The 135,194-nt window shown below is 39.8% G+C and overlaps 2 protein-coding genes across 14 annotated transcripts; both read right to left on the bottom strand.

The window, feature by feature from the left end:
• Window positions 1-14,089: 14,089 nt before the first annotated feature.
• LOC147822723 (cytochrome P450 3A14-like) lies at window positions 14,090-38,992 on the bottom strand. Its single transcript, XM_087195911.1, has 11 exons — window positions 38,790-38,992; window positions 36,549-36,642; window positions 34,637-34,689; window positions 33,167-33,266; window positions 30,762-30,875; window positions 30,416-30,504; window positions 28,769-28,917; window positions 19,758-19,885; window positions 17,314-17,380; window positions 16,275-16,435; window positions 14,090-14,321 (listed from the first exon to the last, which is right to left on the bottom strand). The coding sequence occupies exons 1-11, from the start codon at window positions 38,858-38,860 to the stop codon at window positions 14,091-14,093; spliced, it is 1,257 nt and encodes a 418-aa protein (XP_087052037.1). The 5' UTR covers window positions 38,861-38,992; the 3' UTR covers window position 14,090.
• A 148-nt stretch (window positions 38,993-39,140) lies between these two features.
• Window positions 39,141-91,101, bottom strand: Zscan25 (zinc finger and SCAN domain containing 25). Of its 13 annotated transcripts, XM_087195896.1 has the most exons (9): window positions 90,260-90,593; window positions 88,334-88,756; window positions 86,990-87,191; window positions 86,678-86,737; window positions 86,302-86,393; window positions 84,859-84,982; window positions 75,373-76,095; window positions 74,148-74,266; window positions 39,141-54,585 (listed from the first exon to the last, which is right to left on the bottom strand). In XM_087195896.1, exons 1-8 carry the CDS (start codon window positions 90,332-90,334, stop codon window positions 74,190-74,192), a joined length of 1,776 nt encoding a protein of 591 aa, XP_087052022.1. In that variant the 5' UTR covers window positions 90,335-90,593; the 3' UTR covers window positions 39,141-54,585; window positions 74,148-74,189. The 13 variants fall into 13 exon arrangements, with proteins under 13 accessions (XP_087052022.1, XP_021110485.1, XP_087052024.1 ...); XM_021254826.2 differs by lacking the exon at window positions 39,141-54,585 and having other exon boundaries at window positions 71,805-74,266; XM_087195898.1 differs by lacking the exons at window positions 39,141-54,585; window positions 74,148-74,266; window positions 90,260-90,593 and adding an exon at window positions 90,600-91,101 and having other exon boundaries at window positions 74,381-76,095; window positions 88,334-88,732.
• Window positions 91,102-135,194: the final 44,093 nt, after the last annotated feature.

The raw sequence follows: 135,194 nt of genomic DNA, 5'->3' as shown, positions 1-135,194 counted from the left end.
TTAATGGTCTCAACTCACCAATCAAAAGAAATAGACTGGCAGAATGGGTCAACAAGCAAGATCCAACAATATGTTGCATAGAAGAAACACACTTAATTAAAAAAAAACTCATAGACTGAAAGTTAAAGGGTAGAAAACAATACTCCATGTGACGGGAACCCAAAAAAAAGTAGGAGTAGCTATCCTCTTTGCAGATCAAGTGGATTTCAAACCCACACTGATTAAGAGAGACAAAAAAGGACACTATATCCTTGCAAAGGGGACAATCCAAGAGGAAGAGAAGACCATCATAAATATATATCCACCAAACGCTAGTGCACCCAACTATATAAAACAAATGCTAATGGACATGAAAAACCATATAAGCACTAATACAGTAGCAGTGCGGACCTCAATACCCCATTGTCACAAATAGATAGATCAACTAGACAAAAAACAAGAAATGAAATACTAGAACTAAATTAAACTATTGAAGATATGAACCTAACAGATGTTTACAGAGTGTTCCACCCCACAAATCAGTATAAACATTCTTTTCAGCTGCACATGGGTCATTCTCCAAAACAGACCACATACTCACTCATAGAACATATTTAGGTAACTGCAAAGGAAATAAAGTTATATCCCCTGTATATTATCAGACCATAGTGTGATGAAATTGGAGATCAACAGCAAAAGAAACTGGAAAAACTTCATAAACACATGGAAATTGAATAACACACTTCTAAATAACCAATGGGTCACAGAGGAAATTAAAGAAGAAATCAGACAGTTCCTTCAATTAAATGACAATGACAATACAACATATCGGAATCTATGGGACACAGTGAAAGCGGTCTTATGAAGGAAATTCATAGCAGTGAATAATCATATTAGGAAAACAGACTGTGCCCAATTAAACAACCTGATGCTGAACCTCAAGCTTCTAGAACGAGAAGAACAGGACAAACCCAAAGCTCATACAAGGGAGGAAATTATAAATATCAGGGCAGAAATCAATGCAGTGGAGGCTAAGAAAACAGTACAAAAAAAAAATCAATGAAGCCGAGTTGGTTCTTCAAAAGAATAAACAAAACTGACAAACCCTTAGGCAACCTTATCAGAAAAAGGAAAGAAAAGGCCCAATCCATGTAATTAGGAATGAAAAGGATGACACTGCAAAAGACCCAGAAGAAATCCAGAGAATCATCAATACCTACTTCCAGAACCTACACACCAATGAGATGGAAAACACAGAAGAAATGGACAGATTCCTAGACACCTATGAATTACCAAAGCTGAACAAAGAAGACCTAAAAATTCTAAACAACCCAATATCTATAAATGAAATTGAAAAGGTAATTAAAAACATACCAACCAAGAAAAGCCCGGTCCTGATGGCTTCACTGCTGAATTCTATAAGACATTTAGAAAGGAACTACTGCCACTGCTGTTTAAACTCTGCAATGAAATTTAAAGGGAAGCAGTACTCCCAAAATCATTGCTGGAAGCAAACATCACCCTGATCCCCAAAGCACAGAAAGACCCAACTGAAAAAGAGAACCATAGGCCAATCTCACTAATGAACATAGATGCAAAAATCCTCAAGGAAATGCTGGCAAACAGAATGCAAAAGATCATCAAAAAGATCTTACACCCTGACCAAGTGGGATTCATCCCAGGATGCAGGGATGGTTCTACATATGCAAATCAATCAATGTAATGCACTATATCAATACAGCCAAGTACAAAAACCATATGATCATCTCAATAGATGCAGAAAAAGCATTTGACAAAATCCAACATGCATTTATAAATAAAAAACCCTACAAAAAATCAGAATAGATGGTCTCTCTACCTCAATCTGATAAAAGCCATCTATGAAAAGCCAACAGCCAATATCATACTAAATGGTCAAAAACTGAAATCTTTCACACTACAATCAGGGACAAGACAGAGATGTCCACTATCACCACTCCAGTTCAATATAGTTTGGAAACATTAGCCACAGCAATTAGACAAGAGAAAAACATAAAATGAATAAAGATAGGAAATGAAGAAGTCAAATTGTCATTATTTGCAGATGACATGATACTCGACATAGAAGACCCCAAAGAACTCCACCAAAAGTCTTCTAGACTTAATAACCAAATTCAGTCAAGGAGCTGGTTACAAGGTCAACACACAAAAACCAATAGCTTTCCTCGACACGAACAAGAGAGTCACTGACAGAGAAATAGGGCAAAAAATTCCTTTCACAATAGCATCCAAAAAACTGAAATACCTAGGAATCAATCTAACAAAAGAAATCAAAGACCTTGTCTCTGAAAATTATAGCACTTTGAAAAAGATATTGAAGGGGATATCAGAAAATGGAAAGACATTCCTTGCTCCTTCTTAGGAAGGATTAACATAGTGAAAATGGCTATACATCCAAAATTGCTATATAGATTCAATGAAATTCCAATTGAAATCCCAGCTGCATACTTCATAGACCTTGAGAAAACAATCCAAAAATTCATTTGGAACAAAAAGAGACTCATAATATCAAAAAGCAATTCTAGGTCACAGAGGCGTGGCAGGAGGTATTACAACCCCCAACTTGAAACTATACTACAAAGCTACTGTGATAAAAACAGCATGATATTGGCAAAGAAATAGACCTGAAGACCAGTGGAACAGATTAGAAGATGCAGAAACAACTCTAGACACACTCAGCCACCTCATTGTTGACAAAGGAGCCAAACACCCTCGCTGGAGGAAAGACAGTCTCTTTAATAAATGGTGCTGGAGAAATTGGGTTTCAACTTGCCAAAGACTAAAACTAGACCTATATCTCTCACCATGCACTAATATAAAATTGAAATGGATTAAAGATGTAAATATAAAAACAGAAACACTGAATAGGCTGGAACAGATGTTAGGTAGAACTCTTCAAGACATTAGGTATAGGAAAAGACTTTTTGAACAAAACCTCAGTTGCCCATGAACTAGCACAAACAACAACAAGTGGGGACCTCTTTTTACTGTAAAGCTTCTGCACTGCAAGAGAAACCACTACCAGTGTGAAGAGACAACCCACAATGCAGGAAAAAATTTTCACCAGTGTCCCTCAGACAAAGGTCTACTACCTCGAATCTTTAAAGAACTGAAAAAATATCAGACCTCCCAAATTTAAAGACCCAGTCCAAAAATGGGCATCTGAAATGAACAGACATTTCTCACACAAAGAAGTAGATGTGGCAAATAAACACATGAAAAAATGTTCAACATCACTAGTAATCGAGAGATGCAAATGAAAACTACCCTGAGATTCCACCTCACCCCAGAAAGAATGGCAGCTTTCAAGAAATCAACCAATAACACATACTGGCAGGGCTGTGGGAAAGAGAACAACACTGCTCCACTGCTGGTGGGAGTGTAGATTGGTGCAACCACTGTGAAAATCAGTATGGAGATACCTCAAAGGACTAGGACTGGAAGTCCCATTTGACCCAGCTATTCCACTGCTGGGGATCTTCCCCAAAGAATTGAAAGAATCATACCACAATGATATATGCACTCATGTTCATAGCAGCACAGTTTGTAATAGCTAAAAACTTGGAAACAGCCCAAATGTCCATCAACTGGAGACTGGATAAAGAAATGTAGTTTTTTTAATAAAATGGAGTACTACTCATCCATCAAAATTGAGAAATTAGAGACATTTACTGCTAAATGGATGCATATTGAGGCAATACTTTAAGTGAAATAAACAGGACACACATGTGTAAATACCAAATAGTTTCTCTAGTGTGAGAAACTGAAAGTATAAATAAGGACTAAAAGGTATAATAGATAATGTGAAATAGAAAAGGGGCAAAGGGGAGGGGAAGTGGGAGGGCAGGGAAAGGAAAGAGGGGAATGGAATTAATATGAGAAAATGAAAAAATGGAAACAAAGTCTTTGTAAATAGGGAGGAATGGAGGGGTTGAAGGGAAGGTAGGGTAAGGGGAAAATTAAGAACCAAGAGAGTATGTAAAGGTGCATATCTCCAATGATGAATGTCATTATGTTGTACACCTAAATTGTACCAATAAAAGCATATACAAAAAAAAGAAACAATAGAGATGATGGCCAGAATGAAAGACATGCTTAGGCTCCCAGCACAGAGGAAGGGGCTTCCAGGCTGCTATTCCACCACTCACAGTACAGAGGAAGGTGCTTCGGGCTACCTTTCCACTGCTCCAATCCCAGAGGAAGGGGCTTCCAGCCCACAGTTCCACAGCTCCCAGTCAAGAGGAAGGGGCTTCTGGCCCACTGTTCCACTGCTCCCAGCACAGAGGAGGTGAGCCACCCGGTGTCAACAATACCCCCACCCCCAGTTGAAATGAGATGACACATAAGTAAGTCACAACCCCACACTTCCAGATCACCTAGAGCAACCCAAAAGGGAAGGGAGATAGAACACTCTGATACTCAACCACCTGGACTCCCAGAACTGGAAACAAAAGAGGATCTGGAAGAAATGAAATCAGAAATAATTTTCTCAGATAACAGTAGATTGTGCTCATAGTGCAAGACATGACTGATAAATGTAGAAAGAAGCTGAGTAGCATGATGGAATCCCAACACAGGAAACACATGGAACCCATAAAACAGATGCAAACAGATTTCCAGGAGATTAAAAACTCCATTGAAAGTCTACACAGCAGAATGAGCCAATGTAAGGACAGAATTTTAGATATTGAAGATAAGATTCCAATTAGTGACCAGGAAAAGAAAAATTGCTTTAAAATTGTAAGGGACCACGAGAAAGCAATCCAGCAGCTGCTAAACGATGCAAAGAAGAATAATATAAGATTGATTGGAGTCAACAAAGAAATAGGAGTAAGTGCAGATGACATAAAAAAACTGTTCACAGAAGTGATGAGAGAAAACTTCCTAAGAAGGGGAAAAGAACTTTAACTACAGATAAGTGAGGCATATAGGACTCTAAATGGCCTTGATCAAAAAACATCTACACATAGGCATATAATTGTTAAGATTCCAGAAACCCAACAGAACAACAAAGTTCTACAAGCAGTTAGAGAAAAGAAACAAATCACATACAAAGGAAAACCCATCAGAATCACAGCAGACCTTTCAATGCAACCCCTCAAGGCAAGAAGAGCTTGGAATGATGTATTCCAAGCCCTAAAGGAAAGCAGCCTCCAACCCAGATTGATGTACCCTGCAAAACTATCTTTCAAACCTGATGGCGAAATAAGATACTTTCATGACAAAGATCACCTTAAGAACCTCATAAATACCAAACTAGCACTCCAAAAAACCTTTAGACAATATCCTAGTAAAAGACAATGAGGATCACACCCCAGGAAGACCAGCAGAAAAAAAATCCATTAGGCAAAACAAGAAATTAAATGTAAAGGGGGAGAATCTAATGAAAGAAAAAATCATGACAATGATAAGTCAATATGTATCAGTTATAACCATCAATGTTAATGGCCTCAACTCACCAATCAAAAGAAATAGACTGGCAGAATGGGTCAAGAAGCAAAATCCAACAATATGCTGCATACAAGAAACACAATTCAAAAAGAAGCTCATAGACTGAAAGTTAAAGGGTAGATAACAATACTCCATGTGACAGGAACCAAATGAAGGCAGGAGTAGCTATCCTCTTTGCAGATCAAGTGGATTTCAAACCCACACTGATTAAGAGAGACAAAGGACACTATATCCTTGTAAAGGGAACAATCCAACAGGAAGAGAAGACCATCATAAATATATATCCACCAAATGCTAGTACACCCAACTATATAAAACAAATACTAACAGACATGAAAAGTCATATATGCACTAATACAATAGTAGTGGAGGACCTCAATACCCCACTGTCACAAATAGATAGATCAACTAGACTAAAAATGAGTAATGAAATATTAGAACTCCATTGAACTCTTGAACAAATGAACTTAACAGTTGTTTACAGAGTGTTCCACTCAACAAAATCAGAATACACATTCTTTTCAGCAGCACACAGGTCATCTCCAAAATAAACCGCATACTCGCTCATAGAACATGTTTAGGTAAGTGCAAAGGAATTGAACTTATCCCCTGTATATTATCAGACCATAGTGCAATGAAACTGGAGATCAATGACAAAAGAAACCGTGAAAATTTCATAAACATGGAAATTGAACAACATACTTCTGAATAACCAATCGGTCACAGAGGAAATTAAAGGAGATATCAGACAGTTCCTTCAGTTAAATGACAATGACAATACAACATATCGGAATCTATGGGACACAATGAAAGCAGTCTTATGAGGGAAATTCACAGCAGTGAATACACATATTAGGAAAACTGAGTGAGCCCAATTAAACAACCTGATGTTGAACCTCAAGCTTTGAGAAAAAGAAGAACAGGACAACACCAAAGCTCATACAAGGCAGGAAATTATACAGATATGAGCATAAGTCAATTCAATGGACACTAAGAGAACAATATGAAAAATTAATGAAGTCAAGAGTTCCTTCATCAAAAGAATAAACAAAATTGACAAACCCTTAGCCAACCTTATGAGAAAAAGGAAAGAAAAGGCCCAAATCCATGTAATTAGGAATGAAAAGGATGATTACAATGGAACCAAGCAGAAATCCAGAGGATCGTCAATACCTACTTCAAGAACCTATACACCAATAAGATGGAAAACAACAGAAGAAATGGACAGATTCCTATATACGATATGAATTACCAAAGTTGAACGAAGAAGACCTAAAAATTCTAAATGACCCCGATATCAATCAATGAAATTGAAAATGTAATTAAAATCTTACCAACTAAGAAAAGTCTTGGTCCTGATGGCTTCACCACTGAATTCTACAAGACATTTAAGAGAGGAACTACTAGCCACTACTGTTTTTGAAAGAGAACCAATACTCCCAAATTCAATCCTTGAAGCAAGCATCACCTTGATCCCCCAAAGCAGAGAAAGACCCAAGCAAAAGAGAACTATAGGCCAATATCACTAATGAACATAGGTGCAACAATCCTTAAAAAGATACTGGCAAATAGAATGGAGAAGATCATCAAGAAGATTATACACCCTGACCAAGTGCAATTCATCCCAGGGAATGCAGGGATGGTTCTCAACATATGAAAATCAATCAATGTAATACACTATATCAATAGAGCCAAGGACAAAGACCATATGATCATCTCTAATATGCAGAAAAAGCATTTGAGAAAATCCAACACACATTTATGATGAAAAAACTTCTATAAAAAATTGGAATACATGGTCTCTACTTTAATCTGATAAAAGCCATCTATGAAAAACACCAACACCAATATCATGCTAAATGGTTAAAAACTGAAATCCTTCATACTAAAATCAGGAACAGTACAAGGATGTCCACTATCACCACTTCTGTTCAATATAGTTTTGGAAACATTAGCCACAGCAATTAGACAAGAGAAAGAAATAAAAGGAGTAAAGGAAGGAAATGAAAGAAGTCAAATTGTCATTATTTTGCAGATGACATGATACTGTATATAGAAGGCCCTAAGAACTCCACCAAAAGTATTCTAGACTTAATAACCAAATTCAGGAAAGTATCTGGATACAAGGTCAACACACAAAAATCAATAGCTTTCCTCTACATGAACAGACTAACTAAGAGAGAAATAGGGCAAACACATTCTTTCACAATAGTATGCAAAAAAAGCCCTGAAATTCCCAGGAATCAACCTAACAAAAGAAATCAAAGACCTCTATGCTAAAAAACTATAGCACTCTGAACAGAGAGATTGAAGATGATATCAGAAAATGGAAAAGATATCCCCTGCTCCTGGACAAGAAGAATCAAAACAATTGAAAATGGCTATACTTCCAAAACTGCTATATAGAATCATTGCAATCCCAATTGAAATCCAACAGCATATTTCATAGACCTTGAGAAAACAATCCAAAAATTCATTTGGAACAAGAAGAGACCCACAATAGCAAAAGCAATTCTAGGTAACTGAGACATGCCAGGAGGTATTACAACCCCCAACTTGAAACTATACTACAAAGCTACTGTGATAAAAACAGAATGGTACTGGCAAAGAAACAGACCTGAGGACCAGTGGAACAGATTAGAAGATGCAGAAACAACTCTAGCCACCCTCAGCCACCTTATCTTTGACAAAGGAGCCAACAACACCCTCACTGGAGGAGAGATAGCCTCTTTAATAAATGGTGCTGGATAAATTGGGTTTCAACTTGTAAAAGATTAAAACTAGACCTATATCTCTCACCATGCACTAAACTAAAATCGAAGTGGATTAAAGATCTAAATATTAAAATAGAAATGCTGAACTGGCTAGAACAGAGGTTAGGTAGAACTCTTGAAGACACTGGTGTAGGAAAAGATTTTATGAACAAAACCTCAGTTCCTCAGTTTGCCCATGAACTAGCTCAAACAATTAATAAGTGGGATCTCTTCTTTCTAAAAAAGCTTCTGCACAGCAAGAGAAACCACCAGCAGAGTGAAGAAACAACCCACAATGTGGGAAAAATTTTCACCAGTGGTCCCTCAGACAAAGGTCTACTAACTCAAATCTATAAAGAATTTTTAAAAATCAGACCTCCCAAATTTAAAGACCCAATCCAAAAATGGGCATCTGAAATTACCAGACATTTCTCAGACAAAGAAGTAGAAAATGGCAAATAAACATAGGAAACAATGTTCAACATCACTGGTCATTCAAAATATGCAAATGAAAACAATGCTGAGATTCCACCTCACCCCAGAAAGAATGGCTGCTTTCAAGAAATCAACCAATAACACATACTGTCAGGGCTATGGGTAAAGAGGAACCCTGCTCCACTGCTGGTGGGAGTGTAGATTGGTGCAACCACTGTGAAAATCAGGATGGAGATACCTCAAAGGACTAGGACTGGAAGTCCCATTTGACCCATCTATTCCACTGCTGGGGATCTTCCCCAAAGAATTGAAAGAATCATACCAGAATGATATATGTGCACTCATGTTCATAGCAGCACAGTTTGTAATAGCTAAAACTTGGAAACAGCCCAAGTGTCCATCAACTGGAGACTGGATAAAGAAATGTAGTTTTTTTAAATAAAATGGAGTACTACTCATCCATCAAAATTGAGAAATTAGAGACCTTTCCTGCTAAATGGATGCACATTGAGGTGATACTCTTACGTGAAATAAATAGGACACACATGTGTAAATACTGAATAGTTTCTCTAGTGTGAGAAACTGAAAGTGTAAATAAGGGCTAAAAGGTGTAATAGAAAATGTGAAATAGGAAGAAAAGGGGCAATGGGGAATGGGAAGTGGGAGGGGTAGGGGAAAGCAAAGAGGGGAATGGAATTAATATGAGAAAATTAAAAACAGCAAACAAAGTCTCTGTAAATAGAGAGGGATGGAAGGGTTGAAGGGAGGGCAGGGGAAGGGGAAAATAATAAGGACCACGAGATTATGTAGAGGTGCAAATTTCCAATGATGAATGTCATTATATTGTATACCTAAAATGTACCAATAAAATTAATTTTAAAGAAAACAAATTCAGTAAAGTAGCTGGATACAAGGTCAACACACAAAAATCAATAGCTTTTTTGTACAAAAAACAGACTCACTGAGAGAGAAATGAGGTGATCAATTCCTTTCACAATAGCATCCAAAAACTTGAAATACCTAGGAATCAACCTAACAAAAGAAATCAAAGATGTCTACACTAAAAACTATAGCCCTCTGAAAAAAGAGATTGAAGAGGATATCAGAAAATGAAAGACATCCACTGCTCCTGGGCAAGAAGAATCAACCTAGTGAAAATGGCCATACTTCCAAAACTGCTATATAGATTCAATTCAATCTCAATTGAAATTCCAGCAGCATACTTCATGGACCTTGAGGAAACAATCCAAAAATTCATTTGGAACAAGAAGAGACCCACAATAGCAAAAGCAATTCTAGGTAACAGAGACATGGCAGGGGATATCACAACCCCCAACTTGAAACTATACTACAAAGCTACTGTGATAAAAACAGAATGGTACTGGCAAGGAAACAGACCTGAGGACCAGTGGAACAGATTAGAAGATGCAAAAACAACTCCAAACACACTCAGCCACCTCATCTTTGACAAAGGAGCCAAACACACTCACTGGAGGAAAGATAGCCTCTTTAATAAATGGTGCTGGAAACATTGGGTTTCAACTTGCCAAAGATTAAAACTAGACATATATCTCTCACCATGCACTAAACTAAAATCAAAATGGATTAAAGATCTAAATATTAAAACAGAAACACTAAACTGGATGGAAGAAAGATTAGGTAAAACTCTTGAAGACATTGGTGTATTTAAAAATTTCATGAACAAAACCTCAGTCACATGGAAACTAGAACAAAGAATCAACAGCTGGGATGCCATCTTATTAATAAGCTTCTGCACAGCAAAGGAAACCACCAACAGACTGAAGATACAACCTACAATATGGGGAAAAAAAATTTTGCCAGCTCTTCCCCAGACAAAGCACTATTTTCTAGAATATATAAAGACTTGTGCTTGCTTCTGCAGCACATATACTAAAATTAGAATATATAAAGACTTAAAAAATCAGATCCTCCAAAATTTAAAAACCCAATCCAAAAATGGGCATCTGAAATGAATAGACATTTCTCCAATGAAGAAGTAGAAACAGCAAAGAAACATAGAAAAGTGTTCAATATCACTGGTTATTTGAGAGATGCAAATGCAAACAACACTCCAATTCCATCTCACTCCAGAAAAAATGGCTGCTGTCAAGAAATCAACCAATAGCAAATGCTGGAGTGCCTCTGGGGAAAAAGGAACCCTTCTCCACTCTTGGTGGGAGTACAGAGTGGTGCAACTACTGTGGATATCAGTGTGGAGATTCCTCAAAAAGCTAAGATTAAAAGTCTCATTTGACCCAGCTAATTCCCTTCTGGGTATGTTCCTGAAAGAATTAAAACAATCATACCACAGCAATATATGTGCCTTCATGCTTATAGCAGCATAGTTTGTAATAACTAAATCTTAGAATCAGCCCATATATTCATCAACTGGTAATTGGATAAAGAAGACGTAGTTTTTTTATAAAATGGAGTAGTAGTCATAAAGACAAACTAGAGACATTTATAGTTCAATGGATGCACCTTGAGGGGATACTCTTAAGTGAAATAAATAGGACACACATGTGTAAATACCAGTTTCTGTGGTGTGAGAACTGAAAGTGTAAATGAGGACTAAAATGTATAATAGATATTGTGAAATAGGAAAAAAATGTTCAAAGGTGATGGGGAACTGGGGGGGGGAGAAAGAAGGGAAAGAAAAATGCAGAAAAGAAGAAAAATGGAAACAAAGCTTATGTAAATAGGAAGGTTTGGAAGAGTTGAAGGGAGGGAAGAGGAATGGGTATAAACAAGAACCAAGATATAGCACGAACAGGTAAAAAAAAAAACCCAATAATGAATGTGATCATAACGTATACCTAAAAGGTACCAATAAACAATGAAAAAAGTGATAATGGTGTCAAAAGTTATATTACACACACACACACACACACACACACACAATTTAATAGTGGAATACGAGGCTTAAGCCCAAAGCTTTCTCATTAAATGTCTAAGTTATTCAGGTTGGGTTCAAACTTACAATCTTCCAGCCTCAACCTTCCAGAATGCTGGGATTACATGCATGTGCCATCATGCCCAATTCAAGTTATATATTGTTGGGCCGGGGATTTAGCTCAGTGGTTCCACCACCTGCCTCACAAGCATAAGGTCCCGAGTTCAATCCCCAGTACCAAAAAAAAAAATCAAATTATATATTGTTAAAACAGTTCTTAGGCTTTGGAGAAAATTTTTCAATATTTACAAGTGATATGCTATAAAATAGCTTGGGAGTCAGGGAAGTGCTGTCATGATGTATAGATGATGCAGCTGGCATAGGGGAATGATTGTTTTGGCAGCTGATAAGCACACAAGGCACACTGAAAATATTCTGTATGCATGGGACATAGATAGTATTGGGTCAAATATTCTCAAAAAAGAGATTTTCCAGTATGTGGATTTCTATCTTCCTGGCTCATGCCCTGACACATGCTGAGTACTTACTATGAACCAAAGAAAAGTGCTGAAGGTACGAGAGGTGCAAGTGTGGAGGAGCTCTGAGGGAACCCAGAAGCCCCCTGGGTTCTGGGTTCTGGAGAAATCAGTCAATTCTGATTGGCTCTTATAACAAATACTCTGTATAAATTCAATACTACCCCTGGGGTCACCAAGGTCAAGATGACAAGGTCCCTGCCATCAGAAACTATGATAGAAGTCTAGATGGCTGGACTCTTGCCCTGAAAACTTCATTCTCTATTTTTCTCACCAATACAATAACAAGAAAACATCAAGTAATTCCAGGGTGCAAACTGCCCAAAACATGACTGTTATGTCTTATATCTTGATGTCCCCTCAAAGTCTCATGCATTCATAGGTGGGTCTTTGGGGAGGTGATTTGATCATGGGTGAGTGATAATAAATCAGCCCACTGATGGATGTGATATTGTGATATTGGGAGGGGAATCCTGGTAGGCAGAGGTGGCTCACTGTAGGTATGGCCTAGCAGGATGTATATATGCGTCCAATCCTTCTCCTTGATGCTAATCTGCTTTCTGCCTGCCATGCCATGAACTGTTTCTGCACTGCCATGCCTCTCTACCATGCTCCCCTGCCTTGGAACTAGCTGAGTATGTACTGAAACATCTACAAACTGTGAGGTACGATAAACCTTTCTTCCTCTAACTTGTGGGTGTCATGTATTTTGTCCCAGCAATGAGAAATTAACTAAAACAGTGACCTTGGATTGAATTCCCAGAAGAACCTACTTGAGACCATCATGTTAAATGAATATATCAGAAACACAAGTTTTAATATTATATGGCATGGTTTTTTCTTATATAAGAAACTCAAGATATAGGTAAATTAAAGAACAAAATAAAAGATAAATTATAGGAAGCACAGAGATAGATCTGTTGCAAAAGGGAAGGAGACAAAGGAGGGAGGAGAGGGAAAGGAGATGAAAAAAGAATTATATTACGTACATGTAGCAGCTTCCTATGATGAATGTAATCATTACGCACTGCAAGCATGTACACATAAAACATTTTAAAAGAAAGCTGATAAAAGACATCTCCAAGGAAGAATTTCTCAGATATCAGAAGAGCAAATGACTTGATTTTGGAAGAGTCAAAAACCACAGAGTATATGAGAGAGTTGGTCAAGGAGGACAATCAGAGAAAAGACCAAAAAGGCCTGTGCCCTCCTCTGTCTTATCATCTCTGTAGGGTGTTGAATCATGAAGCAGTAAAACTGTTTAGGCTCTCAGCCTGTGTTTTTATATCCACACTGAAGGAAATGGGAACAAATTACCAAATGAAAGGACATGGAAACGTCTCCTAAAGCTGGTGGTAAATTATGGGAACTAAAGGGAAAACCTGAAAGGAGTAAGCATGCTAAAACCCTGAAATAACATAGTGGCTAAGCAAATTATGGATGATGCATGCAATCACCAAGGGTTGGTAACCAAAATACACACACACACACACACACATTTGTGTGTGTGTGTGTATCATTATATATGATGAAATAATGAATAGTTTCCCATTCACTGTAAGTTACCCAAGTAACCATTCAAAGTACAACTATAATGTGATATCATACTAGTTTTTAAAATTTCTAAATGCACAGAAATATAACCATAAAGACATATATCTACTATTTAAAAAATTGAATCCAGGGCCTCAAACATGTCAGGTAAGCACTCTGTCCCCAAATTTCACAACCAGTCCTACATAACTTTATTAATAGGCTTTATCTTACAGTTTGGGGACTGTAGGTTAAGCATATGTTTAGTTTTTCTGCCATAAGGATATCATAGTTTCAATAATTATTATTGTGATTTTTTTAAATTTCTAAAAGCAAAATAACATGTAAGCAAATGATTGCACAATCACATGTCTGTTATCTCCATTATGAGGTATTCATAGAATGCCTAGGCCAACAAGGTTCAGGTTGGGTTCCTTTCTGCAGGTCCCTTTACCTTTCAGGGTGGAACTCATCAGGTTCTGGCCAGTACTTTGAGTCTTTTTGAAGAGCAAAAGTTGGTACCATCACCACTGTCCCTTTGGGAATGAACATTCCATTGATTTCAACATCTTTTTTACACATCCTCTCAATTCTGTTAGCAATTGGATATAACCTGAGAGTTTCATGCACCACCATATCCAAATATTCCATCTCCATCATGACATCATATGTAGGAAATGCCTGGAAAGGAAGAATCAGATCTTGGTAATTGGAGGTTTGAAATTAATGTTTAATGCAGTCTGTGTAATACTATTGAATTGTTAGGAGCTCCAAACGTTCGTTCATACTGGTAGAGGACACAATAGTTACAGAGCACTTTCATAAGTATCTGTGGGACATTGGCCAAAGATATGTATGAGATGAATATGCAGAGATAAGGAACTTTTGAAGCTACACACCCAAAACCTCCTGGAATGCAAGGTTAAAGATGAAAAGATAGCCTACAGGGCCACAAGTCCAAGTAGGATCCAAACTCATTGGCTTAAAGAGTGAATGCTCTGGTCCTCATCCTCCCCATACTCTGATTTATTGCTTAGATTGGCCCTAAGGTCAGTCATGTAATGGACCACCTTGACCTTACCATGTTCTTCTCCTGTCCTTCCTTTTTCCCCTATGAATTCAATCACTAACATCATTCTTTGTCCTCTATCCTTGTTTCCTGGTTCTATCAATAAGAAGCCACAGAAGCTTCAGTTTGGGGTTGTCTTTATGAAACTCTCTCATGATGAGTGGTCTTCATTAAGGGCAGGCTCTCTCGGCCCTTGGGAATTTGAACTGGATATTTACCTTCAAGTAATCTTTCATCCTTTCCTGTGCCTTAGTCAGGAACTTTAAAAAAAATCATATTCATGAAACTTCTGGGAGGCCATTGAAATGTGGACTGTAGTTATGGATGTAGGATACATTTCAGACAATCCCTACCCAGGACCTGAAATCCCTACTTACTATGTAGTGATTTTCTTTTTCATATGAGGAAATCTGATTAATAGATTATGACAACTACACTTTAGAAAATATGCCAAAGACAATGTTGCCTTTCAATAGAGAAGCCACACATAATGGAACATGAAGAGAAACAAAATTCCTCATTCCCATCTCATTCCCTCATGCCCAGGCTGGGCTTGAACGCACAATCCTGTAGCAAGAGCCTCCCAAGAAAGTAGACTTAAAAGTGTGCATGACCATATCCAGTTTATGTCAAGCTTTTTAATTCGCAACACCTGCTATTAATTCCTTTCAGTGCATACATAAGATTTGGACAGAAATCCAATATTAAATAAATACTCTATAAATACTTGGAGAGAGAAACTAGTTTCTTTTGATTCCATTTTGACAAAAGAAGTTTTGATTGGATGCTTCCAGGGCAGACAATTTTAATTCTAGTGAAAGTTTGAAGCAAGCTAGGAACCCATACTCAGCCCCGTTCTTGGTTACTTTACCCATCCCTTGGTTGGTGCTTCAGGGCTTCACTGTGAGCACTGAAGAAGATGCTCTGTGCCTACCTCATTGCCAAAACAGCCATACCTACCCCAGAAGCTAGTTATGCTCACACTACACAGCCTCCCCATTTGGAAAAGTCTGAAGATAGTGTGTATACCATGTGGTTATCACCTGCTATGACAATGGACAGGATACAATATAGATGTTAAGAGTTTGTCTCAGTGCCAGAAATCTAGAGCATACCTTGGCCTCCTTATGTCTCACTATGTAACTGGACTTTGTAGATGTGTAGACAGAGCTAAGTCATCCTGCCTAGCCCAGCTAAGGCCAATCTTGTTCAGCCAACAACTAAGCCATGAACATCCCGCAACAGGATCAGAGATCTCTATCCAGACACTTGAACAATGAAAGCTCACTTGTAAATGACACAGAGATGTTAGTATTACTGTGGTAATAGACAATGGATATGGCAGGACCAGCACTGTATTACAAAGTTCTCAGTTTCCTGCAAATAGTATTCATTTTCTATGTTTCACCCTTTGTTTCTAACTTTGGATCCTTCGTACTTGTAAATAGTGCTGGTGAATGAATCAACACTGACTCTGTGTGGAAAAATTCTTATTGCAAGTGATGAGGAGGGTTTCCTCTTAAGTACTGATTTCTTCCCTCTCCTTCCACATACTGTACACTCACCTTATTGGGCAAAGTAGTATCAATCTCCAGCTGCAGTTTCTTCTGTACATCAGGGTGAGTAGCCAACATATGCATAATGAAAGAAAGAGTGTTACTAGTGGTGTCATAGCCAGCAGAAATAAAGATAATTGATTGTGCCAAGATCTCCACATCAGACAGAGCTAAAAGAAAAGGAAACGTATTTCAGGTTAAGTGGATCAACGTAGAACAACACTGTTTAGATCAGAACACTACAAATAAAGCTCCCACATACCTAGAAAGAAATATGGAAAAGCAATTCAGAGTCATGCTGGGACTGGTTTTCACTATGTTGTCAATCTCACAGAACCAGAAAACTGTGAAATTGTATTAATTCAGTTTCACTGATATCTATAGTTCTCTTAGCCATCTCCCCCTCTTTATCCTATCTGCACCACCTCCACAGCTATGTAATTTCATAAATTTTCATAAGTTGGATGAATTATATGTATGGGAATTATATCTCAATAAAGCTCTTAAATTTTATTTTTAAATCCATGGGTGATAAAAATAATGGTTGAACAAATGAAGAAGAAAAATGTATTTACACTGTCAAAACTGTTTCCCCCAAAGCTTATTCATTGTGAAAGGGAAAATAGGTCTTTATAGTCCATTAACCTAATACACATACTTTTACAAAGTACTCCCAGTGAACAACATTGCTATTCAGGAACTATGTCTCTGATTGGATATCTAGATGGAAATTTCCAGGCAGAGTTTCTGACTCCGCAAGTATTGGATGGGGCTGAAAATCATCACTATTGGTTATGATGTAGGTGATCCTAACAACTCCCAGCCTTGAAATGCTTAGTTATGGTTACCCTTCAAGCTTTGAACATACTTAAGCCTGTGTGCCTCCAGATAGTGGCTCCAGCTACCAGATATAATATCTGAGTTTGTATCCTTCTGAAATTGGGCAGAAATGCTCCTCCACCTGGAAATCCTCTTGCACTCACTCTTCCAGAACAACCTCCTCCCTCTAAGCTTTGCCATCAGTACACCATAGAGCATCCTTGCTTACCTTTGTGGGACTCGGTGTCTTTAGAATTCTGGGAGTTCATCATCAGCTGAAGAAAATCCACTCGGTGCTGGAAGAAAGAGAAATTTCAAGGACAGAAGGTCAGTCGTGAGGTCTCAAGTAACTCGGGAGTGCAGAACTTCACTTCCCTTCTCAATATAGCCCCTTGCTGAGTAAGGAGTGAGAGACACTGTCCATCTGCACACCTTGGAGATTAGTATGTTTCCTTGAGCAAAAATCAGCTATCAGCCCATCACCTTTCGGCCTTTGCCCTCCCAGATTCTCACTTTTCCTGGTTTCTGGACACAGACTCCTGGCCAGTTACTTACTTCTTTCCCTATCACACCTGATTGTTCAGGAAAAGTTCCTGGACTCCAATACTTTCTGTCTTCCTCTCTTAATTTTTTTTTTTTTTTTTTTTGTACCGGAGATCAAACTGAGGACCTTGTGCTTGTGAGGCATGTTGCAGAACAGCTGAGCTAAATCCCCGGCCCCTCCTCCCTTAATTCTTAAAGCAATGGTCTATAGATTAATTGACTGCCATTTCTAGAGCTCATTATGAGCTCTGTGATCATCTTCAAATATTCTACACTCCCAGAACACTACAAAATCCTCAGTAACATCTAGAGTACCCATCCTGTCTCCTTGTCCTGCTGACATCCTTATGCTGGCCATTAGGCCACTTGAAACAAAGCTGGGTTACCTAGCATTAAATATCTTTTCCTAGAATACACCCCTGCACATTCCAGGCCAAGAGAGAAATTCAAATTTAACACAAACCAAATTCCACCAGGTTCCCTGATACGGGCTTCCACTGGACAATGTATCACATAAGATGCTTCAAATTGAAATAATTCCTTATCAATGTAAGATGGAGGAATTTAGACCACCAGTAATTTTAATTTTTAAACATCAATTTTTATACTTTAACACTTTTTGAGGGAAGGAAAGTGGTAAAGTTACTATCTTAACAATACTTCTGCCATGACACACTAAATTTTACTCCTATTTTCCAATGTCAGACTTTCTCTCTGACTCATTCTCATTCCTACTTCCCCACTTCCAACATCTTATTTCCCAGAAAATGTAAAAACTCTCCTGCTCTAAAACTAGATTTTCTATTAAACAGAGACATGTACAGATAATAGGTTTTTATGGCTTGTGTTTATATGTCCCCCCACCCACAGCCTCATGCTTTTTTAGAGACGGCTAAATCTAGAGTGGTTGATTCACAGTGGGAGTAGGCCCTTGTTCCTCAGAATTGTATTCAGAGTGCTCAGCAATCCAAGCACTTGATTCCTACAGTCAAGAGAGAGAGAAGGCTGGCTACTACTGCTCTAGCTATCAGCTGACCTTGACATCATCCACATGGAGCTGTTTTTAGTTGTATGTAGAATTCAAGAGGTGTGGGTTCAGAAAGGCGTCCACCCAGATTTCAGAAGAAGGTCTAAGAGTCCAGGAAGTGTGCCCCTGAGAGGGCAGTATGAGAAGATATGAGTGTTAAGCCAAAGGGGTAGTGGAGATCCCAGAAGTTTGGAAACTCCAGGAGTGTGGATTGTCTGAGGAAAACTGCAAGGAGGGAGCAGAGCCAGCCTAAGAGAGAAGCTGTGCAAGCTGCAACCATCTGAAGTGCCATAGGGGTGGAGCCACCCAAGACCTTAGAAGCTTACAACTTGCCACAGATTGTCAGGGATACTGGAAGTGGAATTGTGGGATTTAATGTTTGCCCTGATGGATTTTGGACTTGCTTTGTTCCCATTCCTTGCTATCCCCCTGTTTGTAACTTTTGGAATGGAAATGTCTATCTTGTGTCATAGAATGTTGGAAGTGTTTCGTTTTCTTTTCAATTGTACAGAGGCTTGCAGCTAAGAGTTTGCCTTAACTCTCAGAAGAGACTTTGGACATGGAATTTTCAGAAATGCTGAAACAGTTAGGACTTTTGCAACTCTTACAGAAGGTAAATGGTTTGGATTTTTTGCATAATGGGACATTCATGAGGCTTTGTGGGACAGAATGTTATGGCTTGTGTTTAGATGTTCCACCAAAGCCTCGTGTTTTTTCAAAGGTGGCTGAATATAGAGTGGTTGCTTCTTGGTGGGGTTAGGCCCAAAAGTATTAGGGTTAAGGGCAGGAGTAATACCCACCCTAAGAGGTCTGATTAAAATAAAAGGGGCAAAAACACTCTGCTAAGGTCCCTTCTTGCTTTTGGTGTCTTCCACCACCATGAACTGTTCTCCCTGTGCCTCCCTGCCTTGGAGCCCACCAACCATGGACTGAATGAAACCTCTATGAACTCTAAGTCAAATAACCCTTCTTCCTCTAACTTTGGGTATCAAGTATTTTGTCTCAGCAATGAGAAAAGTAACTAACACATATGTATACAGCTTGGAATATTATGAAAATGTTAACATCTTCATGTCACCACCACCATCACCACCACATTTTACCTTCTGGTTAGGTGCCAGGCGATTTTCTTTCATCTGTTTTACAAATTTTGTGAAAAATTTCAATGAATCCCATGGAAAAATAAAGATACGTAACATCTCATATACTGGAGTGAGGAATGGAAAGAGTACTACACAGAAAAGAAAATACAATCTTTAATGAAAATGCAAAATTTACTTCTTTCAATTATACTTTCCTGAAACAATCAAAACAGTAAAATTCATCAGTCTCAACCAGGAGCCATTTCCTCTCTGACACAGGCTCCAGGATGTCAGCAAGGACTGAGCAGGGCTGTGTCACATAGAAGGCCACCGAAACAGTGGTGCAGTTGCCCTTTCTTCACTTTGGAGTGACCAAAGGAGAAGAATTAAATTCCTTAACTTTCCACCCTTTTATCTATTGGAGTACAGTCTCTTTGGGTAAACCAGACCATAGTCTGCTGCTTTCATTAATCATGGTGGCCCAGAAAGAGCAGCCAGGGTAAAACTAATTCACCATGGTATAAAGCCAGAAATCAAGGACACAAAATCAAAAACTCCTGAATTCATGCTAATTAATGGGTACATTCAGAAAAAAACAATGGGTCAAAGAAGAATTTAAAGAGCAATTAAGAGTTTTGTTGAGAGGGGTAAAAATGAAGGCACAACATACCAAATATCTGAGAGTGTGTGAAAGCAGCAGAGGAAACTTCACAGCTATAAATTTTTAAAATCTCAAATGAATAATCAAACTTTACCCCATAAGTCACTAAAAATAGAAAGAGAAAACTAAACCTAAAACAAGCAGAAGGATGAAAGTAGTAAAGACAAACGAGAAACTAATAAAATATAAAAACACAGAAATCCATAAAACAAGAACCTGGTTCATGGAAAATACCATCAAACTTGGCAAATCTCTATGCAGACTCACCAAGAAAAAAGAGATGACTTAAGTTACTAGTACTCAAAATAAAAGAAGGGAAATTACTATTGACATTTAGAATTCTAAGTATTTTCTGAAAGAGATAAAGACATCATGTTACAATGATACATGCATATCCATATTTATAGCAGCAAAATTCATAATAACTAGATCTTAAAAGCAGCCTTTATGTTCATCAACAGATGAATGGATAAACAATACATGGTATTTACATACTGTGGAGTACTACTCTGCCATAAAGAAAGAAAACTTGAGTCATTCGTAGGAAACATGGACACATTTTGAGAGCACTGTGTTAAATTAAATAAACCAGGCACATCAACTTAAACATCACGTGGCTTCTCTTATGTGTGAAACCCAGAGTAAAAGTAAAGAATAAAAGAAAAAAGTAGGAGGTCGGGAGCTAGATGTTTCTCAGGTGGTAAGGGAATCAAGAGGTAGTGGGAGGGAGAAGGGTGGGATGGAAAGGAGAGGAAAACATTGAGCTGTGTCATGTGTGCATACCAACTCCACACAAGAAATGTAAACAGTATGGACTACAAACATGTATGAATAAAATAATTTTCTAAAAGTGTGTATGTCCATGGTCCATTGAATTCTGACAACACACGCCATGACCACTGAGGGGGTAAAAATAGCCTTCTCAAAAAATGACACTGGGAGAACTGGATGGTCACATGTAAAAGAATAAAAAAGGACAACTGAATAAATATCCTAACTCAAAATGTATCAAAAATATAAATATAAGGGCTACAATTATACAAGTCTTAGAAGAAAGCAAAGGGAACAAATTTTTATGATCTCAGATACACAGTATAGCTGCAGATAGGCATAAGTAAAGGCATAAGTAAAAATGAAAACTACATGCATTGTACATCATCAGGATTGAAAATTGTAACTTCAATAGACACTACCAGGAAAGTAAAAAGACCCCTACAAAATAGGTGAAAAAAGTTGCAAGTCATGCCTCTGGTAAGGGACTTATACCCAAAAAGTATAAACAAATCTTACAACATAACAAGCACAAATATTTCAGCTGTATGTGATCAAAGTACTGGACCATATGTTTATCTTAAGAAGATATTACATAGGATTTGCATCAGGAAAAGAAAATCAAAACCACAGTGCTATACCATTTCAGATCAATGAGGATGGCTATAATTAGAATCATGGGAAAATCAAATGTTGGATGGGATTGGGAAAAGTTGAAGACATCTCATAACTTCCTTAATAAGATAAATAGTGGTCGTGGGGAAGATGCCGAATCAGCCTGCTGCAGACAGGCAGGTCTGTGCACATCCTACCGAGGTCCCCAGCTGCACGAAGATGCCAAATCACACCGCAGCAGACAGGCAGGTCTGCCCACGCCCTACCCAAGTCCCCAGTCTTGCAGAACGCGCCAAATCACCCCGCTGCAGACCAGAACGCCTACCGAGGTCCCAAGTGGCACGGAACACGGCGAATCAGCCCATTGCAGACAGCCAGGTCTGTGCACACCCTACCGAGGTGCTGAGTTGCGCGGAAGACACCGAATCACCCCGCTGCAGACAGGCAGCCACCTGGTTCCACACTACAAAGACGCAGAGTTCACCAGACCACCAGACCAAGGTACTGAGTCCCGCTGCTCCCCCGGCCCAGAGGTAGGGGCTTCTGAGCGACCGTCCCACTGCTCCTGGTCCAGAGGAAGGGGCCTCCCAGTCACCATCCCTCCCGCTGCTCCCAGCCCAGAGGAAAGGGCTTTTGGGCCACCTTCTGTCCTGCTGCTCCTGGCCCAGAGGAAGGGGATTCCAGGCCACCATCCCTCGCACCGCTTCCAGCCCAGAGGGAGGGGCTTCTGAGCCGCCATCCCACTGCTCCTGGTCCAGAGGAAGGGGCTTCCCGGCCACCATCCCTCCCGCTGCTCCCAGCCCACAGGAAAGGGCTTTTGGGTCACCATCCCTACCACTCCTCCGGGCTGCTGTCTCACCTCTCCCAGCTCAGAGGAGATAATCCATGCACGTGCCAACAGCCCGCACCCCAGTTGAAATGAGAAAACACTTAAATAAGTCTCAAAAACAGACTTCCAGATCACCTACAGCAACCCCAAAGGGAAATGACATGGAACACTCTGATACTCAACCACCTGGACCCACTGAACTGGCAACAAAAGGGGATCTGGAAAAAAGGAAATCAGAAATAATTTCTCAGATAACAGGAGAAATTGTGCCCCTAGTGCAAGACATGATTAATAAATCTAGAGAGGAACTCAGGAACATGATGGAATCCCAACATAAGAAACAAATGGAATCCATAAAACAGATGCAAATACATTTCCAGGACATGAAAAACTCCATTGAAATTCTACACAGCAGAATGAGCCAATGTGAGGACAGAATTTCAGATATAGAAAATAAGATTGCAATTAGTGACCAGGAAAAGAAAAATTGCTTCAAAATTATAAGGGAACATGAGAAATCAATCCAGCAGCTGCTAGATGATGCAAAGAAGAATAACATAAGACTGATTGGGCTCAAGGAAGAAACAGGAGAGAGTGGAGATGACATAAAAAATCTCTTCACAGAAATAATGGCAGAAAATTTCCCAAGCAGGGGAAAAGAGCTTGACATATACAGATAAGTGAGGCATATAGGACTCCAAATAGCCTTGATCAAAAAACATCTACACATAGGCATATAATTGTTAAGATTCCAGAAACTCAACAGAAGAACAAAGTTCTCCAAGCAGTCAGAGAAAAGAAACAAATCACATACAAAGGAAAGCCCATCAGAATCACAGCAGACTTCTCAACACAAACCATCAAGGCAAGAAGAGCTTGGACTGACATATTCCAAGCCCTAAAAGAAAACAGCCTCCAACCCAGACTGAGGTACCCTGCAAAACTATCTTTCAAAATGGATGGAGAAATAAGATACTTTCATGACAAAGAGCACCTTAGGAACCTCGTGAATACCAAACCAGCACTCCAAAGAATTTTACACAATATCCTAGGAACAGATATTGAGGATCACAACCCCAGGAAGCAAAGCAGAATGAACCCATCTGGCATGACAAGAAATTAAATGTAAAGGGGGAGAACCAAACAAAAAGAAAAAGTCATGGCAATGACAAGTCAATGCGTTTCAGTTATAACCATTAATGTTAATGGTCTCAATTCACCAATCAAAAGAAATAGACTGGCAGAATGGGTCAAGAAGCAAAATCCAACAATATGCTGCATATAAGAAACACACTTAATTCAAAAGGAAACTCATAGACTGAAAGTTAAAGGGTGGAAAACAATACTCCACGCAACAGGAACCGGAAACAAAGAAGGAGTAGCTATCCTCTTTGCAGATCAAGTAGATTTCAAACCAACACTGATTAAGAGAGATAAAGAAGGACACTACATCTTTGTAAAGGGAAGAATCCAAGAGGAAGAGATGACAATCATAAATATCTATGCACCAAACACTAGTGCACCCAACTATATAAAACAAATACTAACGGACATGAAAAGTCATATATGCACTAATACAATTGTAGTGGGGGACCTCAACACCCCACTGTCACAAATAGATAGATCAACTAGACTAAAAATAAGTAATGAAATACTAGAACTCAATCAAACTCTTGAACAAATGAACTTAACAGATGTTTACAGACTTCCACCCCACAAAATCAGAATACACATTCTTCTCAGCTGCACATGGGTCATTCTCAAAAATAGACCACATACTGACACATAGAACATGTTTAAGTAAGTGCAAAGGAATTGAAGTTATCCCCTGTATATTATCAGACAAAAGTGCGATGAAATTGGAGATCCACCGCAACAGAAACTCAAAAATTTCATAAACACATGGAAATTGAACAACACACTTCTGAATAACCAATGGGTCACAGAGAAAATTAAAGAAGAAATCAGACAGTTCCTTCAATTAAATGACAATGGCAATACAACATATCGGAATCTATGGGACACAATGAAAGCAGTCTTACAAGGGAAATTCATAGCAGTAAATACGCATATTAGGAAAACAGAACGACCCCAATTAAATAACCTGATGCTGAACCTCAAGCCTCTAGAAAAAGAAGAGCAGGACAACCCCAAAGCTCATACAAGGGAGGAAATTATAAAAATCAGAGGAGAAATCAATGCAATGGAGACTAAGAGAATGATACAAAAAAATCAATGAAGCCAAGAGTTGGTTCTTCGAAAGAATCAACAAAATTGACAAACCTTTGACCCACCTTGTCAGAAAAAGGAAAGAAAAGGCCCAAATCCATGCAATTAGGAATGAAAAGGGTGAAATTACAACAGACCCAGCAGAAATCCAGAGGATCATCAATACCTACTTCCAGAACCTATACGCCAGTAAGATCAACAACACAGAAGAAATGGACAGATTCCTAGATACATATGAATTACCAAAGTTGAACGAAGAAGACCTAAAAATTCTGAACAACACAATATCAACCAATGAAATTGAAAATGTAATTAAAAACTTATCAACTAAGAAAAGGCCGGGCCCTGATGGCTTCACTGCTGAATTCTACAAGACATTTAGAGAGGAATTGCTGCCACTACTGTTTAAACTCTTCAGTGAAATTGAAAGGGAAGCAATACTCCCAAATTCATTCCTGGAAGCAAGCATCACCTTGATCCCCAAAGCACAGAAAGACCCAACTGAAAAAGAGAACTATAGGCCAATCTCACTAATGAACATAGATGCAAAAATCCTTAATAAGATAATGGCAAACAGAATGCAGAAGATCATCAAGAAGATCATACACCCTGATCAAGTGGGATTCATCCCAGGGATGCAGGGATGGTTCAATATACACAAATCAATCAATGTAATACACTATATCAATAGAGCCAAGGACAAAAACCATATGATTATCTCCACAGATGCAGAAAAAGCATTTGACAAAATCCAACATGCATTTATGATAAAACCCTACAAAAAATTGGAATAGATGGTCTCTACCTCAGACTGACAGAAGCCATCTATGAAAAACCAACAGCCAATATCATACTAAATGGTCAAAAATTGAAATCCTTCACACTAAAATCATTAACAAGGATGTCCACTATCACCACTCTTGTTCAATATAGTTCTGGAAACATTAGCCACGGCAATTAGACAAGAGAAAGAAATAAAAGGAACAAAGATAGGTAATGAAGAAGTCAAATTGTCATTATTTGCAGATCACATGATACTCTATATAGAAGACCCCAAGAACTCCACCAAAAGTCTTCTAGACTTAATAACCAAATTCAGTCAAGTAGCTGGTTACAATGTCAACACACAAAAATCAATAGCTTTCCTCTACACCAATGACACACTCACTGAGAGAGAAATAGGGCAAATGATTCCTTTCACAATAGCATCCAAAAAACTGAAAGGCCTAGGAATCAACCTAATGAAAGAAATCAAAGACCTCTTCTCTGAAAACTATGGCACTCTGAACAGAGAGATTGAAGATGATATCAGAAAATGGACAGACATCCCCTGCTCCTGGGTAGGAAGGATTAATATAGTGAAAATGGCCATACTTCCAATACTGCTACATAGATTTAATGCAATTCCAATTGAGATCCCAGCAGCATACTTCATAGACCCTGAGAAAACAATCCAAAAATTCATTTGGAACAAAAAGAGACCCAGAATAGCAAAAGCAATTGTAGGTAACAGAGACATGGCAGGGAGTATCACAATCCCCAACTGGTAACTATATTACAAAGCTACTGTGATAAAAACAGCATGGTACTGGCAAAGAAATAGACTTGAGTACCAGTGGAACAGATTAGAAGATGCAGAAACAAAGCCAGACACACTCAGTCACCTCATCTTTGATAAAGGAGCCAAACACCCTCACTGGAGGAAAGATAGCCTCTTTAATAAATGGTGCTGGAAAAATTGGGCTTCAACTTGCCAAAGATTAAAACTAGACCTGTATCTCTTCACATGCACTAAAGTAAAATCAAAATTTATTAAAGACCTAATTAAAATAGAATCAGTGAATTGGCTGGAACAGAGGTTATGTAGAACTCTTGAAGACATTGGTGTAGGAAAAGATTTTATGAACAAAAACTCCGTTGCCCGTGAACTAGCACAAACAATCAACAAGTGGGATCTCTTCTTATTAAAAGGCTTCTGCACAGCAAGAGAAACCACCAGCAGTGTGAAGAGACAACCCACAATGTGGGAAAAAAATCTCCACCTGCTCTTCCTCAGACAAAGGTCTACTATCTGGAATCTATAAAGAACTTAAAAAGATCAGACCTCCCAAATTTAAAGACCCAATCCAAAAATGGACATCTGAAATGGACAGACATTTCTCAGACAAAGAAGTAGAAATAGCAAATAAATACATGAAAAAATGTTCCACATCATTGGTCATTCGAGAGATGCAAATGAAAACAATGCTGAGATTCCACTTCATTCCGGAAAGAATGGCTGCTATCATGAAATCAAGCAATAACAAATGCTGGCGGGGCTGTGGGGAAAGAGGAACCCTGCTCCATTGCTGGTGGGAGTGTAGACTGGTGCAAGCACTGTGGAAATCAGTATGGAGATACCTCAAAGAACTAGGACTGAAAGTCCCATTTGACCCCACTATTCCACTGCTGGGGATCTTCCCCAAAGAATTAAAAGAATCATACCACAGTGATATATGTTTGCCCATGTTCATAGCAGCACAGTTTGTAATAGCTAAATCTTGGAAACAGCCCAAATGCCCATCAACTGGAGACTGGATAAAGAAAATGTGGTGTTTTTTTTTAATAAAATGGAGTACTACTCAGCCATAAAAAATGAGAAATTAGAGACATTTATAGCTAAGTGGATGCACCTTGAGGTGATACTCTTAAGTGAAATAAATAGGACACACATGAATAAATACCAAATAGTTTCTCTGGTGTGAGAAACTGAAAGTGTAAATAAGGACTAAATGTATAATAGGTAATGTGAAATAGGAAGAAAAGGGGCAAAGGGGAAGGAAGTGGGAGGGCTAGGGGAAAGGAGAGAAGGGAATGGGATTAATATGAGAAAATGGAAAATTAGGAACAAAATCTTTGTAAATAGGGAGGACTGGAGGGGTTGAAGGGAGGGCTGGGCAAGGGTGGAAAGTAAGAACCAAGAGAGACTATGTAAAGGTGCAAATTTCCAATGATGAATGTCATTATATTGTATACCTAAAATGTACCAATGATTAGAATGAATAAGCGATAATGCAAAATAGGAAGAAAAGGTCCAAAGGGGTAGGGGTAGTGGGAGGGGCAGGGGAAAGGAAAGAAGGGAAAGGAAAAATGATGAGAAATGGAAAAAATGGAAATAAAGTCTTTGTAAATAGGGAAGGGTGGAGGGCATGAAGGGAGGGCTAGGAATGGGGAAAAAATAAGAACCAAGATGCATTACGTAAAGGTACAATTCCCAATGAGAAATGTAATTGTGTTGTATACCTACAATGTACCAATAAAAGAATTTAATTAAAAAAATAAGATAAATAGATTTACATTGTAACTCAGCAATGCCACTCCTGAACATACACCAAGAAGAAGCATTGAAAACAGGCATTTAAACACAATCTTATAAGCAATTGTTCCTAAAACAATGTTCACAATAGCAAAAATACAAAAATATCTCAAATATTCATCAACTGATGATGAGTGGATAAACAAAATGTATTATGTAAATACAATGAGATATTATTTGTCCAAAAAATGAAGTATTGAGTACATATTTATCTTGCAAATATAGTGCTAAATGAAAACATCCAGTCACAAAAGACCTCATGTTCTGTGGTTCCATTTATAGGAAATGCCTAGAAAAGCCAAATCTGCAGAAACAAAGAAAATCAGTGACTGCTTAGGGCAAAGGGCCTGGGAGTTGAAAGTGAAAAGGCACAGTGTTTCTCAGGTGATGAAAATATTCTACAATTGACAATGTTGATGGATGTATATCTCATTGAGTGTACTAAAAATTCTGTGAATTGTTCATTTTTAACAAGTGAATTGTATGATATGTGAGTTACATCTCAATAAACTACTACAATAAAAAGAGACAGACAGGAAGTGGGAGAGCAAGAAATATAATAGTCTTCATACCGACTGAGAGAAGCAGTGGATCAAAAAAATCAAATTTTAAGAGCTTCCTGGCTTTTTCCACAAAGGGATCCTCTGGGTTGTTGAGGGAATCAACATTCACCCCAAATGACGTTGCAGTGATCACATCCATGCTGTAGGCCCCAAAGACTCTGAGTGGAGAAAGACAGAGAACATGAAAGTCTGTACCTCTTCTACTACAAATTCTTCAAGCAGTGGGATAAATGATACACCAGCAAGACAAGCAGAGACCCACACACTGTCAGAACTATCTGCTAGGCCAGCTGAACACTCTGTGCTCCCCTCATGCTCACTCGTGGGTATTTATAAGGGGCCAGTGATAGAACTGCTCTTGTTTTTGGGGTGATTGGGACACTAGGAGACTTAGACTCTGAACTTGTGGAGCTCCATCTCAGAGATAGAACCCCACAATCAGACACACTATAGCAGTATGTGTGGAGTGTAGAAGATACTAGAGGTGTAAGCACCATGTTTAACAGGACAAGGGGGGAATAAGACTCTTCCTAGGGGACTCAAAAGGTGACACTGATCTAGATCTTGTCTCATCACAGAGTGTGCCCTGAGCTGATTTCTCTTCACATCACACAACAGCTGTTCTGAGCAGCTAGGAACATCATCCCTCCTTCTCTACATCCCCTGTTCAAGCTCTGGATAGATCTGCTGCTCCCATAGGAGTCAGAGGTTGCCCTGAGGGCAAAAGCAGTTTTGTATAATGTAAAAAAAAGAAATATCCTTATTAATAATAACTATATTTAACTTGTGGTGACACGTGCTGGTCATCTCAGTACTTGGGAGGCTGAGGCAGAACGATCATGTGTATAAAGCCAGCTTGGACTACACAGTGATTACAAGCTCAGCTGGGACTACTTACCAAGACCTTGTCTTTAAAAACCACTAATGATAATAATTATTGCTACTGTTGCACTTCTGTAGAAAATAGATTTGGAAGACCCCAGAGCTAAGCAACCTTTTGTCCTCAGTTTTCCCAGTACATTCTCTAGGGTATCTGTATATTCCAAAATATCCCATTTACACAGTCAATGATATGGTTGTCCTACCATAGCCTTGCACATTTCCCTCTCTCTCTCTCTCTCTCTCTCTCTCTCTCTCTCTCTCTCTCTCTCTCTCCCTCTCTCTCTCAAAGGAAAAACGGTGTGAAGGTTTAATATTTAAAATTTTACTATATCTCAAAACACCATGAAGAGTTTTAAGTTGTTCCAAGTTCCACAGGGTAACTCCTGCCCCACCCACTGACTCTCACCGTGTACCAAGTAAACTCTTCTCCCACTATTCCCCAACATTTGCATTTACAACTTTTTAAGATCATGCTTCTTCCTTCTAAAGTACATAGTTTATTGCTTAGAAAAGCCAAGATGATGAATAAGTAGTCAAATAATCTTGGTTCCTTTACTCAGGAAAGAAGATCCTTCCTCTCCCAAACGCCCTGCCTTCTCTTGGATCTGTCCCTTCTTGGACGGCCCACTGAAGCTCAAACACCACAACCTGCAGTAACACCTGGATCTAACACCTGGCCCTGGAGTAACTCAGCAGTGAGAATTTCAGCTTCCTGGCAGGCAGCTACATGGTCTCAGGGCAGCTCAGATGTCAAGCAGGTACACTGATACTTACTCTTTCAAGTCAACAGGCTTGCCTTTCTCTGCTTGGCATTTCAGGTTTTTGACCAACACGTCTCCATACTGTTTAATGATGGGGAACATCTAAGCACAAGACACAACATTTACAGCTAAATCCATAGATTCAGGCCCCAGAAAGACAAGACATTCTCAATCATGAAGCAATATGTGTCACTTAATAATTGCATTTATAATGGGCCTTCTACACATAAAGACCAAAGATCATTCCTACAAATCTCCAACTCGGAGTAATACAACTTGGAAGTAGACTAAGATCTTAGTTTCTACCTGTCCCCAGATTCACTCTTAAGTGTCCTGTTAAAATCCTCTTATTTTCTTACTTCCTTGAGTTTTCCACTGGTGAAGGCTGGAGACAGCTGTGTTCGAATTCTCTTCCATTCTTCATCCTCAGATAGGGAGACGGCATTTTTCATAAATCCTACTGGACCCAAAGGCTAGAGTTTGGAGTTAAAGACAATTTATCATACTTAAGTTTAAAAATCTCAGTAGAAATTCTGTTAAACAGACATCAATCACTTGTCTAACAAACATTTAGTGACTATTAGGTGGCAGGCCCCATGTCAGATGCTAAATAAGTATTTGTCATAGCTACCTTGCCACCTGTGAGTGTGCTTGGGACACACAACCACCTAGTGTGCTTTCTAGCCTTTGCGCTTCAGTGGCCTTTTAAATACAATGCCTATTGTCATGGGAAAATGTTATCCCCGATGAACAGACTAGAACAGTGGTGGCATACTTATGGCACACATGCTGCCACCAACTGTTTATTACTAAAAGCTCTAAAAGCTTCACAATCAAGGGACTAGAACAAGACCTCCTCCATCTTCCAAGATTTTGCAGTGTAGAAATTCACTGATGACAGTTAGAAGGTAGCCTTGGAAAATTGTATAGTGCCTCAGATTACTCCAATTTATATCTATCTGCAGCAAGAGTAGTGCAAAAAATAGGATGCCTTGATGTGATGATTTTTAAAAATATAAAAGATTAGGAATGATGCACAATTCTTTGTGCAGTAACACAGCTAAAGAGAAATATAATTTTATTTCTGTCTATGTTATTTTAGAGATTTTGGTAGGACATCTAGACACAAAACATCATAATTTCCCTACTTGAAACTATCTTCCAGCTTCTCTAATCTATTCATTTTAAAATGTAAACTTTCACATTCCTATTTCATCAAAACTCAGAACGGTAGGAAGAGAGAGAAACTTCCCCTACTTGAGAAATAGAATCTACAAAAAAGCATTCAGATAACATTATATTTCACATAACATGATACATTTTACCAAAATATTTAAAAGATTTTTTTTCAGATATGGACAAGATGTTTTTGTATTTGGATGGAAAACCAAAGGGTCTAACTAGAAGCTAAAACACTTCTGGGAAAAAATGTGGGAGCAATCACTTTCCATAACATAACGACTTACTATGTCACAACAATAAACAACAACATGACACTGGAGAAGCCATAGACAAAGTAATCAAGGGGAAAAAAATAGAGAAACAGACCTACACAAATAAGCCAAACTGATCTTTGACCATATGCAAGAGGAGTTCAATGGTGGGAAGACAGCTTTCCCGAAAATGGTGTTGGAACAACTGGACAGCTATAGGCAAAAAAATGAACCTTCATCTGAACCTCATAAATTATTTTTAAAAACACAAAATAGATCCTAGCCTTAAAAGTAAAGCATAACATTACACATTTACCAACAAAAACAGACAAACACACACACAGAAACACAATAGGTAAATCATTATCAGACTTGATAGCAAAAGCACAATCCTTAAAAGAGAAATAGATAAGATCCTGTCAAGAAGAAAAGAGAAGCTATCCATCAGGACTATAGAGCACAGGCAACAGAGAGCCTTCTGGTGAAGGAATAGTATATGTGCTGCCGAAGCAAGCACCTGGTGAAGGAATAGTTCTGTTATCTTGACTGTGCTAGCTGTCATCAAACAGCTGACGGATTTGCAGAGAACTACACATAAACACAAACACACAAACAAATGAGCTCATATAAAATTAAGGAAATGTAAATACACTACTTGGATTGTATCAACGTCAGCCTCCAAGTACAGTGGACTCATAAGTTACGACCAGAATGACATACAAACAACTTGGGTTATGACTGGAATTTTAGTTTTAACTTACAACCAAAGTCTTAAGTTATGACCCAAATGCCAGCTGCATGTGCTCTCAAATGGTCTCAGATACAGATTTAACCCTGAAAGAGTTCTGGAAGGAACATTATCACATCCTTTCCTGTGTGGAGTTAATTGAGAAATCCTAGGCTAATGTCTCTCTAAGGACACTCAGATCTGCCTGGAAGAGTGTGCCCAAAATTATACAGGAGAGAAACTTTGAAGGCTGTGTACATGAGTCTGAGCCTTCAATTGACCAACTTGAGTTACAACCAGACCTTGCGAAGAAATTGAGTTCCTACATCAAGTATCCAAAACATAACCATTAGCAAAAACAACATAGACCTCCCTGTACATTGTTTTCACAGTGTTCTGTGAGTCTATATTTCAATTTTTTTAATTGTGGGGATTTTTGAGACAGGGTTTCGTTACGTAACCAAAGGTGTCCTTCAACTCACATCAATCCTCTTTCTCAGTCTCCTGAGTGCTGGGATTACAGGCATGTGCCACCACACCCAGCACAAAATAGGAATTTAATAAATAATAAATGAAGGTTTACATTTTTTAAAAGGATGCCTACCCGCCGGTTTGTGAACGCAGAATAACATTCCTTGACTAGAACTGCTTTGATCATGTCTGGCTCTGTGATGGCCAGCAGAGGCTGTTGACCATCATATGTCCTGTGTTTACAAAAGAGAGATGATTAAACACAACAAACCAGATTCTACATCTGAAATTTTGCCAGGAATCTAGATTTTTGACCCTGATATTATATAATCTACATGCCTAGTAGTAAAATGCACAGCAACATTAGCTCTACTTCAAATTAGGGATTCTGACCAAAGAAGCCACTAGAGTTTTCACAAAAAGTAAGGTTATATGCTTCAAGCAAGGAAGAGACAAAACCTAAAATATCTCTTCAAAGGAATCATGATTAGAAATAAAACTGGATCTATTCCTTTAGTGAGTAAGTGATGTGAACATGGGTACTCCCTGTATCATTCTCTGAAATGTTTTGTATCTTTAAAATATTTCAGTATTAGTACTGGGGATGTATCTCAGTGGAAAAGCACTTGCCTTGTATACATAAAGACCTGAATATATCCCCTAACACCATATAAATTAAAATGCAATAAAATATTTCAATATGAAAAAAATACACTACATCAGTGAAAAAGTCAAATGATCCCGTGCTCAGGAGTACTAAATGTTCCAAGGGGAAATTGGGGTCAGAGCACTGGAGAGCCAGCACTCTCTGTTCTTGCCATTGGATCACATTGTCTTTAGGGGCCATGTCAAGTCAGTAGTCCCCTGGGGCCAGCAATGTGGTTCCTAAGGACTGATGAGACAGGACGAAGAGGTAGGGAGAGCCAAAGCTTTCCCGCACCTGCTTGTGGCCCAAAGCCCATGATTACATCTCCCACTGCTCTCAACAGCTGCTGCAGGTGGCCCAGATCTCCCTACAAAATCAAAAAGGATGTAGCCCACCAGGGAACATAGTGTTGTAAATGTATGCTACACTACTTTGCCAAAGCCAGAAAAATAAAGTAGACCATGAAATACCTGCATAGAGGTCTATTAAAAAGTTTTGACTTGAAATCAAAAATTAAGAAAGCAAACAGAAAATCTCTACACTTACAGAAGTTTTAAAAGGCTCAGCAAAATTTCCCAATTTGTTTATCTATATCTCTCAGTCTATCTCTCAAAAGCACATATTAAATTTCAAACTGCTACAAGGATACAAGCATATAGGAGTTTGGGCTTTTAACTAAAAGGAATATGTGTGTGTGTCTGTGTGTGTGTGTGTGTGTGTGTATGGAAAGGAGATGCAATCATACACTTAACAGCACACATTAGAAGGGGTGTAATCAGTACATTTTACACCATTAAAGAGAACCTAAAAAGGGACAGAAAGTAAAGGAAGGAGTCTCCGGGCGATCAAAGCATGGAGAAAAGGCAACATCCCAAGAGCTCCAGGCTAACACTGTCCTCGTCTACTGAGTGCCTCATTCTCACATGTGCACCCACTGGAAGTTTCTGGAATACTCACCCCCACATCTTTCCATACTTTTTATAGCATTCCATATCAAATTTCCATATACCCTGAGAAGAGAAAAAAATGAAAATCCATGATTGTTCTACATGTATGGCCCTATGACTAACTGGGGCACAGATGACTCAAAGCCCACGAAATCGAGCTTACTATCTCTCACTGAAGATAAAAAGAAGCTCATATTCACAGACATCTCAGAGGAAATATTGAGGGCCATAAAGCCATTCTTGAGTTTCTTAGAGCATTGAACATATTGAAAGAATTCCCCTTGACTATGAATACTAAGAAACTACATGTCTTTCTGTGAATTTTTGTCTGTGCATTGTCTCCAACATTCTGTAAACCTCCGAATTATTCCCTTCATGAGCACATGAGAAAACTTAGCCTGAGGAAAAGTGAGCATGTCTCCATGGGTTGTGCACATTCCTTCACTGCCTTCATCATCAGCTCTTCATTGATCTTGCGAGCACTGCTGATAAATTCTGGTCAAATTAGGAACTTGAAGGCACCAGGGACCACTTTAGTCTACAGGACATATGGAATTCTCAGGGATGTTGTTGAGTGAGAAAGTGAGCAGGTGAGGAATGACAAAGTGCTCTTCCTGCCAGCACTCCAATTCAACTCAGGAAGATGGAGAAATGGCGCCTCCACTCCTAGGCATAGCAAATTAAATCTTTCCTCTATGTTTTCACCTTTGAAACTTTAAAACCAATTTTCCGGATGTTAAGTTGCAGTTGTGAATGTTAACTATGCAAAAGTAGATCCCAGAAACAAGGATCCAGGGGATATGTACTAAAGAGTGCAACTGACAGATGAAGAGGAAATTTTCTTTTTCAGTGGAGGGAAACAGTATGAATCTTGAAGCCATTATGAGAAAATGAAACCCTCAGTTGCAAATATTAGAATCCAAAATAAGTGTGGAATCCTCAGGAAAAGAAATCTGAATAGAGAGCATACTGCACACTGGTTTTGGTACTGGACTTTGGAACATGAGCTCAAGAATATCCCTCAAGGGGCCAGACCCTGGACCAACACTCAGGCCAGGTTTCTTACAAGGTTCAGTCTAATTTCACATTGCATATTACATTATATAGAGTTGAACTGAATTTTAATATATTTCTAAACTCATCCTTTCTCTAGTGATTTTGTATGTGATTCTGTCTTTGTTTAGAAAAGCAAAACTCATTATGCAGTTCAATAAAACAAATTGATAGACAGTCCCACTCTGCTTCAGACATGCTCAATTCTCTGCTCAAATTCATCCATTTGGTGCTAACTTGAAGGAAAAGAAGCACAGGAGAATGCTCTCATTCTATCTCATTCTATTCTTAATTCCTGAAAAGATGTCATGGGTATCAGAAGCTATAAGCTATGAAAATAACTACAGAGGACTGCGCAGTGCCTGAGACACCTGGAGAATGTGTGAATCCCCAAGGCAGAACACGTGGGCCATCTAATAAAATGAACATTGAGAGCTATCCATCAGGAAGAAGAATCAAAGCTGCTCATGAGCTCTGGAATGAACAGGAAAGGTTGAATTTAAAGGTACACAGGCTGATGAACTGCTCCTAGGGAATCCCATCATGCTTTTCTCCAAATACTGACACGGAACAGCTGTCCCTTCCTGAATCTATATTGTGCCAAAAAGAATTTTCTTTTTGATGATCACAACATCTGAACCTCATGTCCTGAGCATCCAGTGTTCACATGCCAGAGATCTGTGCTGTGGAACTGAGGCAATGCTGAGGCTGCAGACAGTTGAGAGCAGAGCCCCAGGGAAAACCTGTCCCTGCTGTGGGTAGGACCCAGACACAGTTTCTGAACACCTAAAATTTCAGGACTTTCCCCTAAGGAACAGCACTTTTACAAGGGCAGTGTTGGTCAAAGAAGGACATCAAACAACACTCACCTTTCTGTAGGCCAAAAGAGTTCCAAAGAAAGGCAGAGGTTTAGGCCCAGGAATTCCAAGCTTCTTAAAAAGTCCATGGCGATAGGTTCCACATCTATAAAGTGAAAAAGAAACCATGGTCATAGGGATTGTGACTTGACATATACTGGAGCTCACCAATCACTAACTCAGGAACTGGAATAGTCAAGGCAGAGGAGGTAGTGGGCTATATATAACAGCAAAAGTGCAAACAGCAACAAACACATTCACTCACCATCTCCTTCCTCACCACCACTGGCAGTCTACCTAAAATTCAGTGATTAACTAAAATCAGCTGAACTCTTTATTCTCCCAGTCTTACTTGAGAAACCTCTCAAATTTGAGTCTTCCTCAGAGATTCAGGCTGGAATGTTTTCAGGGCATTTCATTTGCTTTGGTCAGTATTGGAGACTGCTTCCTCCAGGAAGTGGGGGGACTCTCATTGTAGTAGGAAGACTGAGGAGTTCCTTTTCCTCTAGTGATAAAATTTTGTGCAACTGCAACTGCTCAGTAATAAAGTCATGGAGACCCTGTGGTGACATTCTTCTTACAGTCTCTTCAGAGGCTTTCATGTTTCTCCTTCCCTCTAAGCCACATCCCTGTTTTGTACAATCTAGTCCTTCTTAAGTTTGCTTTCCCAGAAAGCCCTGGGAGCAGTCAGTTTTTTTAAAGAGTCCCAAAAGTTCCCAAAGTCACACCGTGCAGAAGAATGAGTCACTGAAGAATCCATGCCTGGGCTGTTCCACTCCCCATGGAATTTGAGCCTCCAACTGGTGAGACTCACATGGGAAGCACAATGTCAGCCATGCTCATATTTAACAATAATATCAGCTTACTGCCTCTGTACATTGAGTATCTGTGTACAAACAATATCTATTATGGCTGTTATTCCCTAGGGGAGGCATGCCTTCAACTCATCTTAGATATGTCATGTGTGGACTCTCACACCTGGGGGTAATAGACCTGCAGACCTTCCCACATCGCTGTGAATGACAAGTGGCAGACTTCAGAAAGAAAAGAAGCTGAGGAAAGAGGCTGCTGGCAAACATTTTAAGATTTTAGCTGCTAGTTCTAAAAGCTAAACTCCATGGCAACAAATTGGGAAACTATGGATAAAAGTGTCATATGTACAAGTAATCGATGAGCCTCAAAGGACCTTCAGCTACAAGAGAGGGGGCCTTCCAAAGTTAAGCAAACTTCCTGTTCAAAAATGCATTATGCAACATAAATTAAGAAACCATAACATGAGGCTAGGGCTTTAGCTCAGTGGTTTCACCACCTGCTGCGCAAGCACAAGGACTGGAGTTCAATCCCCAGTACCAAAAAAAAAAAGAAAAAAAGAAACCACAACATGTTCCAGGTAGTTGAATTGTTTCCTCTTATCTAAGGATGAGGCTTTAAGGCAGTATAGGTTTCAACATCCTGTACAAATCTAATTAATGTTATAAATTCATAAAATGAAAATCAAAACTTGCATGAAAGGATCTGTGTTTGTAGCACTTATCAGGGACGCATCTGCAAAGCCATGGCAAGGATTAAGATTATTCCCCAAGATGCAAATGTGCTCTGCTCTAAAATTTTGTCTTTTAGGGATAAACAAATCCATGCACCATGGGGTGGAGGAGTTTAGTTTTAGGAGGGATGGCACTTTCAGGAAAAGGTCCCAGAAAAGAAGAAAGCATGGAGTTGAGCCTCCCATGAAACCTGGGGTACACTGAAGAGCCTTGTGTGAAGCACGCTAGGGGTATTTGGAGGGAGCAGGAAATACCCTTGTCCTTAGGGGACAAGTCTTCCACTCATCTCTCTCAGAAGAAAGAACATAGAAGGCAAAGCATGTGGGACACAATCCAAACCAATACAGCTATCCCAGAATTCCCAAAGCTGGGGAAGGGGATGCAGTTCCTATTGCATATGCTGAACAATTGTTCATAATCTGTCTCTGCTGAATTCTGGTGCATTAGTCTAAGTTCAAAATATCAATCAGATCATCCTCAGAGAAAACAATCATGTCAACTGTCCTCCTAGCCAGAGGAATACAGAGTTACAACAGGAGAGAGTGGGATGCTCAAGGTACCTGCACAAGGTAAGTAGGAACCTATTCTATGTTGTAGCAATTTTCTTTCCATTATCTCTTTTGATCATGCAACCATAAAAGGGAAACACAGGCCTGACCATACCCCAAAACCAGAGACATACAGGAGAGGAGCTTGGAAAGTTACTCACTGATACAGAAGCACCAGGCTGAGAGCCAAGAGAACCCAGGTTTCCACCGAGAAGTTTAGGATCAAGTCCATTTCCTTCTGTGATTCTCTTCTCTGAGTTTCCCTTCCAGCTGATTTCAAGGCTGTGACTGCAGAGCTTCAATTAGGTGCCCAGCACAGATTCAGCGAGGAGAGCATGAAATATTTATGTGCTGGAAAAGGTGGTGGAGCCAAAGCAGCAGCCAGTAGAAAGGCCAGCTGCAAATTGCCTGCAGTTGGGAGGAGACAGATGCCCTCTCCAGCTTGGCACCTGGCAACCCATCATGCACATTCTGACTTTGACCTCCTTTGAGTTCATATTCTGTGAGAAATCAATATTATCTGCAAGTCCAAAGGGCATTTATTCTTATCAGGAATGTAAGCCATTGGCATTAAATTTCCTCCACCTCCCCTTCCTGTGGTAGTGTTCCTGCCTACTACGCCCATTCTGAAGTACATAAAATTGATTCAAACAAGGCACATCTGTAGATTTTCACACATCCAGGTGCCTAGTCTGTGCTTCTGTCCCATAGAAAACTATTAATACTCCTTTAAAATCCAAGAAGATCACCAGTTGAAATTTAGCTTGGACCACTTAGCAATGTAGGAAGACCCTGTCTCAAAATTTAAAAAAATGACTGGGGATATAACTCAGAGTGAATGCCTTGAGTTCAACCCCCAGTGCTGAAAGAAAAAATCAAGATCACACAATTCCTTCTAATGGAGTCTTCACCAACCACTTCCGTTGCACAAATTCTGTCTGCTTTACACACATCTGTTACTTTGTTTACTGCATTCATCACCATTGGTGGTTTACAGCATCTTTCCATCACCAGGTTGAGAAACTGTCAAGGGAATAGTCTGGGGATCATTCATTCTTCTGTTCCTGGTCCCTAGTAGAGTATTTTACACAGAGAGAGCATCCAGACAATTTAGGTGAGTTGAACCAGGAGATTAATGGCCCTCTCCGTGAACTTTCCTGTAATCTTTGGGGAACACTTCATCTCCCTGGATTGTTAATACAACAAAAGGAACTACCTGTGACTCAGCCACCATTACTGAAAGTTCAAGATGACCTGCAAAACTGTGTGGAGAACAGGGCCTTTAATGGAGAACCATGACATGGATGAGATGGCGCTTATGATTACACTGAGTAGTATCAAATTATTCCACTCTTCAGGTAGCCCCTCAAAGGGGCCTGCCACAGACAGCATATTAGCCATATTCCGGATCAATGGCACAATCTCTCTGGATAACTCCATGTCCAAGATCAATGGATATGAGAGAGAAGAACAGCCTGAATTGCCAGGTGGATCCCAAACCCCTTAGCCACCTCAGCAGAAGTCACTAGAGGCAGGACATACCATGCAGGACTCCAAACAGATGATTCCGGCTATCAAGGGAGTGGACAACAGGAGCCAGAGCAGATGGCTTTTTGGTGAATGACTATTTGAATGGGTGAAGAGGAGACCTTGAAAGATGAGGAAGAGGACACTCGTAACAGCATTGACTGTCACCTGTGAGCCCCCACGGCACTTCTGACTGGAGAGGCCAGAGGACTGAGTGCTTGGAAATTACACAGGCTCCTTAACATCACTCTTACTCATGTCCCACGTCTTTTTGGGATGAGCAACTGAAGATTCCATGATCAAAAGGAAGACCTCAAAGTTCTTAAATCTCACCATAAATAGAAGACACCTAAGTTGAGCTTGTGCACATCTGTTTCTCTATATTGTTTCTGCCTGTCAGCCCTTCTTCAGAGACTGACACTCAGTCCTCATCTACTCCCCTCATCATTCTGCCTTGTCTCCAGAGCAACTTGACATGGGCCTGAATAGGTGGATATCCCGTGGGTAAAATGTATTGTCACAACCATCTCGCCTGCCTCCTTTACTTAGTTAGGAGCTAGTTGAGCAATTTGAAACTTTTACCATCATAGTGTGAAAGCTTTGCCCAGGAGGCTCCAGAAAAAATATTTTGGCAATTTCTTTCTACTGCACACATGCATGCTTATATTCACTAAGGACTCATCACACCTCGGTAAGGAGAGAGAGGGATGTAATTCAAGGGATCTCTCCCCTGTCTCTCTCCATCAAGAGAAGTTCACAGAATGCATTCAAACAGGAAAGATGATAATATCAGCCCAAAGCTGTGGACAATTTAATTGACTCCCTAAACCCAAGCCTTCCTCATTCTTTTTTGGAAAGTAAATCCCGGCAGAAACTCATAAATTTTGACTTTCCTCCAAAACACATATTTTCTAAGATCATGTTATACCTAGAGTTAATAAGAGCTTCCACCTCCCATTCTTAGCCCCGTTCAGTGTGCTTGAAATCTGTGTCAACAGGAAGAAAAAGGCTACTTAGTCATTGCTTGGGACTAAAATGTAGCCTGCACCATACTTGTACCAACGCAAAGTGTCTTGCTCTGCAATGGAGAGGTGAAACAAGGCAGGTTCTCTGAGCCATTTAGTGCATTCAAGTAACATCTCCTAACATAAAGAGGTTTACACATGAAATTATGTGGAACACGTGAGGAAGACAGACACCCTTGTCTGCCATTGACGCATTCATGCATTGAGGCACTCACCATGCAATTATTTTTGCACCCTTCACCCCCTCCGCCCTTCCCTATTTACACAGATTTCATTTCCATTTTTTTCTTTTCTCATAAGTTTTCCTTTCCCTTCTTTCCCCTTCCCCTCCCTTCACGCCTACCTCTTTGGACTTTTTTTCCTATTTCAAATTATCACTTATTCATTTTAATCATTTTAAACCTTATTTATATTTTCAGTTTCTCACACTAGAGAAACTATTCAGTATTTACACTTGTGTGTCCTATTTATTTCACTTAAGAGTATGGGCTCGATATGCATCCATTTAGCTATAAATGTCTCCAGTTTCTCGTTCTTTATGGCTGAGTAGTACTCCATTTTATTAAAAAAAAAAAAAAACCCATATCGTCATTATCCAGTTTAAAGTTGATGGGCACTTGGGCTGTTTCCAAGCTTTAGCTATTACAAACTGTGCCACTATAAACATGGGTGCACATATATCACTGTGGTATGATTCTTTTAATTCTTTTGGAAAGATACCCACCAGGGGAATAGCTGGCTTCAATGGGACCTCTAGTCCTAGTTCTTTGAGGTATCTCCATACTGATTTCCACAGTGGTTGCCCCAGTCTACACTCCCACCAGTAATAGACAAGGGTTCCTTTCTTCCCACACCCCCACCAGCATTTGCTATTGGTGGATTTCTTGATAGCAGCCATTCTTTGTGGGGTGAGGTGGAATCTCAGTGTTGTTTTCATCTGCATCTCTTGAATGACCAGGGATGTTGAACATTTTTTCATATATTTGTTTGCTGCTTTTTCTTCTTTGCCTGAGAAATGTCTGTTCATTTCAGATGCCCATTTTTAAATTGGGTCTTCAAATTTGGGGGGTCTGATTTTTTTCATTCTTTATATATTCTAGATAGTAGTCCTTTGCCTGAGGGACAGCTGCTAAAACATTTTTCCCACATTATAGGTTGTCTCTCAGCTCTGTTGGTGGTTTCTTTTGCAGTGCAGAGGCTTTTTAATAAGATGAGATCCCAGTTGTTAATTCTCTGTGCTAGTTCCCATGCTACTCAGGTTTTGTTCATAAAGTCTTTTCCTATGCCAAAGTTTTCAAGAGTTCTACATAATTAATTTTCCAAGAAGTTTAGTGTTTCTGTTTTAATATTTAGATCTTTAACCCACTTTGATCTTAGTTTAGTGCATGGTGATAGGTATGGGTCTAGTTTTAATCTTTAGCAGGTTGAAATCCAGTTTTTCCAACACCATTTGTTAAATAGGCTATCTTTCCTCCAATGATGGTGGTTGGCTCCTTTGTCAAGGATGAGGTGCCTGAGCATGTCTGGAGTTGCTTCTCCATCTTGTAATCTATTCCACTGATCCTCAGGTATGTTCTTTTGCCAGTACCATGCTGTTTTATCACAGTAGGTTTGCAGTATAGTTTCAATTTGGAGATTGTGATTCCCCCTGCCACATCTCTGTTGCTTAGAATTGCTTTTGCTACTCTAGGTCTCTTCTGGTTCCAAATTACCACGCAATTTTAAAGCTCTGCTCTGAGTACAGTGGATACAAAGATGACTAAGACCCAGATATTACTCTAGTTGAAAATACAGATAACAATAAGGTCAAGTAAAAGTAATCAGACAGGCATGATAAGTGTTTTATCAACACTGAAGAGCTGAGTTGCTTTCTTAGCATCCTTTACAATAGACCAAAGCTGAACCTCAAACAACATTTAGAGAAGCATAGGCTCACATATCTGGAAGAGTGGACAGGTTGCCTGGGGACCCAGTGATGGAAAGACTGCCATCAACTGACACATCTGATCATTTGTGTTGTGAGCCCAAGTGATACCTCTTCTAGGACCTCTGCCCTGACTTGGGAATTTTTGAGCATTAGATTCAAATTTCACAATTCACAACCTTGGCTATGCAACAAGAAAAAAATAAAAGCAAGATATTTGTCTAATTCAGCTTTCAAGCTCCCATTCTTCTCAGTGGGGCCAAACTTGTTCTACCCATTTGGGGACCCAGGTCATATCTAAGATTTGACAGTTGAAGAAAGACAGTAGCCAACTCTTCTGGGTCTCCTGGATGGAATAGTGAGAGGAATCTCAGATCTGGAGACATTCTTTCAGGATTGGAGAGGGTGGGTGTCTTATTCAATGCCATTGGATGTCAGCAGAGCTGAATGCCTGCTGTGTTCAGGACACGCATAAAGTATTAAATTTATAAGGGTCAGAATCTCAGCCCTCATGCAACTTGTATTTATTACTTCTAGACTTAATTGATAGATTCAGTACAGTATCTGGATACAAGAGACATATAAAGAATTGAAAAAAAATCAGACCCCTCAAATTCAAAGACCCAATTCAAATATGGGTATCTGAAATGAACAGAAATTTCTCAGACAAAGAAGTAAAACAGCAAATAAATATATGAAAAAATGTTCAACATCACTGGTCATTCCAGAGATGCAGATGAAAACAACGCTGAGATTCCACCTCACCCCACAAATAATGGCTGCTATTATGAAATCAACCAATAACAAATGCTGGCGGGGTTATGGGGAGAAAGGAACCCTTCTCCATTGTTGGTGGGAGTGCAGCCTGGTGCAACTACTGTTGAAATCAGTATGGAGATACTTCAAAGAACTAGGACTAGAGGTCCCATTTGACCCAGCTATTCCCCTGGTGGGTATCTTCCCCAAAGAATTAAAAGAATTATACCACAATGATATATGTGCACCCATGTTTATAGTGGCACAATTTGTAATAGCTAAATCTTGGAAATAGCCCAAGTGCCCATCATCTGGAAACTGGATAAAGATGTGGTTTTTGATATAAAATGGAGTTCTACTCAGCCATAAAGAATGAGAAACTAGAGACATTTATAGCTAAATGGATGCATATTGAGGCCATACTCTTAAGTGAAATAAATAGGACACACATGTGTATTCTTTACATGTTGTAGATAGTAGACCTTTGTCTGAGGTACAGCTGGTAAAAAATGTTTCCCACATTGTAGGTTGTCTCTTAGCTCTATTGGTGGTTTCTCTTGCAATGAAGAAGCTTTTTAATAAGATGAGATCCCAGCTGCTGATTCTTTGTGCTAGTTCCCATGCTACTGAGGTTTTTGTTCAGAGTTTTTTCCTATGCCAATATCTTAAAAAGTTCTCCTTAACTTATCTTCCAGCAAGTTTAGTGTTTCTGTCTTAATATTTAGATCTTTAATCCATTTTGATCTTTCTTTATAGTGCATGGTGATAGCTATGGATCTAGTTTTAATCTTTGGCAAGTTGAAATCCAGTTTTTCCAACACCATTTATTAAATAGTCTATCTTTCCTCCAATGATGTTGGTTGGCTCTTTTGTCAAAGATGAGGTGGCTGAGTATATCTAAAGTTGTTTCTGCATCTTCTACGCTATTCCACTGATCCTTGGGTCTGTTTCTTAGCCAGTACCATGCTCTTTTTATCACAGTAGCTTTGTAGTATTTTCAAGTTGGGGATTGTGATACCCCCAGCCATTTGTCAAAATCCACAGAATGTTGTAATCTGTGGTTGAACCCTACTGTAAGGTATGGAGTTTGGGCTATAATGTGGTGCCAACGAAGGTTTATCAACCATGGCACCATTGTACCACTGTGGTGGCGATGGTGGAAAGTTTGGGAATGTGTGTGCATGTAGAGGCAGGAGAATATGGAAATTCTCTATACTTTCCCCTCAGTTGTAGTATGAACTGAAAACCACTCAAGTAATGAAGTCTCTTCCAACAATTAAAGTATTTAAAAAGAAGAAAGAACAGAGCAGGACATATTAAAGGGCCTGAAGTTGGGAAATCTGAGACAATTTTAAACAATAAATGATGATAAAAAGAAAACATTAGTACTATATAAGATCACACAAATATACATAATCAAACATATGAAAAATAAATGTGTAAGAATGGAACATTCTTCTTAAATTAGACGCTGGATTGCAATTGTAGAAAACTGATGGAACTTGGAATTCATCATTTTGCAATTGTTATACTACTAGTGGTCACAACAAGATCCATGGGTCAAAGAGAAGGGGAAGAGCAAGGAGGAAGAGAATAAGAAATGAAAATGATTGAGGCAAAAAAAAAATGGGGTCCCCAAGTTATGTGGCTATTTTATTTCCTTAGGCTCTACTAGTTTCTTATTGCTAGGAGACCCTGTGGGAAGAGACCAAATCTGCAATCTCATTAAAAAAAAAATCCCTACTCTTGACCACACCCAGTGCCAAGGAGATGAGCCCCCTCCCCAGTGCAGAGGAGGTGAGCCGCGCAGGTGCCAGCAGCACACACCCCTTCTACCCTCCTTTGAAATGAGAAGACACATAATAAAGTACCAAAACCAGACTTCCAGATCCCCTAAGCAATCCCAAAGGGAAATGAGATAGAACAATCAGATACTCAGCCATCTGGACCCCCGAACTGGCAACAAAAGAGAATAATAATAAATTCCTAATAAATTCACTGAGAAATTAGGAAATTACTACCATTTAAATTAGCCTCAAGGAAAATTAAATGCTTAGGAATTAACTAAGGGAGTGAAAGACAACAATGAAAACTATACTACTCTGAAAAAGGTCATCAAAGAGGACATCAGAAAATGAAGATATCCTCTGTACCTGGATGTATAGGACCAATGTAGACAAAATGACCATATTTAGAAATCTGACATACAGATTTAATACAGTCCCAATCAAAATACCAACATTCCTCTCACAACTAGAGAAAAATACTAAAATTCATATGGAATCAGAAGACACTCATCAACGAAATTCCGCACATAAATATTTTACCTCCACCCACTTTCAACTGTGACCAAATAGTATCTTGCAAGAAATTAAATGACCTTTCAATTTCCCCAACAGGGCCTGTGCTTTCTCTAATATATTCTCATCTCTCCTTGGGACTATTTTCCTTGCCCAGGTAAACCTGTATCTCTGCTGTCTGATACAGTATTCTGCCTATACACCACTTGGAATTTCATGAGTGATATTTTTTAACCTAATACTTGATAGAAAACTATTGTATTTTGATAATTCATTACAAAAATAGATACTAACGTATTTCATTAATTAACTTTACATTATTATCCATTAAAAAGTATAGTGCTATGGTTTGGAATTGGCTTATGGTCAAAAGGGTCACGAGTTGGAAGCTTGGCATCCAAGGTGGTGATATGAAGTGGCATGACATTAAAGGAATGCAGTATAGTGAGTAATCATCTCTGGCCCTGTCCCATATTCAGGGATCTTATCTTGCAAAGTGATCTCCCTCCCTTCACGGGTGCTTCCACCATGAAGCTACCTGTCATGTTGTCATGCATCTGGGGGCCCTGACAGGGCCCATGACCCTGTCATGCAGCTGGTGGAATGTTTGGACTTTCATCCTTCAGAACACTGGGCTAAAGAAAGTTCTTTTCTTTCACTCCCCACGGTGACTGTAAATTGCATGAATTGCAAATATGTACTAATAAATGAAATTAAAATATTTTAAATTCTTTTCTTTATAAAGCACACAACCTCATGTATTTTATAACATAATAACCAGAAAAGAATTTACACAGAAATTGATGCCTAGGAATGAGGTAATACCTATAATTACACCTGAAAAAAAAATAGAAGTAATTTTGGAATTAGAGAGTGACCAAAGTTTGGGAGAGTTTGGAATCAGCAAGATCAGGCCACACATTGAACTGTGGAAAAAATGAAGAGACAACTAAAACAGTGTTTTGAGAGGAAGTGGTCAAAGGAGACCAGAACCTAAGCTCCCACTCCCAACCTGTCACCGGTTCACTGAATCACCAGAAGACATTTTCACTCATAAGTTCCTGGTGGGCCCTTACAACAACATGTTCTTACTTTTCAGATACCAGGCTACTATGATGTTAGATAAAGAGAAATCTGAAGTTGTAGATTTTAAAGACAGGAAATGAATGCAACACTGATAACAAGAACAAACATCCAGCTAGAAAATGTTGCAAATGGAATAAAGTCACTGATGATGTGAGTCCCGAGTCAAGTTAGCCTCTGTGCCTCCATCTTTTAGTAAAATCTCCATCCATGCATGGCACTGACCTCTGCCTGAACCCCCAGGTTGTTCATCAAGATAAATGTTGTTGTCGACGTAAAGTGTTCCGAGAGAAACTGCAAAATGTACTGTTCCCATGAAAGCTGTTCTGCTTCTGTAACTGCGCTTGGCACCCCCGCCCTCACTGCTTACCCTGCTAGCTCCTGAAAGAGCCAACTTCCAGGTTCTGAAACTGCTTAAAAACTGCTGCTAGAAGAGGTCTGGGGTCCTTTTCTAGGGTTGCATCCTTGAGATTGGACCCCAGCTGGCAAAATAAAAGATTGGCATTCAATCTTTTGACTCACTGTCCATTTGTTGGCACAACAATGAGAACAAGTGTTTCATGTTTTCTGACAAAACTGTCTTGCTGGCATAATCCTGGTTGAACATTAATCAACGACCCCAGATGACCACATAAACCTTCGGGAGTTCAGATTATACTTAAGTCTCCATTAAATAGGATGAAAATAGGAATTTGTCTCACCCTAGGAACACACTATAAGGGACAATACTAGTTCCTGCCAATTAAAATCAAGATTCCTCTGAAAATTTCCCTCAGAAAATATACATCAAAGGAGAACCTAAAGGGCCGGCATGTGTGGGCCATCTGTGATGACACACACCTTGTGTTTTTGACAGCACTCACCCCATGGCATAATGCTTGCTGATTATTAAACAACAACTTGAATTGACCCCATGAAACTTAGAAAGTTCATACTATAATTGGCCTACTCTACACAGGTTAAGAAAGATAACCCCAGTGACAGACTATCAAAGACATCTCTTTTCCTAAAAGACAGTTAACTGCATACTCAGAAATTATATTTGCCAAAGAAGTTGGCTTGTGGAAATTTATTGAAACATAATTAGTTCACAAACATTAAAATATCCAGAGAATTTTAATCAATAAAACCTAATGCTGGTGAAATTACTTTAGAAAAAACAAAGCTACAATTTTTCATATGCTGCACAAAAAAGAAGCAGGAGTTGCTGTGTACTACATTAGATAATAATAAAATGGGCCAGGTGGTAGCCATGCATACTCTGGTTTTTTTGGACAGTGACTTGAAAACATATGGAAATACAAAATTTTTAGTAATAATAAATGCAGAGAAGGCTCTGAAATCCAATATTATTGAAATTTTGGCAACCCATTTTTCATTTTTAAGAGTATATAAAGGCAAAAGTTTAAAATTAAAACATACGTGTAATAGAACGGGAACATAATGTATGTAGATGTAATTTCACATCAATAACGTAACAAGGTAGTACAGAGCTACCTACAAAGGAGTAGAGATTTTCTATGCACCTAAGGTTAAATTGAGTTCAGTTTACAATACATTTTTTTTCTTAAATTCTTTTATTGGTACATTGTAGGTATACAACACAATTACATTTCTCATTGGGAACTTGTACTTTAAATGATGCATCTTGGTTTGTATTTTTTGCCCATTCCTAGCCCTCCTTTCACGCCCTCCACCCTTCCCTATTTACAAAGCCTTTATTTCCATTTCGCATCATTTTTCCTTTCCCTTCTTTCCTTTCCCCTGCCCCTCCCACTACCCCTACCCCTTTGGACCTTTTCTTCCTATTTTGCATTATCAATTATTCATTCTAATCATTGGTACATTTTAGGTATACAATACAATGACATTCATCATTGGAAATTTACACCTTTACATAGTCTCTCTTGGTTCTTATTTTTCACCCTTGCACAGCCCTCCCTTGAACTCCTCCATTCTTCCCTATTTGCAAAGATTTTGTTCCTATTTTTCCATTTTCTCAAATTAATCCCATTCCCTTCTATCCTTTCCCCTAGCCCTCCCACTTCCTTCCCCTTTGCCCCTTTTCTTCCTATTTCACATTACCTATTATACATTTTAGTCCTCATATTCACTTTCAGTTTCTCACACCAGAGAAACTATTCGGTATTTATACATGTGTGTCCTATTTATTTCACTTAAGAGTATCACCTCAAGGTGCATCCACTTAGCTATAAATGTCTCTAATTTCTCATTTTTTATGGCTGAGTAGTACTCCATTTTATTTTTTAAAAACCACATTTTCTTTATCCAGTCTCTAGTTGATGGGCATTTGGGCTGTTTCCAAGTTTTAGCTATTACAAACTGTGCTGCTATGAACATGGGCAAACATATATCACTGTGGTATGATTCTTTTAATTCTTTGGGGAAGATCCCCAGCAGTGGAATAGTGGGGTCAAATGGGACTTCCAGTCCTAGTTCTTTAAGGTATCTCCATACTGATTTCCACAGTGCTTGCACCAGTCTACACTCCCACCAGCAGTGGAGCAGGGTTCCTCTTTCCCCAAAGCCCTGCCAGCATTTGTTATTGCTTGATTTCATGATACCAGCCATTCTTTCTGGAGTAAGGTGGAATCTCAGGGTTGTTTTCATTTGAATCTCTCAAATGATCAGTGATGCGGAACATTTTTTCATGTATTTATTTGCTATTTCTACTTCTTTGTCTGAGAAACGTCTATTCCTTTCAGATGCCCATTTTTGGATTGGGTCTTTAAATTTGGGAGGTCTGATCTTTTTAAGTTCTTTATAGATTCCAGATAGTAGACCTTTGTCTGAGGAAGAGCAGGTGAAGATTTTTTCCCACATTGTGGGTTGTCTCTTCACACTGCTGGTGGTTTCTCTTGCTGTGCAGAAGCTTTTTAACAAGAAGGGATCCCACTTGTTGATTGTTTGTGCTAGTTCACGGGCAACGGAGGTTTTGTTCATAAAATCTTTTCCTACACCAATGTCTTCAAGAGTTCTACATAACCTCTGTTCCAACTGGTTCAGAGTTTCTATTTTAATATTTGGATCTTTAATCTATTTCGATTTTAGTTTAGTGCATGGTGAGAGATACAGGTGTAGTTTTAATCTTTGGCAAGTTGAAGCCCAATTTATCCAGCACCATTTATTAAAGAGGCTATCTTTTCTCCAGTGAGGATGTTTGGCTCCTTTATCGAAGATGAGATGGCTGGGTGTGTCTGGCATTGTTTCTGCATCTTCTAATCTGTTCCACTGGTCCTCAGGTCTGTTTCTTTGCCAGTACCATGCTGTTTTTATCACAGTAGCTTTGTAGTATTAGTTGCAGGTTGGGGATTGTGATACCCCCTGCCATGTCTCTGTTACCTAAAACTGCTTTTGCTCTTCTGGGTCTCTTGTTCCAAATGAATTTTTGGATTGTTTTCTCAAGGTCTATGAAGTATGCTGCTGGGATCTCAATTGGAATTGCATTGAATCTATATAGCAGTATTGGAAGTATGGCCATTTTCACTATATTAGTCCTTCCTACCCAGGAGCAGGGGATGTCTGTCCATTTTCTGATATCACCTTCAATCTCTCTTTTCAGAGTGCTACAGTTTTCAGAGAAGAGGTCTTTGATTTCTTTCATTAGGTTGATTCCTAGGTCTTTCATTTTTTGGATGCTATTGTGAAAGGAATTATTTGCCCTATTTCTCTCTCAGTGAGTCTGTCATTGGTGTAGAGGAAAGCTATTGATTTTTGTGTGTTGACCTTGTAACCAGCTACTTGACTAAATTTGGTTATTAAGCCTAGAAGACTTTTGGTGGAGTTCTTGGGGTCTTCTATATACAGTATCATGTCATCTGCAAATAACGACAATTTGACTTCTTCATTTCCTATCTTTATTCCTTTTATTTCTTTCTCTTGTTTCATTGCCAAGGCTAATGATTCCAAAACTATATTGAACAAGAGTGGTGACAGTGGACATCCTTGTCTTGTTCCTGATTTTAGTGTGAAGGATTTCAGTTTTTGACCATTTAGTATGATACTGGCTGTTGGTTTTCATACATGGCTTTTATCAGTTTGAGGTAGAGACCATCTATTCCAATTTTTTGTAGGGTTTTTATCATAAATGCATGTTGGATTTTGTCAAATGCTTTTTCTGAGTCTATGGAGATAATCATATGGTTTTTGTCCTTTGCTCTTTTGATATAGTGTATTACACTGATTGATTTGCATATGTTGAACCATCCCTGCATCCCTGGGATGAATCCCACTTGATCAGGGTGTATGATCTTCTTGATGATCTTCTGCATTCTATTTGCCAGTATCTTATTAAGGAATTTTGCATCTATGTTCATTAGTGAGATTGGCCTATAGTTCTCCTTTTCGGTTGGGTCTTTCTCTGCTTTGGGAATCAAGGTGATGCTTGCTTCCAGGAATGAATTTGGGAGTATTGCTTCCCTTTCAATTTCATTGAAGAGTTTAAACAGTAGTGGCAGTAGTTCCTCTCTAAATGTCTTGTAGAATTCAGCAGTGAAGCCATCAGGGCCTGGCCTTTTCTTAGTTGATAAATTTTTAATTACATTTTTCAATTTCATTGGTTGACATTGGCTTGTTTAGAATTTTTAGGTCTTCGTCGTTCAACTTTGGTAATTCATATGTACCTAGAAATCTGTCCATTACTTCTGTGTTTTCCATCTTATTGGCATATAGGTTCTAGAAGTAGATATTGAGGATCCTCTGGATTTCTGCTGGGTCTGTTGTAATTTCACCCTTTTCATTCCTAACTGCATGGATGTGTGCCTTTACTTTCCTTTTTCTGATAAGATTGGCCAAGGGTTTGTCAATTTTGTTGATTCTTTCGAAGAACCAACTCATGGCTTCATTGATTTTTTGTATCATTCTCTTAGTCTCCATTGCATTGATTTCTCCTCTGATCTTTATAATTTCCTCCCTTGTATGAGATCTGGGGTTGTCCTGCTCTTCTTTTTCTAGAGGCTTGAGGTTCAGCGTCAGGTTGTTTAATTGAGCTCATTCTGTTTTCCTAATAGCCGTATTCACTGCTATGAATTTCCCTCGTAAGACTGCTTTCATTGTGTCCCATAGATTCTGATATGTTGTATTGTCATTGTCATTTAATTGAAGGAACTGTCTGATTTCTTCTTTAATTGCCTCCGTGACTCATTGGTTATTCAGAAGGTTGTTGTTCAATTTCCATGTGCTTATGAAATTTTTCGAGTTTCTTTTGCTATGGATCTCCAATTTCATCGCAGTATGGTCTGATAATATACAGGGGATAACTTCAATTCCTTTGCACTTACTTAAACATGTTCTATGTGTCAGTATGTGGTCTATTTTGGAGAATGACCCATGTGCAGCTGAGAAGAACGTGTATTCTGATTTTGTGGGGTGGAAGACTGTAAACATCTGTTAAGTTCATTTGTTCAAGAGTTTGATTGAGTTCTAGTATTTTATTACTTATTTTTTGTCTAGTTGATCTATATATTTGTGACAGTGGGATGTTGAAGTCCCCCACTACAATTATATTAGTGCATATATGACTTTTCATGTCCCTTCGTATTTGTTTTATATAGTTGGGTGCACTAGTGTTTGGTGCATAGATATTTATGATTGTCATCTCTTTCTCTTGGATTGTTCCCTTTACAAGGATGTATTGTCCTTCTTCATCTCTCTTAATTAGTGTTGGTTTGAAATCTACTTTATCTGCAAAGAGGATAGCTACTCCTGCTTTTGGGGGGGGGTGGGTTCTGTCGCATGGAGTATTGTTTTCCACCCTTTAACTTTCAGTCTGTGGGTTTACTTTTGAATTAAGTGTGTTTCCTGTGTGCAGCATATTGTTGGATTTTGCTTCTTGACCCATTCTGCAGTCTATTTCTTTTGATTGTTGAATTGAGACCATTAACGTTGATGGTTATAACTAAAAGATATTGACTTGTCATTGCCATGACTTTTTCTTTTTGTTTGGTTCTCCCCCTTTACATTTAATTGCTTGTTGTGCCAGATGGGTTCATTCTGCTTTGCTTCCTGAGGTTGTGATCCTCAATGTCTGTTCCTAGGATATTATGTAAAATTTTTTAGAGTGCTGGTTTGGTAATCACGAGGTTCCTAAGGTGCTCTTTGTCATGAAAGTATCTTATTTCCCCATCAATTTTGAAAGATAGTTTTGCAGGGTACATCAATCTGGGTTGGAGGCTGTTTTCTTTTAGGGCTTGGAATATGTCACTCCAAGCTCTTCTTGCCTTGAGGGTTTGTGTTGAGAAGTCTGGTGTGATTCCAATGGGCTTATCTTTGTATGTGATTTGTTTCTTTTCTCTAACTGCTTGCAGAACTTTGTTCTTCTGTTGTTTCTGGAATCTTAACAGTTATATGCCTATGTGTAGATGTTTTTTGATCGAGGCTATTTGGAGTCCTATATGCCTCACTTATCTGTATGTCAAGTTCTTTTCCCCTGCTTGGGACGTTTTCTGCTATTACTTCTGCAAAGAGTTTTTTCATGTCATCTGCACTCTCTCCTGTTTCTTCATTGACTCCAATCAGTCTTATGTTTTTCTTCTTTGCATTGTCTAGCAGCTGCTGGATTGATTTCTCATGTTCCCTTATAATTTTGAAGCAATTTTTCTTTTCCTGGTCATTAATTGCAATCTTATCTTCTATATCTGAAATTTTGTCCTCACATTGGCTCATTCTGCTGTGTAGACTTTCAATGGAGTTTTTCATCTCCTGGAAATCTATTAGCATCTGTTTTAAGGATTCCATTTGTTTCCTATGTTGGGATTCCATCATGTTCTTCAGCTCCTCTCTAGATTTATTAATCATGTCTTGCACTAGGAGCACAATCTCTCCTATTATCTGAGAAATTATTTCTGATTTCATTTTTTCTAGAGCCCCTTTTGTTGCCAGTTCAGTGGGTCCAGGTGGTTGAGTATCAGAGTGTTCCATCTCATTTCCCTTGTCAAGTTGTTGCTAAAGCCCCTCTTAATGTCATTACACACATGCCCCCTGCCCAGCAGGCTATTGCAGGTTGAGTAGGGTAGTAACAGGAATTCACTACTCATATTTTTGTTTTGTTTTGTTTATCAAGTTCTGCTTCTAAATTCTATCCTCTTGAAGGAGCCTGTAATAGTTTTATAGGGAACATAACAAACATCACAACTTAAAACAACCTACATGTATGCCTTGGATGGTCTTCTGCTCTGGGTCTCACATGGCTGCAATCAAGGTATAGGTGAGGCTGGGTTTCACCTGAGGTTTAGGGACCACTTCAGAGCTCATGTGGCTTATGAAAGGATTCTATTTTGGAGCCATGTAACTCCTGGCAGAATCCTTCTTCAATGTACTCTTCCTGTAGGAACAGGGGCAGTAGGTAGGGAAAAAAACAAGCTGGCTTTTTGAAAGAATAAACAAAATACATAAACCTTTAGCAAACCTGACCAAGAGAACGTAAAAAAGGCCTCAATGGAATTAGAAATATAAAAGGTAGCCAGGTGTGGTGGCACACACCTGTAATCCCAGCAGTCAGGAGGCTGAGGCAAGATGATTGCCATGAGTTAAAGGCCAGCCAGTGCTACATATTGAGTTCAAGGCTAGCCTGGAATACATAGCAACACCCTATCGCAAAAACAAAAAAAGAAAGAAAGAAAACAAAAAGAAATGAGAAAGGTCAAATCACAATAGACACCACTGAAATCCAGAAGATAATAACTATTGCATAAGAACTGTATTCCAACAAAATTGGAAAATTTTGAAGAAATGGACAGATTTCTAAACTCATACAAATTACCAAAGCTAACCGAAGAAGACAAAAATATTGAACAACCCAGTAACAAGCAATGAAATGGAAAGAGTAATAAAGAATTCCCAGGGATTTAGCTCAGTGGTTCGGGTGCCTGCCGCGTAAGCACAAGGTCCCGAGTTCAGTCCCCGGTACAAAAAGAAAGAGTAATAAAGAATTTACCAACTTTTAAAAAGCCCAGGACTGATGAATTCACTGCTGAATTCTACAAAACCTTTCAGCAAGCTCTTCAAAGAAAATGAGAGGGGAAGTTCTTCCAAATTCATTTATAGAAGCCAGTCTCACACTGATTCCAAAACTAGATAAAGACCCACCTAAAACAGAAAATAATAAACCAATCTCCCCAATAAATGTAGATGCAAAAATCCTCAACAAGATATTAGTGAATAGAATGTAGCACATCATCAGAAGGATCAAACATCAGACCAAACAGGTTTCATCCCAGAGATGCAACGGTAGTTCAACATAAGAATACCAATAAATGTAATACATCATTTGAAGAGAAGCAAGGTCAAAAACCACATAACCATATAAATAGATGTAGAAAAAGTTTTCAACAAAAGGCAACACCCCTCATGATAAGAACTCTGAAGAAAATAGGTTTGAAGGACAATGTCTAAATTTTATAAAAGTTATTTATAATCAACCAATGACCAATATCATATTAAATGAGGAAAAACTAAAAAGCATTCTCTCTAAAATCAGGAAGAAGACAAGGATGTCCACTATTACCACTTCTATTCAACACAGTACTCAAAACATTCACCAGAGCAATCAGACAAGAAAAAGAAATAAAAAGGATACATATGGGAAATTATCATTACTTGCAAATTACATGAGACTGTACATAAAAGACCCAAAGAATCCCATCAAAAAACTGTTAGAATAACAGTTAATAACCAACTTCACCAATAGAACATGAAATCATTAGCATTTGTGTACACCAACAAGGAACAGGATGAGAAGGATATTATGAAAATAGTACCACTTACACTAGCTTCAACAAAAATGAAATATCTAGGAATTAACCTAACCAAGGAAATGAAAGACTTCTACAAAGAAAACTATAATACATTAAACAAAGGAGATTGGCAAGGATATCAGAAAATGGAAAGATGTCCCCTGTTCCTAGATAGGAAGAACCAATATTCTCAAAATGGTCATTGTTGAAAAACTGTTATATAGATTCAATGCAGTCCCAATCAAAATACCAACACCATACTTTAAAGATCTAGATAAAACAATCCTAAAATTCATATGGAATCAGAAAGACCTAGAATACCCAAAACAATTTTGGTCAACAAGAATAATGCAGGAGACATCACATTAACTGACTTCAAGCTATACTACAAAGCACCAGTGATAAAAAGGCATGGTAGTGGAGCAAAAACAGACATGTGGCTCAATGGAAAAGAATAGAGGATACAGAAACATTCCCAGGCACATTCAGCTACAGTGGACCCTTGACTTATGAACTCAATTCATTTGCAAGAGTTGGTGGTAAACCAAGTTGTTCATTGAAGGCTTGGGTTTCTCTACACAGCCTTCAATGTCTCCTGTACATAGGCAGACCTCAGTATTCTTAGAGAGACATAGGCCCAGGATCTCTCAATTAACCCCACACAGGAAAAGATGTTTCAGTGTTCTTTCCATAACTCTCTAAGGGTTAAATCTGTATCTGAGACCATCTGGAAGAACAAGCAGCCGGCATTCAGGTTGTAATTCAAGAATTTGGTTGTAAGTTAAAACTAAAATTCTAGTCATAACCCAAGTTGTTCATATGTCATAACTTAAGGGTCCACTGTATTTGATATTTGACAAAGAACCAAAAGCATACATTGGAGGAAAAAAGAGTCTATTCAACAAAGAGTGTTGGGAAAACTGGGTATCTGCAGAAGATTGAAGCTGGACCCATATCTCTCATCATGTACTAAACAAAAATCAAAATGGACCAACAGAAAAGTTGAACCTGCTAGAAAATCAAATAGGTAAAACATTTGCAATCATAGGTGTAGCAAAGGATTTCCTCCACAGAACTGCAATTGCACACAAAAGAATTTGATAGCAAGAATCAACAAATGGAATTACATCAAATATTAAATCCTCTGCACAGCAAAGGAAACAAGAGTGAAGAGACAATCTACAGAATGGGAAGAAAATTGCCAGCTATTCTCAAAGAACAAATATCTAGAATATATAAAGAAGTCAAAATAATTAGATCACCTAAAATAAAAGACCAAATGGGCCAGGGATGTAGCTCAGTGGTGCCGGCACCTTCCTGGCAAGCACAAAGTCCTGAGTTCGATCCCTGATACCAGAAAAATAAAATAATAAAAAAATAAAAGACCTAATCATGGGCTGGGGATGTAGCACCTACATGGCAAGTGCAAGGCCCTGAGTTCAATTCCCATTACTGAAAAAAAAAAAAAATCTAATCAAGAAATGGGCAAGAGGGCCAGGGATGTAGCTCCGTGGTTCCGCTGCCTGCCTCACAAGTGCAAGGTCCCAAGTTCGATCCCCAGTACCAAAAAAAAAATTGCAGAGAGAAATGGGCAAGTGAAATGAACAGATACTTCCCTGAGGAAGAAGTACAAATGCCCAACAAATATATGAAAAAAAATGTTCACTATTTCTGGCCATCAGAAAAATGCAAATTAAAACAATGCTAAACTTCCATCTTACTGCAGAAAGAATGACAATCTTCAAGAAGCCAAAAAATAACAAATGCTGGCATGGTTGTGGTGAAAAAGAAACATGTTCTTCCTACATTGTTGGTGGGAATGTAAACTAGCAGTCATTAGGGGAATCAGAATGGCAATTTCTCAAAGAATTAAACTGGTATTTTCTATACAATGGTATATGAACATACTGGCTTTTATAGACTTGGTACCAAAAAATGTAACATTGTTAGTAATTTTATATGTATTATATATTGAAACTTATAGTGATATTCTTTGGTTGTAGATTGTTTCCACAAAGGGTCACGTGTTAAAAGTTTGTTCCTTGGTGCACTGACACTAAGAGGTGGTGGGATCTTGAAAAGATGGGGCCAAATACAAGGTCATTACTGGTCCCTCCTTGAGCTCTGGCTCCCTGCTTCCCAGCCAAGTGATTCATAGCTGGAACTGTGGTTCATGTGGGATCCAGCACTGTTTGTTTCAAAGGCAGACCTTGTAGTCCACATGGTGCTGGTTTTGCAGGAACATGGAGTGCAAGAATTATGAGGTCAGAGCAAGTTGAACCAAGATTTCAAAGGAAACCCTAGGAGGCCAGACAGAAGTTTGCTGCAGGTATGGAGCCCCCGCAGAAAGCCCCAATGGGTTGATGCTTCATGTAGCTATGAGAATGGAGTCAAAATCAGGACCCCAGAAAAAACAGAGCCGTGCAGTATGCCCACCTGGAAAAGCCACAAGCAGCACCTGAAGCCAGCTCAGTCCAGTAACCATGCACCCTCGCCAAGCAAAGACGAACAGGCCCCAGTCCTTGGGGCCTCCCCCATAACAGTGTGCACAGGGTACACACTCGGAGCTTTAGGGCTTAATGTCTTCACTGCTAGATTTTGGTCTTGCTTTGAGCCAGTTACTCCTTTTTACTGCCCTACTTCTCCCTTTTCAAATGAGAATGTTTATTCTGTGCCTGTCTCAGCATTTTGTCTTGGAAGTATGTAACTTACTTTACACTTTTTAGGCTCACAGCTGAGAAGTCTGCCTTGAGTTTCAGATGAGACTTTGGACTTAGACTTTTGAGTGATGCTGGAACGAGCCATTCTTGGCAGAATGGGCATTCTGCAACGTGACTCCACGTGGACTAATAGGAGTCAGGCCAGAATGCTGTGGTTTGGATGTGGTTTGTACTCCTAAGAGCTCACGTGTTGGAAGCTTGGTTGCCAGTGTGGCGGTTAAGTGGGAGTCAGACCATTAAGAGATGAGGTCATTCCTGTGCTTTCTGTGCTCTCTCTGTGCTCTGTGCTGCAGCTTGCTGTCTTGCCAAATGATCTCTCCCTGTCACATGTACTCCCAGCATTATTTTCTTTGTGACTTTTAGTAGCCTGTTTAAACTCTCCTAACCTCAGCATCCTCCTCTCTGAAAAGAATTTGATGCATACTTCATAGCTGTGTGAAAAGAAACTTACACAATGAATGTAAAAACCTTAGTATGTAAGTTTCCCCCAAAGCACACTCTAAGACTAAGTTGTGGACGTAAATGGTTTGAAAGGCAATCCCAGGAAGCACTGTGATGATACAGATGTGACCCAAGTAAGGCAGGAAATCAAAGACAGTGTGTGATAATTAGCAGGTCACTACTGTGGGAAATGGGGATCCATCCCACAGTGATAAACTGATGAACTATAAAACATGACTCAGAATATGGTTGAGAGGCAGAAAAGGTGCGAAGTTTTCTCACCACATCCTACTCTGTCTTTGAGAAGGATCGTTCCTCTGGGCATGAACCCCTTGGCACATCCTGTCCCTCAGTGAGTTGAGCACATACCAGTGGGAGGAGAAGTCTCCCAGTAACCAAAAGATAGAAGGCCCTCAGGTCAGAAGCCATCGGCAGGTGTCCATGCGGACCAAAAACACTTACTCCAATTGATGTGACAAATGTTTTATATCACCTTGGTGCTTCTTGCCAGAGCGTATATCCCCAACCCCCAATCCTCAATAATGAAGTTAACAGATAAGAGATTGGAAATATTGAGGGTATTAAAACATTTTATTTCTCCCCCACCAAGCACCTCACCTAGCCAAAGAGCTTGGGAGTGCAAGCTCTTCCAATCAGATGGCAAGACAGTTTTTAGGTTCAGCATTTCCTTCCTGCCTGCGAGCTGCTGATGCCCTCCTAACTCCTGTTCCAGATCTTTCTACAAGCAAACTCTCAAAGGCCTGAAGCTCTCTCTGTGGACTCCAGCCTCATAGTAAGCAAAGTTCCTGCAGGGAGATGACCTGGAGAGTTGCCAGGGAGCAAACAGGCATGTCTACATGGAGGAAAGATGAAGCTAGGAGGAGTCAGCAGCAGCTTTTAAGAGCCTCCAAAGTCGATGAAGAGTCCAATCTGACTTTCTATATCATCTACTCTCAAGCAGGGGCCACTACCAAAGGTAGAAATGGATGTCAGGAGGGGATACCAAGTGGTCAAGGTCCAGAACCATATGGGCTTCACCCAAAATGGCTTTGTAAATTGAGACTAAACAGACAAAGAATGTGCACAAAGGCAGAGCCCCAATGATCGGAAGACTTCCTACTAGGCCCCACCTTTTTTCTATCACCTCCTAATAGTGCCATGGGCTAAAGATCTAGCCTTTAACACACAAGCCATTGCTGGGCACTTATTCAAACCATATGTGATAGTTACTTGTGGTGCTAAATTGAATGAGAAGCACCTAGCTCATTAGTTTAGCACACTTCTGGGTGTGTCTGGATGACTGACTTACTGAAGAGGAAGACCCACCTTGGATGTGGGTGGCACCAAGCAATAGGCTTGTGTCTTGGATGGAATAAGAAGGGAAAGAAGGAAGTCTTGCTCTTTGTTTCTTTTGAGGAGCTCCAGTTTCTATCACCTTTGGACATCCATCTCCACTCTTCCAGCACAGACTCTTTAGCCTGCCAGTGGAGACCCTGTTGTTTCTAATATGGTCGGGATCTGGAGTGAGCTGCAGTCCCTAGACTTTTGACTGGGTCCTCCACCTCTCCAGTGCACAGATGGTCCTTTTTTGCATGCTTCCACCCTAACTGTGCAAGCAGCCATGGTAAGCCTACCTTGTAAATAATTTATATATCACTATATTATATTATATATTTCTCAAGTGATATACCATATAAGCTACATAGACAAAGACAAAAGGCAAGGTACAGAGCCAGGGATTTAACTCAGTGGTTCCGCCGCCTGCCTCAAAAGCACAAGGACCCAAGTTCGATCCCTGGTGCCAAAAAAATTAAAAAACAACAAAAAAAGGCAAGGTATAAATCACTAAAATCAGAAGATATTTAACTACTAATTTTACAGAAATAAAAAAGATGAGTATTATGAAAATACTACTGTATTCAAATAAATTGGATAACCTAGATGAAATGGATAAATTTGTACAAACATAAAACCTGCTGAGACTAAATCATAAAGAAATAGATAATCTGAACTAGTAAGGAAACTGAATCAGTGATCAAAAACCTCCAACAAACCTGGGCATGGTTTTATGTGGTTGACAGTCCCAGATACCCAGGAGGCCAAGGCAAGAGGATCACAAAGTCAAGGCCAACCTGGACAGCATACCGAGACCCCCATCTCCAACCAGAGAAAAGGAAACCAGGAAAGACGGATTCACTAGTGAATTCTACCAAAGACTTAAAGAAAAATTACAACAACCCTTCTCAAACTCTTCCAAAAAGTTAGAGAAAATTCTTCCAAACTTATTTTATGAGGGCAGAATAATCCTCATAACAAGGACAAACACATTATCAGAAAATCCAGACCAGTATCTCTTATGAATACTGATGCAAAAATTCTCAACAGATTACTGGCAAACAAAATTCAACAGCACTTAAAGGAATTATAAACCATGACCAAGAGGAACGTATTCCTAGAATACAAGCATGGTTCAACATACGGCAACTAGTCAATATACAGTATACCACATTAATAAAATGAAGAAGAGAAAACTAAATGACCATTTCAAATTATTCCAAAAAATATTTTGACAAAATTCAGCACACCAAATAAAAAAATAACCACTGAATTAGAAATAGAAGGAAACTACCTCAACAAAAAATATGCCCTTATGTGAAAAGGTCATAGCTCTAATTAGCTTGTTGAAAATTTTGTGTTATTACCTGTTTGTTTCTTTTTTGTATAAGTCTTTATGGTTTATGCCTTGCACTTCAAGTAACTACTTTGAAGATAACAATATACAGAGTAATAACTATTGTTATTCTTTTATTATTTGGTGATGAAATTTTGTTTTATTTTTTCATAAGATAAAATATAAAGAAAAAAGGAAAAAAAACAAAAGGCCACAGCTAATATAACAATAGATGAAAGACAATGAAATCTTTTCCTCTAAGATTAGGACCAAAACATGGATATCTACATCACCAGTTCCATGCAACATAATACTGGTAATCTTGCCAGAGTAATTAGCTAAGAAAAATAAATGAAGGAATCCAAGTTAGAAAGGAGAAGTACCTTGAGAAAACAATCCAAAAATTCATTTGGAACAAGAAGAGACCTATACTAGCAAAAGCAATAGAAGGCAATAAAGACAAGGTAGGGGGTACCACAAAGCTACTGGCAGGAGGTACTACAAAGCTGTGATAAAAACAGCATGGTACTGACAAAGAAACAGACCCAGGGATCCGTGGAACAGATTAGAAGATGTAGAAACAACTCCAGACACACTCGGGCACCTGATCTTTGACAAAGTAGCGAAACACCCTCTCTGGAGGAAAGATAGCTTCTTTAATAAATGGTGCTGGAAAAATTGGGTTTCGGCTTCCCAAAGATTAAAACTACACCTATATCTCTCACTGTGCACTAAACTAAAATCAAAACGGATTAGAGATCTAAATATTAAAACAAAAACACTAAAGTGGCTGGAAGAGAGGTTAGGTAGAATTCTTGAAGATATTGGTGTAGGAAAAGATTTCATGAATAAAACCTCAATTGCACATGAAGTAGCACAAAGAATCAACAAGTGGAATCTCTTATTAAAAAGCTTCTGGACAGAAACCACCAACAGAGCTAAGAGACAACCCACAATGTGGGAAAAAACTATTACCAGCTGTTCCTCAGACAAAGGTCTACTATCTAGAATATACAAAGAACTTTAAAAAAATCATACCTCCCAGAAGGGGAAAGGAAAAACTATGAGAAAAGAAAAAAAATGGAAATGAAATCTATGTAAATAGGGAAGGGCAGAGGGGGTGAAGGGTGCACAGGTAATGGGGAAAAAAATAAGAGCCAAGATACATCATGTACAGGTACAAACACCCAATGATAAATGTAAACGAATTGTATACCTAAAATGTACCAATAAAAGAACTAAAAAAAAAAAAACATACCTCCGAAATTTAAAGACCCAATCCAAAAAACGGGCATCTGAAATGAACAGACATTTCTCAAAGGAGTAGAAATAGCAAATAAACATACAAAGAAATGGGGCCAGGGTTTTAGCTCAGTGGCACCACGCCTGTCTTAAAAGCGCAAGGTCCTGAGTTTGATCCCCAGTACTGGAAAAAGAAAAATGAAAAACTGTTCAACATCACTGGTCATTCGAGAGATGCAGATGAAAACAATGCTGAGATTCCACCTCACCCCAGAAAGAATGGCTGCTATCAAGAAATCAACCAATAACAAATGTTGGCGGGGTATGAGGAAAAAGGAACCCTGATCCACTGTTGGTGGGAATGCAGGCTGGTGCAACCACTGTGGAAACCAGTATGGAGACACCTCAAAGAACTAGGATTACAGATCCCATTTGACCCAGCTATTCCACTGCTGAGGATCTTCCCAAAAGAATTAAAAGAATCATACCACAGAGATATATGTGCACCCATGTTTACAGCAGCACAATTTGTAATAGCTAAAACTCGGAAGCAGCCCAACTGCCCATCAACTGGAGACTGGATACAGAAAATGTGTTGTTTTTTTTTATAAAATGGAATACTACTCAGCCATAAAGAATGAGAAATTAAGAGACGAGTATAGCTAAATGGATGCACATTGAGGCCATACTCTTAAGTGAAATAAATAGGATACACATGTGTAAATATGGAATAGTTTGTCCAGTGTGAGAAACTGAAAGTGTAAATAAGGATCAAAGGGCATAATAGATATTGTGAAATAGGAAGAAAAGTTGCAAAGGGGAAGGGGAAGTGGGAGGGAATGGGGAAAGGAAACAAGGAAATGGAATTAATATGAGAAAAAGAAAAAATGGAAACAAAGTCTTTGTAAATAGGGAGGGATGGAGGGGTTGAAGGGAGGGCAGGAGAATGGGGAAAAAATAAGAACCAAGATAGATTATGTGAAGGTACAAATTTCCAATGATGAATGTCATTATATTGTATACCTAAAATGTACCAATAAAATTAATTTTTAAAAAAAGAATGGAGAAGTAAAATTATATATAATTTTGTTGTAGCAAACTCTACAGAATCACCAAATAAGCTGTTTCAGCTAATAAATTTAGCAAAATTGAAATACAAAGTCATCACACAAAAATCAATTGGTTTTCCATATATCAACACAGAACATTGTGAAAAAGAAATTAAGAAAATGATTCCATTTACAATAACATTTAAAAAGAATCAAATATTAAGGAGTAAACATAACCAAGGACAGAAGAGACATACATTGAAACACTGCTAAAAGAAATTAAAGATATCAATAAATGGAAAGACATATCATGTTTAGGATCCAAAAACTTAATATTAAGATATCAAGGCCGGGGATTTAGCTCAGTGGTTTCACCACCTGCCTCACAAGCGCAAAGACCCGAGTTCGATCTCCGGTACCAAAAATAAATAAATTAAATAAATAAAGAATGAACAATAGGGCTGGGGATTTAGATCAGCGGTTTCGGCGCCTGCTGCACAAGCACAAGGACCCGAGTTCGTTCGAGCCACAGTACCAAAAAAAAAAAAAAAAACTATTGGGCACATTTTGGGCCAAGGATTTCGCTCAGCGGTTCTGCCACCTGCCTCACAAGCACAAGGTCCCAAGTTTGATCCCCGGTACCAAAAAAAAAAAAAAAATTCAGATATCAACGCTGTTCAAAGCAATCCATATATTTAAACCCAATTCTATCAAAATTCTCATTTTTCTTCAGCAAAAGTACAGAACAGCCCCATCCAGCCCTTGCCAAGCACACCAGAGGAGCACTGGAGAGAAGTCCTGGGTCGCAGGGAGCCCCACCCCATCAAGCTCACAAGCACACAGGCAAGGAGAGAGGTCCTGGGTCGCAGGGAGCCCTACCGCACCCAGCCCCGCCAAGCACACCAGCAGGGAGCAGGAGAGAGGTACCGAGTTGCTGGGAGCCCCAACCCATCCAGCCCCTGCCAAGCACACAGGCGGGGACCAGCCAGAAGGTGAGGACCCCCCACCACTGGTCACACCCATGGTGGTGATCCACTTAGCTGTGAGGGTGCCCGCAGGACACCCCCCCTCCTCTGGCCTCTTGGCTGTACTGGTAGCTGGTTCCACACTACAAAGACACAGGGGACACCCGACCACTGTACTGGGTAAGTTGGAGGGACATCACCTCCCATCAGAACCCGGACTATCTTCAGGGGAAGAGAAGCTGGAACCTGCAGTATAACCTTGCAGAGTTCAACCCTACAGGAGGACAGGGAGTTCAAACTGAGACTTGCAGCCAGAAATCTGCCTGAATCTCATGGGTCTGTGACTGGCTTGCTGAGACTCATTGACTTCGATCTGCACACTGTTGCCCACGTTGTCTGTTGTGACAGCAGAGATACCCTGAATGAGGCCCTTTTCATTTTTATTTTTTATTTCCAAAATTAGTATTATTGGGGGGGCGGTTGCTCTTATTTTTAATTTTTTTTCCTACTCTTTGGAAATTTTTCTCTTTTTCCTCTTCTTTCTTTTCTCTTTTCTGTTTCTCTTACACTCACTCTCTTACTCTCCCACATTGTTCTTTATCTCCCTTTTTGTTCCTGTTCTGGCCCTAATTTGAATTTCTTCTTTATTTTTCTTTTCTTCTCTTTTTCCTTCTCTCGCCTGTATCCTCGGGCCTCACTGCTAACCTTGCCCTATCCTTCTACCTATCCCTCCCTCCCCAACCCCTTCTAACTCCCCATCACAAAGAGTAAAATTGCTATATTGAAGAGTTTATTCACTATAAACATATGTTGCGTTAGTCCTCGATTTTGATTTAATTCACACAGTAAAAGGGGATAGATTAATAACTACCACAAATTGTCATTTTCTAAGATGTACTTGATGCTGTGGTGTGGCTGATTGTATCACTTGGGCTAAGGCATTGTTACTGATCTAGTCAGTGGTCCTTCCTGGTCCAATGAAAATGAGACAGCCTCAGAGTCATTAGAGACTCAAAACCTAAAGACCAGCTATATCTGGAAGACACCTCTGAGAAGCAATCATTCCATAAGGGTTCTAATTACAAGCAACAAAGATACAATAAGCAATTTCGAAGTATCAACCCAGGAATCAAACCAAGGACAGTACCAAAAACACAAGTGAGAAGACATTTAAGCAAGGCACAAACTCAGACTTCCACCCCACCAAGGGTAAATTCTGGGGTAAATGAGGTGGAAAAATCTGATAATCAACCACCTGGACACCCTGAACTGATAGCACAGGAAGTAACAAAACTGATGAATGAGGCTCTAGAAAAATTCAAAGAAAAATAATCTCCCAGATATCTACAGAGATGGTGACCAGTGTGAAAGACATGATTAGAGGATCTAGAACAGAAATAGATTAAAAAAAAAAAAATAGATGAGCCTGGAATTTATCTCAGTGGTTTCACCTCCTGCTGTGCAAGCGCAAGGACCGAAGTTTGATCCCCAGTACAAACAATCAAAACAAAATAGATGAGCTCAGAAATATGCTGGAAGCCATGAATGATCAACAGAAGAAAGAAATGGAAACCATGATCACCCAACATTAGAAAGAAATGGAATCCATGAAACAGATTCAAACAGATATTCAGGAGATCAAAAACTCCAGTGAAAGCATGCACAACAGATTAAGGGACTCTGAAGACAGAATATCAGATATAAAAGACAGGATTGCAGTTAAGGACCATGAAAACAGAGATTTTTTAAAAATATTAAGGGACTAGAAGAAATCAATCCAGCAGATGCTAGATGATGCAAAGAAGAATAACATAAGACTGATAGTAGTCCATGTAAAAACAGGAGAAAGCACAATTGACATAAAAACCTGTTCACAGAAGTAATAGTGGAAAACTTCCCAGACAGAGGCAGAGAATTGGACATACAGATAAGTGAGGGATATAGAACTCCAACTAGCCATGATCAAAAAAAATGTACATCTAGACATATACTTGTCAAGATCCCAGAAACCCTACAGAAAAACAAAATCCTACAAACAGTTAGAGAAAAGAAACAAATCACCTACAAAGGAAAGCCCATCAGAATCACAGCAGACTTCTCAACACAAACCGTCAATTCAAGGAGAGCCTGGAGTAAAGTATTTCAAGACCTAAAAGAAAATAACTTCCAACCTAGACTGTTGTATCCTGCAAAATTATCTTTCAAAATCAATGGGGAAATTAGATACTTCCACAACAAAGAACACCTGAGAAATTTCATGAACACCAAACCAGCACTCCGAGCAATTCTAAACAATATCCAAGAAAAAAACAATGAAGATCACAACTCCATGAGGCCCAACAGAGGGAAGCCACCAGGCAAGGTAAGAAACTAAAGGGAAAGGGGGAAAAAATAAGAAATAAAAGAACCAACAACAGTAAAACATCAAGACAAGGATGAGTTAGTATCTATCAATTATAACTATCAATGTTAATGGCCTCAATTCACCATTCAAAAGAAACAGACTGGCAGAATGGATTAAGAAGCAAAATCCAACAATATGCTGTATACAAGAAACACACCTAAAAAAAAAAAAATTTTTTTAAAAGGGCTGGGGATTTAGCTTAGTGGTTTTGCCACCTGCTGCGCACACGCAAGGACCTGAGTTTGATCCCCGGTACCAAAAAAAAAAAAGAAAAAAAATTTTAAAAAAGAAACACACCTAACTCAAAAAGAAACTCATGGACTGAAAGTAAAAGGATGGAAAACAGTCCTCCATGCCACAGGAACCCAGAAAAAAAGCAGGGGTAGCAATCTTACTTGCAGACAAAGTAGATTGCAAACCAAAACTAATTAAGAGAGACACAGATGGTCACTACATCCTTGTGAAGGGAACAATCCAAGAGGAAGAGATGACAATCCTAAATATATATGCACCAAATATGAATGCCCCCAACTATACAAAACAAATATTAATGGATGTGAAAAAATGAAATAAGCACTAATACAATTGCAGTGGGGGACCTCAACACCCCTCTATCACAAATAGATAGATCAACTAGGAAAAAAATTAAGAGTGAAATTCTAGAACTAAATGAAGCTGTAGAACAAATGGACTTAATAGATGTTTACAGAGTGTTCCACCCCACAAAATCAGAATACACATTCTTTTCAGCTGCACATGGGTCATTCTCCAAAATAGACCACATGCTAGCTCATAGGACATGTCTAAGGAAATGTAAAAGAATTGAAGTTAACCCCTGTATATTATCAGACCATAGTGCAATAAAATTGGAGATCAATAACATAAGAAACCGCAAAACCCCCACAAACACATTGAAACTGAATAACACCCTCCTGAACAACCAATGGGTCACAGAGGAAATTAAAGAAGAAATTAAACAGTTTCTACAAGTAAATGATGATGCCAGTATAACATACAGGAATCGATGGAACACAATGAAACCAGTTCTATGCAGGAAATTCATAGCAGTGAATGCCCATATTAGGAAAACAGAGAGAACTCAAATAAATAACCTAATGCAGAATCTCAAACTCCTACAAAAAGAAGAGCATAACAAACCCAAAGCTCATACAAGAGAGGAAATTATAAAGATCACAGCACAAATCAATGCAATGGAAACTGAGAGAATGATACAAAAAAATCAATGAATCAAAGAGTTGGTTTTTCGAAAGAATAAATAAAATCGATAAACCTTTAGCCAACCTTATCAAAAAGAGGAAAGAAAAGCCTCAAATCTGTGCAATTAATAATGAAAAAGGTAAAGGCACAACAGATCCAGCAGAAATCCAGAGGATTATCAATATCTACTTCGAGAACCTCTACTCCAACAAAATGGAAAACACAGAAGAAATGGACAGATTCCTAGATACATACAAATTGCCAAAGTCAAATGAAGATATAGAAATTCTAAATACCCCAATTACAATGAGTGAAATTGAAAATGTAATAAAAAATTTATCAACAAAGAAAAGCCCAGGTCCTGATGGCTTCATTGTCACTTAATTGACAGATTCAGTAGAGTGGCTGGATACAAGGTCAACACAAAAATCAATCACCTTCTTCTACACAAATAACAGACTCACTGAGAGAGAAATTAGGGAAACAATTCCTTTTACAATAGCATCCAAAAAAATAAAATATCTAGGAATCAATCTTACAAAGGAAGCAAAAGACCTCTACACTGAAAACTAAAGCACTCTGAAAAAAGTGATCAAAGAGGATATAAGAAAATGGAAAGACATTCCTTGCTCCTGGGTAGGAAGAACCAATATAGTGAAAATGGCCATACTACCAAAACTACTATATAGAATTAAATCAATCTATAAGCTATTTCCAATATTCACCTTTGATATTATCTACAACACATATGAACAAATTGTTAAGTGGCAGAGCAGTGATGTATTCTTTGTTTTTTTTGGTACCAGGGATCGAACTCGGGTCCTTGCACTTGTGCAGCAGACAGCAAAACCACTGAGCTAAATCCCCGGCCCTACTACTATATAGATTTAATGCAATGCTGATTGAAATTCCAACAATATACTTCACAGAACTAGAGAAAACAATCCAAAAATTCACTTGGAACCAGAAGAGACCTAGAATAGCTAAAGCAATTCTAGGCAACAGAGTCGTGGCAGGGGGTATCACAATGCCCAACTTGAAACTATACTACAAAGCTACTGTGATAAAAAACAGTATGGTACTGGCAAAAGAACAGACCTGAGGATCAGTGGAATACATTCAACAATACAGAAACAACTCCAGACATACTCAGCCACCTCATCTTTGACAAAGGAGCCAACCACCATCACTGGAGGAAAGATAGCCTACTTAATAAATGGTGTTGGAAAAACTGGATTTCAACCTGCTAAAGATTAAAACTAGACCCATACCTATCATCATGCACTAAACTAAGATCAAAGTGGATTAAAGATCTAAATATTAAAACAGAAACACTAAACTTGCTGGAAGATAAGATAAGATAAGAACTCTTGAAGACACTGGCATAGGAAAAGACTATGAACAAAACCTCAGTAGCACAGGAATTAGCACAAAGAATCAACAACTGGGATCTCATCTTATTAAAAAGCTTCTGCATTGCAAGATAAACCACCAACAGAGCTAACAGACAACCTACAATGTGGAAAAAATTTTTACCATATACACCTCAGAAAAAGGAGTACTATCTAGAATATATAAAGAACTGAAAAAGGAGACCCCCAAATTCAAAGACCCAATTCAAAAGTGGGCATCTGAAATCAACAGACATTTCTCAAAGAAGTAAAAGCAGCAAATAAACATATGAAAAAATGTTCAACATCACTGGTCATTCAAGAAATGCAGATGAAAACAACACTGAGATTCCACCTCACCCCAGAAAGAATCAAGAAATCAACCAATAACAAATGCTGGTGGGGCTGTGGGGAGAAAGGAACCCTTCTCCATTGCTGGTGGGAGTGCAGATTGGTGCAACCACTGTGGAAATCAGTATGGAGATACCTCAAAGAACTAGGACTAGAGGTCCCATTTGATCCAGCTATTCCCCTGCTGGGTATCTTCCCAAAAGAATTAAAAGAATTATACCACAGCGATATATGTCCACCCATGTTTACAGCGGCACAGCCTGTAATAGCTAAAGCTTGGAAACAGCCCAAGTGCCCATCAACTGGAAACTGGATAAAGAAGATGTGGTTTTTTTATAAAATGGAGTACTACTAGCCATAAAGAATGAAAAACTAGAGTCATTTATAGCTAAATGGATGCATATTGAGGCCCTATTCTTAAGTGAAATAAATAGGACACACATGTGTAAATACCGAATAGTTTCTCTAGTGTGAGAAACTAAAAGTGTAAATAAGGATTAAAATGATTAAAACAAATAACTGATAATTTGAAATAGGAAGAAAAGGGGTGGTGGGAGGCGAAGGGGAAAGGAAAGATGAGAAAAGAAAAGAAAATGGAAATGAAGTCTATGTAAATAGGAAAGGTTGGAGGGGGTGAAGGGTGCACAGGTAATGGGGACAAAATAAGAACCAAGATACAGTATGTACAGGTACAAGCTCCCAATGATAAATGTAAACGTATTTTATACCTAAAATGTACCAATAAAAGAATTTAAGAAAGAAAGAAAAAAAAAGTAGAGAAGAGCCTACCCTAAAATTCAATAAATTTGGTACAACTGCAGTTGGTAACTCCAGGGCTAGAGATGACTTCCAGACCAAGAAAGCCACAGAAGAGGGGCAATTTATTATAGTGTTTTTTCTCCCTGGGGAACCCTCCTGGAAGCCGTCTAATTTTTTTTTTTTTTTTTTTTTTGGTGGTACTGAGGATCAAATGGGAGCCTTCTAATTACTAGAAAATGTAGACATTCAGGTCTTTAATCTATTCACTGAATATTTACTATCTACAGTGTACCTTTTTTTTCCAGCACCAGGGCTCAAACTCAGAGCTTCCAACATGCTATACAAGCATTCTATTGCTGAGCTACATGCCTGGCCCTACTCTGTACCTTTGGAGAACTTATTATGTAAGAAAGGTTATGGCTGGCTGTCCTGCACTTAAGCGTCCCCTCCCAAATAAGGTAAAGTTAATCTAGGTCCCAAGCAAATGTTCACTGGACTGTTGAGACTCTGTGGCAGGGACTTGCCTAAAAAAAAACCTGCATGTATGGGAAGCATTTTACATTGCTTGTTGTAGAATTCTAGACTTCTACTTTGAGATTCTGCTTCAATAGCTCGTTTCCTTTTTTTTTTTTTTTTTTTTTTTTGGTACAGGGGATCGAACTTGGGACCTTGTGCTTTTGCGGCAGGCAGCGGAACCACTGAGCTAAATCCCCGGCCCAATTTTTTTTTTTTTTTTTGTACCGGGGATCAAACTCAGGTCCTTCTGCTTGCCAGGCAAGCAGTGAAACCACTGAGCTAAATCCCCGGCCCTGCTTCAGTAGTTCTTGACTTTCCTTTGCAATACTTTCCACCCAAGTGACCTCTAGTAAAACTCTTTTGTTTTCTAGGAGTCAGGCTGGAGCTTTAAACTTAGCAGGAAGCAGACCTGGTCCTTAGAATCCAGTCTTTTCTTTCCATCACTAAATTAATTTACTTCAAATATTGTCCTGAATGTGAAAGCAGTGTTTCTCAGCTAAGGTATATTCTGCTCCACAGGGGGAACATCTGGCAATATCCAGAAACATCTGTGATTGTCACGGCTAGAGGGTGCTATTTGCATGTGGTAGGTTGAGGTCAGGGATGCTGCTAAACATCCTACAATGCACAGAACAGCCAAGACACCACCACCCCCAAACATAACTATCTGGCACAAATTATCAATAATGACAAGGCTGAGAAATCCTGCAACAATTTAGAAGACTCCAGAGAAACACTGCTGCCAGGTATCTTCCCCACCTTAGATGTAGATAAAGCCAACCTGTGCTACAGGGTGGAAGAAAAGACTTGGAACAGCTTAGTTTTCAAGAAACAAAGGTACTCATACTTGCCCCTCAGCTGGGATAAAACAGGTACTGAAAGTAAGTATAATTAGCCTGTAGATGATCCTCAGAGCACACACTCTTGAGAAGGACAAGAATGCTTTGATGAAACAGCTCCCCAGGACAGACCTCAGACAGTTACCTAGATCTACCACCATCCATGGGATACAAAAAGGTTTCTCTTTCAAAGGTCATAACTCTTTAAGAAGGACAGCCTTTCCCCTTTACTTCTGTGGATCCCCGTCATCAGCCAGCTGCATAGCATGACCACAGGAAGGAGCTACAGACACCTGGCCCTACAGCAGGGGCTTTTTATACATGCATATCTGTATAAGATGACCAAATGTTCCCTTGGCCTTTTCCCAGTATACAAGTATCCTGACATATTAATCACTCCCTTTCCCTCTCAAAAAGGGCAGGAAATACAAAGATGAGACTGGGACATTTTGTTATCCCAAGAAGCAAAGAAGCTGTCAGTGACTGAGGTTGTGGCAGAAGGTTTGAGGAGCCAAATGAAAGAGGCTCTCACTGGCCAAAGATGAAATATTTTGAGCATCAAATTTGAACTGCATCAAATGTAATTGTATCAAATGTTTAAATCCATGAATGCACTACGACTCATTTAAAGACTGATCACCTAGGCCTAGGATAGCTCAGTGGCTGTGTTTGCCTAGCACATGTCAGGCCCTAGGTTTGATTCTAAGCACTGCCATAAAAAAGGGGGTGCAAGGCTCTGCCTCTAACAAGAACAAAGCAACCAGCTCACTACTGTGAAAACAGGTAAATAAAAGGGAGGATTGGGCAATTATCCTGCCTGTTTCATACACACTGAATCTGAATACCCTAATAGTATATGAGAGGAAATTTCTTGCGGAAGTATTCTAGCTACTGTGGGACACAGGTCTCCTGGGAGGCCAGCCTTGGGCCTCGTGAGGTGCAGATCCTGTGAATCTTGCACGTGGATCTCAGCATTACTTAGTAACAGCAGCAGCTCTGTGTGCGTGTCTCACATAACACATCCTGGTTAGTAGAGCCTTGTGGCCAGAGCTGATGGGCAAGGAAGGTCATAAGTGATAAGATTATGTGTTTCAAAGTGTATGAGGTAATAGAATTCTGTCAGTCAGACCATTTACCTTATTAGTAGTGCACAATGAAAAAAAAGAAAAACTTAGCAAAAGAACATGAGGCACCATGTAACAAAACCCTATCTTTAAATAGTATACTATCAAAAAAAATAAAATAAAATAAAATAGTATGCTATTAGCAAAAGGCAAACTTATTCGGTATTCAAAAGCAGTTTAAAAGTAACACAGCAGTGCAGTGCAGCCCATAGTAGTTAGGCAGTGACCAGATACTCTATCTTCTCACCTGTGAAAGAAATGTTATCTCTTAGATGCCTACAAAATCTTTATGTTCCTGAAATCAGCAATACCACCTCCTCATCCCTAATAGGTGGTGTCCAGGACCATGAGTGTCTTGTCTTGGAGGGCCCAGATGCACCAAGGACAGAGGCTTTTTAGCAACAGAGGTAAGTGGCGAAAGCAATTCAGGGCAAGAAGCTACCAGGACCAAGAATACTTACCCAGGCCCAGAGAGTTGATGGAGTGTCCACAGGTCCTGAAGATCAAGTACACTGACCAACATATGAATCTTCAACATCGGATTGCTCCCCCAGTGAGTCCCAAGCACCCAGAAGATTTCCTGGCAGATTGCAATGTTTCAATAAATACTTTTGGAACCAATCACATGAGAACATAGAGAAAAGCATTTTCTTTACTGTAAAGTGTCATCAAATGTAGGGAATTAATACTAGTCCATCTTTCAGGCTCATTTAATCACACCTTTGTACAGAATTGAAGATTTCTTTAAAAATATTCTTGTGTTTATTCAGTGACTATAGCAAAATATTAATTTCCTAATGGTTGATGTGTTAACAGTTGTTATAGTACAAGGAATAATGGAATGGGGAAATATTACACCTGAGGGTGGAATGATACAGTCAGAGATAAAGGAGGCTACAAATAAAGCAAAATAAACAAGGCTGCATGAGAAAAGACCCCAAGTGGGACAGAGTGGTGGTGAGATCTAGCATGGAAGCAGGCTGGCAGAATGAGAGCACATGACAAGATTTTCTCCAGTGGCACTGACCACAACATAAACACACTCTGGAATATTTGGGGTTACTGATTGCTTCAGGTCTGTGGTTCCTCCTATACCCCAAGATCCATGACAACAAGGTCTTATCTGTCTTACTCACCATGGTATTCTCAGTGCCAGGAGCACAAGAGGAAAATGGGTGCATGCCAGGGGGCGGGGGGGGCCTGAGCTAATGATCTTGCAGGCAGGATGGAACTCTCAGAAAAACAAGCTTTGGAGCTGCCAACTTGTGACAAAATTTTGCCCTTACTACTGGACTTGTTTAAGAGGTAGATCTGAACACCCCACTGATGGTGAAAAACCCCCAGCCTGACCTGAAGCTCAGGATGCTGTTTCACCAAAAAATGGTTAAGGGCAGGAGGCATGGGCAGCTGCGCCCTCTGAAAGCCCTGGATAAAGCAGGCCTTGCTCTCTTCCTGTGTTTGTTAGCACAAGGAAAGAAAGTGGGCCAGCCTGCCTTTCCACAGCCATCACTGCACACCCCCAGCACTTCCCTAAGATGAAAGACACTTTTGTGGAGGGGCTGTCCTCCACAGGGTGCCTTCACTGCAGTGGGGGCTCCTGGCGATGCTGGGTCTTCTGATGCCGGTTGAGGATGGACCTCTGGTTGAAGCTGCGCCCACAGGCCAAGCAGTGGTAGGGCTTCTCACCCGTGTGGATCCTCTGGTGCCGAACCAGCCGCTCCCCCTTGCTGAAGCACTTCCCGCACACCTGGCACCCATACGGCTTCTCGCCAGTGTGGGCACGCCGATGCACGGCCAGGTTGGCATTCCTGCTGAAGCTCTTGCCGCACTCACATGTGTAGGGCTTCTCACCAGTGTGTGTCCTCCGGTGCACCTGCAGGTGCTGCCTGCGGCTGAAACTCTTCCAGCAGTCCCCACACTTGTAGGGCTTTTCCCCCGTGTGGCTCCGCTGGTGGACCTCCAGGTGGTGTCTCTGGCTAAAGGTCTTCCAGCACTCATTACACACAAAGGGCCTCTTTCCCAGGTGGGTCCTCTGATGCTTCATGAGGTACTCCCTTAGGGTGAAGCCCTTTCCACACTCCATGCAGCCATAGGACTTCTCCTCCTCGTGAGTTCGCTGGTGTCTGACAAGATTGGAGCTCCGGCTAAAGCCTTTGCCACATTCGGGGCACTGGAAAGGTTTCCAGAAGGAGCTGTGGGTTTTGAGGTCATCAGGCACGGGGACACTATGCTGGGAAGCAGGAAGCACTGGCAGACCACTCCCAGAGCCCCTGGGCTCCTGGTCACAGGACTGTCCCAGGCCAGGCCCCTGGACAGCTGTTTCTCCAAATCTCTCTGAAGTCAGCCCAGCAAACGCCCCTTTAAGGTCTTCCTGCTGTAATTTTGCCTCCTTTTCCTTGTTCCCAACACCTACAGGAGAAAGATCAAGACTGACTCCATGGTGACTAACAACGAAATTTACAAGTTAGAACTCTGCTTCCACTCATGTCCCTTTAACAGCTCCTTCTCTTTTTTTCCCTTGACCAACAACCCCAACACCTTTCACATCCATGGACCCTAAATTCAGACCCTCCTTTACTTCTTCTCCCTCCCTGCCCTTTTGCAGAAGACCCTGCCAAATTTTAATGCCCTCCCACTTGACTTTCTCATTCAGATTTTTCTTCCCTTTAAAATCTAAGTCAGTGCTTTCCTGGTTATTCTCTTCCCTGGCCTTTTCTGCACTGATACACTCAGGTTATACTTGACTTATTTTGCAATTATTCATCTATGCGTTCTTCTTTCCCCTGATTATTATAAAGCCACCCCAGCTACAGGACAGTGTGTACTTCTCCAAGTCCTGGACACTTTCTCAGCTCCCCACCCCGCACACGCTGCTCCTGCCACCTAACTAGGGCTGGGTTAATCTAGAGTGTGGAAGGGGACTGTTGCAGGGAGACGCCTGCTAAGTGCTGGCTGAATGAAGGAGCGCAGTCTGTCCCCCAGCTAAAGCTGCAGACTACCTCCATGCGGGCTGGCACTGAGTAACCCCAACTTGACTTTTCCGTCCTCATTCTAACCCCTGTTATACTCTCTAAATTAACAGAACAGTGGTTAAGGGAAAGAGAAAGAACAGAGGAGAAAAGGTGCTAGGAAACAAAGAAGTCAAAAGAAAACAAAAACAAGAAATGACAAGTGGTGCTTAAACAAGGAAGGAGATCTTTCAAGCAAGATCATTAGAGAAAAAGAAACACATTACAGGTTCTCTGGTGGATAAAATATGAAGTACAAAGCAATCACCTCTGATTTATTCTTTGTTTTGTAAACATCTCGTAAGACAGTAAAGGGGTACAAAACAAATGTAGAGCTCAAAGAATTTTCATAACAAGCCCAACCATCTAAACAGCTTCTAACTCAAAATACAGAACACTACAGAACCAGCATAGAAAGTCTCTCTACTGAAGACTCCATGTTTTAGGTTCCAGTATCCTGCCCAGTATACGATGCAGGCCTGAGGAAAAAAACTAAAAAATAGAATTAAGAGAGAGAGGTCTAGGGCCAGGGATTTAGCTCAGTGGTTTCGCCGACTGCTGCGCAAGAGCAAGGACCCGAGTTCAATCCCCGGTACCAAAAAAAAAAAAGAGAGAGAGGTCTTTTGCTTCCTTTGTTAGATTGATTCCTAGATATTTCATTTTTTTGGATGTTTTTGTAAACGGAATTGTTTCCCTAATTTCTCTCTCAGTGAGTCTGTTATTTGTGTTCAAGAAGGCTATTGTTTTTTGAGTGCTGACCTTGTATCCAGCTACTCTACTGAATCTGTCAATTAAGTCTAGAAGTCTTCTGGTGGAGTTTTTTGGGTCTTCTATGTAAAGTATCATATCATCAGCAAATAATGACAGTTTAACTTCTTCTTTCCTATCTTTATTCCTTTTATTTCTTTCTCTTTTCTAATTGCTGCGGCTAATGTTTCCAGAACTATATTGAACAGGAGTGGTGATAGTGGGCATCCTTGTCTTGCTCCTGATTTTAGAGTGAAAGTTTTCAGTTTTTGATCATTTAGTATGATGTTGGCTGTTGATTTTTCATAGATAGCCTTAATCAGGTTAAGATAAAAGACCTTCTATTCCAATTTTCTGTAGGGTTTTTATCATGAATGGGTGCTGGACTTTGTCAAATGTTTTTTCTGTATCTATTGAGATGATCATATGGTTTTTGTCCTTGACTCTGTTAATATAGTGTGTTACATTTATTGATTTATGGATGTTGAACCATCCTTGCATCCCTGGGATAAATCCAACTTGGTCAGGGTGTATGATCTTCCTGATGACCCTCTGTATTCTGTTTGCCAGTATCTAGTTGAGGATTTTTGCATCTGTGTTCATTAGGGAAATTGGCCTGTAGTTCTCTTTTTGGGTTGGGTCTTTCCCTGGTTTTGGAATCAAAGTAACACTTGCTTCCAGGAATGAATTCGGAAGTATTCCTTTCTTTTCAATTTCCTTGATGAGTTTAAAGAGTAATGGCGTTAGTTCTTCTTTAAATGTCTTGTAAAATTTAGCAGTGAAGCCATCTGGACCTGGGCTTTTCTTTGTTGGTAAATATTTTATTACATTTTCAATTTCCCTCATTGTAACTGGGGTGTTTAGAATTTCTATATCTTCTTCATTTAACTTTGGCAATTCATATGTATCTAGGAATCTGCCCATTTCTTCTGTTTTCCATTTTATTGGAGTAGAGGTTCTCAAAGTAGATATTGATGATCCTCTGGATTTCTGTTGGATCTGTTGTGACTTCACCTTTTTCATTCTTAATTGCATGTATTTGAGCCTTTTCTTTCCTTTTTTTGATAAGGTTGGCTAAAGGTTTATCGATTTTATTTACTCTTTCAAAAAACCAACTCTTTGATTCATTGATTTTTTTTTGTATTGTTCTCTTAAGTCTCCATTGCATTGATTTCTGCCCTGATCTTTATAATTTCCTCCCTTGTACGAGCTTTGGATTCGTTATGCTCTTCTTTTTCTAGGAGCTTGAGGTTCTGCATTAGGTTATTTGTCTGAGTTTTCTCTGTTTTCCTAATATGGGCACTCACTGCTATGAATTTCCCACGTAGAACTGCTTTCATTGGGTCCCACAGATTCCTGTATGCTGTACTGGCATATTCATTTACTTGTAGAAACTGTTTAATTTCTTCTTTAAGTACTTCTGTGACACACTGGTTGTTCAAGAGGGTGTTATTCAGTTGCCATGTGTTTGTGGGAGTTTTGCGGTTTCTTATGTTATTGATCTCCAATTTTATTGCACTATGGTCTGATAATAAACAGGGGCTAACTTCAATTCTTTTACATTTACTTACACATGTTCTATGAGCTAGCATGTGGTCTATTGTGGAGAATGACTGGTGTGCAACTGAAAACAATGTGTATTCCAATTTTGTGGGGTGGAACACTCTGTAAACATCTATTAAGTCCATTTGTGCAATAGCTTGGTTCAGTTCTAGAATTTCTTTGTTAACTTTTTGTCTAGATGATCTGTCTATTTGTGATGGTGGGGTATTGAAGTCCCCCACTACACTTGTGTTAGTGTTTATTCAGTTTTTCATGTCCATTAATATGTTCTGTATAGTTGGGGGCATTCGTATTTGGTGCATATATATTTAGGATTGTCATCTCTTCCTCTTGGATTGTTCCCTTCACAAGGATGTAGTGACCATCTTTGTCTCTCTTAATTAGTTTTGGTTTGAAATCTACTTTGTCTGCAAATAAGATTGCTACCCCTGCTTTCTTCTGGGTTCTTGTGGCATGGAGAACTGTTTTCCATCCTTTTACTTTCAGTCCATGAGTTTCTTTTTGAGTTAGGTGTGTTTCTTGTATACAGCATATTGTTACATTTTCCTTTTTAATCCATTCTGCCAGTCTGATTCTTTTGATTGGTGCACTGAGGCCATTAACAATGAGGGTTATAATTGATAGATATTGATTTATCCTTGTCATGATGTTTTACTTTTGTTGGCTCTTTTATTTCTTATTTTTTCCCCCTTTCCCTTTAGTTTCTTACCTTGCCTGGTGGCTTCCCTCTGTTGGGCCTCATGGAGTTGTGATCTTCATTGTTTTTTTCTTGGATATTATTTAGAATTGCTCGGAGTGCTGGTTTGGTGTTCATGAAATTTCTCAGGTGTTCTTTGTTGTGGAAGTATCTAATTTCCCCATTGATTTTGAAAGATAATTTTGCAGGATACAACAGTCTAGGTTGGAAGTTATTTTCTTTTAGGTCTTGAAATACTTTACTCCAGGCTCTCCTTGAATTGACGGTTTGTGTTGAGAAGTCTGCTGTGATTCTGATGGGCTTTCCTTTGTAAGTGATTTGTTTCTTTTCTCTAACTGTTTGTAGGATTTTGTTTTTCTGTAGGGTTTCTGGGATCTTGACAAGTATATGTCTAGATGTACATTTTTTTTGATCATGGCTAGTTGGAGTTCTATATCCCTCACTTATCTGTATGTCCAATTCTCTACCTCTGTCTGGGAAGTTTTCCACTATTACTTCTGTGAACAGGTTTTTATGTCAATTGTGCTTTCTCCTGTTTTTACATGGACTACTATCAGTCTTATGTTATTCTTCTTTGCATCATCTAGCAGTTGTTGGATTGATTTCCCGTGGTCCCTTACTATTTTTAAGAAATCTCTATTTTCATGGTCTCTAACCACAATTCTGTCTTCTGTATCTGATATTCTATCTTCAGATTCCCTTAATCGGCTGTGGATTTCAGGGGAGTTTTTGATCTCCTGAATATCTCTTTGAATCTGTTTCACAGATTCCATTTCTTTCTTATGTTGGGTGTTCATAGTTTCCATTTTTTTCTTATGCTGGGTATTCATGGCTTCCAGCATGTTTCTGAGCTCATCTATTTTTTTATCTGTTTCTGTTCTAGATCCTCTAATCATGTCTTTCACTCTGCTCACCATCTCTCTAGATATCTGGGAGACTATTTCTGCTTTGAATTTTTCTAGAGCCTCATTCATCTGTTTTTTTACTTCCTGTGCTATCAGTTCAGGATATCCAGGTGGTTGGTTATGGGACTTTTCCATCTCATTTCCCCCAGGATGTACTCTTGGTGGGGTGGAAGTCTGAGTTTGTGCCTTGCTTAAATGTCTTCTCATTTTTGTTTCTGATACTGTCCTTGGTTTAACTCCTGGGTTGATAGTTTGAAATCTAACAAAGGAAGCAAAAGACCTCTACACGGAAAACTACAGCATGCTGAAAAAAGAGATTGAAGAGGATACAAGAAAATGGAAAGACATCCCTTGCTCCTGGGTAAGAAGAACCAATATAGTGAAAATGGCCATACTTCCAAAACTACTATATAGATTCAATGCAATGCCAATCGAAATTCCAACAATATACTTCACAGAACTAGAGAAAACAATCCAAAAATTCATTTGGAACCAGAAGAGACCTAGAATAGCTAAAGCAATTCTAAGCAACAGAGACATGGCTGGGAGTATCACAATCCCCAACTTGAAACTATACTACAAAGCTACTGTGATAAAATCAGCATGGTACTGGCAAAGAAACAGACCTGAGGATCAGTGAAATAGATTAGAAGATGCAGAGACAACTCCAGACATGCTCAGCCACCTCATCTTTGACAAAGGAGCCAACCACCCTCATTGGAGGAAAGATACCCTATTTAATAAATGGTGTTGGAAAAACTGGATCTCAACCTGCCAAAGATTAAAACTAGACCCATACCTATCACCATGCACTAAACTAAGATCAAAGTGGATTAAAGATATAAATATTAAGACAGAAACACTAAACTTGCTGGAAGATAAGTTAGGTAGAACTCTTGAAAACATTGGCATAGGAAAAGACTTCATGAACAAAACCTCAGCAGCACGGGAACTAGTAGAAAGAATCAGCAACTGGGATCTTATCTTATTAAAAAGCTTCTGCATTGCAAAAGAAACCACCAACAGAGCTAACAGACAACCTACAATATGGGAAAAATTTTTTATCAGATATACCTCAGAAAAAGCAGTACTATCTAGAATATTTAAAGAACTGAAAAAAATCAGACCCCCCAAATTCAAAGACCCAACTCAAAAATGGGCATCTGAAATGAACAGACATTTCTCAGACAAAGAAGTAAAAGCAGCAAACAAATATATGAAAAAATGTTCAACATCACTCGTCATTTGAGAGATGCAGATGAAAACAACACTGAGATTCCACCTCACCCCAGAAAGAATGGCTGCTATCAAGAAATCAACAAATAACAAATGCTGGCAGGGTTGTGGGGAGAAAAGAACCCTTCTCCATTGTTCGTGGGAGTGCAGGCTGGTGCAACCACTGTGGAAGTCAGTATGGAGATACCTCAAAGAACTAGGACTAGAGGTCCCATTTGACCCAGCTATTCCCCTGCTGAGTATCTTTCCAAAAGAATTAAAAGAATCATATCACAGTGATATATGTGCACCCATGTTCATAGCAGCACAGTTTGTAATAGCTAAAGCTTGGAAGCAGCCCAAGTGCCCATCAATTGGAAACTGGATAAAGAAAATGTGGTTTTTTTATAAAATGGAGTACTACTCAACCATAAAGAACGAAAAACTAGTCATTTATAGCTAAATGGATGCATATCAAGGCCATACTCTTAAGTGAAATAAATAGGACACATATGTGTAAATACCAAATAGTTTCACTAGTGTGTGAAACTGATAGTGTAAACAAGGCTTAAAATGATTAAAATGAATAATTGATAATTTGAAATAGGAAAAAAGGTCCAAAGACGAAGGAATGAAGGGAGGGGTAGGGGAAAGGAAAAACTGTGAGAAAAGAAAAAAAAAATGGAAATGAAATCTATGTAAATAGGTAAGGGTGGGGGGCGGTGAAGGGCGCACAGGTAATGGGGAAAAAAATAAGAACCAAGATACATCATGTACAGGTACAAACACCCAATGATAAATGTAAATGAACTGTATACCTAAAATGTACCAATAAAATTAATTTAAAAAAAAAAAAAAGAATTAAGAGAGAGAAAGCAGGGTACCAAGACGACCAATGCCAGTGCAACCCACAAAGGCACTGGCCAGTTCCAGGCACTGATTTTTATTGGCAATCAACTTGGGTAAAGGCAAGCTACGTGCAAGGACAGGACTACATGCAGTTTCTACGGAAATTAATATAAACAAGGCTCATAAAGGACAAGACAAAGCATTCCTGAATTAGAAACAGAATAGACAAAATATATGGTTGTAATTAGAATACTGTCCTTCTAGTAAGGTTTTAGTTGTAGGAATAGAATTTGGGTACAAGTTACTCTGACCCCAGCATGTAGGCTTCGGCTGAACTCACTTCTATAAAAAAGCCAATTGTGGGGTTAAATCTTTTTGTTGTTTTTGTTTGTTTGTTTGTTTTGGTACCAGCGATCAAACTCCGGTCCTTGGGCTTGCGCAGCAGGTGGCGAAACCACTGAATTAAATCCCCAGCCTAAATCTTTACAGCCTGCTTTGGGCATAATCAATTTTACAGTCTCCCACACCTCTCTGCCTACCCCAGGGAACACACTATCCAGACCTTTCCCTGACTGTTCTGGAACTTTATGTAATTGATTCACATCTTGTTTCTGCTTCTTCTGGATAATATTGTTTGTGAGCTTCCCCTAAGCCATACTGTACAGCTATAGTTTCTTCTCTTCACTGGTATATGTACAGCACTCCATAGTAAAAAGATACCAACAACTTCAACACACTTCTATTTATCTAAAATTAATCTATTTATTAATTTGACTGAGGAATTTGGGTAATTACCAGCTTTGAAGTATTATGAATAATAAAATTAAAATTAAGTGCAATGTGTGAAACTAGACATGGGGAAGAATGAATATGTAACAGATATTATACATATGAAACATACTTATTTTCTTATGTGCAATTATGACACTACTAAGATACATGTCAAAGTATTTAGGAGTTAAAGATCAAGATGTTCCCAATTTCCCAATTTTCATTCTGAAAACACACACATTTTACAGATAAATATGGCAAATGTTAACAACCATTGAAAAAAATAAGAGTATAAGTGTACTAGTCTTAGCTTTTCTGTACATTTGTACATTTTTACAATAAATGTTCAAAATGTGAAGCACAGAGAAAATAAATAAAATGAAATACCTAAGTACAAATGAGGCACTTGGAAAAAGACACATTAGTGAAAGAGAATAGACTAAGTAGTAAGAGGCCTGACTTTAAATGTTGAGTTAGCTACTCCATTGCTGTATGAGTATAGAAAATCAATTGACCTCTCTGAGTCTTTCTTTCTTCATCTTCAAAATGGACTGTACTCTCAGGAAAGTTGCTATACCCACAGCAGGTACATGGATGTGTCGTACACTGGGCAGGAAACTGGAACCTACTGCAGAGGTCTCTAGCAGATGCAGAAAAAACCTTTGACAAATCCAACATCCATTTAGGATTAAAAAAAAAACAAACCCTGAAGAAAATAGGTACAGGTATAGAAGGACCTCGTTTTAGCTGGATGTAGGGGTATATGCCTGTAATTCCAGCACTTGGGAGGCTGAGGCAGTTCAAGGCCAGCCTGGCTACACAGTGAGTTTTCAAGGCCAGCCTGAACTGCACAGTGAGACCCTGTCTCAAGACCAGAATGTCTACTACGACCACTCCAGTTCAACATAATACTCAAAACATTAGCCAGATCAATCAGGAAAGAAAAAGCAATAAAAGGGATGTACAGGAAAGAAGGAAGTCAAATTATCATTATTTGCTGTCAACGTGATCCTCTACAAAGATGATCAGAAAAATTCCACCAAAAGACTCCCAGAATCAATAACCAAATTTAGCAATATAGCAGGATACTAAATCAACACACAAAAATCAGTAGCGTTCATGTATATCAATGATTAACTCACTGAGAAAGAAATTAGGAAAACAATATCACTCACAATAACATCAGTAAAAATTACAGTGATAAAAACAGCACAGTACTGACACAAAAACAGACATGTGGATCAATGGAACAGAATAGAGAAAAATGAACCAAATCAGCTCCTGCTAGCCTGTGCCCTCTCCCCCTCTGCCATGAAATTCCCTTTTTCTGTCAAAGAACCAGGGACAAGATAAGACCTCTGACCTGTAGCTTTTGAAACTCCTCAGTTTCTCACCCATCAGATGAAGACAGTCTTACCTGGAGAAATCCCACAGTCCTGCGGTTCCACGTATTCCCCAAAGCAGTCAATGTGGGCTGGGGTCACGTGCCTCCACTCCTCCTCAGGGAAAGCCAAGGCCATGTCTTTAAAGGGCGCCATCCCCTGAAACAATACCGTAGCTAAATAACGGTCCCTAAAGGACAGTCTAATAGCAGCAGTGAATATGGAGAACAGAGGGCTGAGCAGAGCAAGAAGGCAGAAGGAACCTGCCACTTTTTGGGGGGTAGGGGGGAGACAAAGTCTTGCTATATAGTTCAGGCTGGCCTTAAACTCACTATGTAGTCAAGGCTGGCCAATCCTCCTGCTCCAACCTCCTGAGTACTGGGATTGCAGGAGTGCGCCACCACATCCAGCTTAAGGGAAAGCAACTAATTTGTCTTAGTCTCTGCTGCTGCAGCACTGCTTGTTCCCAACAACCACAGCGTTCCACGTCACCTGCACTTGCCCCTCAAGCTTCACAGAGACTGGGAAATGCCATGTGTCCCTCAAGCCTTATCTTAAATAACAGCACCAGGGCTGGGGATTTAGCTCAGTGGTTCTGGCCCCAACCTCGTAAGTGCAAGGTCCCAAGTTTGATCCCCGGTACCAAAAAAAAAAAAAAAAAAAAAAAGAACAGCACCACGTTAGAAGAAACATGTTCTCATTTTCTCATTCACTACACCATAAAGAACCACTCCAGTAAAAGAGAATGATCTGACAAAATGAAAACACATGGATATCACCCTCATTCCCTACAATCTGTTCTTGGAAAACAGGAATGCGGAATGGAGTGAGCACCAAGCCTTGCTCAATGATGGCTTTGCCTCAATCAGGCTTAACTTGTTTTTTTTTCTCTGAATTAATGTCTTTTCTTTGTCAAGCGCTTTAAGACCCTCCCCCTTCAGAAAAGTGCCCCTCTGGAAACCCACCTCTCTGGCAGCACTCAGCACCCTGCGGAAGAGTTTTAAACTGTGGCAGGAATGCCCATCTGTACCCTCATTACCTCCAGGTGAGGCAGGTTTGCAAGCTTTAACAAGGCCCCAACTCCTGGGGTGGCAAATGTGGGCCCAAAAATATTGCCAAGTACCCTAAAAGCCCCACCAAGCCAGCTACTTCTCAGTGACATCTCTAGAGGAGGAACAGCAGCACAAGCAGCCACAAAGGGCATCATCTCTAGGGCAACCACCACAGCCAAGGCATCTGTGGAAACTCTCTCACTGTCTTCCTCTTCATAATGATAAAGAGAAACACCACTGTGTCGATCTGTGACAAGAGTCCAGGCATAAGGCTTGGTGCAGATTAACAACTAGAAGATGGTGGCGGTGAAGAACACAACATAGCCATGCCATCAGAGTTAGCGAGGCAGTGAGTCAACTTTGTGGATGGCACCTTGCTGTGCAGGGAAGCCCTGGGGAGGGTGCATCTCCACTGAAACAGCTCACCTGTGACCCCACTGCAAGGAATCCAGCTCCCATCACTTGGTGTCTGGTGCCCACTGGGGGAAGGCTGGGACCCACCTGCAGAATCGGCAGCGCTGAGGACGGACAAAAGCAGGGGAAGGATCAACACTGTCGTCAGTCAGCCCACTCAAAGGCAGCCCCACCCAACACACAACCTCAGGAATCAACAGACTTTAGGTAGACTTGCTGGAGCCACACAGACCCACACAGAGGGGTCTAGATGCCCCTTGCCCTATTCTAGGCTCAGAAGACTATCCCAGCTCTCTCCCTTCAGGGCTATTCATGTTCCCTGGTAATACTTCAAGATAACCCCCTTTGTGATTCAGTAAAGGAAGAAAATCCCACATTACTTTGAGACCTGTAGTTTGTGCACTTAGTAAATATTTCCACTTGTCAGCTGCATAGCTCCTGGTGGTTTCTAGAAGGGATGTGTGGGGAAGGAGAAGAAATGATAAGAGAACATAATTCCCTAGTCATCCCCTCCAGAAATCAGAGTTGAGGTAGAGAAAATTTCATCTGTGTCCTACCAAGGTCAACGAAGTAGCCAGGAAAATCAGTTATACCATGCAGAAAACAGTTTATCCATTGCTGTGTTTCTGAAGCAAATGAGTGGGGGTGGCTGCAGAGCACGGTGCTCCATGCCTTTCCGTCCTTGCTGTCTGCATCTTACCCTGTTCCTGGAAGGCCTGCGTCCCACCTCCAGGATCCTGACGAAGCTGCTCTTCGGTGCTCTGGTCTAGGCCTTGAACTCCTTCCCCAGAGGGCATCCCCCACTCAGGCTTGACTTCCACTGGCCCCAGGTGAACACCTGGCTCCCAAGCACCTCTGCCAATGACTGTCTCCTGCTGCTCTCCTTGCACGTGGCATGGAACCTAAGAACAGTTCCCAACACCAATTAGAATAAGGCTTGGTCAAGGCCCTTAGGACAGGAACTGAATTAAAACCTAGAAAGAGAACTAAGAAAAGAAGCCTCTGGCTTTGGGAAGAGGACAGAAAAGCTGACTGAGCACTTCTCAAGGACATCAGTGAGGAGGTGAAACAGAGGCAGAGGCCCTTCTGCAGGGCCTGAGCAACTGGTATCTGTCCACACCATTTGACAGGGACCCCTCTGCCTGCCTTGACACTGATCAAATTTCCCACACCACCACAGAGCCCAAACACTGTCCTGCTGAGCACTTAACCACTATATAGTCAAAACTAGAACACCAATTTTCCAGCTGCAGAAGCTGAGAACCCAAAAGTGCAAAGCCCATACTTCACAGTAGGCAGTGAGGAACTGCTGCTCTACACAGAGCAATGACACGTGGAACTCCCACGCTGAGCTGCTCTTTGCAAACCAAAGGCCCTTCCTTGTCTGCTTTTAGGCTCCTGAGTTGAGAGCAGAAAACCAGCTCTCTTAGGACTCTGCAGGGAGACAGGAAGTGAGGGATGATGGCACTTTGGGAGGGGCCACGCTACAGAATGACTGGCGCTTGGCCTCCTTTACCAGCCTTGGTCAGGTACCTGTACCATAGCCACGGCATGACGGAAACACAGCCAGTCTCGAGGTAGCACCTGCGCTGTGCTCAATTTGTGTCATCAGAACAGCACCATGTAATCACTGCCGGAGCTCTGTGAGCCAGTGCTCCAGATAGGGAAATAGCACAGCCACAGACAACTCACAGGAAGAGTATTCACCAGGTGGGATTCCCTGCATTTCCACAGGCAGCTCCCCCAGAGAGGGGCTGGCTCCATAGAGGGCCCTGAAAACAATCTCAACTGCCTTCTTTGGGCAAGAGGCCCAACAAGGAAAGAGGATCAGGCCTCTGCCCTGGTGCCCAAAGGTTTCAAGCCTTTTTGCACACCAGCATCTTCCCTGGGAAGAGCTCCTCTTACTAAAAACCCACCATTCTCAAGAAGTCTGAGAGCAGAAGAAAGAGGTTCTACACCTCCTCTATTCCCAGTGCTTCAAGCCTCTTCATTCTTTAATTCCCACACCATCAGCACAAAACCCAGACACCCTCTTCTCACCCACCGCCTTGGCATCAACTGTGCTGTCAGTCAAGTCCTCCACCAGGGCCTTGCCGCTCTCTGGGCTGTGCTCTCGGATCCAGGCATAGAACTCCCGGGGGAGGATGGTCAGGAACTGCTCTAGCACTAGCAGCTCCAGGATCTGCTCCTTGGTGTGCAGCTCAGGCCGAAGCCACTGGCGACAGAGCTCTTGGAGCTCCCTCAGGGCTTCCTGGGGACCTGCTGCTTCCTGATAACGGAACTGCCGAAACCTCAGACGGAAAGTCTCAGGACTGGAGTCTTCCCGCCCCCTGCCCCACAGCAACTCTTTCTCCAGTTTCACCACAGGAACACCCATTTGATGCTGAGGATCTTCCGCCATCCCTGGACACTCTTTAAGCATCTTCATACTCCCTCCTGAAGACTGAGGATGACAGCACAAATGAGCCTTTTGAGAACATGAAACACACAAAAGGTCAGTCAGTCCATCCCAGTCCTGCGTCTAATGAATATTCTGCTGAAGAACATGGTAATAACCCACTATGAGGCACTTTTTCAAAAGGCTGAACATATTTCCTGATGGTCACGTCAATTAGACACAGTATTTATTAAACACCTATTAGGTACAGAAAAATGCTTAAGATTTATCACTCCACAAATAGCTTAGGATCTCACTGGGGTGATAGCTCAATAACAGGGAATAGTATAAAATGGGATATAATTAAGTTAGTACCAGGGCCCACTCAACAATAAAGGAAACATACATTTAACATGCACAGACACACAGTCATACACTGCATAACAGACTACATATCTGACAGTGGTCCAATAAGATTATAACAAAGCTTAAAAATTCCTATAGTCTACTATTACAGTTTACTTAATAATATACAACTACACTACTGGCTTAATATTTACTATTTTATACTTTTTATTTTATTTTATTTTTTGTACCGGGGATCGAACTTGGGTCCTTCCGCTTCCAAAGCAGGCGGCGGAACCACTGAGCTAAATCCCCGGCCCAATATTATACTTTTAATCATTACATTAGAGTGTACTCCTTCTACTTATTAAAAAGTTCGCTGTAAAACAGTATACTCTGCTTTGCCAATAGCAGCCTCATACAGTACTGTACTTCTTGACTGTATCACAGCTAGACTATCTAGTTTAGGTAAGTGCACTCTATGGTGTCCACATAACAGTGCATTTCTCAGAATATGTCCCTATCATTAAGTAATGCATGGCTCTGTGCGTGTGTGTGTGTGTGTGTATCCTCTCAAACATGCAGAAACTAGAGCTTGCCCTCTTGAAATTTGTACTAATGCAGCCGACAGAAAAAGCAAACATGAGCAAGTACATAAAAATTGCAAGCAGAGACAAGGTCTAGAAAGGAAATAACTAAGGTGGTTTGTTAGTGAGGCCAATGGACCTGGATATGGCTTTTCTGAAGACATGACTCTTAGGCTACGAATTAAAGGATGAGCGTGAGCCAGTCATTCAAAGAGTACTCCAGGCAAAAGCCTTGAGGTTAGAAATTACTTTGCATATTAGTGGCTTGGATGTGATGGTGTGCTCAGTCTAAAGACAATGGAGCCAATGTCTGCCTCCCAAAATACATTATATATATAATATATATATATATATATATGAATGAAACATGAGAAGTTTAAAAAGAAAAATGATTAATGTAAGTTCAAGTATTCCCTGAGGAACAGGCTTTTAGTAGACAGAAGATGAGTCCTATTTACCTCCACGGTGGGTAGGCAAGGAGGACCCAGGCTGAGGAGACAGAACTAAAGTCCAAAGATTGGTCCAGAGAATTAACAACTGGCAGGAGGCACGCCACAAACTTCTGCTAAATATTCTTAGGTGTTTGTGTATTTATTTACACACACACACACACACACACACACACACACACCCTAGACTTTGCATTTTCAGTCTACAGTACCCATTTTCTCTGCTGCATTGAGATTTCTCTTCCATGATTTCCTAGCTGTTGCAACTGCTCATCCCACCAGTGCATGTGGTGCACTGTCGTGCCAATGTTTATGAGTATCTCCGCATACCAGATTCCCTTTTAGGCAAGGGAAGTCTTCATCCTTCATCTCTGGCACCGGACAAATAGAAGGCGCCGCATACCTATTTTTTAAAGGACTGTTCTACGTCTTGTTCTAGAATGGCTGCTTTCACTTTTTCCGAAGAGTTCCGCCTGAGTGCAAGCCCTCATTCGCAGACACCCTACGTTACTTAGGCCAAGCCTGGCGGGGCAGGATGAGCCTCGCTCCTACCTGAGCCTACAGCGGCGCGGCTCATCCGCGTGGCCACCCGCAGTACCTCGTCCCACAGCCGAACCGCTGATGGCTGCGGCCGAAGCCCGCCGACCTGGCTTCAACAGCTGATCCGCTGCCCTTTGGCCCCGAACCTGCGCCCGGGTCCTCCAAGCGTTCGGCGGACAGGAAGTGAGGGGCGGACACCGTCGGACAGGTGCGCACGGAGAAGTCTCCTTCCGTCTCCTCTCTAGGACGTTCGGAGGTCTCAGAGGTGCGTCTCGATGGTCGCTCCTCGGCTCCTGGGCTGACCGTCCCCCTCAAGGCTCTGGGTCGCCTGGCGCCTTTCTGTCTCTATGCCTTTTCCCGTTTTCTCCCTGTGGAGAGGGCTCGGTGTGTCTCCAGCCACACGGCGCCTCCCTTGAGGAGCTAAAGGCCCATCGGTCCAAACGTGGGTGTGTTGTGCATGGTGCAATGTGCAGGTTCTGGGGATAAAGGGATGTGGAAGGAGCACCGGGCAGTGGGTTCACGGGGGGGGGGGGGGGGGGGGGGCGTGCATGCGTTGCAATCATGGAGGCATCCTGGAGGTGCGGGCCCTTCGCCAAGCTGTGAGGGGTGAACCCGAAAGTGCCTCCACCCGAGAGCGCCAAGGCCGGGGCGCTAGGGGCTATGCACTTCACGCCCAGAGCACCGCAGCCAGCGACTGTAGAGCCCGCCCTCAGGACGCGGGAGCAAAGCTTTGGTAGATCCTGTGAAGAAACCCTGAAAAAAGACTGAGTATCCGGGGAAGGAGGTCAGGAAATGAGAGGAGGGTTAAATAACGCAGTCCCGGAGAGAGGCGGAGAAACGCCTGGGGCAGTCGGGGAGACTAGGATTGCAAAGAGGGTTTAGAAATCAAACCTATTTGGGAGAGAGAATTGACGAGGCTGGAGGATTGGAAAGAAATAGGAAGGATGGAGTCATTTAGTGAATGACAAAGTGGACATCTCTTAAGAACAGACTTTTATAAAACAGAAAACCGTTGTTCATCTGGAAAGATACAACGTTGAGTCGTATGTTGCATGCACTACATGCAGAGGCAAGTTCCAAATGGATCAAAGATTAAAATATAGAACATGAAACCAGGTTTCAGAAGAAACCTAGGCGTGGTGGCCCAGGCTGGTAGTGATAGGTAAGTTAATTAGATATCTTGGAGGCAGCTAGAGCGTCTCTCAAGGAGCCTAGACCGCTAGGAGCCAACAAGGAGAACAATTGAGGCACCTTCACTGGTTACCATTACAAAAAGAAAAGAGGCACTACTTCCCCTAGAGATGGAGGGCAGTGACTGATATTCTAAATGGGGAAATCCCTTGTATGAGACTTGTTTTCCAATTTGCTCCCCATGTAATCACTATTACCTGGGTGATCTTATTGGTTGGTCGTGATTTTGACCCACCTCATGCACACCTTGTAATTTTTGCATTGGGTCTTATAGTTTTGTCCCACTTTGTACCTGCCTCACCTCATGGCTTTGCTGTATAAAGCAACTTTGAAAAGTGGGGTGGGTGGGCAACCCACTTTCCAGGCCCCTTTCTGTCTCTCTTAGACAGAAGCTTTCTTTCTCTCAATAAGTTTTTCCTACTCTTAACCTCCATTGTTCCTAGAATTCATTCTTCAATTTTAAAGAACACAAACTCGAGTTTCAGATATCTAGCAGATTTGGGAGTTGCATCTATTCCCCTTATATCACCAGCACTTAGGAGGCTAGAGGCAGAAGGATCTCCGAGAGTTCATGACCAGCCTGAGCTAGATAGTAAGTTCAAGGACAACCTGAACTACACAGCAAGACCCTGTCTCAAAAACAAAACACAGGGCAGGGGATTTAGCTCAGTGGTTCTGCCACCTACCTCGCAAGTGCAAGGTCCTGAGTTCCATGCCCGGAACCAAAAAAAAAACCCACATAATAATAATAATTGATTTTAAAGTAATGTCAGAAAAAAACATGGAAGAATTATTTTATAACCTTGAAAGGAGAAAGTTCTTGCTAATTATGACTAAAATCCAGATGCTAAGAAAGATAAATTTTACTATATCAGTATCAAAAACTTTTGCACAGAAAAATATAAGCAAAATCAAAAGACAAACCATGGAGAAAATATATCACAGGTAAAGGGTTAATTTCACTAATAGATGAAGATGCCTAGGATATACAAAGAAAAAGACCAACAACCCAGGAGGGAACACAAACTCCTAGAAAAAATAGAGATAGCTGCTAAACATATGAAAATACAGTGGATCCTTGACTTACAAAATCAATTTATTTGTAAGGGCTGGTTGTAACTCAAGTTGGTCAATTGAAGGCTCCTCTACAAAGCCTTCAAAATCTCTCTCCTGTTTACAGAACATTTGTCTCAGTGTCCTTAGAGAGATATTGGCCCAGGATTTCTCAATTAACCCCACACAGGAAAGGATGCTGTAATGTTCCTTCCCGAACTCACTAAGAGTTAAATCTGTAGGGCCGGGGATTTAGCTCAGCGGTTTCACCGCCTGCTGCACAAGCTCAAGGACCCGAGTTTGATCCCCGGTACCAAAAAAAAAAAAAAAGAGTTAAATCTGTATCTGAGACCATCTGGAAGCACAAGCAGTCAGCATTCAGGTTGTAACTCAAGACTTTGGTGGTAAGTTACAACTAAAATTTCAGTCATAACCGAAGCTGTTTGTATCTCAGGCCAGTCATAACTCGTGTCCACTGTATACTCGATTTCACTCACAATATTAAAAATTCAGATTAAAACAGTACTAGGATACCATTTCTTACCTATCCAATATTTTAAGTCCAAAAGATTAACACAGTCTCTTGATAAAACTGGGAGAAAAGGCAATTGTTCTCAAAATTATAAAAGCATTTACTCTTTGATCCAGGAAATTCTGTGAATTGATCCTATAAATATAAATGCACAAATATGTACAGGGTTACTCATTGCAGCATTGAGGTATTGCAAGAAGAGTGGAAACCACTCATGAACCCATCAATAGAGGACTGAATAAATAAACAATGATCCATCCACATAACACAGCACTATGCAGCCATAAATAGGAAGCTCCAAGATGTATTAAGTAACAAAAGCAAGGTACTAAAAGTATATCTAATACATAGAGTGTCAAAATTGTAATGTGTATATCTAGATAATGTATATGATAAAAGATACAAATAAGGACATTTTCTTGTTTCAGCTCCAACAAACATAAAGTTACTTTATCTAAATGTCACCTAGGGGTATGGTTTGGATTTGAAATGTCCCCCAAAGGCCTGTGTGCTAAAGTTTTGGTTTCCAGACTGGTGTGCTCGGGAGGTGGTGGAAAGTTGAAGAGGTGGAGCACAGTGGGAGGCCTTTCGGTCATCGAGAATGTGCCTCTGAAGACTAGTGGGCCCCAAGCCCGTCCTCTTCCTCTCTTTGCTGCCTGGGTGCTGTGAGGTGAGCAGCTTGCTCCATAACACGCTTCCCACCATGATACACTACCTTACTACAGGCCCAAAAGCAGTGGGGCCAATAAACCATGGACTGGAACTTCCAAAACGGTGAGCCAAAATAAGCATTTTCTAGTATAAGTTTATTATAATCTGACTAGCAAAAAAAAAAGTAATTACATATGGCAATGGGAAGACATATGTAGACAGAAGCAAAAAAAAGAGAAAGCATTCACAGTGTATCCCCATTTATATTGTTTAATTTTGTACCATATGGATATACTAAAATGTCATGCCTGGGGCCCTAGTTTAACCAACTGAGAGGTAGGAGGGATGTGAGTTGAGAGATGTGCAGGTGTTATAAACAGAGAAAACAGGAGCGTGCGGGTGAAAATAATGAATTGGTTCAGTTTGGGATAGATAAGTTTGAAGTGCCTCCATGTTGTTGGGGAAAAATGTTCTGAGAAACTCTGAGGAGAATCAGGGCTAGAGATGTGGAAATCATTAGTGTATCAGTAGGAGTTTACACTAGATGGCTGGAGGACTCCACCCAAGGACAGACCCCCAGGGTGCCTGTGTTTGAAGAGTGTACACAGGTGATAGCCCTGAAACTGCTCGGGTAGTTTGGGAGAGGAGTGGGGTCTGTTAGGTTGGCCTAAGTCTGTTTCTGTACTTGGGTGATAAAATTTGGCAACAGGATGCCTCCTTAGGTAATGAACTGCAATCTAACTCAGTATGCAAACAAGCTGAAAACTAACTTAAGTCTGTCTTTTCATGTAACAGAAAGCTGAGTCTCAGCCAATCACAGCAGTCAGCATCAGCTAATCACAGGCACCAACTGATCAGACAGACCATGTCCATGTAAGGCAAATAGCTCCTCATACCATGCTCATATAAGGCAAATGCCAATTGCAGCTAATCAGGATTTTTCTGCAGGTCACTTCCTTTTTTCTAGCTATAAATATAACCTGCACTGTGTGTGGTCAGGCAAAGCATTCCAAACCAACTTCAGTCTGGAATGCTGCTGGGTTCCAGAACCATTTTCTTGCTCAAATAAACTCTGTTAAATTAACTCATCTCAGATTCTTTTTAACAAACTGGTCAAATGTTCCAGGTCAAAACAGCACTCTCTTGCATTTAACTATGAGGGTCCTTGGTTTCCTTTGCCAAAGTAATTTTGAGGAGGTATGAGAGCAGAAACTAGACTGAGGAAGTGAAGTCATATGTAGAATCCTCTTCCAAGAAACTAGCCAAAAAGGAGAAAGAGGGGGAGGAGGGAGAGGAGGAGGAAGGGGAAGAGAGGAAGGAGGAGGAGGAGGAAGAGGAAAAGAAGAAGAGAAAGAAAATAGTTGAGAAAAGAAAAAGACAATAGTTACAAGGAATAGGGAGTCTCAATTCAGCTGTTTCTTGAACGTCCTGTTTAAACATCATGTTTTAATTAAAAAACTCCCAGATAATCCTTCCCCACCACAACCACCACCACTTATTATTATCCATCCTAGGCTCAGAAGAAATCTTGGATTGAACTCTTACATCTAAATTTCTGCCTAGGCCATTGCTATGGGGAAAAAAACAGTCATGGGCTTGGGGATTTCATTCTAGAAAGGGAGCTCTTGGACTCGCATGAACAGTGCTTCCTGACAAGGGAACAAGGAGCTGAGGAAGCTGTGTTCACAGTCTGTGGCTCTGAAGTTTCTCCTTTGGAAAGGGCGATGAGTGCTTATATCTGGTCCTGGACCTGTAGAGTTATACAGCTCCCAGTGGCCAGAGACTCTCAACCCCTGTGGTGGCTTTTTACTGTGTCAACAAGCTAAACTGGAACTAAGTTTCCCCAAATTCCCTCTTTGCATATTCTGGGTGAAGGCAGCCAACTGAAAAATCTACATGAGATTTGGTAAGGGTTGAGGAGTAAAACAGCAACCATCACACATGGAAGACTGGCTTAAGGTACCCATGTTGTTCAGTGCACACACATTCTTGCTGACCTGCAGTCTCAGCTTGTTGGATGGGGCAATAATTCTCTTGAAGATCCTATAGCTACCATCATCTCTCCTCCTTCAGGGTCTTTCAAGCTGGGCCAGGTGTGACCAAGTGCAGTAAAAAGCATCAGCTTCTTCAGCAAGTTACCCACAATACTGAGGATGGATCCAGGAAAGAGATGGCTGTGGGTAGCAATTTAGCCCTGGGTGTCCTGTCTCAGTCACTTTTCTCATGGCTAGGACAAGATATCCAACACCCACAACTTCTTAGAGGAGAGGCTTATCTTGGCTCTTGGTTACAGTCCTTGGTCAGCAGGCTCCAAGGCTGAAACTGCAAGGTAGAAGGGCCTGGAAGAAGAAAGCTGCCCGTCTGTCCTAGCAGCCAGGAGCCAGACAGGGAAGGGAGGAGCTTGCGGGGAGATATACCCTTCCTGGTGAAGCCCCCAGAGGCTCAGCTTTTCTGACGAGGCTCCTTCTAACAGCACACCCTCGTGAGCCAATCACCTTCCAAAACTCCCACCTCTGATCACATACGGCTTTGGGGGGACATTCTAACCCTAAACCATAAAAGGCTACAAATGCCCACCAATCAAAGAGCAGATAAACTGTGGTATACCCAAAAAATGAAACATTACTCGGCAATAAAAACAAATGAACTATTGATTCATGCTACAACATAGATGAACATCAACACAACTACACCGAGTGAAAGATGCCAGAATTTTACTTCCCTCCAGACCACGGGCATCAGGGGAAATGTAGTTTTTATTCCACCGTGGGAAATCATTAAGTCCTGAATTGAAAGATGTTTTTCCTGTTAAAAGGTAAAGATGCAGGGCAGGCATGAAGGCCCCACTCAGGAGCCTGAACCAGGAGGAGCGCTACAAGTTTGAGGCCATCCCGGGCTACATAGTGAGTTGAAGATCAGCTGAACTACATAGCAAGACCCTGTCTCAAAGTGGCTGAGTCTCCAGGAATCATTTAATCTATTCTAAATATAAATCATTCAATCTGGTTCTGGATACAAAAAGGTTTTGAAAGCCTCAGAGACTTCAGTGGAACTTTTTAGACCTCATTGAATGCAGAGGTGCAACTCCTGCTTACGCAGTTTGCCTTTCATACAGATTAAGAACAAGTGTGATTCGCATAGACAGTATTTTGTCAGTTTAGGATCATTCACTGTCTAGGTATGTAATAGTCTCAAGAAAAAGCTTGGGTCTCTCTCTCTCTCTCTGCTCTCTCTCTCTCTCTGCTCTCTGGTTTTTGCTTTTGTTTTTGAGAATGCGAATGTCACCAGCCTTATTTGTTCAGCTTCTTAGGCAAAAACAGTTCTTAGACACTGCTACTGCAGAAAATGTATCACAACTAGTTGAGGCAGGAGAATCACCACAAGTTCGAGGCCAGCCTGGGCTACACAATGAGTTCAAAGCCACTCTGAACCACATAACAAGATCCTGTCTCAAAAAAAAAAAAAGAGGGGCCTGGGATTTAGCTCAGTGGTTCTGCCGCCTGCCTTGCAAGCACAAGGACCCAAGTTCAATCCCCGGTACCAAAAAAACCAAACAAACAAACAAAGAGATAAGAAAATATATCACAGCTAATGAGATGCAGGCAGAGTTGCTTACTTGAGAGCCTCAAAAATCCGACGAAGCTGGGCATAAAGTTGCAAGCCTGTAATCCCAGCACTCTGTGAAACTGGGACGTAAGGATCAGAAATTCAAGCCCAATTTAGGCAATTTAGTGACTTAGTGAGATTATGTCTAAAAATTCTAAAAATAAACACTAAATTTAAAAGGCTAGGGATGTAGTTCAGTGCAAAGGCTCTGGATTCAATCCCCAGGACCCACCCCTGTCCCCAACAAATCCTGACAGAAGTATAACAGAGACTTAGAGGCTGCCTTTGCTGAAAAGCACTGACTCTTCAGTTGGATCTGCAGATGCCAATGAGTAACTCAAAGCAGAATGGAGTTGACATCTCTGCCTTTCTCTTACATGTTCTCCTTTTTTACTTTAAACTTTGGGTCAGATTCGTCCTCAGCTCTGCATGTAGGCATGTTAATGACTTCAGGAATGTCTATTGAAAAACTGGCCCTAATCCTATGATATCCCTTCAAGACTGAGAACACTAAGAGTAATTAAGTATTTTCAAGATTTGTGTGGACATTCATTTGCCAATTTTTACATCCTATTACTGACCCAAGTGCCTAGAAGTCTCCAGTCAACACCCTAAACCTCCAATCACCTTGGGCTGAGGAGCAGCAAAGCCTCATGGACAGATCATCCTACAATGAAATCACCCCCAGAGCAAGAGCAATTGTATCATGAGAACTGGACTTCCCTTTCAAGCCCCAAGAACTTTGGAGCCACCTTGCAGAACCAGAACTGAGATAATCATAAACCAGATGGTAGCCTACTCCCGGAAACCTGATACAAAGCTTGTTCCTTCCTTTTACTAATGGGGTAACCTGAGCTCTCCCTCTCTCTCTCTGTCAGTAGTGTCCCCTCTTTCTTTGAGATAAAAACTCCCAATTGAAACCTTCACCTGTTCTCCACTCTTGGCCTTGTTTCATTCCTATTGTCACGGAGTCAGAAGAGCCCATGTCCAGTGTCAAAAGGTCTAGGGATATACTCAGTGGTAGAGCACTTGCCTAGCATACACAAGACCTTGGATTTGACCCCCAGTGCTACAATAAATAAACAGCCAATCTCATGACTTTTACCTGGAAAACACCCCAAAATATCTGTTACATGACCTGCCACTGAAATAAAAACGTAACTGGAAAAAAATGCCAGACCCCCCCCCCCGCCAAATGCATTCTGTACAATTCTATTTACATTTATAGGAAATGTAAACTAATGCATGGTAACAAAAAGCAAATGGTGAGGAATGTACCAGCACAAAAGAAAAGCAGTGATACAAATTGTGAACTTTAAGGAAAGCTATCTGGGCGTGGTGGTGCACACCTGTAATACCAGCACTCTGGGAAGCTGAGGCAGGAGGACTGTTATTTCAAGCCCAGCCTGGGCCACTTAGAGGGACTGTGACTCAAAATTTTAAACAAAAAAAGGTCTGGCGGTGTAGCTCACTGTGAAGACTCTGGATTCAATCCCCAATAAAAAAAAAAAGAAAGAAAGAAAGAAAAATCCCTGAATCTCCAAAAAGGATCCTAAGTAGTTAACTGAGCCTAAATTCAAAATGCAGCCTAGTAGCCATTTGCCAACTAGGGTCACACAACGCACTGTTATGTTTTTGGAGGACCACAGACTGAACTTTGGGCCCTTGCCCAGGAATGTTCTAGACCTAAGTGCCAAGATAAACCAGCCTCCAGAAAGTTCTATTTCACAACCTGGACCTGACCATTGCTGTGTGACCTGCTGTCAAATTTAAGTATCAACCAGTCCAGACCCAGCACTCCCACTTTTGCATTCCTCATTTGCATAGTGGACAGGAATGGAAACCTGACAGGAACTTTCTCTGCATAAAGCAGCCTCTCTCTTTGTCCATTTTGAGCCCATTTTCTCTCTCCCCAGTTTGCAAACTGCTGGTTGAAATAAAGCCTCTCTTTGTCTTAAATTCTTTTCTCATGAATTTTTGTTGACAAAAAAGTACTGGAGAAAATGGATCTGTTCATTACCTCAATTGCAGTGACGTTTTCACTGATATATATATATATATACAGATCAAATTATATGCTTTATTGCAGTTTACTATATGTCAATCATACTCAATAAAGCTGCTAAATATTTTTTATATTAGGAATAAAAGAAGCGGGCCATGATGTGCTGATTCACGCGGCAAAGGTCCTTCCACCCTCTCTGGTGTCCTCCCCCCATGCCCCCATGCTTCCGACGAGAACAGGACCGTGAAGGTTGGCTCAACACTGTGTTCTGACCACTGAAGCAGGGACAAGGAGATTCCAGACGCTGGAACCTGACACCCTTGACCCAACACTTGCTATTGCCAGCTTCTATTCTTCCTCAACTGAGAAAACCAAACCTGTACTTGGTGAAGTCACTCTAATTTGGACTCTTGGTTCACACATCCAAACACAAATCCGAATGGGAACAGTTCACTTTGTATCTCAACATCTCATTTGTCATTTAAAGGTTTTGCTCTGTGCGTGTGCGTGTGCGTGTGTGGTAATAGGGATTGAACCCACGGCCTTCACACAGAGCTACATCTCCAGACCTTTTTAGTTTTAGTTTCCTTCCAAACAGGTTCTTACTAATTTGCCAAGGCTGAGCTACAATTCATGATCCTCCTGCCTCAGGCTCCTAAAGTGCTGGAAGCACAGGTGTGTGTAACCACATCTGGCTTGCTTTACATTTTTACAACTATTCTATTACTTATGTATACTCAAATAGTTTTTTTGTTTACAATTGTTTCTTTCAACCCAATTCCTCCTGCCTTCAGTGTTCCTTGTTTTCCCTTACTGAATACACCTTTTTCTTTTGGGTTTTTTTTTCTGAGACAGGGTCTCACTTTGTAGTTCAGGCTGTCTTTGAACTCACTTTATAGCCCAAGCTGGCAATGAACTCATGGCAATCCTCCTGCCTCAGTCTCCCAAGTGCTGAGATTACAGGTCTGCACCACCATACCCAGCCTGAATACACCCTTTAATAGATATTTTTTGTTGAGACTGGATAACAAACTCTGTTAATCTTTATGTGTGTTTTGTTCTTTTTTTCTTATCACTGTATTTTTCCCTCACTTCAATATAGGCTTCTATGTTATCTGTAATTTTCCTTTTTTTGTTGCTGTTTTTATGTTTGTTTGTTTGTTTGTTTGTTTGTTTCTGAGACAAGGTCTCACCATGTAGTGCAGGCTGGACTTGAGCTCACCATGTAGCCCAGGCTGGCCTCGAACTCACAGCAATCTTCCTGCCTTGGACTTCCAAGTGTTCGGATTACAGGTGTGCACCACCATTTCTGGGTGTTATCTGTAATTTCTCATCAGCACCTTGAAGATATTACTCTATTATATTTTGTTATCTATTTTCCCTGGTAAAAAGTCCTGCCAGGTGTAGTGGTGCATGCCTGTAATCCCAGCACTCAGGAGGCTGAGGCAAAAGGATAGCCATGAGTTCAAGGCCAGACTGGACTATATGGTGAGCTCAAGGCCAGCCTGAGCTACACAGTGAGACCCTGTCTTAAAAAAACAAAAACAAAAAATTACTTAGTTTTTTGTTTGTAGGTAATCTGTACTTTCTATTTAAGACTTTTCCTTTTCAATTCTGTTTTTACAGCCATTGATATGTCTTTGATGCTGCCTCATTGGGATTCCCTCTATTGTCTTTTAGAACTCCTGCTCAGTCACTCCTCCACATTTATTATTCTTTCATTTGAAAATATCTTGTGATTCATTGTTCTCAGTCTGTGGTTAACACCATAAATCAAAGCTTTTCTGGTTCATTCAGTTTAATTGCTGCATAATATTTCACTGCATGAAATATCAAAATATGTTTATCCATTCCACTATAGACAGAATTTGGGTTACTTCCAGTTTGAGGGAACTGGGAATTGTGTAGCTGTGAATGTATATTTTAGTAATCAGGTATGCACCATTCCACTGAATAACCACCAAGAAGAAAGATTGCTAAGTTGTGTATGATGCTCAGTTGTACTCGCCAGCAGTGTATGTGAGTTTCTTCACATTCTGGCCCATGCTGGTATCAACTGTCTTGTTCACTTTGACAATTTTGATGTGAGTATAGTGGTATTGTGTGGTGGTTTTAATTTGTATTTCCCTGATGACCAATGGAATTAAATATTTTTTCATATGCTTATTTTCTATGTTCATATTTTCTTTTCCTAGTGCCTATTTAAGTCTTTTGCCCATTTTAAAAATTCATTTTGTATTTTTCTTACCGAGATGTAGGAGTTCCTACATCTTCTAGCTACAAGTCCATCGTCATATATAAGTATTGTTAATATTTTCTTCCACTTTATTTCACGTTATTGTTTACTGTTTCATTCTCTTAAGGTTGCATCTTGCTGAAAAGAAAGTTCTCAATTTTAATTAACTTAGTTAAGTTTTCAATGTAATCCAATTGCATTTTTTTTTTTTATTTTTTTTCATTGCTGGGGATTAAACCCAGGACCTCGAGCATACCAGGCAAGTGCTCTACCACCAAGCTACAGCACCGGCTGCATTTTTTCTTTTTAAATGTTTTTCTCTTTCAAATCTTTTTAAAAATAAAAACAGAACAACACTTCATAACAAAATAATAAGATTAACAATAGTTAATACATTGTATACTATTATCTTTTTTTTTTTTTTCCAGTACTGGGGATCAAACTCAGGACCTTGCACTTACGAGGCAGGTGCAATGCCACTGAGGTAAATCCATAACCTGTGTATTGTTATCTTGAAAGTAGTTATTCAGATACAAAAAAAAATTCTATTACAAAGAAGAAACAAACAGATGATAGCACAAAACTTTCTTTTCAATGGACTGTAGAAACTACTAGTATAAATGTTTATATTTTATCAAAATATTTTCTCATTCTTATTTATTTTCTTGTTGTTGTTATTTTGAGATAGGATCCCATTTTATAGTTCAGGCTGGCCTTAACTTCACTGTGTAACAACCCAAGCTGTCTTCTGACTCACAGCAACCCTCCTGCCTCAGCCTCCTGAGTGCTGTGATCATAGGCATGCACCACAACACTCAGCAATTTTCTCATTCTTCACAGGACCATTTAGTCTACTCCATATTATTCCAAGAGGAAGTATGACTGTATATTTCTAACTTTATATGTTTAGTATTTTATCTATAATAAAAGATATATAACAAACTCTCTGGGAAAAGAAAGAAACACTAAATCCTAGTTGTAAAACAAAGGGTGTCCTTGCGCTTGCGCAGCAGGCAGCGAAACCACTGAGCTAAATCCCCGGCCCTTCCCCCCCCCCCACAGGACAATAAAGTCTCATCAAGCATTTTCACATGTAATATGGAAAGGGCTTTCCCGCCTACAGAGATCACATCACTTTTGCCGCATTACTCTCTCATGTCACAGCCCTTACACGTGGCAGGAACCAAAGTAGTTAAACTGATTGCAGAGCACCACCAGATAACCTAGATAACCTAACCCCCGAACAGGACAAGTCCGACTTCCTTGTCCTCAGGGGAAATAAGAATAATAAACATCAGTGATGGTTAAAAGAATTCTACTCCATAGGTGAGCCCAACAATGCTGAAAAGAGCACCTGCCACAGGAAAGGATACAGATGTCTCCATTATAATTCCATTTTTAAAGATGTTTAATATCTTATATGCAAAATGCCTGGGATCACAAGTATTTCAGATGTTTTTTTCTTTTTTTTCAGGTTTTGAGACAGAATCTTGCTATGTAGTCCAAGCTGGCCTCAAACTTGCAGTGATCCTCCTGCTTCAGCCTCCTGAGTGCTGGGATTACAGGCATGTGTGCTGAGATCTGAGAGGTAGGGCCTAGGTCTAAATGTGAAATTCATGTTTCTTATACACCTGTACACATCACCTAAAATTAATTTCATGCAGTGTTTCCAGGGTGCCCATATCTACTGTGAGCTGGTTAGGTGTACAGTGTTCCACTGTGGCATTATATTGGCACTTCCAGATGTTGAAGAATTTCCTACTTTCAGAGTAGGGATGCTCAGCATGGTCTTTCAGAGGTGTAAGTGAAGTTCTACAAAAGACATAAGCCCAAAGCAGCTTCCCCTCTGTGGGTCAGTTTAATTGGTGTCTTGAGGCACCTCAATACTGGGGCAGCACAGGAAAGGGGCTTAGGTGTATTCAGCATGTGCCTACTGAGTCACAGAATGACTGATTATTTACACTTTCAGTTTTTCACACCAGAGAAACTATTGGGTGTCCAATTTGTTACCCAGAAGGGGAATAGCTGGGTCAAATGGGACCTCTAATCCTAGTTTTTTGAGGTATCTCCATACTGATTTCCACAGTAGTTGCACTAGTCTACACTCCCACCAACAGTGGAGAAGGGTTCCTTTTTCCCCACAGCCCTGCCAAAATTTGTAATTGGTTGATTTCATGGTAGCAGCCATTCTTTCTGGGGTGAGGTGGAATCTCATCCTTGTTGTAATTTGCATCTCTCAAATGACCAATGATGTTCACCATTTTTTCATATGTTTATTTGCTTCTTTGTCTGAGAAATGTCTGTTCATTTCAGATGCCCATTTTTGAATTGGGTCTTTATATTTGGGGGATCTGATTTTTTTTGAGTTCTTTATATATTCTAGATAGTAGACCTTTGTCAGAGGAACAGCTGGTAAAAATTTTTTCCCACATTGTAGGTTGTCTCTTCATCAGGTGAGGTCCCAGTTGTTGATTATTTTTGCTAGTTCCCGTGCTACTGAGGATTTGTTCATAAAGTTTTTTCTTAGGCCAATGTCTTCAAGAGTTCTACCTAATTTATCTACCAGCAAGTTTAGTGTTTCTGTTTCAATATTTAGGTCTTTAATCCACTTCGATTTTAGTTTAGTGCATGGTGAAAGACAGGGGTCTAGTTTTAATCTTTGGCAAGGTGAAATCCAGTTTTTCCAACACCATTTATTAAATAGGCTATCTTTACTCCAGTGATGGTGGTTGGCTCCTTTGTCAAAGATGTAGTAGCTGAGTATGTCTGGAATTGTCTCTGCATCTTCTAATCGGTTCCACTGATCCTCAGGTCTATTTCTTTGCCAGTACCATGCTGTTTTTATCATAGTGGCTTTGTAGTATAGTTTCAAGTTGGGGATTGTGATACCCCCTGCCATGTCTCTGTTGCCTAGAATTGCTTTTGCTATTCTTTTGTCTATTCTTGTTCCAAATGAATTTTTAGATTGTTTTCTCAAGGTCTGTGAAGTATACTGTTGGAAATTCAACTGCGATTGCATTGAATCTGTTTAGCAGTTTTGGAAGTATGGCCATGTTCACTATATTGGTTCTTCCTACCCAGGAACAAGAGATGTCTTTCCATTTTCTTATATCCTCTTTGATCTCTTTTTTCAGAGTGCTATAGATTTCAGAGTAGAGGTCTTTGATTTCTTTTGTTACGTTGATTCCTAGGTATTTCATTTTTTTTGGATGTTATTGTGAAAGGAGTCATTTATCCAGTTTCTCTCTCACTGAATCTATTGTCTGTGTACAGGAAAGCTATTGATTTTTCTGTGTTGACATTGTGTCCAGCTTCTCTACTGAATTTGGTTATTAAGTCTAGAAGATTTTTGTTGGAATTGTTGGGTCTTCTTTATGGAGTATCATGTCATCTTCAAATAATGACAATTTAACTTTTTCATTTCCTATGTCTATTTCTTTTATTTCTTTCTCTTGTCTAATTGCCGTGGCTAATGTTTTCAAAACTATATTGAACAGTCTTGTTGCTTTCACTGGTTTCGCCACCATGAGCTGTTGCCCCTCTGCCACCCTGCCTTGGAGCCAGCCGATTATGGACTGAAACCTCCATCAACTGTCAACCAAATAAAACTCTTCCCCCTTTAAAAAAAAAAAAAACTATATTGAACAGGAGTGGTGATAATGAACATCCTTGTCTTCCTGATTTTATCATGAAGGATTTCAGTTTTTGACTATTTAGTATGATGTTAGCTATTGGTTAATAGATGGCTATTATCAGGTTGAGGTAGAGACCATCTATTCCAATTTTTTGTAGGGTTTTTATCATAGATGTATGTTGGATTTTTTCAAATGCTTTTTCTGCATCTATTGAGATGATCATATGGTTTTTGTCCTTGACTCTGTTTATATAGTGTATTACATTTGTTGATTTGCATATGTTGAACCATTCCTGCATCCCTGGGATGAATCCCAGTTGAGCAGGGTGCATGATCTTCTTGATCTTCTGCATTCTGTTTGCCTGTATCTTATTGAGAATTTTTGTATGTTCATTAGTGAGATTGGCCTATAGTTCTCTTAGTAGGTTGAGTCTTTCTCTGCTTTTAGGATCAAGGTGATGCTTGCTTCCAGAAATGAATTTGGGAGTATTGCTTCCCTTTCAATTTCATTGAAGAGTTTAAACAGTAGTGGCAGTAGTTTCTCTCTAAATGTCTTATAGAATTCAGCAGTGAAGCCATCAGAACCCAGGCTTTTCTTCATTGATAAGTTTTTAATTATGTTTTCAATTTCATTGATTGATATTAGGATGTTTAGAATTTTTAGGTCTTCTTTATTCAACTTTGGTAATTCATAGGTATCTAGGAATCGGTTCATTTCTTCTGTTTTTTCCACCTTATTGGCATACAGGTTCTCAAAGTAGTTGTTGATGATCCTCTGGATTTCTGCTGGGTCCATTGTAATTTCATCCTTTTTATTCCTAATGGCATGGATTTGGGTCTTATCTTTCCTTTTTTTGATAAGGTTGGCTAAGGGCTTGTCAATTTTGTTTATTCTTTCCAAGAACCAACTCTTTGCTTCATTGAATTTTTGTATTATTCTCTTAGTCTCCATTGCACTGATTTCTGCTCTGATCTTTATAATTTCCTCCTTTGCATGAGCTTTGGGTTTTTCCTCCTCTTCTTTTTCTCGAAGCTTGACATTCAGCATTAAGTTTTTTATTTGAGCTTGCTCTGTTTTCCTCTTATGATTATTCCCTGCTATGAATTTTCCTTGTAAGAATGCTTTCATTGTGTCACATAGATTCTGATATGGTGTACTGGTGTTGTCATTTAATTGTAGAAACTGTCTGATTTTGTAATTTCTTTTGTGACTCACTGGTTATTCAAAAGTGTGTCATTCAATTTCCATTTGTTTATGAAATTCTTGTGGTTTCTTTTGCTATTGATCACCAATTTAATCACACTATGGTCTGATAATATACAGGGGATAACTTCAATTCCTTTGCACCTACCACATATTTCTATGAGCAAGTATGTGGTCCATTTTGGAGAAGGACCCATGTGCAGCCTAAAGAATGTGTATTCTGATTTTGTGGGGTGGAACACTCTGTAAGCATGTTAAGTCCATTTGTTCAAGAGTTTGATTGAGTTCTAGTATTTCATTGTTTATTGTTTTTTCTAGTTGATCTATCTATTTGTGACAGTGGGGTATTGAGGTCTCCTAATACACTGTATTAGTGCTTATTTGATTTTTCATATCTGTTAGTATTTATTTTATATAGTTGGGTGTACTACTATTTGGTGCATGTATATTTATGATTGTCATCTCTTCCTCTTGGATTGTTCCCTTTACAAGGATGTAGTGTCCTTCTTTGTCTCTCTTAATCAGTGTGGGTTTGAAATCCACTTGGTCTGCAAAGAGGATAGCTACTCCTGCTTTTTTGGGTATCCTATTGCACAGAATATTGTTTTCCACCCTTTAACTTTCAGTCTATGAGTTTCTTTTTCAATTAAGTGTGTTGCTAGTATGCAGCATATTGTTGGATCTTGCTTCTTGACCTATTCTGCCAGACTATTTCTTCTGATTGGTGAGTTGAGGCCATTACCATTAATGGTTTTAAATGGTATGTACTGACTTATCCTTGTCATGACTTTTTCTTTTTGTTGAATTCTCCCCCTTGGCATTTAATTTCTTGTCATGCCCAATGGATTCATTCTGCTGAGTTTCCTGAGGTTGTGATCCTCATTGTCTTTTCCTAGGATATTGTTTAAAATTTTTTGGAGTGCTGGTCTGGTTTTCATGGTGTTCCTCGGGTACTCTTTTTCTCAAAAGTATCTTATTTATCCATCAATTTTGCAAGATAGTTTTGCAGGGTACATCAATCTGTGTTGGAGGTTATTTCCCTTTAGGGCTTGAAATACATAACTCCAGGCTCTTCTTGCTTCGAAGGTTTGTGCTGAGAAGTCTGCTATGATTCTGATGGGCTTTCCTTTGTCTGTGATTTGTTTCTTTTCTCTAACGGCTTGTAGAATTTTGTTGTCCTGTTGGGTTTCTGGAATCTTAACTATTATATCCCTGGGTGTAGATTATTTTTTGATCATGGCTAGTTGGAGTTCTATATGCCTCACTTATCTGTATGTCAAGTTCTTTTCCCTGCTTTGGAAGTTTTCTGCCATTACTTGTATGGACAGTTTTTGTTTTTCTGTCATTTGCACTCTGTCCTGTTTCTGCATTATTTCTGATCAGTCTAATGTTATTCTTCTCGGCATCATCTAGTAGCTGCTAGATTGATTTCTTATGGTCCCTTACTATTTTTAAGAAATTTTTATTTTCCTGGTCACTAGTTACAGTCTTGTTCTCTATATCTGAAATTCTGTCATCACATTGGCTCAATCTGCTGCATAAACTTTCAATGGAGTTTTCAATCTCCCAGAAATCTGTTTGCATCTGTTTTATGGATTCCATTTGTTTCCTATGTTGGGATTCCATCATGTTCCTCAGCTCCTCTACTTTTTTATCTGTGTCTGCTCTAGATTTATTAATCATTTCTTACAGTATAGGCACAATCTCTGTTTTTATCTCAGAAATTATTTCTTATTTCATTTTTTCTAGATCCTCTTTTGTTGCCAGTTCAAGGAGTCCAGGTGGTTGAGTATCAAACTGTTCCATCATGTTGCCCTTTGCCTTACGTGATCTGGAAGTCTGCTTTTGAGACTCATTTACGTGTCTTCTCATTTCAATAGATGCAGCCTGTTGCACCTTTATTGAGGTGACTTTTTGCTCAGCCAGTGGGCTTCAATTCTCAGAGAGGCCTTCTCTCTGCTGCTCACCACTGCACCAATTCCTGGGTTCAGAGTAGTGGCCTTCTGGATCCCTGCATTGCCCTGTTATCCAGGCAGGATTCTGGGTGGGACCTGCCCACACTAGAGATGGTATCTGGGTGTGCCTCTGGGGCCTGCCCACCTGTGTAGCTATTGTTTGGGAGGGCCTTGGCTGGGGTGTGCACACACTTACTGATGGTATCTGGGTGGGCCTCTGGCTGTTGTTGTGCACCTGTGCAGCTCTTTTCCAGACCGGCCTTTGGCTGGAGTCTGTGTGCCCAAGCTGCTAGTGTCTGTGCAGGGCCCTGGCTGGGACCTGCGCTCAGCCATGTCCTCTGGTCCATGCAGGCTTCTCCCTGGAATCTGCACACACTTACCAATGGTATCTGGCCAGGCCTCTGGCTGTTGCTTGCATGTCTGTGCAGCTCTTTTCCAGGTGGGCCTTTGGCTGGGGCCTGTGTGCCAAAGATGCTACTGTCTGGGCAGCACACTTTTCTTTTTGGTGGTATTTTTTTTTCTTTTTTGGCACCGGGGATCAAACTTGGGACCTTGCACTTGCAAGGCAGGCAACAGAACCACTGAGCTAAATCCCTGGCCCTCTTTTCTTTTTTTCTTAATGCTGGGTTCAACTCACTACAAGTTTTGTGATCCACTAGCCACTTCGACCTAGACTTAAAATTGCTGCCTTCAAGGACCCAGTAAAATTCAGATTGGCTGGGTGAGACATTGGCCACAAGAGAACTTGAGAGATCAGTGGGCAGGGCCAGGATGGGAAGAACTTTGTAAGGTTTCATCTTGAGGGCTATGAGGGGCCTTTGAGGGGAGTAAAGCACTCACATTTGATGTCAGTGCCACCGTTCCTTCTCCTTCTGTCTTCTCCTTCAGCCAAAGACTCTGCTCAAGCCAAAGCACAGAGTGCACGCCTCACCCAAGGGCCCCAGGGCTGTGTACATGTTGTGACTAGAGGATCTTAAAACTGGACCTTTTAAGATGTGTGCATAGGGTTAAGCCATACCATCCTCTGAAAGCCTTTTTCTGTTTTCCCAGGTCTAGGAAGAGAGAACTGCCAATTGCAGCTCATGAGCTGGGGCTGGAGTTGTAGAGGATCTCAACTTCTAAAGGGAAAACCATAATTTCCCAAACCACAGGTTTACTGAGTAACATTGGGAAATAAACAGGCTCCCATGAGTCCTAGCCTACCACCCTCTGGCAATCTATTTAATAGCCACAGCCTAGGACACCCTCTCTCTCCTTTCCCCTAGGTCCCTACACTACAAACTCTCATCCTAGGCCTCATGATTAAGCTACTAGATCTTACTTATCTCTTGTGTCCTCTCAGGACCTAGAAAGAGTTAATATCCTCTATTATATTGATTCTCAACTTAGTTGCACATTTGAATCAACTTATAAAACCCCAGTGTCAGCCAGGTGTAGTGGCACATGCCTGCAATCCCAACTACTCAGGAGACTGTGGCAGGAGGATTGTAAATTTGAGGAAGACTCTGTCTCAAAAAAAAAAATGTTAAGGGCAGCCGTGCTCTTAAAGCTCCTTGGATGATTCTAATATGCAACCTAACTTGAGAATCACTGTTACGGTGTCTTGTTACAGCTAGAAGCCATGAGAGGGAGTGAGAGGGGAGGTAGTTATCCTAAAGGGATCCCTACAGGTGTAGGTGACCGATATCCTGGTAGGCCTAAAATGTGGGATTGAGAAATTCCCGAAAACCAGAATGAGGTGGTTGCCTTCACGTTCACCTGACTAGTTTACAAAGCTGTTGCTGTTACCAAACTTTTTCCTTGAAAATTGCACGATGATGAAGCTCTCCCTCAGGTGATGTCTTAATTTTTGTAACAGTCTAGTTTGAACAGGCGTTATTTCTGTTAGGAAACCTTGAAAAGTATTATTGGATTAAAAATACCAGACAGAACTTAAGCACCTCTCTCTACCTAAACTTGACATGCACACGTATTTGTCCTACGGACAGCGTGACGGTTCATCTTGGGCCATCTGGACGAGGCTGAGGGATGCCCACATAGCCAGTAAAACATCATTTCTGGAAACATCGTTGCTGGGTGTGTGGCCTTTGTGGGCCAGACTGGCAGGCGCAGGAAAGGCTACCTGCCCTCACCAAGGCAGGGGCCACCATCCAATCCCTCAAAGATCTTCCTAGGACAGCGGTGAAGGGCGGGCAAACGTGCTCTCTGCTCGAGCTGGGACCTCGCTCTTCTCCCGCCCCGGACAGCGGCACTCCTGCCCCTTGGGTCTCTGCTCCAGTGGCTCACTGGCTCTCTGGCCCTAACACGTGCCCTGGACTCTGCTACCCACTTCTCTGGGCCTCCAGCTGGCAGGTAACAGATTCTGGTACTTCTGACTCTATAATCATAGGGCTCAGTCCCTTCCAATAAATAAGATACTTCTATTTATACCCTATTGATTGTTTCTCTGGGGAGGCCTAATGCAGATCGTTAGCATGTGTATCAGCAGCGTTCAAGCAGAACCACTAGGAGACCACACACATCAAAGAGATCTAATACAGGAAACCAGCTTTACGCAATGGCAGGAGCTAGTTAATCAATGGCTAGAAGTCTCTATTTGATGCTGAAACCTGAAACCCACAGGGTGAACAGACAGGAAGTGAAGATCACAAGCAGCCTAGAACCTCACCATGAGCTGAAACCTCGTGAGGAATGAAACCAAGTCAGTTCTTTTTTGTCTTTGACATTTGAGAGTGAGGGTGTCCTGCAGAAATTGGAGGCCCTTTTTCACAGAGATAAGCTCACACACTAACATATCCAGCCCAGTAAAGGCAGGGAAGAGTCAGAGGAAGGTAGAGCAACTGCAGCCCAGGCAACAAGGACATGCAAATCAGCAGCAACATGTGGAAGCTACAAAATAATGCTGTTATCTTCTGCTCTCCAACTCTCTCAAGAATCTCCCCATTAGCCCACCGAACAAGAACATTCAAGAAAGAGAATACAGGTGAGTGCAGTTCAGCCTACCTAAACTGACATACAACAAAGGCATGACAACATGCCATAGTGAGAAATTAATTGATTTAGAAAACTTGCCCATTTCTGTCATATAAGACAAAAAGATTCAGTAGTTTGCAGGACATGGGGAAGCAAAGTATTAGTCCAAGGCAATCTAAGCACTACTTCTATCTACAGATATAACAAGGCAGAGGAGAAAGAAACAAAGCTATTGGGTTCTCAGGTCATCTTCTGTTTTCCTAACATATGAGTCTGAATCCAGAACTCCCTGAATCTTTTCTCTAAATTGGATCTAACTCATTCCAATTTCAGGGAATGAGTACAGAAATTTGGAAAGCAAACCACAAAATCTCCCTCTGATGTATATCCTCAACATCAGGTAAAAAGTACTGCTAACTAAAGTTTCCACCTCTGGTCATCATCTTTGAAACATTGCATTATACTTCCTTTTTCTCTTCATGCAGGTACCCCAACACATAACAAGGCTTTCTGAAAACGAGGATTACCCTAAAGATCCCTCTAACATGAGCTTACTGATGGCTGAATAATGTGGGAACTCTGTCTGAAAGCTTCCATGCTCTGAACACATTCATAAGATTTGTCCACTGTGTGGGTCTTCAGGGGTCTTACTAAGAGCTGAGCTAAGACTAAAGGCCTTCTCATTTCACATTCAAAGTCCTTCTCCCCAGCTGAATTCTCTGATTTTATTTAAAGAGCTGAACTTCAAATGTGTTTCACCACACTGATTTTATTCATAGTTTCTCATCTATATGGATTTCCAGGTGATCAATAAGGTATGAACTATAGTTGAAGGTTTTTCCACATTCTTTACATTCATAGGATTTTACTCCACTATGAACTGTCTAGTGCTACATACAGTAGTAACTTGGTTCATGAACTTAATTATTTCCACAATTCTGGTCACAAACCAAATTGGGTGAGAAACAAATCAAATTCAATGGTTAGGTTCAAAATTGACCTTATGAGAAAATTTGATTTGTTTCTCGTCCAATTCAGTTTATAAACAAACTCATGGAAAGAACTGAGTTTGTGAACTGAGGTATCACTATAAGGTGGGCGTTCCAACTGAAGGCCTTGCCACATTCATCACATGTATAGGATCTCTCTACAGTGTGAAGTCTATGATATTTTTTGGGGGGGGGTTTTGTTTTTTTGTTTGTTTGTTTGGTTGGTTGGTTGGTTGGTTGGTTTTTTGAGACAGGGTTTCGCTATATAGTTCAGGCCGGCTGGGAACTCACTATGTAGCCCAGGCTGGCCTCAAATAGGCAGCAATCTTCTTGCCTCAGACTCCCAAATACTGGGATGCCAGGCATGCACCACCATGCCCAGCAATTTTTACATGTTAAATATGGTTTACTGAAATTGGACACATTTTGCACTGATATTGAGAGAAGCAGCTTTCTGCTTAGAAGCATCTTTTTGGAAGAAGGGGGTACTCAGGAATATCCAATGCAGAATTTCCATTAACAGTGGAAACATAAAATATGCACAGCCCTGATTTTATTAGACAACAATCATGGTCTTCAAGAAATTTCATAATTGACTGTGACATCTTACCCCAGAGCCATATTTGCACTTATCCTTTACCTCAAATATGCCCTCATCTTCTCCACAGTTTGGATACTAATTTGTCATTTTTACATCCCTTGCACATATTTTCATTGTGTGTCCCAAACAGATTCCAAGCCCTATAGAACAAGATGAGGTTCTTAAAAAGACAGATATAGGCATCAAGTAGTCTGAACACTACGTAGGGAAATTCAGATGCGTTATGTACATGTACCAACTCCATACAAGAAATTTAAACATTATGTACTACACACATGTATTAATACAAAATATTTTAAATCTAAAACATAAAAAAACAGACCTGAAGCTAAGCCATAGCTAGGAGCAGAGCTGCAACAGTAACATTAATAGGAATAAAATAAATATGAGCTGTAAATCAAGAGTAGTCTGAGGTTGGCTGTTTACAGGATAACCTAAAACAAAGGAGTTATTTTCTAGTTATCTTTTATTATTGATTTCTGACATAATTATATTGTGACATAAAATATACACTATATAATTTCAATAATTTGAAATTTGTTAAGAATTGCTTTTATATAGCATCCAAAAAAATGAAATATCTAGAAATCAATCTAACAAAGCAAAAGACCTCTACATGGAAAACTACAGCACTCTGAAAAAAGATATCAAAGAGGATATAAGAAAATGGAAAGACATCCCTTGTTCCTGGGTAGGAAGAACCAATATAGTGAACATGGCCATACTTCCAAAATGACAATATAGATTTAATGCAATGCCAATTGAAATTCCAACAATATACTTCACAGAACTAGAGAAAACAATCCAAAAATTCATTTGGAACAAGAAGAGACCTAGAATAGCAAAAGCAATTCTAAGCAACAGAGACATGACAGGGGGTATCACAATCCCCAACTTGAAACTATACTACAAAGCTACTGTGATAAAAACAGCATGGTACTGGCAAAGAAACAGACCTGAGGATCAGTGGAATAGATTAGAAGATGCAGAAACAATACCAGACATACTCAGCCACCTCACCTTTGACAAAGGAACCAACCACCCTCATTGGAGGAAAGATAGCCTATTTAACAAATGTGTTGGAAAAACTGGATTTTGACTTGCCAAAGATTAAAACCAGACCCATATCTATCACACGCACTAAACTAAGATAGAAGTGGATTAATGATTAAAATATTAAAACAGAAACACTAAACTTGCTCTAAGATAAGTTAAGTAGAACTTTTTTCTCTTATTGTCTTTATTTGTAAATTAAGTATTTTTTTCTTAAATTCCTTTATTGGTACATTTTAGGTATACAATACATTTACACTTATCATCGGGTGCTTGTACCTGTACATGATGTATCTCGGATCTTATTTTTTCCCCATTACCTGTGCACCCTTCACCCCCACCACCTTTCCCTATTTACATAGTCATTTCCACTTTTTTTTCTTTTCTCATAATTTTTCCTTTCCCTTCTTTTCTTTCCCCTTCCCCTCCCACCACCCCTACACCTTTGGACCTTTTCTTCCTATTTCAAATTATCAATTATTCATTTTAATCATTTTGACCCTTATTTACACTTTCAGTTTCTCACACTAGAGAAACTATTCACTATTTACACATGGGTGTCCTATTTATTTCACTTAAGAGTATGGCCTCAATATGCATCCATTTAGCTATAAATGTCTCTAGTTTCTGGTTCTTTATGGCTGAGTAGTACTCCATTTTATGAAAAATAAACACAACATCTTCTTTATCCAGTTTCCAGTTGATGGGCAGTTGGGCTGTTTCCAAGCTTTAGTTATTATGAACTGTGCTGCTATAAACATGGGTGCACATATATGGCTGTGGTATGATTCTTTTAATTCTTTGGGAAAGATACCCAGCAGGGGAATAGCTGGGTCAAATGGGACCTCTAGTCCTAGTTCTTTGAGGTATCTCCATACTGATTTCCATGGTAGTTGCACCAGCCTGCACTCCCACCAACAATGGAGTAGGGTTCCTTTCTCCCCAAGTTAGGTAGAACTCTTGAAGACATTGGCATAGGAAAAGACTTTATGAACAAAAACCTCAGTAGCATGGGAACTCACACAAAGAATCAATAACTGGGATCTCATCTTATTAAAAAGCTTCTTCATTGCAAGAGAAGCCACCAACAGAGCTGAGACAACCTACAATGTGGGAAGAAGTTTTTAGTAGCTGTATCCCAGACAAAGGACTACTATCTAGAATATACAAAGAAATGAAAAAAATCAGACACCCTCAAATTCAAAGACCCAATTCAAAAGTGAGTATTTGAAATGAACAGACATTTCTCAGACGAAGAAGTAAAAGCAGCAAATAAACATATGAAAAAATGTTCAACATCACTGGTCATTCAAGAGATGCAGATGAAAACAACACTAAGATTCCACCTCACCCCACAAAGAATGGCTGCTATCAAGAAATCAGCCAATAACAAATGCTCTTGGGGGTGTGAGGAGAAAGGAACCCTTCTCCATTGCTGGTGGGAGTGAAGACTGGTACAACTAGAGACATTTATAGCTAAATGGATGCATATTGAGGCCATACTCTTAAGTGAAATAAATAGGACATACCTGTGTAAATACTGAATAGTTTCTCCAGTGTGAGAAACTGAAGGTGTAAATAAGGATTTAGATGAATAATTGATAATTTGAAATAAGAAGAAATGGTTCAAAGGGGTAGGGGAAGTGGGAGGGGAAGGGGAAAGGAAAGAAGGGAAAGGAAAAATTATGAGAAAAGAAAACAATAGAAACAAAGTCTATGTAAATAGGGAAAGGTGGAGGGGATGAAGGGTGCGCAGGTAATGGGGGAAAAATAAGAACCAAGATACATCATGTACAGGTACAAGCACCCAATGATAAATGTAAAGATACTGTATACCTAAAATGTACCAATAAAAGAATTTAAACAAAAAAAGAATTGCTTTTATATAGCTCAGTATATATTCAAGTTATGTAAATTTTACTTTGTCGGGAAAAGAATGTATTCTTCAGTAATTGGATGTGATATTTTACATATTAATATGCCCATTAAATTAATCAATTGTTATTAAACAAAAATAAAGCCTAGCTAGAAAGGCAAATTACCATCATGAACTGATGCTACAAACTCAGATCATTCATTAATGCCTAGAAAAGTACTGTCCACTAGAATTTTCCAGTTATGGTAATGTTCTACATACACACCACCTAATATGGTTGTGTCTTATTTACTTTTCTTATTGCTAAGACAAAACACTCAATACCCAAAATTAAAAGAGGAAAGGTTAGCTCACAGTTTGTAGAGTTTTCAGTCCATAATCAGCTGGTTCTAAGACAAGGTGGCATCACAGAGGAAAAACAGTTCATGGTAGGCAGAAGGTTGCAAAGCAACAAGGGATGACCACAGCTCTTTCTATCCCTTATATCTTATCCAGTCTACTTAGGGCAGGTAGCACTCAAATCCTTGATCCTAGTGCCCTTGAGTCTAGCTTTGCATCATGAATCAATCCCAGGATCACACACTCTAGATCCAGCCACCTCTGAAAAAGCTCCACCTATGACTGCATGAGGCATTAAGGGGATATCTAGACACAAGCTATAACAGGTAGCTAATAGCTGCATGTGGCTACAGATCACTTGATCATGGCTAGTGTGACTGAGATGAATTTTTAATTCTAATTAACTTAAATTTATTATTTTTTAAATTAACTTAAATTTAGGAAGCCATTTATGGCTAGTAGCCACCCTATTGGACAGCACATCTCTAGTGCTTTCTAAATCTTCCAAATCTGTCCCATAGGGCTGGGGCATCTAAACTTAGAAGCTTGCAAAACTGAATTCATTTAAAAAATAAAATACAGAGATTTTTTTAAAAAAACCTCCATCACCTTATCAGATGAAAGAGCATTAACTTGGGCACACCTCCTTTTGGATTTGTAAAACTTTATAAAGCAGCAGGCTGTCTTTCTGTACCTGGCTTAGCCAAATATTAAAATGAGGGTTTGGGGGCTGGGGATCCATTTCAGTACTACAGCTCTTGCCTAACATATGCAAGGCCCTGGTGATAAAAGTGGGGGTAGGGTTATTCTGGATCTCCATGACAAAGCCTTTATATTTCCAACTGCCCACACACAAAGCCTCTTCTACTACCTGTTGAAGTACCTAGTTGCCCTCTTCTGTGATGTGCTAAAGTTTAAATGTCCTAGAGCAATGATAGCAAACCTATTGCACATGTGCCACAGCCCACTGTTATCATTAAAAACTCATCACTGTCCTAAAGGATGTGCCTTTTAGTTGGTCCATTATCAGAGATTTAGCAGCCTGCCTGACAGTCAGTCAAGAATTGAAATCCTATTGTTCTCAGGCCCTGTGCAACATCACCTCCTACATGAGGCTAAACGTGATGTTTCTGTGCTGTCCCCACCTCCATGAGGCATAAGACCCTCTGCTCATTCACATTCACTCAGTTTATTACTGAGCACCAACAGGCCAGGTACAGAGTTTCAGGCTCTGAGATGCATCTGTGAACAAAACAGAGAAAAACTCTGCTGTCTAAGATTTCATTGTAGTAAGAGAAACAGATAATAAACAAGTAAATTACACACTATTCCAAGATGATAAAAATGCTAGAGACAAAATGTCAGGACAAATGATTAGACTACCCAGGGAGGAACTAGGGTGAAAAGATGCAATTTTAAATGCCATGATGAAAGAGTGGCTTACTAAGAAATGTGTAAGTAAAGACCCTTAGGAGATAAAGGTATCTTGAAAAGGAGAAATACACATAGAGGATCTAGCAAGTACAAAGGCCCTGGGTATTCCAGAAGGCAAGTATGACTGCAACAGAATGAGCAAGAGGGAGATTAGTAAGGAATTCGAACAGAGACGTCCCAAGGAGTCAGTGGTCACAGAGTCCTGTAGGCTACTACAAGAGTTTTGTTTTTACTGAGTGTGATGGGAAACTACTAGAGGGTTTTGACCACAACAAGACAGGAGTGACATTTTGGGGAAACAACTATAGGGAGACAATGAGTCAGGAGGCCACTGCAATCATCCAGGTGAGGCTGATGAGGAACTGGGCCAGACAGTGGAGAGGAGGCGGTCAGAGGTACTGAGATTCTGGAAAAAGTGATGGTCATGCAACAGGGTTTCTTATGGGTGGATGCACATGGCAAAAGAAAGGTCTCCCTCTGAGAGTGGCTGGAGGAAAGATGCTGCTCCTTGCTAAGATAGGGCATCTACAGCACCCACAATAATCTACTAAGACATTTCCACACAGTTTCTTTTCAAATAAATTTTTTAAACTTTTTATCTTATTGGTACATTTTATTGTTTGTTTGTATGTTTGGTACCAGGGATCAAACTTGGGTTCTTGTGCTTGCATAGCAGGTGGCAAAACCACTGAGCTAAATCCCTGGCCCACATTTTATTGTTTCAATGGTACATTTTAGATATTCATAATGATAACATTCATCATAGGGAATTTATACTGTATGTGTATCTTGCTTATTCTTTTATTTTTCTATTTCCCTCTCCTCCTTTCATCCTCTTTTTTCCTGCATATTTACAAAAGCTTTGTTTCCATTTTTTCCCTTCTAGTCTCTCTTTTATTTCTTGACCCTTCCTTCCTTTCTGGCTCCTCCCCTTCTTATATGCCTCCCCATTTGAATATTTTCTTCCCATTTCCCAACATCTATTATACTTTTTGGTTCTTATTAACACTTGAAGTTTCTCACACAAGAGAAACAATGCAGTATTTCAACATGTGTGTCCAATTTATTTCACTTAGGAGTATGGTCTCAAGGTGAATCCATTTAGCTAGAAATGTCTCAAGCTCATCCTTCTTTATGGCAGAGAAGTACTTCATTGTTTTAAAAAACACATTGTTTTTTTAAAAACACATCTTTATCCACTAATCGGTTGATGGGCATTTGGGCTGTTTCCAAGATTTAACTATTACAAACTGTGCTGCTATAAACATGGGTGTCCATATATCCCTGTGGTATGATGCTTTTAATTCTTTTGGGAAGATAACAAGAAGAGGATAGCTGGGTTGAAAGGAAGCTCTAGTTTTAGATTTTTGAAGAATCTCCACTCTGATTTCCACAGCAATTGCATGAGTCTACACTCCCACCAACAATGGAGAAGAGTTCCTTTTTCCCCTCAGCCCATCCAGCATTTGTTAATCATTGATTTCTTGATAATAGCCATTTTTTCTGGGATGACATGGAATCTCAGTGTTGTTTTAATTTGCATCTCTCAAATTACCAGTAATGTTGAACATTTTTTCATATATTTATTTACCATTTCTACTTCATATGGGAAGTGTCCATTCATTTCAAACCTGCATTTTTGGGTTGGGTCTTTAAATTGGGGGGGGGTCTGATTTCTTAGTTCTTTATATACTCTAGATATTAGTCCTTTGCCTAAGGAATATCTGGTAAAATTTTTTCCAATCCTATGGCTTGTCTTTTCAATCTGTTGGTGGTTTCTTTTGCTGTGCAAAACTTTTTTAATAAGATGAGATCCCAGTTGTTTTGTTTGTGATAGTTCCGTGTGACTGGGTTTTGTTCATAAAGTCACTGCCTACATCAGTGTCTTCAAGAGTTCTACTTATTCTATCTCCCACCCGATTTAGTATTTCTGTTTTCTTTCTTTCTTTTTCTGGTACTGCGGATGGAACTCAGGTCTTTGCGCTTGTGCAGCAGGTGGCAAAACTACTAAGCTAAATCCCTGGCCCTGTTTTAATATTTAGATCTTTGATTCATTTTTATTTTAATTTAGTGCATGGTAAAAGATATGGGTCTAGTATTAATCTTTGGCATGTGGAAAACCTGTTTTTCCAATATCATTTATTAAAGAGGCTTTCTTCCAGTGAAGGTATTTAGCTCTTTTGTCAAAATAAGGTGGCTGAGTGTGTTTGGAGTTGTTTCTGATCTTCTTATCTGTTTCACTGACCCTCAGTTCTGGATTTTTTGTGAGAACCATGCTGTTTTTATCACAGTAGCTTTGTAGTAATAATTTCAAGTCAAGGATTGTGATGCCCCCTCCCTTGCCTTTGTTGCCCAGAATTGCCTTTGCTATTCTAGGTCTCTTCTGGTACCCAATTATCTTAGGATTAGTTTCACTAATCCTGTGAGATATGCTATTGGTATTTTGATCAGGATTGCATTAAATCTGTATAATAATTCTGGAAATATGGCCATTTTCACTATATTGGTTCTTCCTACCAAAGAACAAGGGATATCTTTCCATTTTCTGATATCCTCTTCAATTTCCTTTTTCAGAGTACTGTAGTTTTCAATGTAGAGGTCTTTTACTTACTCCCTTAGATTGATTCCTAGGTATTTTATGCTGTTGTGAAAGATGTTGTTCCCCTAATTTCTCTTTGAGTGAGTTTGTTATTTGTGTACAGGAAAGCTAGTGATTGTTGAGTGTTGACTTTGTATCCAGCTATGCCAATGAATTTGGCTATTAATTCTAGAAGTATTTTGGTGAAGTTTTGGGGGTCTTCTATGTAGAGTATTGTGTCACCCGCAAATAATGATAATTTAACTTCTTCCTTTCCTAGCCTTATTCCTTTTGTTTCTTTCTCTTGTCTAATTTCTCTGGCCAATGTTTCCAGAACTATACTGAATAAGCGTGGTAACAGTTGGCCAGGGATTTAGCTCAGTGGTTCCGGTGCCTGCTTCACAAGCACAAGGACCTGAGTTCGATCCCCACTACCAAAAAAAAAAAAGCCATATATGACAAACCAACAGCCAACATCATACTAAATTGACAAAAACTAAAAGCTTATACTATAAAATCAGGAACAAGACAAGAATGTCCACTGTTATCACTCTTTTTTTTTTTTTTTGGTACTGGGGATCGAATTCAGGTCCTTGCGCTTGCGAAGCAGGCACCGGAACCACCACGCTAAATCCCCAGCCCATGTCATATATGGCTTTTATCAGATTGAGATAAGGACCATCTATTCCAATTTTCTGTAGTTTGCTTTTAATCAGAAATGGATGTTGGACTGCCAAATGCTTTTTCTTCATCCTTTGAGATGATCACATGGGTTTTGTCCTTGGCTCTGTTAATACAGTGTATTACATTTTTTAATTTGCACATGTTGAACCATTCCTGGATCCCTGGGATGAATCCTACTTGGTCATGGTATATAATCTTCTTAATGATTTGCTGCATTCTGTTTGCCAGTATCTTATGCAGGATTTTTGTGTCTTATGTTCTTTATGGAGATAGGCCTTTAGTTCTCTTTTTTGGTTGAATCTTTCTCTGGTTTTGGAATCAAGGTAATGCTTTCTTCCAGGAATGAATTTTGAAATATTGCTTCAGTTTCAATTTCATTAAAGAGTTTAAGAAGTAGCAGCATTGGGTCTTCTCTAAATTTCTTGTAGAATTCAGCAGAGAATCCATCAGGGATTTTTCTTTGTTGGTAGGTTTTTAATTAATCTTCAGTGTCATTGATGGATATTTTTATATCTTCTTGATTCAGCTTTGGTAATTCATATTTATCTGGGAATCTGTCCATTTCTCCTGTATTTTCCATCTTGTAAGAATATAGGTTCTCAAAGTTGGTATTGGTGATCTTCCAGATTTCTGCAGGATGTGTTGTGATTTCACCCTTTTCATTTCTAACTGCATGGATTTGAGTCTTTCTTTTCCTTTTTGATAAGGTTGGCTATGGGTTTGTCAATTTCATTTAATCTTTCGAAGAACCAACTCTTCATTGATTCTTTGTATTGTTGTTTTAGTCTCCATTGCATTAATTTCTGCTCTGATCTTTATAATTTCCTCCCTCGTACAAGCTTTGGGTATGACTTATTCTTCTTTTTCTAGAAACTTGAAGGGTCAACATTAGATTGTTTCTTTGAGCTCATTTTTCTGATATGGGAATTCACTGCTATAAATTTCCCTTGTAGCACTGCTTTCATTGCATCCCATAAGTTCCTGTATGTTTTACTGGCATTATTGTTTACTTGTAGAAATTGTATAATTTCTTCTTTAATTTCACCTGTGACCCATTTTAATTTAATTTCCATGTGTATATGAAGCTTTTGTGGTTTCTTTTGCCATTGATTTCCAGTTTCATTGCACTGTAGTCCAATAATATTCATGGGATAATTTCAGTTCTTTTGCATTTACTTAAGCATGTTCTATAAGCTAGTATGTGGTCTATTTTGGAAAATGTTCCAGGTGCAGCTGAGAAGAATGTGTATTCTGATGTTGTAGGATGGAATACTCTGTAGACATCTTCTAAGTCTATTTATACAAAAGTTTAGTTCAGTTATGATATTTCTTTATTGATCTCTTTGTCTGGCTGATCTATTTGTGACAGTGAGGTAGAGGTCCTCCATTACAACTGTATTAGTGCTTATTTGATTTTTCATGTCCATTAATATTTGTTTTATTCATTATTTAATATTTGGGTGTGCTGGTATTTGATGCATATATATTTATGATTGCAATCCCTTCCTCTTAGAGTGTTCCCTTTACAAGGATGTAGTGACCTTCTTTGTCTCTCTTAATGAGTTTTGGCCTGTAATCCACTTTGTTTGTAAATAGAATAGCTACCCCTCCTTTTTTCTGGATTCTTGTACCTGGGAGTATTGTTTTCCATCCTTTGACTTTCAGTCTATAAATATTTTTTTAATCAAATGTGTTTCTTATATGCAGCACATTGTTAGATGCTACTCCTTGATCCATTCTGCCAATCGGCTTCTTTTGGTTGATGAACTGAGACCATTTACATTGATGGTTATAACTGATATGTACTGACTTATCCTTGTCATGTTATTTTCCTGTTGTTGGTTCCGTTTCTTTTCCTCCCTGTTCACTTACTTGCCTTGCTTGGTGGATTCATTCTGTTATGTTTCATTGAGTTTTAGTGCTCATAATCACTTTCTAGAATGTCCTTCAGAACACTGGGAGTGCTAGTTCAGTGGTCATGAATTTCTTCAGGCGTTCTTTGTCATGGAAGTATTTTATTTTTCCATTAATTTTCAAATATAGTTTTGCAGGGTCCATCAATTTTGGTTGGAGGTTGTTTTCTTTTAGGGCTTGAAATACTTTACTCCAAGCTCTTCTTGACTTGAGGGTTTGTGTTGAGAAATCTGCTGTCATTCTGATGGGCTTTCCTTTATAGATGATTTTGTCTCTTTTCTCTAATAGCTTTAATATTTTGTTCTTATGTTGAATTATGCCTTGGTGTAGATTTTTTTTTATCATGGCTAATTGAAGTTCTATATGCCTCACTTATCTGCACGTCAAATTCTTTTTCCATGCTTGGGAAGTTTTCTGCCATTACTTCTGTGAACAGGGGGTTTTTTCTACTATCACCTGCTTTTGCATTGACTCTGATCAATCTTATGTTATTCTTGTTTGCATCATCTAGCAGCTCTTGAATTGATATTTTGTGGTCCCTTGCTATTTTTAAGAAATATTTCTTTTTATAATCACTAACCACAATCCTGTCTTCTAGATCTAATATTCTCTCCCCACATTGGTTCATTCTGCTGCATATACTTTCAGTGGAATTTTTAATCTCCTGGATATCTGTTTAAATGTTTCATAGATTCCATTTCTTTCCTAAGCTGGATGTTCATGGTTTCCACCATTTTCCTAAGCTTCTCTATTTTTTTAATCTGTATCTACTCTAGATTCACTAAGCCATGTCTTTCATTATGGTCACCATCTCTGCAATTATATGAGGAATTATTTCTGATTTGATTTTTTTCTAGAGCCTCATTCATCTTCTTTGTTGTTTCTGCTGCTACCACTTCAGAGAGTCCAGGTGGGTGGCTTTCTAATTGTTCTACCTCATTTCCCCTTGAATTTGCCTTTGGTGCGCTGGAAGTCTGGGGTTGCATCTTGCTGAAGTAATTTCTCATTTTCTATTTTTTATTTTAATTCCTGGGTTGATGCTTATAGATTGCTTATGGCAAGTTGCTTTATTGCTGGTATATAGAACACTTAGGAAATGACTACTTCACAGAGATGTCTTCCAGGTATAGCTGGCTTTGGTGTTTTGAGTCTGTTGCAAGATCCTATCTCTCCAATTTATTTGGTATGAGAAATTGCTGCCTAATTGCTCTAGCCCCTGGTTCTTTCACCCTGCCTATAGTATTCTTTATGACCCTTAGGTAATCTCAGTCTTGGCATAGGAGGAATAACAACTGATTAAAACAATTATGTCACCTTGGCTAAAGTACTACAATCAGTAATAACAGTACCATCAAACACAGCCTAGAAAATGACAAACTGGCAACTATTAATTTGCCACCTTTAACCATGTGAACTTTATTTGTGGTTATATGACAAAATCTAAAACAAACCAGACAACTGTACACAGTAAATATGCCCTCAATATGGTGGTTTTACCCTCCAGAGAAAATTTAAAAGTGGATAGGGGAGAAAATAGAGAAATAGAAGAAAATAGATTAGAAGCAAGGCTGAAGGACAAAGGAAGAGTACATGAAGTTTGGGAAAATGGTGAAGAAGAACACAGAAGGAAGAAATAAAAACAAGAACAAAGGGCCAGGGGTTTAGTTCAGTGGTGCCACTCTTGCCTGGCAAGTGCTAGGTCCTAAGTTCAATTCCTGATACTGAGAGGAAAAAAAAAGAACAAAAGCAACAAAAAAACTAAAAACAATGTTCACACTCATATAAAAACAAGAATGAACAGTTAAGAAAAAATAAAAGAAAACAAAATAAAAAAAAAAAAGAAAAAATAATGTCCACTTCAGGTTATGTCTCTGCTATCACTGGTAGACAGAGGGGGCAGACAGAGCCCAGATCCATGTTGATTAATCCCAGAAAGCCAGCTATAAATTTACAGTGGGTTAGTGGATAATTCCAACAAACCTACACCTTTAGTTCTACTGAAGTTCAGGCTGCTTTCTGGCTTTGAGGGTGGAACCTTATTTGTTCAGCCTGTAATCCTCCATGTGCCTCTTGCCAGCTTGAATCTGGCTCCTTGATCTCCTCCAACTTGAACTTGGTTCCATGTCACCCTGACATTGTGAGCTATTAGATCAGCCAGCTCAAAGCTGCTCTGAGTTCGAAGCTCAGTTGGCCCCTCTCCAAGATGGCTACTAGCCAATGCCCCTCTCCTGGGGGACATGTGAACCCAAATAATTCACCAGCCACTGCAGTCTGCTTCATCCACTGCTCCATTCCACTGGTGTGTTTCTCTGTGGAGGCCTCTGGAGTTACCAGTAGTCACTGATTGTCTGCAGGTTCAACCTGCCCCTCCCACACAATGAGTTACAGCTCAGGAAGGATGTGCCAACTCGTCTCCTTCTTCTGCATTGAGGTCTCTCTCTTTGCTGTCCCTCTGGGCTTCAGTTCTCATTTCAAATCCTTGCTGGATCCCAGGGACCCACTTGCCTCCTTCTTCCCTTCCTCAGGTTGCTATATTCCAACATCTAGATAGCAAATCTCAGAGAGACTGTTTCTCGCAGTCCACCACTCTGCCATCTTCCCCATGTAACTCCTTCTTTTTCATTAAGTTTAAACTAGGCTCTCAAGTTATTATGTACCAGACACCTCTCCTGGTATATGAGCATTTGGTATAAAAGACATTATCAAAAACCTCAGCCATGGGTCTTGATCTCCTATGAGACAGTACAACACCCATGAGATAAGAAGGGGAGAATAAAGACAAAAAGACAGAGACTGAGAGAAGCTGGGTCTTAGGCTGATCTAAGCTGCTCTGGGCAGCAAAGACAAAGACATCAAGGACATCCAGTGTTTATTCATCACAAGTGTGGGAAGGAGGGGAGCTTGGCAGGTCTTAGGACACCTGCTTATAACAGTATAGCAAGCAGGGGCACTAACCTATATTTTACAGAAGAGAACAAACAGTTAATTCAGAGGGGAAGAATTTAGTTGGAGTCAGTTGATCTTGGCTGGAAGTGAACTCAGCCAAGCCCTGTTACTTTTAATGTAATATAGCCAAATTATGGAGGGGCAAGGAGCATGTGCCACTGATGGCCTGCTAATACTGGCCAGAGATGTCTGCTACAATTTGGTATAATATTCTTTAGCTATGCTGTAGTTTAACATTTTTCAAAATAAAAAGTGGAGGAACAACAATAAATGCCTCCCTTTGCTCCCACATCCACTCTGCAACCAATTTCTTCTGCCCCCAGTATATGTCTTGATTCTGACCCTGCCTTCTCTGTTATCACTGTTAATGTCCTAAAGTCAAATTTTAAACAGCTCCCATCTCAACTAGTCTATGTATCCCATGCTAAGCAACACTGTCAAATTGCTATCTCACCAACTACAACCTCTTGTTTATGAAAGTTCAGGTACCTGATATCCATCACACCAAATCTAGACTTTGTAATCTGGAATTCATTTCCACCTTCTTCTTCTACTTTCCCTTTAATCTCATCAACTCTCATATCTTCTCTATGCTCCATCTGGGTCTGAACTACTGTTTCCTAAACATTTAAATCACTAAGCATTTCCTTTTCTATCCCTCCACTTGGAACAGCTTCCCTTCTAATTTCATCCATCAGAATCCTACTCAACCTTCAAACTCGAGCTCAAAAGCAGTCTCCTTTAAGGAACCCAAGCCTGCTCCAGTTTCCACCTAGAAGTGATCTCTTTCCTTTGAACATCAAAAGTACACAGTTCTTGGCTCCTTTATGGCATTTAATCATGTTCTACCTTTGGGCTCCTCCTCAGGAGTATTTTTAGGGTGTATTTAAGTGTGCATTCCCTTCATAGTGAAATCATAGTGAAACATGTCTAAATCCTTCCATCTCCCTGTCATCTATTTTTTCCCAACCCACGTACTACATAAAGAATTCTGCACATACTGGGTAGTTTCAAATGATCCTGATTACTTCCCAACAATCCACTAAAAGGAGATTCTGCTCCACCAAGAGAAGAATCTGTAAATCATGGAGGATCCCAAATAGACCATTTGTGCAAAGTCTTTAGGCCCAAGACTCAGAATTCAGAGAGGCATGTCTCTTCACAGGTATAAACTAGTTATAAAGAAAATATCAAAAAGTTGGATCCAAACTCTGGGAGATTGCAGAACCCCTGGACTGTCTCTGCTGATGTGACTAGTGTGGAACAGAGCTAGAGAAGCCCAGGAAAACAGCATCCACCTTCCGAAGTAAGAGATAAATCAAGTGTGTCCCTACAGATGATGGTATTTTTTTAAATCTCCTGAGTGCACCAGGGATTTAGCTCAGTGGTTCCACCATGAGCCTCGCAAGCAACGCCCCGAGTTTGATCCCTGGTACCACCCCCCAAAATCTCCTGAGCGATCTTCTAATTTATAGGGGGAGGAAAGCTACAATGTAATTTAAGTGATTTATTTAGAAAGTTATATAATACCAAGCATATCTACTTCTGGCAGAAGAAATGACCAATGTTTCCTGTACTGGATCAAACAGAGAGCCCCAAAAGCCACATCTGCCTGGATATGAGGGTCTTTGCAGAGGTAATTAGTTAAAATGAGATCAAAATAATTAGGAGGCTCTAAGTCCAGTGATAGGTGTTTTATAAGATAAAGCAGAGGGTGATTCAAACACAGAGCCACCTAGGGAAGATCATGTGAAAATGGAGTCAGAGAATGGAATGCTGCGGCTCAAGCTAGAGAACACCAAAGATAGCTGGGAACCATTGGAAGCTAGAAAGACAAGGAAGGATTCTTCCCTAGAGCCTCCGAGAGAGTATGGCCCTGCCCATACCTTGATTTTCAATTTTAACCTCCAGAACTCTGAGAATACATTTATTGTTGTTTTAAGCCATATAACTGTGGTAATTTGTGACAGCAGCCCTAGAAAACTAATACACTTCTTGTTTTAATTTTCCAATCAACAAATTCTATGTAAGAACTACTAAGTACAAGACACTGGTAGAAGGAGTATAAATATATATATATATATATATATATATATAGAGAGAGAGAGAGAGAGAGAGAGAGAGAGAGAGAGAGAGATAGACAGACAGATAGATCCCAAGTGCTTTGAAGCACAAAGTTAGGAATAACAACCTCTACATAGGTGAGTTGGGGAAGGTATCAAGCTAGGATTTGAACTATGCTCAACAAGGTAGAGTTCCAAGCAAAAACAATAGCATATGTTAAGGTTTGGAAACAAAAGAAAAGACTAAATTTAAAGATTAGTGAAAAAATTCAATGTGACTGAAATGTATGCTCCATGTGACCAGGAAACAGGAGATATGGCAGAAAAACAGAGGAAACTCAGATAATGAAGGGACTTAAAAGCTACACTTGGGATTTTAGACTTTATCCTACAGAGAAAACAACAAATTTATTTCCAAGGAAATTCATTCTGACAGTAGTTTGGAGAACAGCTTGGGCGGGGGGGCAGGCGGCAATAACATAGCATAGAGATGTGGGGTTTTTTTGGATCAGGAATGTCCCCCAAGCCCCCGTGTTAAAGGTTTGGCCTCCAGGGAAGCACAATTGTAAGGTGGTGGAAACTTTAAGAGACAGGGCCTAGTAGGAGGTTTTCTGGTCACAGTGGTGTGCCCTGGAAGGGAGTAGTAGGACTCAAGCCCCTTCTTGTTCTTCCCTTTCACTTTCTGGACTTGGGAGTGAAAAGCTTTTCCCTACCACATGCTTCTGCCATGATGTACTGCTTTCTGACAGCCCAAAAGCAATGGGGCCAATTGATCATCAATTGAAACCTCCAAAACTGTGAACCAAAATAAACCTTTTCTTTTTATAAGCTGATTGTGTCAGGTATTTATTATAGGAATGGAAGTTAACACATATGTTAACAACCCAAGAAAATATAATGAGGGGCTAAAATTAGGAAGTGGCAGTGATAGGCAACACCATTGGGCTTTTCTTGGTATTTTAGCCACTTTCCTGTCACTGGGACAAAATACCCAATACCTGCAACTGAAAGGAGGAGAGATTTATTTGGGCTCATGGTTTCAGCACATGGTCGGCTGACTCCAAGGCAGATGGCAGAAATGTCTGGCAGTGGAAAGGCTGTTCAATGCATGGCAGCCAGTAAGCAGAGAGAAAAAGGAGCCAGAGACAAGAGTACTGCACACCTTTTCAGGTCATGCCCCTAGTGACCTACCTCCAACTAGGCTCCACCTCCTAACAGCACAATCTGCTACTCAAATATCACTAGATGACTCCACTGATGAGTATAATGCCCCCATGATCACACACATAATTTTGCAGGACATTTTATATCTTGATTTTGATTTAACACTTGGGGAAAAACTGATAGGTCTGATGACTGACTGAATGTGGAGGAAAGGAGAATGATTCCAACTTTTGTTAACTTGGGAAAACCAGTTACTGAGATTAATCTGACAGGTAGGGATGGGATGAAAGGATGAGTCTAGAAGTGCTTTTATGAACATCTCTGAACATCTGCCATTCAAGAGTCAGCTCAAAATCATGGCAGAACATGGTGATGACCAAATTCATCAAAAAGGGCAGATCACCCACAGGAGTGAAGAGAGAAGAGGGCTGAGAAAAGTCTTAGAGGAAATCAATGTTTAAGAAATATTTGAGAGAAATAGGACTAGGCAGAGGTCTTCAGAAGTTAAGCAGTAGGTGGGCCAGGGATTTAGCTCAGTGGTTCCGTCACTTGCCTTGTAAGCGCAAGGACCCGAGTTTGATCCCTGGTACCAAAAAAAACAACAACAAAAATGAAGTTAAGTAGTAGGAGCCAGGAATTTAGCTCAGTGGTTCCGCCACCTGCCTGGCAAGCACAAGGTCCCGTGTTCAACCCCTGGCACCAAAAAAAAAAAAAAGAAGTTAAGTAGTAACCAGGAGAAACTGGTGCCTCTAAAACCAAGGAACAAAAATCACATAGAGTGAACACATCAACAAAAAATACGAAGGGGTCAAAAAGATAAGGTCTGAAAAAGAGGGTCCAGTGTTGGGGCTGGGAGTTAACTCAGTGCCACAGTGCTTGCCCATCATGCAAGAGATCCTGGGTTCTATACCCAGCACCACAACACACTCACACTCACACACACACACGCACTCCAGTGGACCTATGTTCTAAGCCACTCATAAGTTTGATAAAACTAGTTTTAAAAGAGAGAGGACAGGAACATAGTAGTAGTCTTCTAATGAAGGAGAAGAGGGTTCGAAGGAGGTAGGAGTGAAGAGAGAAGGAAGTACAGGGATCAAAATAATCAAAATATGTTGTACAAATATACCAGTAAACCATTACAAATTTCATTATTCTGTATTACTAATATTCACCAATTTTAAAAAGTTTTAGGGGAGCAGAAACAGTGCCTTGCCATTAAGTAAATGGAAATTAAGAAAATAATAATCTGAATACTTTTTTAAAAGATATAAGGATAGGAACACAAGCAACTATAACCAATGTCCCTCACTGCTTTAATCAGCCACCAAGTTGTGTAGGCCTTCATATAAATGTCTCTCATATTTGTCCAATCTATCTGAAGCCACAGAGATACCTCCTTGACTTCTTAAGTCTTGGGATGTATGGGGCTGGAACAGTGTATGATACAGCAGGGCATGTGGGATAAAGAACACAGAAGGCAGAGCTGGGGAGGAAGGCCCGTGCTACAAGGAGTCATTGGCATACCACATGTAGACACAGCAGTCTTGGTAAGTCTGCCTTTGGGGAACAATGAGGTTAAGACTTTAAAGTAGGAGTCCCAGCGCCTGGGAGGAGGCTCCCCTGCCACCATTCCACACTCCTAGGGCAGAGAAGGTGAGCCAGTCCCAGCACTCCCCTGCTGCCATTCCACACTCCTAGGGCAGAGAAGGTGAGCCATGTGAGAGCCAGAAGCACCACCCCCCACCCCCATGGAAATGAGAAGACATGTAAACAAGCCTCAAAAACAGACTTCTAGATCACCTACAACAACCCCAAAAGGAAATGAAATGGAACACCCCAATACTCAACCACCTGGACTCCCTGAACTGGCAACAAAAGAGGATCTGGGAAAAATGAAATCAGAAATAATTTCTCAGATAACAGGAAAGATTGTTCTCATAGTGCAAGACATGATTAATAAATCTAGAGAGGACACAGATTAAAAAAATAGAGGATCTGAGGAACATGATGGAATCCCAACATAGGAAACAAATGGAATCCATAAAACAGATGCAAACAGATTTCCAGGAGATTAAAAATCCATCGAAAGTCTACGCAGCAGAATTAACCAATGTGAGGACAGAATTTCAGATATAGAAGATAAGATTGCAATTAGTGACCAAGAAAAGAAACATTGCTTTAAAATTGTAAGGGAACGTGAGAAATCAATCCAGCAGCTGCTAGATGATGCAAAGAAGAATAACATAAGACTGATTGGAGTCAATGTAGAAACAGGAGAGAGTGCAGATGACATGAAAAAACTGTTCACAGAAGTGATGGCAGAAAACTTCCCAAGGAGGAGAAAAGAACTTGACATAGATGAGTGAGGTATATAGGACTCCAGCTAGCCCTGATCAAAAAAAAATCTACATAGGCATATAATAGTTAGGATTCCAGGAATCCAACAGAAGAACAAAATTCTACAACCAGTGAGAGAAAGGAAACAAATCACATATTAAGGAAACCCCATCAGAATCACAGCAGACTTCTCAATGCAAACCCTCAAGGCAAGAAGAGCTTGGAGTGAGGTATTTCAAGCCCTAAAGGAAAACAGCCTCCAACCCAGACTGATGTACCCTGCAAAACTATCTTTCAAAATTGATGGAGAAATAAGCTACTTTCATGATAAAGAGCACCTTAGGAACTTCATGAACATGAAACCAGCACTCCAAAAAATTTTAGAGAGTATCCTAGGAAAAGACAATGAGGATCACAACCCCAGGAAGCCCAGCAGAATGAATCCACTGGGCGTGACAAATTAAACGCATGGGGGAGAATCCAACAAAAAGAAAAAGTCATGACAAGGCTTTTAAAACTTTTAACTTCATCTCCCTAATGAGTGTATAATTCAATCTTGTTATTGTACTGATTAGTATTTTTCTGATTCTAGAGTTGCATACCTTTCCTTGTGCTGTACTGGCTATTTGTCATCTTCTTATGTCTACTTTTTAATTGGGTTGTCTATTAATGAGCTGTGAGAGTTCTTTATATATTCTGGTCATAGGTTATATGCATTGTAAATATAGTCTGTTTAAGGACTATTTTTCATTTTAATGATGTCATTTAAAGTTCTAAATTTTGATGAAATCTAATTTATCAATTTTTTTCTTTTATACATCATGTTTTTTGTATCCTAGGTACTTCTTGCCTACCCTAAATTCATAAACATTTTCCCTTATAATTACTTCTTAAAGTTTTACAGTTTTAGTCTTTCATATTTAGGTTTATAGATCCTTTCAAGTTATTTTTATGTAGGGAAATGAAGGGTTCAGGTTAATTTTTTATATACAGATACCAGGTGTTCTAGTGCCATTTGCTGAGAACACTACCTTTTCCTTGGCTCTTGAATTGAGTTTATATTCTATAAAATGTTAAATAATCTTTCAAAACTCAGTGGACCATATATGTGTGGTTCTATTTCTAGATTCTGTTTTATTCCAATGATCTATATGTCTTTCCTTACACCAGCACTGCCTTGATTACTGTAGCTTTAGAAGAAGTTTTAAAATTAGGTACTAAACGTCTTCCAACACTGCATTTTTTTTTCTCTTTTTCTTTTTACTTTTCTAGGTCCTTTGTACTCCTACACAACTTTTAAATTTCCATATCCAATTCTTCATTTATAACAAGTATACATAAACCTATATTTTTATATATACCTTGTGTTTTCTAATCCTTCTAAATTCAGATACAAGTTCTAGGGGCTCCTAGAGATTTCTTAGTATTTTCTCTGTAGATGATCATTTCATCTACATATAAAGATTTTGCTTCTACTTTGTCAATCTTATCCTAATTGTGTCATTTTATTGCCAGACTATTTTGGTTTGGGCCTATGTTTCAAAGTTTAATGGATACTTTTTCTCCAACTAGTGACAGGATCACATGGCTTTTTCATTTCCTCTGTTAAAATGATGACTTTTGGGGGTGGATCTTCCAATGCTGAACCAACACTGCCATCCCTATAATAAAACCATTTTCTACATCCTGCCAGATTTGACTTCTAACACTTTGTTTTGTTAAACAAATTTCTATCTATGTTCATACTTTTTTCTTCTATTATCTTTATCCAGTTTTAGGATTAGCACAATGCTGATTTCCTGAAATGAGGGGAGAAGTGTTCCTTCTTTTTTCTGCTTTAAATGTTTGATATAATTTATCAGTTAAAATGTATACAAGCCTGTTGTTGTCATATAGGTAGGTTTTCAAATTAGGAACGTACTTTCTTTAATAGGTGCTATTCAAATTTTTTATTTCCTCCAGAGTTAGTTTCATTAATTTGTCTTCCAAGGTACTTCTTTGAAGTAGTCAAATTTATTTCAAAACAGATTTTTGAAATATGATTTCTATATCCTTTTAAATTCTGTAAAATCTGTGGTAATGTCTCCTAGGTCTTGAAATTTTAATTTTAAAAATGTATAATTGATATTGTGTAACAGGAAGAAAAGGTTTAAAGGAGCAGGGGAAGTGGGAGGGGTAGGGGAAAGGAAAGAAGGGAAAAGAAAAAATATGAGAAAAGGAAAAACATGGAAACAACGTCTTTGCAAATAGGGAAGGGTGGAGGGGGTTAAAGGACAGCAGGGGAAGGGGAAAAAAAATAAGAACCAAGATACTCATGTAAAGGTACAAGATCCCAATGATGAATGTAACTGTATTTTATACCTAAAACATACCAATAAGCTTAATGGGAAAAAAAAAGAAAGAAAAAGAAAGACTTTAAAGTAGGACTGAGGCCCTCAGGTCAGAGGAACCTGAATGTAGGTCTGCAGAGTACAGACTGAATCCCGGAGCTACTGTGGACTAACATGAATAAATAAGCCTTTCAGGGCGGCTGAGGCTCATGGCCTCTTAGGGAGACTAACAGCAGGGAGCCTGTGATAAGGCCTTGTTCCCCTCATTTCAAACCTGATCCCTGTCTTGGTATACATTCTCTTAGGGTCAAACTCATGACCTGACTGGATCTCACTACGTAACCCACACAGGCCTCAAACTCGTGACCATCTTCCTGCTTCAGCTTCCCTAAGCTGGGACCACAGGCATGCACCACCACATGCAGCCAAACTCATGACTTTCTAAAACTGAGCCACTATGCAGTTCACACTGCTCTCCTCTTGAGAACTTCAACACTGTTTATTGTCCCATAGCCTTTTGTAGTTGACTCCTCTAATTTTAAGTCTGTGGGTAGGCGAAGATGAGGTTTTCTCTCAACTTAGTCTTAGCACCTACTAATAATTACTCCATGAAAATGAAAAAATTAGCCTGAACAGTTAGAAGCCTAAATGTATTAAAGCAAAAACCCAAACATAAGCCATGATGTGGACCTAAACCTTTGCTCCCCAATTAAATAATCCAACTCTTTTTAAATGGCTATACACTAGGTAATGGTGGGATGGCAAACTGAAGTAGAAACTGTTGATAGAGTTGTTTAACCTCATTTTCCATCAGCAGATGGCTGGCCTGTTCATTGTACTCCACAGACAAGACACCCTCTTTCAGTTTATACCTTCGGTAGAAAGTGTATCTTCCCTGTGGATGAAGCAGAGTTTGGGTACAGAAGGTAGGAATACCGGACACTTGTGGCTGGGTCCATTCATTTATTTATTCATAAAAGGTTTAATGAGAGTTTCCAAATGCCAAACAAGTTCATAGGTGATCACAGCAGTCCTGCTGCAGGAGGGGAAACATGAACCTCGGGCTTTATTTACATGTAACAGAAATTTAATTTTTTAAATATGGCCTCCCACCAAGACAATTCTAAATCTAAATTTAATCTTGAGCATCTGATCTGGAGCTGTGGTTGGAAGGACAAATAAACTGTAGATGACAGCTGTGCTCTTCCGAAGTCTCTGCTCTGGGCTGGACACACCAGACTAGGGGACAGCTGCTC

This window comes from Heterocephalus glaber, unplaced genomic scaffold (genome assembly GCF_053883595.1).
Source record: "Heterocephalus glaber isolate CG9 unplaced genomic scaffold, H.glaber_assembly_v1.0 deba00001610, whole genome shotgun sequence".
Lineage (NCBI taxonomy): Eukaryota > Metazoa > Chordata > Mammalia > Rodentia > Bathyergidae > Heterocephalus > Heterocephalus glaber.
Note: the sequence above shows the minus strand (reverse complement) of the source record. Positions and strands in the feature narration are given on the sequence as shown.

Coding starts and splice junctions, on each gene's coding strand:
- LOC147822723 (XM_087195911.1), bottom strand. CDS start 38,860: ATGGACTTGATCCTAAACTTCTCGGTGGAAACCTGGGTTCTCTTGGCT. Junction 28,918..30,415: donor AAGCCTGTTGACTTGAAAGA/GTAAGTATCAGT, acceptor TTCTCCACTCAG/AGTCTTTGGGGCCTACAGCA. Junction 19,886..28,768: donor TCCACTGCTTCTCTCAGTCG/GTATGAAGACTA, acceptor TTTTCTGTGTAG/TACTCTTTCCATTCCTCACT.
- Zscan25 (XM_021254825.2), bottom strand. CDS start 90,334: ATGCACTGGTGGGATGAGCAGTTGCAACAGCTAGGAAATCATGGAAGA. Junction 86,738..86,989: donor GCAGGCCTTCCAGGAACAGG/GTAAGATGCAGA, acceptor CATCCCTTCTAG/AAACCACCAGGAGCTATGCA. Junction 76,096..84,858: donor GGACTGTGGGATTTCTCCAG/GTAAGACTGTCT, acceptor TTTCTCCTGTAG/GTGTTGGGAACAAGGAAAAG.